General features: G+C 39.5%; 7 protein-coding genes across 25 annotated transcripts; 2 read left to right on the top strand and 5 right to left on the bottom strand.

Annotated features, from left to right (window-relative positions):
* Window positions 1-9423: 9423 nt before the first annotated feature.
* Window positions 9424-10523, top strand: LOC104592576 (uncharacterized). Its single transcript, XM_010252026.3, has one exon. It carries the CDS (start codon window positions 9553-9555, stop codon window positions 10174-10176), a length of 624 nt encoding a protein of 207 aa, XP_010250328.1. The 5' UTR covers window positions 9424-9552; the 3' UTR covers window positions 10177-10523.
* Window positions 10524-45063: 34540 nt separating this feature from the next.
* On the bottom strand, window positions 45064-65856 carry LOC104592575 (uncharacterized). Of its 8 annotated transcripts, none has more exons than XR_016079429.1 (5): window positions 65703-65856; window positions 65552-65586; window positions 62080-62208; window positions 51448-54726; window positions 45317-51380 (listed from the first exon to the last, which is right to left on the bottom strand). XR_016079429.1 is itself a non-coding variant. In XM_088892975.1 (3 exons), exon 3 carries the CDS (start codon window positions 60253-60255, stop codon window positions 58984-58986), a length of 1272 nt encoding a protein of 423 aa, XP_088749101.1. In that variant the 5' UTR covers window positions 60256-62208; window positions 65552-65586; window positions 65703-65856; the 3' UTR covers window positions 54734-58983. The 8 variants fall into 8 exon arrangements, 2 of the variants coding, with proteins under 2 accessions (XP_088749101.1, XP_088749102.1); XR_016079430.1 differs by having other exon boundaries at window positions 45317-51816; window positions 51895-54726; XR_002022413.2 differs by lacking the exons at window positions 45317-51380; window positions 51448-54726 and adding an exon at window positions 45064-45310.
* Window positions 65857-69395: 3539 nt separating this feature from the next.
* DBR1 (debranching enzyme 1) lies at window positions 69396-86179 on the bottom strand. 5 transcript variants are annotated; one of them, XM_010252023.3, is made up of 12 exons: window positions 85891-86178; window positions 84837-85094; window positions 84537-84653; window positions 80546-80706; window positions 77498-77619; window positions 76215-76408; window positions 74256-74438; window positions 74055-74173; window positions 73810-73949; window positions 72162-72276; window positions 71279-71386; window positions 69396-69747 (listed from the first exon to the last, which is right to left on the bottom strand). In XM_010252023.3, the coding sequence occupies exons 2-11, from the start codon at window positions 84840-84842 to the stop codon at window positions 71320-71322; spliced, it is 1224 nt and encodes a 407-aa protein (XP_010250325.1). In that variant the 5' UTR covers window positions 84843-85094; window positions 85891-86178; the 3' UTR covers window positions 69396-69747; window positions 71279-71319. The 5 variants fall into 5 exon arrangements, with proteins under 5 accessions (XP_010250325.1, XP_010250324.1, XP_010250323.1 ...); XM_010252022.3 differs by lacking the exon at window positions 72162-72276 and having other exon boundaries at window positions 80546-80703; window positions 85891-86179; XM_010252021.3 differs by lacking the exon at window positions 72162-72276.
* A 1637-nt stretch (window positions 86180-87816) lies between these two features.
* Window positions 87817-109311, bottom strand: ALG10 (DIE2/ALG10 family). 7 transcript variants are annotated; one of them, XM_010252020.3, is made up of 10 exons: window positions 108155-108295; window positions 102527-102662; window positions 101310-101420; window positions 101130-101218; window positions 94374-94704; window positions 92413-92680; window positions 89310-89450; window positions 89018-89222; window positions 88553-88695; window positions 87817-88473 (listed from the first exon to the last, which is right to left on the bottom strand). In XM_010252020.3, exons 3-10 carry the CDS (start codon window positions 101397-101399, stop codon window positions 88214-88216), a joined length of 1527 nt encoding a protein of 508 aa, XP_010250322.1. In that variant the 5' UTR covers window positions 101400-101420; window positions 102527-102662; window positions 108155-108295; the 3' UTR covers window positions 87817-88213. The 7 variants fall into 7 exon arrangements, with proteins under 7 accessions (XP_010250322.1, XP_010250321.1, XP_010250317.2 ...); XM_010252019.3 differs by having other exon boundaries at window positions 101310-101408; XM_010252015.3 differs by lacking the exon at window positions 102527-102662 and having other exon boundaries at window positions 101310-101408; window positions 108155-109311.
* A 5048-nt stretch (window positions 109312-114359) lies between these two features.
* Window positions 114360-115302, bottom strand: LOC104592572 (uncharacterized). Its single transcript, XM_010252014.3, has one exon. The coding sequence runs from the start codon at window positions 115114-115116 to the stop codon at window positions 114541-114543; it is 576 nt and encodes a 191-aa protein (XP_010250316.1). The 5' UTR covers window positions 115117-115302; the 3' UTR covers window positions 114360-114540.
* An 11112-nt stretch (window positions 115303-126414) lies between these two features.
* Window positions 126415-126924, bottom strand: LOC104592654 (uncharacterized). Its single transcript, XM_010252086.1, has one exon. It carries the CDS (start codon window positions 126922-126924, stop codon window positions 126415-126417), a length of 510 nt encoding a protein of 169 aa, XP_010250388.1.
* Window positions 126925-130125: 3201 nt separating this feature from the next.
* LOC104592571 (pentatricopeptide (PPR) repeat-containing protein) lies at window positions 130126-135102 on the top strand. Of its 2 annotated transcripts, XM_010252013.3 has the most exons (4): window positions 130126-132909; window positions 133215-133524; window positions 134409-134513; window positions 134610-135102. In XM_010252013.3, the coding sequence occupies exon 1, from the start codon at window positions 130460-130462 to the stop codon at window positions 132689-132691; it is 2232 nt and encodes a 743-aa protein (XP_010250315.1). In that variant the 5' UTR covers window positions 130126-130459; the 3' UTR covers window positions 132692-132909; window positions 133215-133524; window positions 134409-134513; window positions 134610-135102. The 2 variants fall into 2 exon arrangements, with proteins under 2 accessions (XP_010250315.1, XP_010250314.1); XM_010252012.3 differs by having other exon boundaries at window positions 130126-133524.
* Window positions 135103-144179: the final 9077 nt, after the last annotated feature.

The following is a 144179-nucleotide window of genomic DNA, read 5'->3' as shown; positions in this document are numbered from 1 at the left end:
ATGTACAGTGCAAATACATATAAAATATAAGGTTTGCACTATACACATTTGCATTTGTACTCCTTCCCAACTGAGCCGTAGCTACAACCAAATCCCTCTCAAACCCACTTGTGCTACCGAAAGGAAAAACAAAAGAGAAGGAAAAGATGAAGAATGAGAGCTTTTAGACCAGAAACCTTTTTAAAATTGGTAGTAAGAGATTCCAAACATAGAAAAATTGAAATTGAAATTGACTTAGAGCCAAAGTTAACATACTACACATCATGATGAATTGATGATGACTTGGTTCACTTCTTTTCCACTTCAGCTCCAAGTTGGATGGGAGCTAGATGCCAATCTGCTGACCCAGCAGCCCAACAGTAGATTCATCTCTTACAATTTTTCTATGCACTACAGTCCATGATCCTGTTGTTAATGTCTTCCTGGACCCACTCAAGTTTTTTTTTTTTTACTCTTATTCACTTGCTTAGTGCTAATCACGTGTGTGATCTATACCTAGAGAAGAAATATATTAACTTTGGCTAAGTTTATCCAGTTTAATCACCCATGTACATGACATGATCCCCTAATCTCCAACACTTCTGTCCTTCACACATCCTACCACTTACCTTAATTCCTGGAGAATAGAGGAGGGTTTTAGATTATTTAGGGCTGCACATGGGTTGAATTTAATCCGATTTTAATTCAAACCCTGCTCTGTCAGAGTCAGATACCCACTTAGCCATAATCACATCCAAACAGAGATTTTAAAAATGTTCTGTTTATCAATCGGATAAAATTCAGAAATCACTTGATCTGATCTGATTATATATACGTACAGACCATTTTTTTAGTATAAGGTTCTTTAGAATCAAGTGACAGTTAGGGTTTAGAAAAACCTATGTTTTTTATCTATGATATAGTTTTCTTGTTTTGTGTTTAGTTTTATAAAATTATGCTAATTTATTTCGGGCTTCCAGCGAGTTGAATTCAAATCTATGTTTTACATATCCATCTAATTTGAAACTCTGGCATTCTTATTGTACCAAATTTGGACCTACCCCAATTTAAATTTGATCCTCCGTTTGCAACCCCAATAAAAGTTGTTTGACAAATCTTTGGGCTTTTCAAAGTTTGGAAAACTAAAATTTTGGTCTTTCTGTATTTGATGATTATTTCTGTCCAAAAAATGCATTCAAAGCTATTTACTGCCTGAAAAGACCTAAAAACTTCATTTGGAGCCTTCTAAAAATCGATTATTTTGATATTTTTGAGTCTTTTAGGCATGTATCTTTCAATCTTCTCAACTTTCTGTTTTCAAACTTGTCGAAACCAAAAGTCTGCAAGGAAAGATGCACCAAACAGCCTCTAAATGGCCATTTTTCTGTGAGAATTGTATCTAAGGACCTTGGTTTAATTAGCACATTACAGATCTTGAATTGTCTTTTTTTGCTTGCAATAATCGACTTTAACGCTGCCTACCAGTCCAAGCTATCCGATCAATTAATGTAATGCCATCCATCAGGGAGTAAGGGACCATTAGTCAACCCAAGCTGATGGTGGAAGAGCTTGGGACTTATGGAGTTAGTCACATGGGTGGCGACATACTGGATCGAATCGGATCGTCTCCTCCAACCTTACAGTGGTGGGCCCACTTCATGGGACCCATTTCACGCTCCCCTGCAATTGGATTAGATGACAATTACATTATTAGAACACCCAAGTTGATAACAAGCTCCAAATGCATTGTACCCAGATCCACAGCCCTATTCACATTATAAAATAATGCCAACAACGTTAGAATGGATAAGAGGGTACAGCAAAATACAGCCCAGTAAATGAGAACAAATGGGTGAGTGACACGTGGCAATCCACTTGGCAACAGTAGGCAAACAAAAGCAAGATCTTACTTGGGCGGCATAAAAGGACAGACCAAAATACTAGAAGAATCGTTAGGCCACGTTGAGAGTCTGAGAAATTCCATGGTAGATTGATTATTGAATTTATTTTTTTTTTCTTTTTAATTTTATGAAGAAAGGGAGGTGGTATTGATGTGGCTGAGTTTGTCAAAAGTCAATTGGGGCTTGGGGATGGATCATGGACGTGTAATTCACTTCTCCGCGGGTTGGTTCCGAATTTGGAGAGAAAGTGATGATGAAAGTAAGAGAGAGAGAATTCCAAAATTATTGGTTTGGTAGTTTGATTGTTCAAAACGGCGTCAATGACGGCAAAATACGTGAAATTTAAGTCAGTCAGCCTTAACTGTACGAGGCATCTCTGTGTGAACTTGTGAAGTTACTCAAGTAGCCTTTTCTTATACAAAGGCAGACCCAAGTCCCATTCATGGTTAAAGACTTGAAAATCTCTGATTGGTTTGAAGGAAAAGGCAGGGAATGCTTAATTTACCTTTTCCTTCAAACCATACACAGCAAAAGTGAGAGACCTGAGTTCTCTTATTAATTAGGGTTTTTAGCAAATAAGGGCAACGTTTTGCCCTGAATATCAATAAAAATAATATTTTTATAAAATAATTAAAATAGAATAACTTTTTGAAAAAAATATCAAGAAAGGGCAGTGATATTATTCATCGTCTTTCTCTACCTCTGTATTCATACGAATACATTGGATTTGAAGCCTCGGTTGCAATGAACACTGCTCACTAATTCGTCATTCACATTCTCTAGCCCATATCAGTGTATTCACAATACAGTGGATTCATGCGAATACACTGGATTCGATACAGTCCAGTGCGCAATACATTGGACTGTATTGTGCGCAATACAATCAATGTATTGAATCGATTCAATCATTCGAAGCCTGGTGAATCCATTCACATTCTCTAGCCAACCGAAGGCAGGCTAGGCAGTGAATGACGAATCAGTGTGCAATACAATCCAGTGTATTCGCATGAATTCAGTGTTCATTGCCCATATCATTGCGCAAAATGGAGGAAGACGAGGAACAGTGGTGGTTGCCTGTGTAACAGAGACGAAACGCAAAAAAGAGTCGGTCTCTTGAGAGAGCAACCACGAATAGGGAGGAGAGGAAGACGATGAACAGTGCCACTGCCCTTTCTTGATATTTTTTCAAAAAAATTATCCTATTTTGATTATTTTATAAAAATATTATTTTTTATTAATATTCAAGGCAAAAAGTTGCCCTTATCTACTAAAAACCCTATTAATTATCACCTCCAAAGTGGAGGGCTTCATTAGCCAAAAGACAAAGGAGAGGAAGAAAACTAAGGGCTTGTTTGATTCATGAGAATAAGGGGTCTGGAATGGGTATCAAAATAGGCCATTCCGATTATCATTCTAGGCTTGTGTCTGATTGCAGAGGAAAAATCTTCAATGTAATAATCAATCGATTGGTTTAAAATTTAAATGGACCTTGGGGGCCTTTGGGGGATTTTTTATGTGAGAATCGATGTAAATCGATATATCATTTGCATCGTTTTACGATGGAAATATTGGTCGATTAGATGGCTTACATCGATTTTTGATGTAAACTTTACATTGAAAACAAACACTTGAAAAAGTGGACTGGTGTGGAGTTTTACACCGGTCCGCTTTTGCACCATAAACAAATGCATGTAAACGCAAGCCGATGGTGAAGTTTTACATCAATTCACATTTATGCTGCAATCAAATACAACCTACCTATTTGGTTGGACAGAATTGGAATCTCACTCCCATTCCTAATGGATTAGTATTCTCCTATTTGAGGGAATGGCCATTCCCTCCCCCACCCTTAGAAAAGAAATTTCGTTCTAAGTGATTCCAATTTCTATTTTAATTCCTGTTGGAACCAAACCGATTAAGGTGATAGGTCCATTCTGACTTCGATTTTGGCATATTTTCAATTCCAATTCCAACTGTAAACCAAATGTACCCTATAGAGAGCTTCAGATGATGAAGCAAAGTAATACTTTGAATTTTGAAATTTTGGATAATTTTGGGAAGTCTAAATTTATGTTTTGTTTGATAAAGAATAAGAGAGAAACAAAAGGTGAGGAAAAGTTCTTAAGAAATTTTTTAGGTGTTCTTGAAAGCTTTCCCTCAACTTTATGTTTCTCTCTCTCTTTTCTAATAAACTTTACGTTTCTCTTTTATTTTATATAAAAACAAATATAGCCTTAAGGTATGTTGGTCATCTTCTAAGTTCCCTCGTGCTTTAAACTAGGTTTGGTCAAGAAAAGATTATTAGCATAATAACACAATAGTTAGGATTAATAATAATAATAATAATAATAATAATAATAATAATAAAATAGGTAATGAATTGGAGTAATATGTTAAGAAAAATCATGTTATCATGTCTTCATCACTTAGATTTTTGAAGCTCTTCTTATGAAAGAAAAACATGTTATTTGGAGTGGGTGGGGTGAGATTGCTATTCTAGGCTTGGTACTTCTCAACTACATCCCAAACAGACCAAGGTTACATCCTATACAACTTCTATCAATTGAATAACGCCATCATTGGTGAGAGGGATGGTGATTTGCAGTGTTCAAGAAGTGGGACCTTCGACACCATCAAGGGCTTAGATGGTAAGATCCCAAAGCATTGGATGGAACACTTGAATCAATTCTTTGTTACACTGTCTTTGACCATGTCCGCTGCATTCTTGGATCTTGTTTAACACTCTTTCTCTACAAACCGCAGCTTTTACTTCAATAAATTCTTCCTCCAAGTAATCGTGGGTAAAGGAAAATGGTTCATTCCTTCTTGCCACTTAACAGACAGCCATGACAATAGATTAGCAATGAGACTTTGAGAGGATCCCAGAAAGGGGGGGGGGGGGGGGGGGGAGGGGGGAGTCACCTATGGTTGAATGTGGTCAAATAAAGTTGTCACGTGGCAGGTTAGAACCGTTAATATTTAAAGTTGTCACGTGGCAGGTTAGAACCGTTAATATTTAATAGTATGTTTGGTCAATATGACCAATCTCCATGTGCCATGTCGCAAGATTTGGGCCAGCAACCCCATCTCCAGTATTTTGTTTTCACATTTAGGTTATGTTTGCATTGATCTCTTATTTTCATTCAAACCAAACACAACTGATTCTATTCCTTAAACAGAGGTGTTTGAATATGTGAGTGCTATACATGGAAGGTATGGAACTGACGTGGATACCAAACAACATAGGCTAGCTAACACATCAAGAAAAGACCCAAAGAAGCCATGATTATTTGGCCCATTACTTTGTTACTTTAATGGGCAGAGCATCTTTAAGCATAAATATCTAGTTGATTCCATAATCTAAATGATGAAACTCAATGGGCCCCCTCTCCAATATACAATTACTTTTTGTAGATCCATTCCGATTACTCCTGGCAACTTGGCAAGGCATCGTGTATAAAATTAGGGGCCCACGGCCCATTTTCAAGTTCACCCACATAACAATTTAAACATTGTTTTATTGAGAAAAGAATTCCATTTTGGTTATTTTATTCTTTTCAAAAGCACTTTCTCTTTGCAATAATTTTGGATTGTGGAGAGAGAAAAATAAATAGTGAGAAAAAGAAAGTGGTTAAGGCTCAATTTGAAAAAAGAGTACAAAAATAAATATGTATAATACAAATAGATACAAAATAATACAAAACACAAGGTTTTGCATTTTACATATTTATACTTGTATTTGTATTTTTCCTAAGGCTCAGTTTGGAAGAAGTATAAATGTAAATATATACAGTGTAGAGTACAAAATATTCGTATTTTGTATTATTTTGTATGTATTTATACTGTATATATTTGTATTTACAAATACGAATTTGTAAAGAACAAAACCTTATATTTTGTATTATTTTGTATATATTTGCATTGTACATATTTGTATTTATATTCTTTTCAGACTAAACATAAGGTTCAATTCAGAAAGAGTATAAATACAACTATATACAATACAAATAGATATAAAATAATACAAAATACAAGATTTTGCACTCTACATATTTATTGTATTTGTACTCCTTCAAACTAAGCCTAAGGCTGTGTTTGGTTGCAATTCAATTTTATTTGTACTAGTATATATATGGGAGTGCAAATGAAAAAAATGTAAATTTTGGTTTAATTTTCTTTTATATTTTACTTTATTCTGCTTTAGGTGTTATTTTACTTGATTTGTACTGCAACCAAACAAATTAAGGCTCAGTTTGGAAGGAGTACCAATACAAATATGTACTGTGCAAATGCATACAAAATACAAGGTTTTGTACTCTACAAATTTGTATTTGTACTCCTTCCAAACATAGGATAAGGTAAAATTTGAAACAAAAACAAATCAGAATTTACACTTGACGAATCATTTTTTGGTGATGTATCATTTTTTTGTGCTAAGTACCTCTTCATTTGGTCTGCTTCCAAGTGGCCGATGATTCAAAGGCCGAAGTGAACTTTTGCTGGATGAGGACTTGGATGCCGAGCTGACCAGGCCGATCTGGGGGCAATTTAGGTGCCGAGTTAACTAGGTCGAGCTGGGCAGGTTAGGTGACGAACTGATTGGGCCGAGCTAGGTAGGTTAGGTGATGACCTGGGTGGGCCGAGCTAGGCAGGTTAGGTGACGAGCTAACCAGAGTGCCAAGCTACCTATTAGTTGTCGAGCTGACCAGAGGGCCGAGCTGCCTGGTGGCGAGTTGGATTGATTGTTGAGCTTCGTAGTTCTTTAGACACCAAGGAATCAATGTCAAGGGACCTGGGGTGGCTAACTCGACGAGGTCGCTCCGATGCTTAAGTCAATACTCTCATAGTAGACTGTGAGCTAAAATCACAATGTATGAGAGCTAGAATATGCTTACTTGCCCCCCCTATGCCATTGGGGTCCGTGCCTTTATATAGGCATTGTTTGGCATGGGCTTCACGCACCGCATCCGAGATTTCCGAGAAGTCGTCTAAGTGGTCCGAGATTCCCTAAGGCAACCGCCATGCACGTTGACTACCCTCCGGATCGTTAGGCACGTGGGCCAACTTCCAAGGATCCTGGGAGTGTTAGGATATGCATGCCGAATTTGTCGGCGAGCACGTCTCGCAGGTCGCCAGGTCGGCACCTGTGCCAGGCAGCTAGTTCGGCGCATGGGCCACGCCACCAGTTCGCGCCTGGGCCAGGCTGCTAGTTCGTGCCTAGGCTAGGCCTCCAAGTCAGCACCTCGGCCAGGCCGCCAGGTCGCACCTAGGCCAGGCCACCAATTCGTGCCTGGGCCAGGCCACTAGTTCGTGCCTGGGCCCGGTCGCCAGGTGGGACACCATCAACTTAGCTAAGGCAAGTTGTTGCCAAAGTGGTTCCGGGTGTCACCTAGTTGTTTCGAGGTGCCATGTGTCACAATATCATTAGAGGGCCAAATCCACCTTCATCATTTGCCCCCCACTCCCAAGCTGAAAGTAACTCGGTGAAGGGAGTAGATTGCTCCTTTTGGCCTGAAATGATTAATTCGATGAGCTCGTAAGCGTCGATTCAATTCCTTAGGCTCTGGGAGCGACTCGCAGTCCACTCACCTTACCCTTGATTTTGCCCATGCTGAAGAGGCGATTGTGTCTTATGTGGTGCTGAAGTCTTTGCCAGTTTGGCACTTTAACCCTTAGGCTCTAAGAGCAACTCATAGTCCACTCTCCTTGATCTTTGATTTTGCCCATGCTGAAGAGGCGACTGGATCTTATGTGGTGCCGTGGTCTTTTATCAGCTCGGCACCTTAGAGCTACGACTGCGCTGCATCAAGCTCGTTAGTGACGTCCGTTACCCACTCCTATAAGAAGCTACTAGGAGCTCGACCTACGGGGGCAGCACTACTGACTTTAGGTCACCAGCTCGTACGAGAGCCTTGGAAGGCTCAACCGGTAGGGGCGTCCATGCAATCTGTTGGCCGCCTACTCCCATGGAAGCCACGAAGAGCTCATCTTTGTAGAGGGTACCTCGCGAAGAGGACTGATGAGGCTTTATTCGAGTTGAAATAAAGTTGGTAGAGTTGCTTAGTCTGTTGGCCATCAACTACCTGCATAGTCTTTGAGTTCATAAAAAATGGAAACTAGAAAGTGAGAGCTTTTAGTTTCTAAAAGGTGAGAACTTAGCTTTCTAGAAAAAGAGGACTTAGCCTTTCGGAGGATGAGAACTTAGCTTTTTGTAGCATTTCCCACAGACGGCGCCAATTGATGAATCAATTTTTGGTGATGTATCAACTTTTTGTGCCAAGTACCTTGTCATTTGGTCTGCTTCCAAATGGCCGATGACTCAGAGACCGAAGTGAACTTTTGTTGGATGAGGACCTAGATGCCGAGCTAACCAGGCCGAGCTGGGGGCAGATTAGGTGTTGAGTTAATTGGGCCGAACTAGGCAGGTTAGGTGACGAACTGACTAGGCTGAGCTAGGCAGGTTAGCTGACGAGCTGACTGGGCCGAGCTAGGCAAGTTAGGTGACGAGCTAACTAGAGTGCCAAGCTGCCTATTAGTTGCCGAGCTACCTATTAGTTGCCGAGTTGACCAGAGGGTCGAGCTGGATTGATTGTTGAGCTTCGTAGTTCTTTAGAGATCAAGGAATCAATGTTAGAGGACCCGGGGTGGTTAACCCGGCGAGGTCGCTCTGATGCTTAAGTCAGTACTCTCATAGTAGACTACGAGCTAAAAATCACAAAGTATGAGAGCTAGAATATGCTTACTTGCCCCCCTATGCCATTGGGGTTGGTGCCTTTATATATGCATTGTTTAGCGTGGGCTTCACGCACCGCATCTGAGGTTTCCGAGAAGTTGTTGAAGTGGTCCGAGATTCCCTGAGGCAACTGCCATGCACGTTGACCACCCTTCGAATCGTTCAGTACGTGGACCAACTTCCAAGGATTGTGGGAGTGTTAGGATATGCATGTCGAATATGTCGGTGAGCACATCTCGCAGGTCACCTGGTCGGCGCCAGGGCTAGGCCGCCAGGTCGTGCCAAGGCCAGGCTGCCAAGTCCGCGCCCATGCCAGGCCGCGCAAGTTGCACCTGGGCCATGCTACTAGTTAGGCGCTTGGGCCAGACCGCCAGATCGCATATGAACTAGGCCACAAGTTGTTGTCTAAGTGATTCCGGGTATCACCGGTACATGTCTATCATTCCAGGGCCATATCGGCCCTCATCAACACCCAAAACATTTACACTGTCGCAGTTTCAAAAGCTCTTTAGAGTGAAGGCTCGTAAATTTATTGTAAACCAGAGGTATTTATTGGTGTCTGTACGTGGCAGCCTGGCAGGCTTTTGCGCGCCCCACTAAAAGCTCTTTAGACTGAAGGCGTTCGTCTTGTTGTGCGGTCTAGCTGATAAGGCCGTTGGATCTGAATCCCAAACCTTAACCAACGTTTGGTTTAACAAATTCAACGAACATTTTGGTTAGGTTAAGTAAGAAAATACAAAGAAACCCTAAAATCTGAAACAATTACTTCTTCCCAGTCTTTCCTCTTCCTTATAAATAGAAGGCTTGAGGTGCGCAATGTTTGCCAAAATAGAGAGCCTACGGGCCCTTGTGAAGAAAACAGCTCTCTTCTTCTCTCTTTTCCACTCTCATTTCTCTGATCTACATACTCTCTCTCTCTCTCTCTCTCTCTAAACAACAATGGCGTCTTCTTCTAGAACCAGATCCAGTGGACCAGTAGTTCACTTATCGAACGGTTTTCACCGTTCCATCTCTCCTGGGAGATTCTCTTCCCCGACTGCATCGTCGTCTGCTTCTGCTTTTGCTTCGTCTAGTTCGAGTTTTACCTCCCGATCTACCGGTTTTTTTACTAGATCGGCCTCCCCGACTCGGGTGAACCTGTACGGTTCACACCCTTGCGCTCCCTCCGTTCGTTTCTCTCTAGATCGGTCGATCTCTCCCAACCGGTCGATTGCTGTAGCTCCTCGCAATCAGGTCGTAAGAAAACTGAGTAATCCGTTGTCCGCTCCGTCGTCTCAGAAGAGAACGTGCCTGTGCTCTCCAACCTCGCATCCCGGGTCTTTCCGTTGCAGTCTCCACAAAAACATGAACAACCAAGCGGTGTCCTATCCGTCGAATCGGTTGAATGCGCGGAGGTCGGCGATGACGAATTCGCTTGTTCGGATCGGGACCGTCGAGGGAGAATGGGTTAAACGTGCCTTGGCCGCCCTAATCCGGCCTTCTTCTCATCAGCAGAGGAGAAGAGCGGCTTTCCAGCCGCGCCCTAGCAGGCTTTCGATCATGTCGAAGGCCGAGGATTTATGATAGTCGTTTTGAGCAGGTTCGTTTGTTTTATTTCCCCCTCCGATCCCCTAAAATCTTTTGTATTCCCAGTTTTCCGGCTCCGGCGAAGTCAGATTCCGGCGGGATTGTTTTTGCAATCTGGAGGGAACGACAAACTCTCAGGTGGATCAATTCATCGACTGGTGCACGGATAGATCATCACCTACTATCACCGAATTTTTGTACTTCGGAGACAAATTACCCCAAAAGCTGTGACAGGACCGTCTCCATCTCCCTTCAACCACCGTTGTATATATCAATTTGCAGCCATTTTTAGGCTATTGAAGGAGTTATCAGAGACTAAAATTCTATCATTAGAAATACTAAAACTAATCCAACTAACTTGACAAATTAACCATCACAGACTTGATCCATTAAAGTTGATTAAGCTTCCAATAACTGGTTTGGTATTATGATAATCATTTCAGTGGTTTCCGTCGTCGTCTGTTCTTGCAGCGTGACGTTCACCGTTGCTTGTGCAGTTATGGTTGACGTGATCCGTTCGTGTACGGGTTTCATCTTTTGTGATGTTTTTGGACAGTGTATGTTACGTTCGTCTTTTCCGTAATACCGTATGCGTGTATTCATAGTTGCGTTTCGTGAAGGTAAAAATTACTTGCTCTATTTTTTTATTTGTTTTATTTATTTATTTACTTGTTTGCATTAATATTTTATGCTTTATGTATTTCCTTCTTTTCTTTGTTACAGGTTTTTCCGGGTAATTCTTTATTGCAGGTTTTGTGGCGATTTCAACAAATTTAATTCGAACCCAGCTTTTTTATACAGAAGGACATTGAATGATTTATTACAGACTGAATTAAGTGCATGATAATTGCAGCAGTTATAACCCGGAGAGATGATGACAGAACCAACTGAAGGAAATATGAACTGAATTAAGTTAAAAAAATTTGAAAAAAGGAAATTTTGATGGATTTAATTTAAGTAAAATTAATTTGGAAAATTAACTACTAAGACGAGGATTGAAGACATGAGGACTTGTCAGGGATACTGCCCAAGATTCTCTCCTGGACCAATAGATTGAAATTTCTAACGGGCTTGAACGATTTTAGTTGTGGGTCCCACATTTTTATTCCAATCCAGTGGTTGACTGGATGTCAGGCGGGGCTGCTGTTCTTTTAGCGGAGAGAGTCAAGAGACTGAATTAAATAACTAAATAAATATCTTCTGATTTCTGAAAACCATTAAACGAGGGCGGGATTTCACCCCGAAAATGGTGTGAGGGGACAGTTTGACTGCAGTGCGATCCAGAGAATGCAGTCACGGCGGTAGGATCTGTATGTTTGCATCCACCATTTCTCGTGGATGATGCCTTCTCGTAGAAGGGGTTGTACTGCACTCTCTGGGCTTTTTGTCAAAGCTCCGGTAGGAGCATCCGGGATAAGTAATCGATTAAAGATCAAGTTCATCTAGACCATCTAATGGGTATCTCTGAAACTGTTGGAGACACGGATACAAGTTGAATGCAACAGAAGAGAGGAGTGAACACACAGTGATGTGAATTGGTGGGGTAGTGGGGATTTGACGATGCCGTTGCGATGCCACTCTGGGTGACAAAACCAGCGGCGGAATCGAGATCTTTTCTGGCATGGATTCTGGAGTCAGGATGAAGAGTGGACTGGAGGAGGCGAGAATTAAGGCGGTTCAGTAGCGTTTACTTTGAAAGGACAACCGCGCGATACCCAAACCAAACCAACTAAACAAGTGAGACCCAGCTGTGCCCCATTTATTTATTTCCTTTTGTGTTTGATGATCTGTCACTCCCGCATCCAACCCCACCACACGCCCTCTGTTTCTGAAAATGCCAGCCATCCTTCCCAAATATTCACTATAAAATTATCAGGGCTTTCTGCATTTCCAACCACTGTTTTTGAAATTTTCTTTGGCCGAGCATCCAGATGGATCAAAAGTATCAAAACCCGTTCCAAGAGGGCTTATATTTTGAGCCGGATCTCCTAACTTGAATTTGGATACATGCTCCGCTAATCCGACCCATCAGAGGCTCTAACATGGACTTTAAGGGTGTTCGGTAATGTGATATATTATTATGATGGAATCCTTTTGGTCGTAGACAACAAAATAGCATAGATTAGAAGAGTCATATCCGAATTTATTTTTTATAGCATTTTCTGGTGGATGGGTCAGAACATGATATGGATAGTTTGTGGAAAATATCCGGTGTAATGCATTTGTGTTACATCAGCTCAAACATCTTTATTTTATTTAATTATTTAATATATTTTAATTTATATTGAATTTTGTAAATTGTTTATTGCTGAATATAATATTATAATGATAAATATATTTATTATATATTTAATAGTAATTATGTATTTGTGTTTTATTTTATCCATTATTATTTTAAATTAATTTTAGCTTAAATTATGTTATTCTTTTCATTCATGATCGATTGTATAAATTATCCCACAAGTAATATGTGAGATGTATCAAATCAATAGACATGGTATGGACTAGTCCACTATGAGGGTGTTCGGTAGTATGAAAAATATCGTGGACAAGACCGTTTTGATCCTTTCTACGATAGAATATGGTGTTCTGTTGGGTGTGAACGGTCCCCGTTTACAAAACAATATGGACAAGGAGGACCACACCTCAATTTATTATACATAGTATTTTCTCGTAGATGGACAACATTATGGTGTAGACAGTTTGTGGGAAGATTCGGTGTAACCTGTGTTTTATTAGAACAACTACTCTCATTTTATTTTATCTTTTAATATATTATAGTTTTTATAGAAATTATTTTTTAAACTATTTATTGTTGAAGATAATATTATAATACAAAAATATTTATTTTATATTTATTAGTAATTACATATTGGTGTTTTATTTTATTTGTTATTATTTCAAAGTATTTTTAGTTTAAATTATGGTTTTTTTTCATTCATGACCATAAAAGTGACCAAATCATGATCACATAAAAAATCTGATCCTATTTTTGTCACATTTGGATAACCATCCATCATATTTTTGGATTGGATCGGATATTGATGAAGGGTGATTTGGCCCAACCTAGTAAAGAGGGGACACGTGGACACGACCTGACCAAGAGATGACAACTCAGCTTAATGTAACCAGTCCGCAACAGATCGAGCTCGGGTACCCTACCACCTTGAGCTAAAATGACTTCGGGACAAACTCATAACTAGACGAGATCAACTCGATACCAGATCGCAACAAGAACACCTCGATGCCAAGACACTTCGGCATTCAACCTAGTTCAGGGCTTAAAGACATTAGTTCGGGGATACTGACACGCCACTACGTGGTGATCCCAAAAACCCCTCCAACAGATCCCGGGTCTCACGAGATCACGCCGTGTAACAACTAGCATTATTCGGGCGGAATTGATGAACCTTATCGGTTGGCAGCATTATCTTCCAACTTACACGGAAACGGTACTGTCGTGATGATGATCCCGGAACCGATCTGTAAAACCCGCGAGGACTCCATTATATAAAGGCTCCACCCCCGGTGGTTCAAGGTACGCGTGATTTATATGTTCTCTAGCTCTCTACATTCTTAAGCTGTTTTTAGCTCGCAACCAGTATACTGACTTAAGCATCGGAGCGACCTCACCGGGCTAGCAACCCCGGGTTCTCTGATCCTCTTGCAGATCAACTATTCGCCGTCTGCCCAGAAGCCAGATCACCTCCAGCAGGGAGCAACTAGATCGTGCATCATCAGTTGGCGCCGTCTACGGGAAACGCGACAAAAAGCCTTTCTCCACCATCAATAACAGAATCATATCCATGACTTCCTCCAGCAACACCGGACAAAACAACGAGATGAACGTCTACAGGGGCAGCCTTAGTCCCCTTCTCTTTGCATCAGTCAGTTTACCATCCCGCTTACCGTGGCTGGGGTTCCAACACTGAATGTGCCACAAGCGACCATGCAGGTGAACGCACCACTCTCTCCTGTAGTTGGTGCGACGTTCGCTGAACTGTCTGTGGTTCCCCTTGGAGCTGGACAATCCTAACTTGACGACCAGGTACACTGTGTTCGGGCCATTCAGGTCCAAATGTAGCAAGTCTAGTAGTATCAACTATACCAGCATCAAGTACTTCATCAGTTCTATCAGCAACAGTACCAGTAGCAGTTCCCTTCGTTGTAGCAGAATCAGTAGTCGGTTCCACCTCGACAACCGACAGTGCAACAGAATCAGACTCGTCATCAGAGCACTGACCCTCCTCGCTGGGGAGAGACTTCCCAGGTTTCGCATCCTCTTGGGAGCCAGGTCTCGTTCCGCGGCAGGAGGGACAGACAAGTCACCCCTCCCGCTTCGCAGAACTTGAACAGATCGGGAGACACTCAGCCCACCAGAGCCATTTCACCCCGGCCCTCGCATCATGAAGGTTCGCTTGTAGGGAATCGGTTCGGGGTTCTGGCCGCGGACTCAAAACAAGGCCCATCCGTCCATGGTAGCCAGGCTCAGCACCTAGAGCCACTCCACGCCAGAACGGTACCTAATCATACAGAAGTCAGCAGCACTAATGCGGAGCCGGTCAGGAAGCAGCAACAAAGCGTCGCAAGGCATGATGAACTACAGTTCACAGCCAGCTCGTCGTTCCTAGCCAACCAAAACAAGTGAAAGGTAAAGAGGAGGCGAGCTTAGCGGCCACAAAGACTGCTCCACTCCTGTCAGGGTCGTTTCCTTTGTCCTTCGAGCTCCTGGCAGTCTCTATGCCAAAAGACTTTAAAGTGCCTTCGTTGGACAAGTACGACGGATCGTTCGATCCAAATGGCCACGAGGACTCATTCCAGTCCCAGATGCATCTAGTTTGGGGTTGACGAGTCCTGCATGTGCATAGCTTTCTCCACGACATTCAAAGGGGTAGCCCGCATATGGTACAAGAACCTCGCACCAGGGACGATCAAAAGTTGGGCGCAGTTCGTACAGATGTTCACCTCGCACTTCATCACCAGCAAGAAGTGCCCGAGGTCTCAAGAAAGTCTCCTCAGCATAGTCCAAAGAGAAGAGGAGTCGATTCGAAACTACATAAAACGCTTCAACGACACTTGTTTACAGATTCCCGACCTGGATCCTGCTATAAGACTCACGGTAGCAAGGAGAGGAATTACACACACGGAATTCAAGTGGCATGTGGTAGCCAACAAGCCCAAGGACATCACTGAATTCCTCAACCTCGCCAACCAGTTCATCGGGACAGAAGAGGAGATGAACTAGAAGAGCGAAAAATCCAGCGGAGAAGAGAAAAAGAGGTGACAACTCGAATAACGATGGCAGTAAACGAAGAAAAAGAAGTCCCCCACCAGCGGAGGAAACAAGTCTGGGAGCCAATCTCCTAAGTCAAGTCAGCGTTCCCGAACTCCGTTGGTCGAAAGAATGAGTTACACGTCCCTCAATGTGAAGCGGGGAGAGGTTCTTATGGCGACCAAAGACGCCTCCTATGTGAAGTGGCCACCTCGGTTGAGGGAAGATCCCGCCACTAGAAACAAAAATGTATACTGTCATTTTCATAAAGACTACGGTCATAGTACCGAAAATTGTAGAAATCTCTTTGACGAGATCGAAGAGCTCATCCGTCATGGATATTTGAAAAATTTTGTACAAAAAGAAAATAAAAACCAGACATATCGGCAAGGGGAGCAAAGGAGAAATGCTCTCGAGTCCAGCAGTAGGCAGAGTGAGCAACCGCAGAGATAGTTACCAGAAGAAAGACCGATCCATGGAGTAATCAACATGATTACTGGCGAGTCAATTATCACGGGCAGCACCTCAGTGACGAGTAAAGCTTTAGTGTGCGAACTAGAGCATGAAGAGCAGAATCCACTGAAGCGACCTAGGCTCAAAGATCCCATTTTTTTCACAGAAGACGATGTGTGTGGGATCTAGTACCCCCATGACGATGCCCTGGTAATAAAGATGAGATTGAATGATTTCGAAGTAAAGCGCGTCCTAGTGCATTCGAGCAGATCGACCGACATTCTGTTCAAGGATGCCTATGACAAGCTCTAGCTCCAAAAAAGCGATCTCAAGCTGACAGATACACCCTTGGTAGGCTTCAGCGGCGAAGTGGTCAGACCTTTTGGTCGGCACGCGGCCCAACATTGCGAGGTTCGAGCACACATTCTTGGTGGTCGTGACTCTCTCCCCGTACAACGCCATTGTAGGTCGGCCTATTACCCACACATTACGTGCGGTAGTATCCACCTACTACTTGGCTATGAAGTTCCCGACGAACTATGGAGTAGGGGTTGTGCGAGGCGACCAGCTCGAGTCTCGCAAATGCTATGTTGCCGCTCTCAAGGGGAAAGCCAAGCTAGCGGCTGATATCGAGCTCGAGCAACCTGTGGAGTATCCTAAGGAGCGAGCTACGCCAACAGAAGAGACGGTCCACATCCCGGTCTCAACAGAAGATCCAGCCAGAACTCTCCAGATCGGCTCGTCGATCGAGGAACCACTCCGTTCTCAGCTGGTAAGCTTTTTAATTAAAAATTTATATGTATTTGCATGGTCTGCGGCAGAAATGCCCGGTATAAATTCTAAAATCCTATCTCATAAGTTAAATACTGATCCTTTAGTCAGGCCCGTTAGACAGAAAAAACGCAACCTCGCCCCGGAGCACTGGAGGATAGTCGACAGGAGGTTAGAAAACTCTTAGTAGCTGATTTCATCAGGGAGGTCCATTACCCGAGCTGGGTAGCTAACCCAGTTCTAGTAAAAAAGGCCAACGGTAAATGGCGCATGGGCATCGATTATACCGACCTGAATCGAGTTTGCCCAAAGGATTGTTTTCGACTCCCTAAGATCAACTGTCTAGTGGACGCGACCTCAGGGCACGAGTTGCTAAGCTTTCTGGATGCATATTTGGGATACAACCAAATCAGGATGGACTCTGCCGACGAGGAGAAAATAGTCTTCATAACCGAGCATGGACTATACTGTTACAAAGTTTTTCCCTTTGGGCTAAAAAATGCCGGGGCGACCTTCCAAAGACTTGTAAATAGAATTTTTGAGCCATTAATCGGCAACAAGGTTGAATGTTATGTAGATGATATGGTCATAAAGACCGAGTTTTCAAAATTTTAATTGAATGATTTACAAAGTGTTTTTTAATTTTTGCATAAGTACAACATGAAATTGAATCCCAACAAGTGCGTTTTCGGTGTCACCTCGGGTAAATTCCTGGGCTACATAGTCAACCGACGATGCGTCGAAGCCAACCCCGAGAAAATAAAGGCCATCCTAGACATTGTCCGCGGTCATTGTCGATGGACCAAAGTTGTCTGGCTGCTGACCTTGAAGCGAGGTGGACGCCAAACCACCTAAGGCCTCTCGCGCCTCCTGGGGTGATTCCACCTCAAGAGGACCATGGACCTCTCCTTGACCTGAAGTAACTTCTTCGGCGAAGCGATCTACGACCTGAGCCGAGGTACCCACCTCGGCCCCCGCGGAATCACCGCGTTCATCTAAAAGACTATCAAAACTAGACATTACAAAGAAAGACAAATAAGAAAAGGAGAGCTTGGGAAGACTCACCAAAGAAAGACCAAACTGAAAGAAGACACCGGACTGGAGAAACCGGGCTAAGAAGCTTGAATGCGACCTCAGAACGAAGTTTTGTGAATTTGTGGCGAAGCAAATGAGTCTCGGGCCCCCTATTTATAGCCGATATGTCCAAAAATCAACGGTCAAGATTGAAGCAATCCAACGACTCCTAGGAAAATCGGTTGTGCAACCCCCGAGGTTGAAATCGGTTTAGAGCGTTTTTTGACATCCGCGGAGTTTATAGATCGTGTGACATCCGCACATAAACCAGACACGACCTGGGTTACTCCTACTTGAGCTGGATAGCCGAACAGGTCCGACCTGCAATTCGTCTGACAAGCCACCCGGACCTCGGGCCAAATCCACTTGTCTTATCATGAATTGCCCACACCAGGTCGGAACCCCTAGCTCGGGGAGTGGGGGGCATTTGATGAAGGGTGATTTGTCCCGACCTAGTAAAGAGGGGACACGTGGACACGTGGACATAACCTGACCAAGAGATGACAGCTCAACTTAACGTAACCAGTCCGCAGCAGATCGAGCTTGGGTACCCTACCACCCCGAGCTAAAATGACTTCGGGACAAGCTCACCTCGAGACGAGATCGACTTAGTACCAGATCGCAACAAGAACACCTCGATGCCAAGACACTTTGACATTCAACCCTGTTCGGGGCTTAAAGACATCAATTCGGGGATATTGACACGCCACTACGTGGTGATTCCGAAAAACCCTCCAACGGATCCTGGGTCTCACGAGATCACGTCGTGCAATAGCTAGCGTTATCTCCTTGCCCGATTAGGGCAGAATTGATGAACCTTATCGGTTGGCAGCATTATCTTCCAACTTACACGGAAACGGATCCTATCGTGATGATGATCTCAGAACCGATCCGTAAAACCCGCGAGGACTCCATTATATAAAGGCTCCACCCCCGGTGGTTTAAGGTACGCATGATTTATATGCTCTCTAGCTCTCTGCATTCTTAAGTTGTTTTTAGCTCACAACCAGTATATTGACTTAAGCATGGGAGCGACCTCGTCGGGCTAGCAACCCCGGGTTCTTTGATCCTCTTGCAGACCAATTGTTCGCCGTCCGCATGGAAGCCAGATCACCTTCAGTAGGGAGCAGCTAGATCGCGCATCATCAAATATGATTTGGGTCACCCCTATCCGATCTAACATGATCAATTGTGTAAATTATCCTACAAGTTATACATGAGATGTATGGAATCAATAGGTGTAGTCCAAACCAATCCACATTACACCAACAACCCTTGTGGGTTTAGGCAGTTTCTGTCTACATAATTTGGTCTACAATTCAAAACAATTGTAAACAGTAGTGTGGTGTGGATTGGTCCCTGCCACAAAGTGTGGTGTGGACCAGTCCATACCCACCAATTTTGCATCCACGTTACAAAACACCCCCTACATCTATAGAATGCCCCTATGGGTATAGATATTTTTGTCCAAAGTTTAGAACAACTATAGACAATGGTGTGTGGATTGGTCCTTACCTTAGGGTGTGGTGTGGAGTATTCCACACCCACCAATTTCTCAACTATGTTATAGAACACCCCTTTCATTACAGGTTTAGAGTGCGATGTACTCTAGGCCAAGAAGTGTTTACTTGAAAAATAAGTGTAAAAATAAGTATTTATTAAATAAGAGATTAAATATGGATAGTATAGGTATTTTCACAATGACATGAAGATAGGCAAAAAAATTTTGGACTTCTTGAATAAGTACTCATTCTTAAAATAATATCTTATTTTGGACTTATTTTTGAAATGCTAACAAGTGCTTATTGGTATGGTCTCGGCTCAAAATAAGTGCTTATTCTAATAACCACATATTTTTTAAGTATTCCCAAACTTGGCCTTAGTGAACTCTGTAAACTAGACCTTCTTTTAGCTCTTCCCTATTTCTTTTAAATAAAGAAAAAGAAAAAAATTGAGTGTATATATTTTTTGCAAAAAGTTTTCTAAAATCTCAAGATTTCACGGTTATTCCATCTCAGAGTTTTGCATATAATATAGTAAATCATCAACATTGTCCATGCCTTATTCCAACCATATGGGGTTGGCTACATGAATCCTAATTTGTTAATCCATTTTACTTAAAACCATGTCAACTATTAAATAATTTAAATAGTAAGTGCTTAAAAAATTTATTACTTCTCTACCCATATTCTTTTTTGTTTACATAACTTTTCTAATCCTTTTCACTTATAACAAAGCACTTCTTTTAACCAAAGCTATTGGTGGCCTTCTATGCATGTGAACAAGCCATCTTAGCCTATTTTCTCTTATTTTATTTTTTATTGGAGCTATTCCTAGGTTTTTATGAATGACTTGAACGAATTGATTTTTGGTGCTAAGTACCTCGTCATTTGGTCTGACCTGGGGGCAGATTAGGTGCCGAGTTAATTGGGCCGAGCTAGGCAGGTGAGGTGACGAGCTAATTGGGCCAAGCTAGGCAGGTTAGGTGATGAGCTTACCAGAGTGCCGAGCTGCCTATTAGGTGTCGAGCTGACCAGAGGGCCGAGTTGCCTATTAGGTGACGAGCTAACCTGAGTGTTGAGCTACCTATTGGGTACCGAGATGACTAGAGTGCCAAGCTGGCTGGTGGCGAGTTGGATTGATTGTTGACCTTCGTAGTTCTTTAGAGACATGCAAGGAATCAATGTCAAAGGACGCGGGGTGGCTAACCTAGCGAGGTCGCTCCGATGCTTAAATCAGTACTCTCATAGTAGACTGCGAGCTAAAAATCATAAAGTATGAGAACTAGAATATGCTTACTTGCCCCCCATGCAAGTAGTTCTATAGAGACATGCAAGGAATCAATGTCAAAGGACCCGGGGTGGCTAACCCAGCGAGGTCGCTCCGATGCTTAAGTCAGTACTCTCATAGTAGACTGCGAGCTAAAAATCATAAAGTATGAGAACTAGAATATGCTTATTTGCCCCCCATGCCATTGGGGTTGGTGCTTTTATATAGGTATTGTTTGGCGTGAGCTTCATGCACCTTATCCGAGATTCCCTGAGGTAACCGCCATGCACGTTGACCACCGTTCGGATCGTTCGGCATGTCGGCCAACTTCCAAGGATCGTGGGAGTGTTTGGATATGCATGTCGAATTTGTCGTCGAGCACGTCTCGCAGGTCGCTAGGTCGACGCTTGTGCCAGGTCGGCGCCTAGGCCAGGCCGCCAGTTCGCGCCTAGGCCAGGCCACCAGGTCGTGCTAGGGCCAGGTCGCCAGGTCGCGCCAGGGCCAAGCCGCCAGGTTGCACCAGTGCCAGGCTGCCAGGTCGCACTTGTATCAGGTTGCCAGTTTGCGCTAGGGCCAAGTCGCACTAGGGCCAGGCCGCCAGGTCGCGCCTGTGCTAGGCCACCAGGTCGCGCCAATGCCAGGCTGCCAGGTTGCGCCTGTGCCCGGCTGCCAGTTTGCGCCAGGGCCAGACCGCCATGTGGGACACCATCAACTTGGCTAAGGAAAGTTGTTGCCAAAGTGGTTCCGGGTATCACCTAGTTGTTCCGAGGTGCCATGTGTCACAATATCATTGGAGGGCCAAATCCGCCCTCATCATTTGCCCCCCACTCCCGAGCTGAAAGTAAGTCGACGAAGGGAGTAGATTGCTCCTTTTGGCCTGAAATGACTAATTCAATGAGCTCGTAAGCGTCGATTCAATTCCTTAGGCTCTGGGAGCGACTCGTAGTCCACTTTCTTTACCCTTGATTTTGCCCATGCCGAAGAAGCGACTGGGTCTTTATGTGCCCATGCCGAGGAGGCGATTGGGACTTGTATGCCCATGCTGAGGAGGCGACTGGGACTTATGTGGTGCCAAGGTCTTTTATCTGTTTGGCACTTTATCCCTTAGGCTCTGGGAGCGACTTGTAGTCCTCTCTCCTTGATCTTTGATTTTGCCCATGCCGAAGAGGCAGCTGGGTCTTATGTTGTGTCGAAGTCTTTGACAGTTTGGCACTTTAGCCCTTAGGCTCTGGGAGCGACTTGTAATCCACTCCCCTTGATATTTGATTTTGCCCATGTTGAAAATGCGACTAGGTCTTATGTGGAGCCGAAGTCTTTTATCAGCTCGCTAGTTCGCACCTAGACCAGGCCGCCAGATCGGCGCCCGTGCTAGGCCGCCAGGTCGCGCCTGTGCTAGGGTGCCAGGTCATGCCTGTGCTAGGCTGCCAGGTCACGCCTAGGCCAGGCCGCCAGGTCACGCCTAGGCCAAGCTGCCAGGTCGCGCCTGGGCCAGGCCGCCAGGTCACGCCTGGGGCAGGCCGCCAGCTTGTGCCTGGGGCAGGCCGCCCTGTCGCGCCTTAGAGCTACAACTACGCTGCATCTGCCTCGTTAGTGACGTCGGTTACCCACTCCTACAAGAAGCCACTAGGAGCTTGACCTACGGGGGCAACACTACTGACTTTAGGTCACCAGCTTGCACGAGAGCCTTGGAAGGGTCGACCGGCAAGGGCGTCCATGCAGTCTGTTGGCTGCCTACTCCCGCAGAAGCCACGAAGAGCTCATCTTTGTAGAGGGTACCTCACGAAGAGGACTGATGAGGCTTTATCCGAGTTGAAATAAAGTTGGTAGAGCTGCTTAGTCTGTTGGACATCAACTTCCTGAATAGTCTTTGAGTTCATAAAAAATGCAAACTAGAAAGTGAGAGCTTTTAGTTTTTAAAAGGTGAGAACTTAGCTTTCTAGAAGAGGAGGACTTATTCTTTCGGAGGATGAGAACTTAGCTTTTTGTAGCGTTTCCCATAGACGGCGTCAATTGACGAATCGATTTTTTGGTCATGTATAAATTTTTTGTGCTAAGTACCTTGTCATTTGGTTTGAGCTGGGGGCAGATTAGGTGCCGAGTTAACTGGGTCGAGCTAGGCAGGTTAGGTGACGAGATGACTGGGCCGAGCTAGGCAGCTTAAGTGACGAGCTTACCAGAGGGCCGAGCTTCCTATTAGGTGACGAGCTGACTAGAGTGCCGAGCTGCCTATTGGGTGCCGAGCTTAATAGAGTGTCGAGTTGGCTGGTGGCGAGATGGATTGATTGTTGAGCTTCATAGTTCTTCAGAGACCTACAAGGAATCAATGTCAAAGGACTCGGGGTGGCTAACCTGACGAGGTTGCTCCAATGCTTAAGTCAGTACTCTCATAGTAGACTGCGAGCTAAAAACCATAAAGTTTGGGAGCTAGAATATGTTTACTTGCCCCCCCATGCCATTGGGGTTGGTGCCTTTACATATGCATTGTTTGGTGTGGGCTTCACGCACCATATCCAAGATTTTTGAGAAGCTGTTTAAGTGGTCCGAGATTCCCTGAGGTAACCGCCGTGCACGTTGACCACCCTCCGGATCGTTCGGCATGTGGGCAAACTTCCAAGGATCGTGGGAGTGTTTGGATATGCATGCCGAATTTGTCGCCGAACACGTCTCACAGGTCGCCCGGTCGGCGCTTGGGCTAGGCCGCCAAGTCGATGCCTGGGCCAAGCCGCCAGGTCGCGTCTATGCCAGGCTGCCAGTTCGCGCCAGGGCCAAGTCGCACCAGGGCCAGGCCGCCAGGTCACGCCTGGGCCGGGCAGCCAGGTGGGACACCATCAAATTGGCTAAGGCAAGTTGTTGCCAAAGTGGTTCCGGGTGTCACCTAGTTGTTCCGAGGTGCCATGTGTCAAAATATTATTGGAGGGCCAAATCCGCCCTCGTTAGACTTCATTCCTAATTCTATTCTTTTTAATTTTTCTACTAGTCCATTAGTATTTGTATTTCTGCCACACTCGTTTTTGAACACGTTATTTCTTAATTGCCCAACACTTTGCTTCATACAACATAGTTCACCTGACAAATGTTTTATGGAATTTTTCTTTTAATATAAGATTGTGTTTGATTTGAAGGAAAAAATAGGGAAAGGAGGAAAATTTATACATGGTTTGCAAAAGTTTCCTTACATTTCCCTTCCTTTCCCTACCTTTTCCTTCAAACCAAACATAGCCTAAGTGTTATTCTCCTATCACACAAAATTTCAAATGCATTCCTCCATTTTGTCCAATTTGCTCTAATTCTTTGGATGAATTGTTAAACCAAAGTACTGAAAATGATCACATTGAATTATCTCTTAATTTTCAATCCCAAGTGTATCTTGATTTATATTCCTATTATTATTAGATTTATATGTCACATATTCTATTTTAATCCAATGTTTGTCGTACATTTAATTTTGCATTAATTTAAACCTTCATTAGTTTTATCAATTAAAACAATGTCATCGGTATTACAATATGTACCATGAAACTTTTTTTTAAATATGTATAGTTTATTCATTTACGATCAATGCAAATAAATAAGAATCAAATACTTAAATCTTAGATGAAAAAACGATGTAATTGTAAAATTTGAAGTCTCTCAATAGTGTTTTAATACATGAAATGGTAATATAAATTTAAAAATATTTTCATATAAAAAATAAATATTAATAAAATAACTAAAATTTAATAAAAGAAATATACACCAGAAAAAATTAAAAAGTTGGGAGAAATAAAATAGGGCATAGGTTGATGGAGGACAGGGGCCCGCATATTCTTTCATTTCCATTAAAGCTTTACAACATCATCTCCATCTCCAAAACTGTAAAAAGAATCTTTGGGAAGGAAAACCACTTGTCGCTTTTCCCTTGCACTGAGCTGTCCTGACACTTTAACGTTACCTGTTGTTACTCTGTCAGCAATTAGCAACACTGTTTCCCATGTAGAGCAATAGCATATGCAAGCAATTAGAATTCAGCCATACAGGATCATACGGGTGTGCCTTGTATTACAGTTTTCCATTAATTGATTGAGACCGAATCTGCTCCTCACACAATGCATAGTGGATGTACATGTGAGACACTCATTTATGAGGAACAGATCCCGTGTCTAATTGATTATGGTTGTGCGATGCTGCATTTGAATGAATTCGGCTTCGGTCAGGCAAAGCCCATTCTAAGCAGAATTTGGCTTTCATTCAAACAATCTTTATCGTGCTACCTCCTAAAATGCAAGATTACAAAAAGCTGTTAGAACGGCGTGGGCACATTTGCCTTCGGATGTAAAAGTTAAAAGTATAACATGGAGTTGTACACTAATCGATTTAAAGTTATGGGCTGTTGTATTCGAGAATAAGAAAGAATGTGGTGGTTTGTATAAAGAGGGGTATAGGAAAAAGTGGAATCCACCGATGTGGAATCTTTCTTTTTAGGATTTGGGTTTATCACATCAAACATTAACCAACCAATTGTGCATAACACAATGGAGTCAGTCCCTATTTCAATTTCAAAACTAATGGATTCTTTTCCACTTTCTATAAGTTAATGCAGTATTTGTTGTTGAGTTTGGTCCTTAAAAATATATCGATGATGTTTACATTGAACCGTTATTTGAGTTTCAAAAAGTGTGACGAGATAAGCCTAGAATTTTACATTGATAAAACTCTAATTTAAATGAAATTTTACAATGATTTATGTTGTAAAACTTTACTCCATTCAAACATCTACAAAAACAAATTGGAGTAGAATTTTATGTCGATATTGATTTATACTCCTTTTAAATGCTGATAAAATTGAACCAGCAAAAATATTTTTATCAATTTTAATTTACATCATTTCTAAATACAACCTAAAATCCTATATGATGGAGGATGATTTGGCCCAATCTCGTAGCACGGGTATACGTGGGCGTGACCTTGCTCAAGCGATGACTCAGCGTGACAGCACGACAGGCGCAACCGCAACTCGATGGGAAGGTCCCACCGAGTTTAGCCCGGCAACTTGGCGGGATGGACTACTTGCCAGGAGCCGCCCGGCCCGCACCTCCTCCCCGGGGCTAAGGCACCCCAAGCTGCCTCCGAGCTCAGGGCCCCCTGTCCTTTCCTAATGCCCGAGCTCCTCCCAATAGAGCTCAGGGCTCCCACAGGCAGCTTGCCGCTTACGGGATAGCCTAGCACAAGGTAACTCGCGAAATGGTAATTCGGTATACCGCAGGAAGATCTCCTGCCCGACCACCGTACCCGACAAATTTGGGACAACAGCCATGTCCCTCGTCAGACAACATTGTGCCTGCCACCTTTAGAGGGTGTCTTACACCTGATAGACACATACCCTACAATGACAGCCCCGTGCGTGACACCTCAGCCCTGCCTGTAACGGTTGTGGCAGGCTGACAGTGGCGGTTATACCTGCCCTGTCAGAGGCCAGTGGGCCTGATGCAACGGAATTTTGTTATAAGGAGCCTATTCTCAAAGAACAGAGGTATCATCTTCTATCACTCGCGCTATCTGCACTCTTAGCCTTCATCCTCTCCTTGCTTCTTCTATAAAATATTAATTTAAGCGTCGGAGTATTCCCGCTAGGTAAGCCCCCAGGGATTCTTCTTCTTCTTCTCCATCTCAGGTACCTTTCAGGAGCCACGTGCCAGTTAGGAGTGACCGGATTGTACACCATCACTATAATTTTGTAAAAATGAAGTTCGAATCTAATATCAAAACAGCGCAATTGCAGCTGTATACAGGGGTGCGATTCATATTTGTCCGGATTAACATTTTATATTGTTTCAGGCTCAGTTTTTGAGTTGGGCTCATTATTTTTTATTAAAATCCAACCCTAATCAGCATGAATTGCATCTCTACATGTTGGGATGATTTTCTTATTGGGAGGAGATTCAGATTCCTACCTTAGAGACCAGATATACTCCCAACAAGATATATTCCAACTTGCTTCCAATATGATCTGACACCACACAGTTTGTATATGTGATGGATTCCAATCTCATGATGAGATTTGCGTGTTAGATCATGCTGGAAGTGCCTTGGAACAGATTTTGTTGCAGCTTTGAGCCTTGAGCTGAGATGAACCCTAATATGGATGATGGATGCATGATTGATGATCATTCATATGTCATAGCTTCTGCTCAATGGTTTAAAATAGGGTTAGGTATTCTGCAACCCAATGCAGAGTTCTGAGTGACAGCCCCCCCTCCCCCTCCCCCCTATAGTCTATTAGTAGCTCTCTCCTCTTACAAATTTCATCTTGTCCGTAAATTTGACATCAATTAATAGTTAGGATTCATCTCTTGTAATGGTCAATTATACTGCAATGGATGTAATGATACTCTAAACATTGTACTTCTTTTTTAATTTAATTTTCTTTCGAAGTTTTATTGGGCGCTGGTTTGTTAACCTACCTCTGGTTATATTAAAATTAAAAAAATTTTCACGTATTGTAAAAATTTCCATGATATTTGTTTATGCTTCTGGTAGCTTATAAAGTTATGGGGAGAATATGTTTATGCTTCTTAAAACATATAATATTTCCATGATATTTGTGATTTATATAAATCAAAATTTTTGGAATAATATTAAAGCTGTAATGTGGGTGAGGCCGCCAGAAGTTCAGCACCATATAAGCCGAGCCAGACAGTCTGAAGACTCTGAACCCCAAAACCGGGGGCTGAGGGTTTTGAGGTCCACAGGCCAGCACAGCATGACATGGGAAAATGGTCCGGCCTGTCCTATTCAGTTCATATATAATTTATTTATTTTCAATTTTATTATATTAATTTATATCAAGTTTATTATATCTTTTTAATTTAATTTTATTATTTTATATATAAATAATTGTATATATCAAATAACATTTTAAGATTTTTTGATTTATTATTTATGTTAATTTATTTTAATTTTTCATTTTTTTTAAAAAATTGTGCCTAACCCAACATGACCATGTCACAGTTCTAAAAAAAATATATAATAGATTAAAAATAATACATAAATTTTTTTCTTTTATTTTCTGATGATTATGGCATCAAATGAACCACCAGTTCTAGAATCTTCCCCTTGGGAATTGAACCGTAGCCAGTATACCGACAACCAGAGCCCACCCAGTTATGTATTACCATTGACGTATATATATTTGAATGCGTTATTCGAAGTGTCAAAATCCTTGAGAAACTTCCCACCTTAATTTTGTTACATTGGGATTTGGCCTTTGGCCTTTGGGTGTCACACACCGTCACACGCCAAGTCCCAACCCCCAAAATTTGTGGTGGAGGCGAGGATCCGATCGTTCTAGGAAGTAGGAACGAAACTCTCCCCTATAAAATAGGGCTCAAGGAAAGCTCACTTCGATGATTGAAACAAGAAAGCAGTCCTTATTATCTCTCCTTTTCACGAATATTTTTGATATATTCCTTGATCCGGTCATCAATTATGAATAAATATAAAGATTCCGGACTTGACCAAGCTGGACCATCAATTTGCTTTAATCAAACCATAAACTATAACCTGATTTTGATCAAATCTTCCTTATTTAGACCTTTAAATCTCTTTTCAAAACGTATAATATCTTGAATTTTGAAGAGTAAGAAAAGGGTTTATTTTATATTTTCAAACAAGCCGCATAAGCAAATGCCTATGAGAGGTCTTGTTTAGGACAAGTGTTAAGGCTTCTCTGAAGGGTCCAACTGGTAGACTCGTTCAATATGACTCACAAAGCTGTTGCATTCAAACCTCTCCATTCATAAACAACACAGCAAATGCTTATGATGCTGAAGACTTATTACTCTTTCACATGGGTGCTCAACTGAAAGTGAAAGGTGGAAGAAATAAGTGCAGATTCCGTCAAATTTATTTTTGAGTAAAGGAAGGAAAAAAAAAGTGGGATATTATGTAAGGTTTCATCAATCTGGGTCCCATGTGGGGCCCAAAAGCCCAAAGAATCCAAAGCAAGCCACATGAAGGGAGGTGGACAAGGTTGGATTCTTCCAAACCTTATCTCTAAGGTTTTGGCTTTTGGGTGGAGCTGATTTCTATTACAGCCCAACACCCCCACCAGAACGATTCTCTGGTTTTGATTGCATGATAATCGCTCAGTCGGTTTGAATATCCACGTTACGTGTCCATCTCTCACCACCCCCTACTGAGTGAGTGAAGGAAATAAGAAAGTTGATTTTGATCTCACAAGTTGAGGCCGAAAATAAGTCAGGATTCCATTTGATTCATCACCAAAGAGGTGGGTCACTTGGGCTAGCTCAGAACTAATCTTTTTGGTGGTGTTCTAGAAAATATTTTCTGCTCTAAGAAGGTTGGGCCACATGAACTGATCAAAAGGTAGCAGAAACGGGGCTAGTTCATTGGCAAGATAGTGAGGACTGAGGAGAATAGTATTGAAGGACTGCTGCCTCTTCAATTGAATAAGAACAAGATAGAGAGAAGACATGCAGAGAGAAAGGTTGGTAAGATGGTCCCTACAATGTGGGACGCTGGGTCACAAAGAGTGCAGCTGCAGGACTACAAGAGGGTTGTTCATCCACATGGAACCTTGTCCTATCCCTTGTAATAACCTTATCCTAGCAGGACGTTCAAAAGAAGTTTTGGCACTTCATGCTCTACCTATGATTCAAGGAAGGCTATTGGCATATTGTAGGCAAGTGCCTATACTTAGCCACGCTGGAAAGGAATTTTTGTACACTAGGGCGGATAGGGGACTGTTGGCTAGCTATGACATGGCGCCACATTTTCCATTTGAGAAGACTAGGACTGAATTTGTTTTTCTCCATTTTAACAAATGGAAGATGAGGTGGTAGCCAAAGGTGGGTTCATGTAAGTTGGATCAGGAACATCTCCGTACTTGTAAGGGCTGTGAGGACTAATTTTGTGAGGAGGAAATCCAATTGTGGTTCATGTTGCGCTGTTTTGGTTCATGTGTCAATTTTTTAAACTGAGAGTACGGATAGGCTTAATGCAGATTTCTGATTTCCACTGCAGATCTATAAATATTCAAAATGTCAAAAACCCCCACTCTATATACTAATGCCCGTAATTGGCATCAATTCCAAATTGACATCCACCCCAACTGTACTTTAAAACTACAAATTCTGACCCTGGGCTGATCGATCTTTCTCTCTTTTTTAAATACTATTATATGTAGGAAGTTATTTTTGTTCAAAATGTACAACATTGGATATGTGATTAATGGAGGAAAACACTATATGACTGTGACCAATCTAGAAGATTGCTTGTCAGATAGATGGACCAGCTCTTTCACATCAACATCGTCTATGTGAATTTGCTCCTAGTGCCCCTAAATATTTAATTAGTTACATACATACATGCTAACAATAGTCTTATTTGATAATACTTTTAGAAGAGTATATTACAATATTGAGTTTAGACTTTGTCAATGCTTTTAGGTGCAACGGTTATTTTCTCCCTAATTACATCAGTCCAATCCATTTGTCTCTAATTCTGATTGTGAAAAATGTATTCATTTTTTGTTAATGAAAATTGTTACTATTAATTAGGTAGACTATTTAGATCCATTGTCACATAAAGCTATCTGGTCTTAGCTTCATTATTATTTTGGCATTCTAATAGAAGTTTAACTATTGATGATATGTCGCAACCAAAATTAGGTTAGATTCTTGATTATCTCTGAAAGAAAATCTCAAGGTTTTTCCTTACCCTTTCACTCTCGTTTTCTTTTGAGTTTTGATAAGCTATGTTTGGTGAAAATCGGGAGAGCCCAAATTGACTATTTATAGGGTATATGAGTGGCAACCCCCCACAGGGGCCGCTACAAAACAATACAACATCAACTAATCATGAAATTCTCTTTTTTTTTTTTTTACAAAGTTGTATGATAATAGCGGGATTCTAAACGGCACTACTACTAGGACAGTTCATCCAGTGTATCAACTAGGCTACCCTCAGTTTGTTACAATTCCTTGGATTTGATCCTGTATATGCCTTCCATTTGGAGGGGTGTGATCATCTCTACAACGGGGTGATCAACTATATGATTATAATCACCCAATTAGGTTTGTTTTTTATGTGGAAAAGATAGAAGTTAATTAACTATTTAGATAATTATAATAGGTTAGGTATTGTGTCTGTAAATGACTTCTAGATATCAAATTAATAAAAGCACTAATCATATTATTAATATCCTTATCAATTCAGAAACTTAACTTAAAGATATTTATTTCCCTAAATTATATTTCTCTTTTGTTTTTTCTTTCTAAATTCACTGTTTTTGAGTAATGTATAATTTAGTTGCTTACAAAGAATAGTTTAGAAGAAAAAGATTATTGTGTCATAACCAAATAAGAGAATTGGTAGGGTAAATGGAATTAAAGTAAGAAATTCAGAACTGATTGTGAAGATATGAGTGTGAGGAGAGTTCTGTAGAATTTATTTTTCTAAATTCACTTTTTAGGGAGGGCTTCAGCGTTGTTTCAACTGCGTTACTGAGCCACTTTGGAGAAGCTACCAACAATATATAGCTTCATTGGGAAAAAAAAAAAACTGATCCAAACAGGCACTTGATCTAAGCTCTGGTACCTTGTCCGTGGATATTGTTATGTTGTTAACATGTTGATTGAAAACTGTGCATGTAATTACAGCATTGGGATATGATAAATTCATCATCTAATCTGCATCCTGATGGCCAATGCTCAATTGGGCCCTGGTGATATTTATCATCGTCACTGTTATTAAGTTTAGGCTATATTTGATTTGAAGGAAAAGATAGAAAAACCTATAGAAGGTTTGTAAAGGATTCTTCACCTTTCCCTATTTTTTCCTTCAAACCAAATCACTCGCTAATCCACTGAAATTACATCTGCGCCCCACAGAGGGTGCCCCACAAGTGCCCCACATACATATCTCAGCATGTGCCGGAACTTCTTTCAAAGTTGTCAGTGGGAGATGTTCCTAATCATGGTTTTTAAAATCGAACCGGTCAGGGGTCCGGTCATCGGTTCGAAAGATCTGACCGTTTGATCTGAACAGTTGGCCCGTTCTGACAAAAAAAATTAAAAAATTAAAAAATTTGAAAAACGATCAAAATCATTTGAACGGTTCGAACGATTAAATAACCGGTTCAGCGGTTTGCTGACCAAAATCAACGATTTTGGAGAAAAAAACAGGTTAAAAAAAAAACAGAACCAGTCAAATGACCGATTTCCAGTTCTGGTCCATTCCGATTTTAAAAACCATGTTCCTAATTAATAAATACAGGGTTAGAATATGCCGTGAGATATTTGTGGGAAGCCCTATGTGCGGTGCAGATGTGAATTCCAATCCACTCAAGTAAAGTTGGTCTGACATCCCTTGTATAATACAAGAGGTGTGTGTGGAAAAAGGCAGATTCTCCATCTTGTGCAAGTGGTCCATACATATTAATAATCTTACTAACTGACTAATTAAAGTGTTGTTTAATATTATTGCCATTTCTATCAATGTACGGAGTTGATTAATATTATTGCCATTTCTATCAAGTCGTCGTACCGCCACCCATGTCCTGTCAAAGCTCAGAGACAAAGAGACGAGCTCGAACGAGGTAGGAGTTGCCCCGATTCTCTCAGTTCCCTCCCCCCTCGCCTCGGAACTCTTGGCGGATCCCTTGCCCAGAGATTTCAAACTCCCACCCCTGGACAAGTATGACGGGTCCTTCGACCCCAATGACCACATTAACGCTTTCCAATCCCAAATGCACCTCGCCAGGGCCAGCGAATCATGCATGTGCATGGCCTACACCACCACCCTCAGGGGGGTAGCCCGCACTTGGTACAGGAACCTGGCCCCCGGGTCGATAAAGTGTTGGGCTCAGTTCGTGCAGGTCTTCACCGCACACTTTGTCACCAGCAAACAGTGCCCCAGAGCAGAAGAAAGCATCTTCAGAGTAGTCCAAAGGGAAGGAGAATCCATATGGGGCTACATCAAGCAATTCAACAAAGCATGCTTGTAGATACCGTGGTTAGACCCCGCGGTGCAGCTCGCGACAGCAAAAAGAGGGGTAACGCACAAAGAATTCAAATGGCACATGGTAGCTAACCAGCCCGCAACCGTGGCCGAATTCCTCAAGCTCGCGGACAAGTTCATGAGGACAGAGGAAGAAATCAACCAACGAACCGAGGGTGGGAGCGAGAAAAGAAAGAGGGAAGGCGAGCCCTCTAACCCAGTCGACCGGAAAAACCCGGCCCGAGAGCCGAAGCCGAACCAATCGTTCCAAGCTCCCCTAGCAGTTCGGACGGATTACACGCCACTGAACACAAGGCGGACTGAGATCTTAATGACGATCAAGGACGCCCCATACGTGAAGTGGCCACCTCGCCTAAAGGAAATTCCGAACGAAAGAAATAAGAATTTGTATTGTAGCTTCCACAGGGACCATGGTCACAGTACCGAGCAGTGTAATAATCTCCGGGACGAGATAGAGGGGCTCATCCGTCGCGGATACTTAAGAAACTTTGTACAACACAACAATAATAACAATAAGGCAGATCAGCCAGGGGAGCATGAAAAGGATGCCCCCGAATCTAGCAGCAGGCCTACTGAACCGTTGCAGCGACAGCCTCCGGTGGAGAGGCCAGTTTGGGGAACCATCCATGTAATTGTGGGAGGTTCGATGGTAGCAGGGTGCACCTCGGCAGCAGCCCGGACTTCAGTTTGCGAAGCGGCCCTCAAGGAGCGGAACCCTCCAAAGAGACCAAAGACCGAGGAACCAATCTTCTTCACGGAGGACGACGCGCGAGGAGTCCGCTACCCCCATGATGACGCGCTTGTCATTAAGCTAAGGATCAGCGACTTCGAGGTCAGACGCGTACTCGTAGACTCGGGCAGCTCGGCGGACATCCTCTTTAAATCCGCATTTGACCAGCTATAGCTCGGCGGGCAGCTCGGCGGACTCCCCTTGTGGGTTTCAGTGGAGAGGAAGCCAGGCCCCTCGGAAAAATAACAGTACCCGTGGAAGTCGGCACATGGCCTTGTGCGGTCAAGCCCAACCATGATTTCCTGGTGGTCGCGACTGCCTCCCCATACAATGCCATAATAGGGCGGCCGATCACGCACATCCTACGGGCGGTGGTCTCCACCTACTATTTGGCCATGAAGTTCCCTACGGACTTCGGTGTGGGGGTAGCGCGGGGTGACCAGCTCGAGTCCCGCAAGTGTTATGTTGCCGCCCTGAAGGGAAAAAGCAAGGCAGCCGACGACCTCGAGATGGAGCAGCCTGCGGAGCAAGGCGAGGAACAAGCTTCCCCCACAGAGGAAAAAGTCACAATCCCGACTTCGCCTGCGGACCCAACTTGCACACTCCAGATCGGTGCTTCCGTCAAGGAACCCCTACAGACCGAACTGGGAGTAGAGACAAGGTACCCGCAGATAGAAAAGCTAGCATATGCACTAGTGATAGCAGCTCGGAAACTCCGCCTGTACTTCTAGGCTCACACCGTTATCGTCCTGACCGACAAACCTCTAAGACAAGTTTTACTCAAACCCGAGGTTTCCGGTCGACTGACGAAATGGGCCATCGAACTCAGTGAGTACGACCTCTAGTACAAGCCAAGAACTGCTATTAAGGCCCAAGCCTTGGCAGATTTTATCGCAGAATGCACGTTTAGCCTCAAAGCCCCTAAGCTGGTCGAGCCCGAGATCCCTAGTTCGGGCGAGCTCGGAGCTCCCAAACCAATCGAGTCCGAACCCCGTGAAATAGCAGCCAGTGTAGCACTTCTCCTAGTTAGACCAAGCGCGAACTGGGATGAGGAGCCCTGGATCCTTCACGTAGATGGCTCCTCGAACCAGCAGGGCAGCGGGGCTGGAATAGTGCTACGCGGCCCGAGAGGAACAAAGTTGGAATACGCACTACGCTTTGAGTTCGCGGCATCCAACAACGAGGCACTGATAGCCGGGCTGAACCTAGCACAAGGTTGGAGCAAAGCACGTAGTTATCTGCAGTGATTCCCAGCTCGTGGTCAACCAGGTTACAGGCGAATACGAAGCGCGCGAGCTCACAATGATTGCATACTTGGCAAAAGTGAATGAGGCTCTGCTCAACTTCCAGTCACACTTCATCAAGCAAATCCCGAGGTCAGAGAACACTGAGACCGACGCCCTATCCCGATTAGCCAGCACGAGCCACAACGCCATGAGAACCGTGTACGTAGAGGACTTACCTCAGCCCAGCATTCTCGGTGGGGCAGAAGAGGTCGCTCCCGTCTTTGAAGCAGAGCTGAGCTGGATCGACCCACTCGCGAGCTTCCTGCTAGACGGAACCCTCCCTGTGGACCGCAACGCAGCCAAGAGGGTGCAGCGCCAGGCAGCCAAATACGTCATAATAGACGAACGGTTGTACCGACGATCCTACACGCTCTCCTACCTGCAATGCTTGCACCCTGCCGAAGCCGAGCTCGTACTCCGCGACACTCACGAAGGCTTGTGCGGCGGGCACCTGGGGGGCAGAGCCCTCGCCCAAAAAGCACTTCGACAAGGATACTACTGGCCAACGATGAAGACAGAGGCCATCGAGCTTGTCAGAAAATGCGACAAATGTCAGAAGCATGCCAATATCCACCATCAGCCTGCTGCCGACCTCAAATACCTCACCAGTCCATGGCCCTTCGCCCAATGGGGCATCGACCTTCTGGGGCCATTCCCACCAGCGACAGGCGGGAGAAAATTCTTAGTGGTGGCAGTAGATTACTTCACGAAGTGGATAGAAGCTGAACCTTTGGCAATAGTTACAGCCGAAACATACAGAACTTCTTTTGGAAGAACATAGTATGTCGCTTTGGGCTACCTCAGGTACTGATCTCCGACAACGGCAAACAATTCGAGGATATCAAGTTCCAAGAATGGTGCCAAAGTATGGGAATTAGTCAGAACTTCACATCGGTCGCACACCCGTAGGCAAATGGCCAAACAGAAGTAATGAACAGGACCATCCTCCGCAAACTGAAAGCACGACTAGACCGAGCTAAAGGGTTGTGGGCGGACGAGCTACCAAGTGTTCTATGGGCTCACCGAACCACGGAAAAAACCACCACGGGAGAAACCCCCTTTAACCTCACCTACGGCACCGAGGCGGTACCTACGCTGCGACTAGAAGCATACGATGAGCGGACAAATGAAGACGAGTTACGCACCAACCTCGACCTACTGGACGAGGTGAGAGACCTCACGCACATCCGAACTGCGGCCTACCAGCAAAAGGTAGCTCGGTATTATAACATGCGAGTGAAGAAGAGAAACTTCCGCGTCGGTGACCTAGTTCTCCGTAAGGTCATGGTACCCGAACCCGGCGTAGAGAAACTTGGACCAAATTGGGAAGGCCCCTACAGAGTAAAAAAAGCACTCGGGGGGGCATACGAGCTCGAGACCCTAGAAGGAAAACAAGTACCCCAAGCATGGAACATTGTCAACCTAAGGCGATACTACCTATAGACCACCAGGCAAAGTGGGTAAAATCACCACCAAAGCCTACGGGCTAGGATGCCGAGCTAACGAAGGAATCTCAGCACAAGAAAGCAAAGAAAACAATCCGCGCAGGTGCGGTTAACTCAGGTAGAAAACAGATCGGACGAATATTCAGTTCGGCAAATATGCTCAGTTCGGGAGAGAATAACCAGCACTTAAACAAATCTTTCCATTCCAAAAAGTAGGGTAGTACAAAAAAAGAAATATTTTTACAAGCCCGAAGCTACTTCTTCGTCATCAGAAGGCACTTCGACAAAACCCGAAGGCCCCGCCTCGCCCTCAGAGTCTGGCTCGATGTCAGTAGCATTAGCCATCTCTTGAGTTATGCGCGAAGTGGATATGGCGCTTGTATCGAGCTCGGGGTACGTATTCCGGATCATCCACCGGCTTAGCTTAAAACCCCTCCTATACGAATCCACCATCAAATCATCGAAGCCCGGCGAAGCAATGTACTCATCAATAGCCTTTTTCTTGGCATCTTCGATACCTTGAGAAAAGATCTGCGTCCTCTCCCTGATATCCTCCTGAAGATACTCGACCTGATGCTGTAGATCCAGCCTCAAATCCGCCATATGCTTCACCACCACTCCCATGGCCTCGGCATCTCTCTAAGACCTTGCTTGCCTGATCCATGAAAAACGAGCAGTCTCTTCGGTAGCGCGAGCAGCAGCCTCAGCAGCACGAGCAGCCTCCTCGGCAGCACGAAGAGCCTCTTCGACAGCTCGCGCCTGCCTCGAGCTCCTCTCCACCCGAGCCGCCAAAGCGTGAATAGAAGAATTCACCTACCAAAAGAGACTGAATGATCAAAATAACCAACAAAACAAAAGCCAAAGAGCTCTAAGAAAGGGAAACACTTACCACCATGGCATGGGTAACGGCACGGCAGGCCACTTGATGCAGAGGGAGATCAGTCCACGTCGCGACCTCCTCGGGGAAGATAGCCTCTTTGCTCTTTTGAAGAGCATAGGTTGGCGTCAACACACTCCTGAAATCCCCCGAGGCCCCCGAGCCCGAGGGCCCAGCTCGCATATGAGCAGACCTAGAATAAGCGGGAGCCCCACAGTATGTTGGAGCCCCTGTGTATGTAGTCTCAGCGTAAGGGCCCCCCCCTGGCTCCTGCATCGGAGGGGTCATCTCGGGCCCCCTGGGCGGATCTTCTGGTTGGTAGCCCGACACCTCGAGCTCCGCATCCTGAGGCACCTCGGCGCGAGCTCGCTTGGCAACCCGCTTTCTCCTCTTCATGCCTGGAAACAAGTGCCCACCTCGGGTCTCTCGGGCGTCATGGTCGAAGGGCCGAACTTGTCTAACACCCGACCCCGGCGAGAGGTGGACACAAAACTACCCAAAGCACCACGGCCTACAGGCTTGAACTCTTCCTCGAGCTCTACCTCCGGCTCGCTAAAGCTATCGGAGGATGCAACCTGGTTCGTAGAACCTGCATCAGACCTGCTGAAATGACTACCTGAGCCATCCGAGCTAGACATTGGGAGTAACGAGACCCAGGAAAGTACTCACCCGGACAAAAGCTGTAGACCCCAGGAGCTCGGACAAACAGAAGACCTTGACCGTGAGCTGAAAGAAAACCCGGACGCCAACTGGATGCAAGCTAAGACTCAGACGCAAGCTCGAGATAAATACAGAAGCGACAACAACTGGGGTCCCCCCCGCTATTTATGCTCACTGTGACCGAAAGGCAATGGCTTAGATCAAAGCCAATCCAACGGCCTACGACCGCACTGACCGCACGTCCCCCGAGCCCGAGACGTGATTAGCACACGTCTTTCTGAAACTGGCAGCGACGGCACGCATCTTTTTCAAAACTAATGAAACGCCAGCGCACGTCTCCTCAGAAAAAACGGCAGCGGCACGTCTATTTCAAATTTGAAAAAACGCCCGCTTTCGCGCCCCTAAGAGGCGCGCCTTTTTCTTTTGAAATTTCGAAACAACGCGCGCGCCGCCACATCTATCAGCACTTAGACAGGCCAACACGCTTCCCGCATAAATGGACACTCGAGGAAACCCAAGAAACCCTGACAACGCACCTCGCGCTAGCAGAACCAAGATTCAAAATACAGGACAAATCTACCTGGCACCTTACAAACTCCCCGCGCCAGGGCAAGACCCTTAGCACGAGGAGTGGGGGGCAATTGATGAAGGAAGATTTGGCCCAACCTCGCAAATCACGGCACGTGGCAAAAGAGGCAAGTAGCTCGGCACTTAAAACAGCGTACCGAGGGTACAAACGCCAAAGGGAAGGGACCAGCAGGTCCGAGCTCCCTACTTAATGGTCAAACTCTCTGCAAGGCACCCGAACTCCCTACTTAGTGCCCGAGCTCCCTACTTAGCGATTGGACTCCCCGGGAGGAGCCCGACCTCTCCCTTTTGACCCCGAGTCACACATAGCAGAGACCCGAACTGGCCCGTCTTATGACAGTACGGGGCCTCCCCTTATTCGAACTCGAGACTACCTCACGCACTGCTCCAGGCACTTCGCTTCCGGAGCATTGAACTGGACGAACCACGCCATACCTGACACCGAAGGAGTCCGTGTCCAGGGGCGGCGCACCTGACTGACTTGGGATCTGACGCTTGACGGCCGCATTTCCAACGGCCACCTGCCACCGTCACCTGTCACCGCTGCCTCCAATTACAGAGACGGCTCCGACAAAAGGAGCAGTGACGGTTCTACCCCAGTAGAGGCGATGACGCCTGAACTGGCAGAAGCACGGAAATACTCATTCCCGACCTGACAAGGGTCTAGGAGTGAGTGTGCGAGGTGGCTATAAAAGGCTCTCCACCCTCAAAGAGGAGGTATGCAAACTTTGCGCTATCTGGTTTATCTTGCCTTTGAAGAATTTTAACTTAAGCTTCGGAGCCTTTACACCGGGTTCCCCCCAGAACTTCCTCATCTCCCCCGTTTTAGGTTCTCTGCTACTCGGTTTAGAGGCAAGATCACGAACAGCTAAGACCGACCGGATTGCACATCATCATATTCCTTAGAGAATATCCTTTTCTTTTTCCTTTTATACTTCTCTAGTTGGTGTAGATAGGATGCATTGGACATATAATATTTTGATCTTTTATAGTTTGGTTTATCACTGGCATTCAATATCAAAGTTTGGTTCAATTTGGATATGATCCGATGGATAAGATTTTATTGAACCCAAAAATAAATGAATCAAATTGAGATCTAGGTATAGTAATTCGACCCAATTTGTTTGGAGCCCTTTTCTCTCCATATACAATTGGATTGAGTATGAACTCACTCCAATCAAATCCAATAATTTATATATATTTATGCTTAAATATACATAAACCTAATTGTCTCTACAAGTAGATTTGGTTTAAAATATTTTATATTTAATAACAAATTAAGTGTTTTCCAATATGCATGATTTTGTTTTCTAAAAGCATAAACAAAAAGAGTGGAGTTCTATAGGTTCCCGTTTGGGAGTATTTATTTTTAAAGAAAATAAGCCCATCTTGAAAAAGTCAAATTTTCGCTTATTTTTTAAGCACTTTTTCAATAAGTGATTATTGCATTTCTGGACTGTCTTGACCCATCACATAATTTTCAAAATGCCTATACTAACCTGTTTGAAAGAAGTGATTTTTTCACCAAACACATGTAAGCACATATTAGGATAAGCACCACTCATCCTATAAGAACTTATTTATCCAATTAACACTTCAAACGGGTGCTGAATCATTCTCAAAAAAAAAAAAAAAAAAGACCCTCAATGAATAGGTGAATAAGCCAATAATGTACTAAAAGCTCCTGCATTTCATTCCATGCATGTAATTAGCAATACGAAATTTACATGGGACCTTATGGTCATATCATGATAAAGTAAGAAATAATTGAGTGGATGTTATGGGACAAACATTAGCTAATTTGTCTGCTTTTCTTTCCCTCAGCTCATTACAATTTAGCATTGAATATCATTTAGTTGGTGCACCGTCATACAGCATGATTATCAACAGAGCCCGGCCCCTTGACATTGTTGGACTTCACTTTAATTCCAACGACAAGCTCTGAGATGACCTGCTACCTTGGATCCCCCGATTGCTATAGTTCAGCCCAAGAATGAACTGGGTCAGATCCCTGGTCTTAAGTAGTCATGAAGAACTTGACCACACACGACCCAAGTCAAGGTTTTCCTCAAGAGCCCCATCAATAAGGTCCAACTTTTTCCCACCTCAACTTGACTAGTGATGAAGATAATTTAGCCTCACCCATTAGCATGCGGACACGTAGAACGACTTGATGATTGGGATGATAGCTTAGTATTTCTGAATACTTCAGCAGGCCAAGTCAGTTTGGACATCTCGGCTAAGACCAAGTTTAGAGCAGCTTGTGGTGTCCTGACCTGTCAAGATGCCATATAACCCTCTTCTAGAAGCTGGTCAGTTGTCTTCGATCTTTCTGGGATCACATCGCACGTTAGCGAGCCTTATTTTTATCCCGCTTGGATCGGGCGGACTCGATAAGTCTTATTAGCTCACACAAAGTCCTTCTCCGGGTGTGAAACGGACTCCTGATTATACGGGTCAGAGATCTCAGATATGTTTCGTGAGACCTACGATAGCTCGCCTATATAAGGGCATCACCACCAGTCTCATAAAGTACGTGTGATTTAACTCTCACTTGCTATTACTCTCAAAGTAAATCAAGCTCACTTAAGCATCGAAGTGCCCACACTAAGTAAAACACCCCAAGACCTCTGATACTATGTTTCTTGTAGTTTGACCAACCACACGTTAGTCTGACGTTCAAACTACCTCCCAGCTAGGAGCAACAAGATTGTGCATCATCAATTAGTAACCAGTATAGTTCAAGATTGACCCTGTTTGCCATATATAACCTGATCTATCATCACACTCTTAGCAAGAAATGCTAAAATATCAACCAGGATTAAAGTTGTGGTAATGCCCTATGATCTAAATAAATTTTCTTTTTGTGTAGAATATTTTACAAGATTTAGGTTGTCAAACTTTATGGGGAGCACAAAAGGAGACAAAAAGATTTCCTTAGAAGTTAAAGTATCAAAGTTTGGTTAACAAACAATGATGATGTTCTCTTTTCTTTTACTAATTAATACCATAGGAAAGGCAGAAATGGATCCTGCATCACTTGTTTTGGTGATAAGAAATGATATAGCATCATGACTAGAGCTACATCTGTGCTAACTAACAGTAATATGATTTTCTTTTTTTTTTTTCTTCTTCTCAAGAAACTTTCATCATTATCTTGAGTAAGACTTTGAAGCCTGACCCTCTAGCTTATAATTGATGGTTATTTCCTTGGAGAAGTATTCAAGGAAGAAATGTAGTATGGTGATGTACCCAGCAAAGTTGGGACTGACCCTGTGTTTGTCATTCAAATCCTAGCCCATGGGTTGCAACTTTAAGCCCACTTAGTTGGGGCCAATAGGATAGGTGTTCTTTGGCCATTGACTCAGCCCAGCCCGATTAGCTACAGTCTGGATTCTGGAAGATAAATTCAGTGGGGTACCTGGTACACGCTAATTCATGTGGCTTGTTAACAGTGGAGACATTAGGGGTGTGCCTTTGTCAAAAATGGGGTGTGCCCAAATCACACCCTAAGCCTGGAGCTAATCCTAAACCAATTTAATCGAAGCCCAACTTTTCACGAAGAGGGATTTGATTAATTTTGGCGTTTGCCAATTGAAATTTGAACCTCCAAATGCTTTCAATTACACAGGATAAGATTGGACTACAAGGTATTGGGTCGAGGCAGGGCTAGAGATCCTAGCTATTCAGAGAGGGTCTAATATTTGATTAATATTAGACTGACAAAACTTAGCCAAATTGCTTGGTTAAGTGAAAAAATGAAGTCATTACCAGGTTGAAACTTGAAAGGGAGATGGAAATACGATGACAACATTGTATATGATGTGACCCAGATCGCTAAAGATCTCAAATTAGATGATTTCGTTGCGTGTGGCTTCCAACTTCCAGATGACCTCAGCCTGTTTTATGATAGATAGAGAATTGAAGCCTTAGTCTGACCAGATTCATTCAACCCAGCTCAGGTTTGAACTTGGGTTCTTAGGCTTAGGTTTCTGTAATGGATTGGACCACCATGAGCGTTTAGGAGACAGATAATGATGCCAGGGAGACTTTGGTAATGGGCTTTGCTGGTCCGAGATGGAAAATAACCACATAACTTGGCAAGCAGTTATTGGATTTTGGTGGGGAAATATGGGGCCAATATCACTATCTTAGCCTTATCTTGTCTCTACCCATTTTACTTTTCTCCTTTGTTTTCTCAAAAGGAAGGGAAGAAGAATTTTGGACCTGTTTTTCAAATTGATTCTGACAGGGTTTAATAATCGATCTTTACACGTGGCAACTTGGATCATGACATAAAGAGAAAAGTCCTCGGTAGTTGATCATAGATAGATAGGTACATTTGCCATTAGACATTTATCCTTGGAAGTAGATCTCGACCGCCAGCCGGGTTTAACTCTATCCTATCTCTCATCTCTACGCCAACCGGGTTTAGCTACAATACTTCCATATAGCAAATCTGTAGCATAGTGGGCCATGAGGCCCAAGGCTTGCACTAAAAGCCTGAAAAATATCATGGGCCATTAATGGGTCCCAGCTCAAAACGGTTTGGTTGGGTTGCAATTTCCTAGCGAGTTACGTTATTGATGTTGCCCATGAAAAAGACAGAAATAAAATGGGCCCACATCAACCGACACTCAAAGATGTTCAAATTCTGCAGGTGGTCCAACTTTAGATTCAATCAATCATCGACTCCGCTTATTCTTTAATTGAAACCTAAAACTGTAACCGAGAAGGCTACTTTATTTAGAAATGATTCAATGTGATGGATCTCATGAGATGTCAAAAACGTCCCATAAAATTTTGGTTTCACTGTTCTACTTGTACACAACAAAGATCCAATCGTGCTTCACACCTAAGTGTCACTCTTCTGGAACCCATTTGGACCCCTAATCAAACATTTGAGAATTGATGCGGTTGTAACGCGTGCTACAGTCAAAAGTAGACACGTGGCCCAATTGAGGATAAAAAACGGGGCCATTAGACATCCAATCCAGAAGTGACACGTGTTCAACTAGACAACTGAAGAAGTGACACGTGCATCATGTTAATGGTAAATGCATAACTTGAAATGGCGCGAGAGCTATTCACCCATCAGTGATGGGGCACGTGGATCATATCAGAGGCACCGCCATCTGACGGGTCCAGTTTTACTTATGGGTCACTGGATGGCTGTGCAAAAGCCCAGTATCAAAAGTAAAACTATGTACGTGCTCATATGCATTTTTATGCTCTCGAGCTCTCTTGCACTCCCACAACTCACAGTTCACCTGGTTGGTTCATCTCGTCGGCTTATGCCAATTACCCTTTGTTACTGATTTGAGCGTCGGATAACTTCTTGGGACTTACAGCTCAGCGGCAACAAAAATATTTCCTTTTGATTCTTTTGTTCTCCGATACGGTAATCAGCAGTTTCGTTGCTGAGTTGGATGATCATGACAATTTTGTGCTTCTCTTAGTTGCTTATCCAATCTTTGAACTCTGAAAAGACATCATAATTCATAATCCTTCTAACCTATCTGAGGTTTCCGGCATAAATGGTTAATAGAAATGAGGGTAAAAGACTTAATGCATACCCTGAGTTTTCATAAAGGACTTAAACATACCTTTTCATTGTTATCATATACTGTTTGAATGAAAAGACAATTTTGCCCTTCGTTGACAAGTGAAGCAAGATAGTCTTCTACCTTAAGTAGCCATTTTCTTTGATGGCAGGGTTCCGATGGCTATTGATTCTGGCAAATCTGAGGATTCCCTACAGTGAAACGATGAGAAGGGGAGGAATTTGGTGGGAACTAGTCATTTTTATTTTTTATATCTTCTCTGTTGGCCCCTATTTCTTTGAGAGTTTAGGGTTTCAACCATCACTTATTAGCATTAGTGTAAAAAGGGGAGAAATCTGGTAGGTAAGGATGCACAGCCATGGAGATTTGATGGATGGGCCTTCGTTTGGGATGGAGCCCATTTAAAGTTTGAAGAACATGGGACTGAATGAGCTTGTTGACTTGGCTTTGATTAATCAAAAAAGAGCTAAAAATTTATTTTTTTCATTAAATATATCAACTCACTTTACATTAAGCCTTTCACTTTTATTACTTAGATTTTCGTTTCACTAGGTTGTGCTACTTATAACCATTTCATAGGCAATTCATCCTTTCCATTTTACAGGTCCAGTTTTTGTTATTTTGATTTTGTGATCTTAATTAATCCAAGAGAATCATTTGGGTTTGGGTTGTGGAGGAATTCTAGATAACTGCATTTGGGTTTCATTTATTCTTTGAAATTTTCAATCTACAATTTCAAATTCATCGTAATCAGTCAAATAAATATCTGCTGTTAGACTTAAAGAAATAAATTGAATTAGATTATATGCAACGAAACAACATACATAAAATTGGATTGCTTTCTTCCTGTTATACTCTGTTACACCCTTGTTTAATTACTTCACCAGTGAAGCTCTGGTGAAGCACCGGAGTACTGCAGTGGTGATCGGATCGGCTGTCCCTGTCCATAGAGCGTGCCCCACAGCCTATCCCCTCTGTGCACTGGGAACATCTTTCATGCTTATCATGGGAGACATTCCTAATGCACCGAGGGGATAGGCAGTGGTCGGCGGGGCACCCGTTGGGCAGGCGATATGGGCAGCTGATCCTGTCTCTCGGCAGTGATCTCCGAAACTGCAGGGGGTGTTCAGCCAACTATGCAAGTTAGGAAGATGGGCTGGGGGTGGGCACTCAGACATTTCGTCCAATAAGGTGGGGTCCATCTAAACCCAAAGTTTGGTTTGCACAAGTTAAGAGCTATATCAACCCACCAAATATTATGACTAATTTTTTTTAAGCATAGAACTACTTCTATTATTTTTATTACCATTTTTTGTTAATAAAAAAATTCTTATTATTAGATAAATTCATATTTGATATATTTTATTCTCTAATATGTCATATATGAAAAATATATTTTTTTTATATTTATTAATAATTACATAGTAGTGTTTTATAATCAATTGTGTAGATCATTTCACAAGTTGTATATAAGATGTATGAAATCAACACATAGGGTGTGGTTAGGTCTCTTATAATAATCACATACGATCTCATCACCTTCAGTTATCTGAGCTCCTGTTGAACTGTTAGTAGACTTGGGCTTAGATGACACTACCATGGCTGGATGTTCGATGGGAAGAGACTACATCATAATAAGTCAATAATAACATATTCAAATGAAAATAATGCATGAATCAGTAACCAATAAGTCAGTAGAAGAACATATGCATGTTCATGCAAAATAGAAAATTAACAAATAACAATGCCAATATAATCGAATAAGCAAATTAAAATGAATAGTATAGAACTAAAATGAATAGAAAATTGACAAACAACAAAGGATCATAGCCCCCTTTTCAGACCAAGAAAAGTAAGAGAAATGCTAAAATCAAACAACAGAATGAAGAGGAAAAAGAAGACCCTATTTCAGATTACCTATGAGAAAACAAAAGGTTAAAAAATGCAAGAAAGTGAAGAAGAAAAGAAGTGGATGGAGCCCCTGTTTAAGTCCAATAAAACCATTGAAAAAACTCAAGGAAATGACAGGCATTTTCAAAATGGGGTCAATTATTTCAAAATATCAAAGTGTGTTTATTGGTGGGAGACAAATTTTGGATGGAGTTTTCGGGGATAACGAGCTTCTGAACTCTTAGATGAGAAGAGAAAAAGGTCATATGCTTCTTGAAGTGGATTTGGAGAAAGCCTATGATCATATCAGCTGATCCTTTCTGGATTATATGCTCAAAAGGATGAACTTTGGGATCAAATGGAGGAACTGAACCAGAGTTTGTATCTCAAATATGGGCTTCTCAATTATTTTTAATGGTTGCTCAAATAGAAAATTTTTTAGTTCAAGAGGGGTCAGGCAAGGGAACCCTCTCTCCCCCCTTCTTTTTATCTGAATCATGGAAGCTCTCAGCAAGATTGTCAATAGAGCGGAGGAGCTGAGCTTGATCGAGGGATTTAGGGTGCATGATAGGAGGATCATCCCTCCTTTACAGATTGCGAGTAACACTCTCTTTTTCTGCAAGGCTGATCTGAACAAAGTTCTGAATTTGGGTTTCATTTTAAAATGGTTTGAGGCTATCTCAGGTTTGAAAATCAACTTTTTTAAGAGTGAATTGTTTGTTTCTGGTGAGGGGGTGAATACAGATTTATTGGCTGATTTGTTCAGTTGTAAAGTTGGCAAATTACCTGCAAGATACTTGGAGATTCCATTAGGAGAGAAGTGCATTTGAAAATCAGTTTGGAATCCAGTGATTGAAAGGGTGGAAGACTAAGTACCTAGATAAAGGAAGTCACTTCGAATAAGAGTGTTCTGAGTTCCATGCCTGCAGATTCTCTTTATTTCTCAATCCAGCTAGTATAGTCAGGAGATTGGAAATTTTGATGAGGGATTTCTTATGGAGTGGCTGGAAGGACAAGGGGAAAGTTCACTTAATGAGCTGGAAAAAGGTTTGTCAACCTAAAGAAAGTGGTGGTTTGGGAATAGGGAACTTGAAGCTCTTCAATATGGCTCTTTTAGGAAAGTGGCTTTGGAGATATAATGAGGAGATGAACAGCCTGTGGAGGGAAATTATTCATGACAAATATGATCAAAGGGGAGATAGCTGGAATCCAGGTGATATTACTCTTACTTATAGGTGTGCCCGGTGGACAGGTATTCAAAGTACCAAATCAGCTTTTTAAATGGAATTAGATATAATATTGGGTATGCTACGAGGGTAGGGTTTTGGGATGACCTCTGTCCTCTGGTACGAAGAAAATAGGTTGAAGGAGATCTATCCTGGGATATTTGACTTAGCTGTTAACAAGGAAGCTTTGGTGGCAACTTCTTGACACTTCAAAATGGTACAGCAGTGTGGTCTCCTACTTTCAGGAGGAACTTAAACAATTGGGAGGTGGAGCAATTGGCTGACCTGTTGCATAAACCTTACAGTTTTATCCCAAGTAGATCAGGGGAAGTTGACAAAAGAGAATGGAGATGGTGCAAAATGGCAGTTCTTCAGTTAAGTCTGTTTATAGTAAGCTGGTGGAGAGGGGGGAAAGTAGTTTCCCTTGGGAAGTGTTTGGCATACAGCTGCTCCAAAGAAATGTCTAACTAGAGATAATTTACTGAAAAGGGATATTTTAATTGATAACACTAAATGCATCTTCTGAAATGAGGAAGTGGAATCTGTTGATCACTTATTTCTACATTGTTCTTTTGCTAGAAGGTTGTGGTCTAATATTTTGGGCATTTTTTGGATTACACTTTTGTTTTTCCAAAATCTGTGGTGGAGATATTAACTAAGGGTCTTAGTAAAAAAGGAAAAGTAGTTTGGAAAATGAATCCTTTGGCAATTGATGGAGGGTGATTTGGCCCGACCTCATAACGAGGGGACACGTGGACGTGACTCGACATAAGTGACAACTCAGCATAACGAGCTCGCTATAACCCAGCCTGACAGCTCGCCATGAATAGCAGCTCGCTACAAGATAATACTCCGTTGCCCCGAGCTAAGACTCCCCCAAGTAGGGAGCACCCCGAGCTAAGACTCCCCCAAGTAGGGAGCACCCCGAGCTAAGACTCCCCCAAGTAGGGAGCACCCCGAGTTAAGACGGCCCAAGTAGGGAGCACCCCGAGCTAAGATTCTCCCAAGTAGGGAGAGTCCCGAACTGAAGACACTTCGGGTTAAGCTCGTCAGCTCCCTAGCTAGAATAAGCTCGCTCCTGTCCAAACCTAAGTAGGCCACCTCGACGACCTGCCTCAGATAGAAGCACCTCGGCACATCACCAGCAGCCCGGTATAAGGTAGCTCGCTGCAGAGTAGCTCGGCGTATCGCAAGGGGTTTCCTGCCTGACAACTGTACCTGCCAACCCTGAAGACTGTGCCCACGTCTCTCGCCTGCAGCGATCACCTTCGCCCACCAGCTCAGCTCTGACAAATAACAGCCAGCCACTCCAAGTCGTTATCTGACAGCACTTGACATGTCAGGATACTAGTATATAAGGACCCCAACCCCCAGAGGCGAAAGTATTGTGTGATCATCACCCTTAGCTCTTTAGTTTCTCTACAACTCTCTCTCTCTCTCTCCCGGCTTTCAGTCTGGTTACTAACTTAACCATCGGAGTGTTCCCGCCGGGTGAGCCCCCCAGGTTTCTTCATCTTCTTCCTCATAGGTCTCCCGTCCGTCGCTAGCTAGGAGCGCAGCCACGTCCAGTTAGGAGTGACCAGATCGCACACCATCAGCAATCTTTTGGACTGTGTGGATGGAATCGCACACCTAACCTGCCCAGCTCGTCAAATCAGCAGGGTAGCGGGGCTGGAATCGTTCCGTACGGGCCAAGCGGTGTGAAATTGGAGTATGCGCTACACTTCGAATTCGCTGCGTCCAACAATGAAGCAGAGTACAAGGCGTTGATAGTCGGGCTGGCCCTAGCGAATGAAGTAAAAGCTAAGCACATCGTTATCTGCAGCGACTCCTAGCACGTGGTCAACCAGGTCACCGACGAATATGAAGCTCGCGAGCCAACCATGGTCGCCTACTTAGCCAAAGTCAGAGAGGCTCTACTCAACTTCCAGCCCTACTTCATCAAGCAGATCCCAAGATCCGAGAATGCTGAGGCCAATGCCCTGTCCCGATTAGCCAGCACAAGCGATAACACCATGAGAACCGTGTACATAGAGAACCTGCCTCGGCCTAGCATTCTCGAGGGGGCAGAGGAGGTCGCTCCTGTCAGACAAGCAAAGTCGAGCTGGGTTGATCCACTCGCGAGCTACCTACTACACGGGACCCTCCCTGCAAATCGTAATGCTGCCAGAAGGGTAGAGCGCCAGGCAACCAAATATGTCATGATAGACGGACGGTTGTACCGAAAATCCTACACGCTCCCTTATCTGCGCTGCTTACGACCTTATGAAGCCGAGCTCGTGCTCCGCGACACTCATGAGGGTTTGTGCGGCGGACACATGGGGGGCAGGGCTCTCGCCCAGAAGGCGCTACGACAGGGATATTACTGGCCAACGATGAAGGCAAATGCGATTGAGTTTGTCAGAAGGTGTGACAAGTGTCAAAAGCACGCCAACATCCACCACCAGCCCGCTGCCGACCTCAAGTACCTCACCAGCCCGTGGCCCTTTGCACTGTGGGGGATCGATATACTCGGACCGTTTCCACCAGCAACAGAACATAGGAGGTTCTTAGTGGTAGCAATTGATTATTTCACTAAGTGGGTGGAGGCCGAACCTCTCGCAACGATCACGGCGTGAAGTGTGCAGAATTTCTTCTGGAAGAATATAGTTTGCCGTTTCGGACTACCCCGAGTGCTCATCTCTAATAACGGCAAACAATTCGAAGACATTAAGTTCCCGAACTGGTGCAAAGACATGGGAATACAACAAAATTTCACCTCGGTGGCGCACCCTTAAGCAAACGGTCAAGCGGAGGTCACAAACAAAGCCATTCTTTGCGGACTAAAGGCACGTCTAGCCCGAGCTAAGGGACTATGGGTAGATGAGCTGCCCAGCGTACTATGGGCTTATCGAACCACGATGAAGACCGCAATGGGCGAGACCCCTTTCAACCTCACTTACAGCGTGGAGGCAGTGATCCCAGCCGAGATTGAGGTCCCTACGCTACGCCTGGAAGCATACAACGACGAAGCAAACAAGGATGAACTACGCACCAACCTCGACCTACTTGATGAGGTACGGGACCTTGCATACATTAGGACCGCGGCCTACCAGCAGAGAGTAGCTCGATACTATAACGCCAGGGTCAAGAAGCGGAACCTCCGCGTCGGAGACCTGGTTCTTCATAAAGTCATGGTACCTGAGCCCGATGTTGGTAAGCTCGGGCCAAATTGGGAAGGACCCTACCGAGTAAAGCAGGTACTTGGGGAAGGACTTATGAGCTCGAAACCCTAGAAGGGAAGCAGGTACCTCGGGCATGGAATATTGTCAACCTAAGGCAATATTACCTGTAATTACTGAGCTGAGTGGACCACAAGTCACTCCTCGAGCCTAAGGGCCAAAGTGCCGAGCTAAACCTCGACACTACAAGACCCAGTCGCCTCCTTGGCATGGGCGAACTCCAGAAGTGAGTGGACCACAAGTCGCTCCTCGAGCCTAAGGGCCAAAGCGTCGAGCTAATAAAAGAACCTCGGCACTATATAAGACCCAGTCGCCTCTTTGGCATGGGTGAGCTCCAAAGAGTGGACTATAAGTCACTCCCTCAGCCCAAGGGCTAAAATACCGAGCTGACAAAGGACCTCGGCACCATCAAAGACCTAGTCGCCTCTTTGGCATAGGCGAAGTGCCAAGGCACACCCAGCTCGGGTATGAATACCTGTAATGGTTGTTACAACATGTAGCCTGTGTGCAGACAGGTCGGGCATATACCTTACTATGTCGCTCACCTCGGCATACACCATAAAATTGCCCCAAAGTACTGGGTGACGGTTCGGAGAAACAACAAACTGAGGAACCCCCCACTTCGGTCATCTAGCTCGATAGTTCAACAGTTCGGGAAAAATCACCATGGTCAGAAGATCAATTGCACAACACTTAACAAAAAGTGTATTTCATTATAAAGAGTTCGTCACAAAAGGGGGAAAGAAGAAAAGAAGTTGAGCTCGCAGGCTCACAGTACAAAGGACTACTTGGGGCACTCGTCGCTCTTGCTCGAAGCCTTGGCGGAGGAGCCAGCCTTGTCATCAGCATTGGTCTCTGCAATGTCGTCACTGTCGCTCTCCGCTTCCAAGTCCGGGTCTTCAGCAGCTTCAAGGGCTACCTCCTTTGTGATTCGTGAGGTAGTGATGACACTCACATCGAGTTGCAGAAACTCGCGCTTGATCAGCCACCTACTGAGCTTGAAGCCTTTGCGGTAGCCCTCCGCCCCAGCCTCAACCAGCTCTCCCTCGAACTCTTCCGAGCTCTTATAATCTTGGACAGCCTTGACCTTGGCCTCCTCCATGGACTGGAGAAAGATTTCAGTCCACTCCTTGACATCCGCCTCGAGGTTCTCCACCTTACGCTCCAGATTCGCCTTCTCTAACATCAGTGACTCGATAAGCTCTTTTTGAGCTCGCACACTGTTCTCCAGATGATGGATCTTGCCACGAGCTAAATTCAGTTCAGTATGAGCCTCACGAGACGAACTCTCAGCAGCTAGAGCCCACTTTAAGTGCTACTCAGACTGGTAGGTCAAGGCGTGCACGGCGGAGTTCACCTGTCGAGAATATAAGTTAGTACCGCCAAGGCTACAGATACAAAAATCAAAGTAAAACAAGACTTACCACCATGCAGTGGGTAGCTGCCCGAGCTCCGAGCTGAGCAGGCGTTAGCTCAGCCCAACTTGCGACCTCTTCAGAGTACACAACCTCTGCCCTTTTGAAGGTTGTATTGCGGAGTCAGGATACTCTGAACTGTCTCTCCTCTCCCTGAGGAAGCAACAGTCGTCGCAGGGGCGGGCCCCGAGGACGTCTCGGGCGCACAAGGTGGGACCTTCTCCGTCTCCAAGTCAATCACCGGAGGCGCACGAGAAGGCTGTTCGGGCTCAGGGATGACAGGCTCTGGAGACTCAGTACGAGCTCTTTTAGTAGCTCGCTTCTTCTTCTTTCCCTTCATCCGCCCAAGAAGCTTGTCCGCGCTGAGATGCATGGGAGCTACAACAAAACCTGGCGTTAGCAACATCAACAAGAATACCAACTGTCAAAAATAACTGTAAACCAAAGACAACCTACCAGGACTCAAGCTGGCTTGCACAAGCTTATCTTCGGCAAGGTAGTCCTTGCAGTGGAAGCCGAGCTCTGCCCACGAATGGAGCGTCTCCCTTGTCTTCAGGTCCAGCCTAACACCAGAATCCTGAATGGCAGCCCTCCAATGGGTAGGGAAAGGCCACCCTGCGGGATTACGAACTACGAAATAACTTCGCTTCCAGGTTGGGATCCTATTGGGTAGTTCGTGTAAAAGTTTAAAGCCTGGGCGAGGTGACGGGTAATAGGTTCGCCTATGCTCGGGAAGGACGCAGGAAGAATTTTTCTTGATCGATAAAATAGAAGAAAAAATTTCGAGGTCCAGAGGCAGACAATACTCGTAAAAAACAGAGATCATCCCTACTACATTCTGAATCGAGTTTGGGTGTAATTGGTCTATAGTGATGTTGAAGAACTTCGGGATCTCGATGATTAAGGGATGCAGAGGTAAGCGAAGACCAGCCACGAACTGCTCTTCGAAGATTACGATCTCATTATGATCGTGCTCCCAAGGGAAGTTAGTTATGGGGAGACTGTAGGTGTACTCTTCCGGGAGGTGGTATCGACCTATCAAAGCCCTAAGTTTATCCACAGTCAGCGTCGAGGGACCGAACCTGTCCGGCACCTAACTTCGATGAGAAGTGGGCGCCAGGTTATCCGTGGCCTCTCGTGCCCCCCAGGATGACTCCACTTCGGGAGGACCGACCTGAGCCGAGGTACCTTCCTCGGGCTCATCCAAGAGACTATCAAAACTAAGTTGCGACATAACTACGAATTGAACCAAACTGAAAAAGAAAAGCTAGGGGAGACTCACCAAGAAGAGAGACAGAACTGAAAGACTGACGAACTAGAAAACCCAAGCTGAGGACTTTAACCGCAACCTCAAGGCGAATGCTAGTGAACTTATGGCGGAGAAAATGACTCGGGTCCCCCCATATTTATAGCCGCAAGGTCAGGGGATCAACGGTCGAGATCAAGAAGATCTGACGGTTCCTGAGAAAACTGGTTGTACGACCCTCTAGGTCGAAATCAGTTTAGCGCATTTTTTGGCATCCGCGGAGTCTATAGATCGCGTGACGTCCGCGCGTAAACCGCACGCGACCTGGGTTATACTTGGTTGAGCCAAGCAGCCGAACTGGTCCAACCGACGAACTGTCTGATTGGACGGCCTGAACCTCGAGCCAAATCCACCCGTCACGCTGTGAACTCCCCGCACCAGGTCAGGACCCCTGGCCCAGGGAGTGGGGGGCAATTGATGGAGGGTGATTTGGCCCGACCTCATAACGAGGGGACACGTGGACGTGACTCGACATAAGTGACAACTCATCATAACGAGCTCGCCCCAACTCAGCATAACAAGCTCGCTCCAACTCAACATAACGAGCTCGCTATAACCTAGCCTGACAGCTCGCCATGAATAGCAGCTCGCTACAAGATAGTACTCCGTTGCCCCAAGCTAAGACTCCCCCAAGTAGGGAGCACCCCGAGCTAAGACTCCCCCAAGTAGGGAGCACCCCGAGCTAAGACTCCCCAAGTAGGGAGCACCCCGAGCTAAGATTCTCCCAAGTAGGGAGTGTCCCGAACTGAAGACACTTCGGGTTAAGCTTGTTAGCTCCCTAGCTAGAATAAGCTCGCTCCTGTCCAAACCTAAGTAGGCCACCTCAACAACCTGCCTCAGATAGAAGCACCTCGGCACATCACCAGCAGCCCGGTATAAGGTAGCTCGCTGCAGAGCAGCTCGGCGTATCGCAGGGGGTTTCCTGCTTGACAACCGTACCTTCCATCCCTGAAGATTGTGCCCATGTCTCTCGCCTAGCGGCGTCGTGCCTGCCAACCCTGGAGGCTGTTTTCTGGCAGGACCGTACTCTGCAGCGATCACCTTCGCCCACCAGCTCAGCTTTGACAAATAACGGCCAGCCACTCCAAGCCGTTATCTGACAGCAGATCGCCGCAGTAGAGATTCGGAAGCGGTTGCACCTGACATGTCAGGATACTAGTATATAAGGACCCCGACCCCCAGAGGCGAAGGTATTGCATGATCATCACTCTTAGCTCTTTAATTTCTCTGCAACTCTCTCTCTTTCTCTCCCAGCTTTCAGTCTGGTTACTAACTTAACCATCGGAGTGTTCCCGCCGGGTGAGCCCCCCGAGTTCCTTCATCTTCTTCCTCACAGGTCTCTTGTCCGTCACCAGCTAGGAGCGCAGCCACGTCCAGCTAGGAGTGACCAGATCGCACACCATCAGCAATCTTTTGGACTGTGTGGATGGAAAGAAATGTCAGAGTTTTTGAAGATTTAGAAAAAACAGAAGAGACAATTATGGGGTAGAATTCACTCTTGGGTTGCAATGAACAGAACCTTTACAGATATACCATTACAGCTCTTTTCTGAATTACACTTTGTTATTTTGTAATGATTGGGTTACTTTGTGTACAGGTGGAGTAAGTGTTTGCACAGTTTCTTGCTATGTAGGTGAGGGGTTGTATATTTTCTTTTTTCAATAGAATACCATATCTTTTCTCAAAAAAAAAAAAAAATTACTGCTGTAATTGATCTTTTTGTGGTGTTAATCCTCTCTTCTACATCCATTTGCTCTGTAATGAAATTGCTACCTTAAAAAAATGAAAAAAAAAACAAGTCAATCCTAGTCACTTCCAGTTCAATCAAAAGCTGTTATTGCATTTTCCTTATGGAATTCCTAATATATTTAAACCCGCAGTTGAGGGAAAGACAGAAGTTGAGTCAATCCTGGTGAGCTGCAGATCAGTCCACAGACTACAGCTTCTCCCGAACATGGAAAGTACACAACAGCTGATAAAAGCTGCAAACCGAAGCTTGGTAAGTCAAGAAAATGTTTTGAAAATTTATCAACACTTATAAAATTAAGCTCACATTGGGGCTCAAAACTCAAATCATGTAAATCCCATGGAATTCCAATTTGACAAGTGACTATTTATATCATTGCCCCATGCAAATAAATCTTAGGATTCTTTCAAGAATCTTAAAAAGCATGAACAAAATAATGCAATCATCATAAAAGAAACAACTAAATGAGAATCCCAGATGTTCACTACAGCTAAATCCAAAACAGGGATTGGACTGTTACAATAGAAACATCCAATCAAGGTCATAAAAGGAAAAGAAAAAGTCCAAAATAGGGATCATGATTTTTGAGTGTCAAAAGCATTCACACTGAAGGCAGGAAGAGATCCCAGGTGTTCACTACAACAAAATGAGAGAGGTACACATCTAAAAAGTTAGTATATGTTTTGTAATGGATAGAATGTAGTACATGTATTTGTTCCCTCATGTGGGTGCCTAGAAGAACAGTGGAATGTGTGGCAAATCCAGCTAGTGTATTTCCAAAATAAGGTGAAACAAGGAATAGAGAAAGTACAGTGATGAAAATGTGGAAAGTTTATCTAACTTAAAAATCTTAAATTTTTTGGGCACAGAGAAATAAATAGAAAAAAAAATCTACAAGAAAATAAACCATAGATATCATTTTTTTTTCTTTTGATTAGCAACCATAGATATCATTCATCATCATTATCCATGCCTTATCCCAATTATATGGGGTCAGCTACATAAATCCTGGTTCGACAATCTGTTCTATTTAAAGTCATACCCACTATTAAATTATTAGTGCTTCTTGACAGTATAGCCGGCCAGAAATAAGAGGAAGAGAAGAGAAGAGAAGAGGAGAAGAAGAAAAGAGAAGAGAGGAGGGAAGAAAGAAGGGTTTTGCAAGGTAACAGTGCTGGCGGTGCCAGCCTTTATTTTAATATATATAGGGCAGCAGAAATAACAAGGGAAAAGACCCTTGTGCCCCTGAGTACAATAACAGACATAACAGAAAGAAAAAACGAAATAAAAAAACACTTTAATTATCCAAATTATTTTAACATTATTTTAACACTCCCCCTCAAGTTGGAGCATAGATGTCAATCATGCCCAACTTGTCACACAAATCTTTGTGCCGCACATGATGGAGACCTTGGGTATGCAAGTTGTTCTTCTGAGCTGACATATGGTGTACACACTTTAATTATCCAAATTATTCTGGCATATGGTGTACACACTTTAATTATCCAAATTATTTTAACACTCCCCCTCAAGTTGGAGCATAGATGTCAATCATGCCCAACTTGTCACACAAATCTTTGTGCCGCACATGATGGAGACCTTTGGTATGCAAGTTGTTCTTCTGAGCTGACATATGGTGTACACACTTCTCCACTTTCAAGTTTCTCTCTAATAAAATGCTTGTCCACTTCAATGTGTTTCGTCCTGTCATGCAGAATTGGATTAGCAGCAATATTGATGGCACCTTTATTGTCACAGTAGAGTGACATAGGATTGTTTACTGCGAAACCCAGTTCACCTAACAGATTTCTTATCCACATGATTTCCGCAACCCCATGAGCCATCGCTCTATACTCTGCTTCAGCACTGGATCTAGCCACCACACTTTGTTTTTTGCTTCTCCATGTGACAAGGTTTCCTCCTACAAAGGCACAATACCCACTAGTAGACTTTCGGTCATTGACTGCTCCTACCCAATCTGCATCAGTATATACTTCCACTTTTAAGTGACTATGTTTCTGGAACAACAAACCAGCTCCAAGAAACTTCTTGAGATATCTAAAGATCCTCTCTGCAGCCTCAAAGTGAGTTGTCCTAGGGTTGTGCATGAATTGACTAAGGACACCCACTACATAGGCAATATCAGACCTGGTCATAAACAAATACAAAAGTCTCCCCACGAGTCTCTGGAACATCTTTACATCTTTCAAAAGCTCTCCCTAACTGTCTCCCAGATGGTGATTAGGTTCAATAAGTGAATCAAATGGTTTTACCCCCAACTTACCTGTATCTTCTAGTAGATCTAGTACATACTTCCATTGGGAAATAAAGATGCCCTTGTGAGAACGGGCAACTTCAATTCCAAGAAAGTAACGTAAGGGGCCTAGATCCTTCACCTCAAATTTAGTGGCTAAGAATTTTTTCAGTCTCTGGATTTCAGCCTCCCAATCTCCTGTGATCACTATGTCATCCACATACACAATAAGAGCTGCAATTTTACCTTCACCTCTTTTCACAAACAGAGTATGACCTGACTGGCATTGTTTGAACCCCATCTGTTGAACTGCTAAATGGAACTTACTAAACCAATCCCGAGGTGATTGTTTCAACCCATATAGGGATTTTTTTAACCTGCACACCTTTTGTTCACTGCCTTTGGCACAGAACCCTGGGGGTTGGGTCATGTACACTTCCTCTTCCAAGTCACCATTCAAGAAAGCATTTTTGATGTTCAATTGGTGAAGATCCCAGTCAAGATTTGCTGCCAAAAAAAGAAGAATCCTGATAGAGTTCATCTTGGCTACTGGAAGCAAAAGTTTCTGCATAGTCCACTCCATATACCTGTGTGAAGCCTCTTGCTACCAGTCTAGCCTTGTACCTTTCAACAGTTCCATCAGCCTTGTGTTTCACTGTGAACACCCCTTGCACCCCATTGGTTCCTTCCCTTCAGGAAGGTCTACCAACTCCCAAGTGCCATTTTTGTGTAAGGCATCAATTTCTTCCTGCATTGCATCTATCCATTCAGGTTTTGACAAAGCTTCTGCCACAGTCTTAGGAATGGGGACACTATCCACAGAAGAGAGAAAGGTACGGTACGAAGGCGAAACATGCTCATAGGACACAAAATTAGAGATAGGATGATTAGTGGTACAAGACCTAACACCGTTTCTCTTAGCAATAGGAATATTAAGATCATTGGTGACAGGTGAATCAACATTTAAAGGAGCAAATATATCAATGGGAGCAAGTGTACCTGGCTGATGAGACGGATCTGCCTCGGGTGAATCCGATGATGTTGATTGCATAGTGTCAGGCTCCACGGCTCTTGAACTCTGCTGGTTCTTATGGCGACGATGAAAAACCCGGAATGGAGGAGCATCGGGTAAAGGAGGTAGTTGAATTTGAGTCGTCGCCTGTTTCTCCTCAACCCTACTCTCCCCTTGAGGAGAAACCGAGAAAAAAGGTTGATTCTCAAAGAATGAGAAATCAATGGAAACATAGTACTTGCGAGCAATGGGATCGTAGCAACGATACCCCTTTTGAGATAAAGGGTAACCAAGAAAAACACAAGGAATAGCCCAAGGATCAAGCTTACCACGAGTAGGGGACAGGTTATAGACAAAACAGCGACACCCAAAAACACGCATCAGAATGGTGGACAGCGGGGCTGTAGAGAACAAGAGCTGATGTGGGGCCTTATACTCTAGTAGCCGAGAGGGCATGTGATTGATGATATATGTCGCACACAAGATTGCATCCATCCAGAACTGTTTTGGCACATTCATATGAATCAACAAGCCACGAGCAACTTCGAGAAGGTGACGGTTCTTCCGTTCAGCCACACCATTTTGTTGGGGTGTCCTAGCACAAGAGCTTCGCTGAAGTGACCCACTCGAAGCAAAAAACTTTGTGAGATCACTATGGAAATATTCCTTTGCATTGTCCGACTAGAAGATATGGATTTCCGTTTGGAATTGAGTGAACACCATGCGTTGAAAATCTTTCACAATTTGTGGCACTTCATCTCGAGATCGCATAGGATAAACCCAAGTGTATCTAGAATAATCATCAATCAAAGTAACAAAGTACTTATAGCCAGCCGCAGTAGGTAGAGTAACAGGGCCCCAAACATCAAAATAAACAATATGAAATGGAAATTCAGATCTTTTATTTCGTAAAGGTAAAGAACTTCTACAATGCTTACTCAACTGACAAGTTTAACACTGTAACTGATTCACTGACAAGGACTCAAACAACTTTGGGAACATAACTTTTAACGACTCAAAAGAAAGATGACCTAAACGACTATGCCATAAATAGGCTTGACTCTCACTTGACGAACTCGTGGACTCTGTCATCACTAGACCAGCATTATTCTCCAACACGTAGAGACCATCCACCATTTTTCCTCTACCAATCATTTTCCCCGAGGTCAAATCCTAAAACACACATGAAGACGGAAAAAAAGTGACTGAGCAGTTCAAGGAATGAGTCAGACTACTAATAGACAGCAAATTAATAGGTAATTTCGGAACGTGTAGTACATTAGGAAGAGTAAGGCCAAGTGGGAGAGGTATGGTGCCTCGGAATCAATAATCCAAGGAGAATCAGTAGTATGAGATGACACATGGAAGGCTGTGGCATTACCTAATGTAAACGCAAACGAGGTAGAAGGAGTAGGCCCAGAATCCATCTGGCAGAGAGTCCTACCATACAATTCCAAATGTTCACGAAAGGAGTTGATAATATCTTCCTTAGGGTCAGAACTGGGATGTCTCTCCTGAGTTACTGAAGGACTAGTCTCTGTCGATGCCATATTAGCTGAGTTATACCTTTTCTTATTCTGTTGGCCTGGTTTCTTGCACTGACCAGGAGCTGACTTCTTACCCAAATCCTGTGCCCATTTAGGTTTTCCATGGAGATCCCAACATGTATCTTTCGTGTGTCGTGTCTTCTGGCAGTGAGTGCACCAAAGCTTGCTCTTATCATCTGGTTTTTTCTGAGTGTCACCCTTTTTAAAACCACCTCCGACATTTGTATCTGAATTTCCCCAGAAAGCTAGGGCAATTGACTCCCCTTCTACACCATTCATCACACTTCTTCTGCTTTCTTCTGACTGCACCAAGGCATACACCTCCTGAACTGATGGCAAGTCTTTACTACCCAAGATCTGCACCCTGATGGACTCGTATGACGGATTCAGCCCTAGGAGGAAGGCAAACACTCGTTGCTGAGATACAAGTGACTTATAGGCCTTTGCATCTTCATCACACTTCCAATTCACATTCTGATAGTGATCAAGTTCTTTCCATATTGATGTCAAATCAGAATAGTACATCGAGAGACTCCTCTCCCCCTGCTTGCAAGTAGAGGATTCAACTTGTAGTTGATATATCTTGGCATAGTGTCTCTGCTCTGAATAGGTGGACTTCGCTTGTTCCCATATCTCACAAGCAGTTTCAGCCCACATAAAAGTCTTCCTTACTTGTGGCAGCATTGAAACCAAGAGCCAAGACATCACCATACTGTTCTCTTGGTTCCACCTATCATGCTCAGCACTTCCATACTTCGGTTCCTTCACTCTCCCATTGATGTATCCTATTTTCCCCCTAGCAGTGATGTAGAGTTTTATTCCCCTAGACCACTCAAGGTAATTCAGACCATCAAAGGGAATAACAGCAATGGGAAAGGTCATATCCATTCCCCCACTCACTCCATTGTGGCTCCCTGAAATCTCTGAAGTAGCAGAATTCTCAATCGACATGGTCAAACAGTAAATCAGTCCCAAACACCGGACTTAGGACCCCTCCTTACTCCACAAAACAATGCTCCACTCAGTTCACACCCACACACTTGGGTTTAACAACCAGGTTGAGCACAAACAGTACCAAATTCCGGACAAAACAGAGGTACTATTTGGCAGATTTTAGACCTGTATAGTTTTAACAGTCCCAACCTACCAGAATTCCAGAATGTCTAACAGCCACTAATCAGCAGGAGAGATCATTCTTACTTATAGTCAAATCAAACCATTGAGAAGACAGGTCATCCTTGACCTACAGTTGTCTTAACACATGAACAGGATCACACGATCCAAAAAAACAGGGGGTACACAGATTCGACAGCATTCAGCCGCCCAGACTCATAGGGTTTCCACTCGGCACATGACCAAGGAGGGTAAAGAAGAGAAAAACAGGGAGAACTGTACCAGTTGTAGCTGTTTTTTCAATCCCGAATCAGATTTCTGTTTTGCTCAGGTTCTGCTAGTCTGTTCGATCTGTTCTCTCAGTAAGGTTGTTCGATCTGCTCTCTTTAATCAGTATTCCCGCTCTGATACCATCTTGACAGTATAGCCGGCCAGAAATAAGAGGAAGAGAAGATAAGAGAAGAGGAGAAGAAGAAAAGAGAAGAGAGGAGGGAAGAAAGAAGGGTTTTGCAATGTAACAGTGCTGGCGGCGCCAGCCTTTATTTTAATATATATAGGGCGGCAGAAATAACAAGGGAAAAGACCCTTGTGCCCCTGAGTACAATAACAGACATAACAGAAAGAAAAAACGAAATAAAAAAACACTTTAATTAGCCAAACAGGCCCTAACATCAGCAACTAAATTATTATAACATTATTTTAACAGTGCTTAAATCATTTCTTATTGCTTTTACCCATGGCCTTTTTAGTCTACCCCGAGCTCTTCTATCCCCTTCAATGTGTAACAAATCACTTCTTCTAACTTGCACAGTTGGCGGTCTTCTATGCACCTGCCCAAAGCATCTTATTCTACTCTCTCATTTTATCACCTATTGGAGCTACTTCTAGGTTCCTGAGGATAACTTCGTTCCTAATCCTATTCTTTCTAGTTTTTCCACTCATCCATCTTAGCATTTGCATTTCTGCACATTCATTTTCTGGACATATTGTTTCTTCACTGCCCAACACTCCACTCCATACAACATAGCCGGCCTTGCAACTGCTTTATAAAATTTTCCTTTTAATTTAATTGGTATTCACCTATCACATAAAAGTCCAGATGCACCCCTCCATTTTGCCCATCCTAAGTGTATCTTGATTTACATTCCTATTATTACTAAACTTACATGTCATATACTCTTTTTTAGTCCTACTTATTTGAAACCTCTTGTTTCTAAGGCATTTGTCCATAAGCTTAATTTTTCATTTAATCCTTCATTAGTTTCATCAATCAAAAGAATGTCATCTGAAACAACATGCACCATGGAACATAACTAAATATGTTTAGTTAATTCACCATAGAAATCACTGTTAAAGAAAAATAAGTTGGATTGGATAAAGAAAAATCATATGGTAAGAGAACCCAAATAAAAGATTGACAATACCAAGAACTAGCATAATAAGATGATTCATAGCCATATAATTTGGGTATTATTTTTAGAACTTCTTTTTAACTTGAGAAGAAACCTTTCTCGTCCGTCCAATTAAATGCAATAGAACAAAATTTTTAGAACCTTCTGTGCATATTGATTTTTGGTATGGTTGATTTACTAGGGAAGACCAATCTGATGATAGGTTCAATGCTCAAAACATGGGAGAATTGAAGTTATGGGAACCTCAGACCTACATATGGGCCCTGCTTCCCAGACCCAAGATTCAGCCACTGCATAGAGCCTTCCATTGATGAGGAGAGCTAGGGAGATAAAGTTAGGTCATAGTTGATGATGCCATTGAGTTCCACTCAGCCAATTCCTAAAACAAAATCCATTTCCCTTTTATTGTGCACGTTAAGAGGGTAAAGAAAAGGAAAAGAAAGAAAATATGCAAACTTAATCAGTGCAAGAGCAACCTTTGTCATTCAGAAAAAAAAAATGCAAATAGAAAATGGCAAAGGCCTGACTGAAGATAAGCTATGTTGTTTTAATAGAAATTAAGATATAAGCAGAAAGTTGGGGGATGTTCTTAACATAAATTGTAAAATTCTTAGGAACTTTCCATCAAGTTTCTGTTTCTCTCTTATCTTTTGTCAACCATAGACAGCCTAAATGAACCAAATATGATAATGTAATGTCTCTCAGAAAATCTAAATAGATTGAAACCCAGCAAGAAATTCATTTATATTTATCAACCTTCTCTCTTTAAACAACAACTTGCAAGCAATTATTTGAAAGCATAAAACAGAACAAAAAATTTCAGTGTACTAAGACTAAAGAGTGGGCCATTACTTGGTATAACGGTAAAATCTCAGGCTAGCAAGCATAAGAACGTGAGTTCAAGTCTGACGGTGGCCACTTTGTGTGAAAAAGTGTCAAAGGTTAGAACTTCACCCGATCTACCCCTCCCAAGACCCCGGATAGTTGGGAGCAACATTGGCTAATGGCCTTTTTTTTTACTAAAGATAGCTACCGTCAAAGGTTGGCTTCATATTACTAAGGCTTGACATTAGTAACAAACTAACCATGTTATATAAATGGAATATCAAATCTTTCTTTCCAGTTTTTTGGAGAAACGTATGGATCAAAAGCAGAATCATAAATAAAAGAATGCAATAACTCAAATTATAAATCATGTGGTAGGAAAGCAATCAACAGACCTCCACCAATGCACCCAATCCAAGCATTTTATTTACATGTCATAGTCATGTAGTGTATGTCAAGATCAGGCAATACAGCGTCAATCAAAAGAACTGTATCTGCCCCTTTTGTCCAAGCATAATAAATTTGCCAGGCATCAATGATGAATTCTTTGCAGAGAAGAGGACAATGCATCAGGTTCTAAAGTGAGAAACTTGTATTTAAAAGATAACATTTGTTGATAAGAAAGCATAGATGACATATTTATCAAGGTAGACCTTTACTACAGCATTCCATACTGCCTCTAAATTTTCAAACCTTCCCTTTTATTAGTGAAAAAAATAAAGACAAAAGAGAGATTCACTTGGTAGAAAAACCTTTCTTCAACTGATGCTAATAGTAAAAATTTACATTTTTCGCCCCATAAATTTATGACATCAGACAATAAGTAAGGAGGCGTTTGGCAAGTCTTTTTAGGAAGATCTTCCAAAAGCTCAAGACCTCAAAATACTGATGAGCTTTCATAAGTAGATCTTCAAAGACGAAAGACCATTTGGTTGCAATTTTTTCAAAGATCTTCTCAAAATCTACAAAGACCGAAAGACCATTTGGCAAGTATACTTGTGGGTCTCACTTACACACATGTGAACTGTCATGTATGAGACCCAATAACACATTCAAACATGCAAATAGTACTTGTGGGTCCCATTACACATTTTCCTATGAAAAATATTAAAGTTGGCCCCATTCATGCATTTCCCTATCTAAGATATCAATGTAGTCCCCATCTACACATTGGCATATGCGCTTATCACCTATGAGCCCCACTCATGCATTCAACTATACAAAAAATCAATGCAGGCCCCCACATAGTTCCACACATTAGGGGACAAGAACCCACATTGACACACATTAGGTACTGTTATAACTCACATTGACACACATTCATCTATGCATTCATCTATACAAAAAATCAATGCAGGCCCCCACATAGTTCCACACATTCGATGTCCACACATTAGGTACTGTTATAACCCAAATTAATTCCATGTATTACATAATATGCAATTAATTCATCACATAACAAGAAATTATTTCAATACATGCAATTAGTTTAACATGAGTAATTTTTTCCGACAAATAGTTCAATACAAACAAAGTAATTCCCTTGTCTTGAACTCAAGACCTGATGCATGGGAGTTGGTGCCAATGACTACCTGGCTAACGGTGTAAATATGTATCTAGAGTTCCCCAAAATAATGATGATGGTAGTAGGAAAAGAGGTTTCTAAATCAGGCCTGGTAGTGAAGCTTGCTAATTGATCAAAAGAAGTAGTTCAATACAAGCAATCCAATACATGCCGTCAAATAAAAACACAACAAATTTGAAAAAAAAAAAAAAACACTATGTTGCCCACCTTCTCCTAATGTTCCTTGGCGATGGCAAGGAAGTATTTCGAGTAACATCAGTAAGCCCACACTCCTATAACCTTTAACAGCCAACACATGCCTGAAAACATCACTACTAGGCCAAAAAAGGCAAGTTGCAAACCTGCCAAACTATGTTACTCCATCTTCTCAGATCTGTCAATTGGTTTTCCACTCCAAACAACATTGAAACACAATAAAATAAAGAGTACATCAATGTTGACAACAGTTCTAGTGGAACATTGCAGTAATGCAAAATCCATATCAAATTCTAAACCTTCACACATACAGATCTTAAGTGCTACAATTCAACTACTCTCAACTAGAAACCAGGGATTGAACCCAACTAACATCATGGTTGGGTTCATACAGACATCAAACAGGAAATTTCCACTGTTTAGATACAACCTACAAGGAGTATAGTTCAAAGCTTCAAACTATTTTTCCATTACCAAGTTGGTGCAATTTGTACCAAGCAAATTTGGAAAATTAGATAGGGCTGCTAATGGGTCATGAAGATCCAACAGAATTGAATCCAATTGACCCAATTACATAGGGTCTCGATCTGCACTACAGGACTGAAGCCAACAGTAAATTTACAGGTTTAGTGCTAATTTATAGGTTAAAAAATCGAGCTGTCAATTATAAGCACCTCCCTCTATGCTAGGTTGCTAATTTATTGGTTTTGTTCTTGGGTGGATCCAAAAGGCTCAGAAAACATGAGACAAGTAATAAATATAAAGTGCATCAAAAGAAGGAAAATATACACTAATTGAATAATCTTGGGAATACAACATTTTTTGTTCTTCTGCTCTATTTGTTAAAATGTAGCATGATAGTGCAGAAACTAATTATTCAAACGATAAGTTATTCTGGCAAGGTGTTGAAAGGGACAATTTTCTTATTTTTGGTCCAAATAAATACTTGGTAGTATGAAACTCAATTCCATATAATCACATCCAAAACCATTATTCCTAAACCAAAGCAGTCAAACTCCAAATAAACAAAAAACAATAGACCCTAACCCCAACGAGTGAAAACATCAATCTGTAAGTAAACCTCCAACAATCATGAGTCTTAGAATGTAGGTTGTACCTGAGAAACCAAAGAAGAGCAAGGATTGTATATCCCTGCAAAAGAAATTAAAAGCAAAAGATCGATTATTCATCTGCAGATAGAAGAAGAAAGAAACAGAAGAAGAAAAAAAAAAAAAAAAAACGTGAAGATAGAAGGGCTGAACATATACCTGGTGCGGATGGTTTCTGCCTCGCTTAGGTTCAGCATTCACTCAGCGTGACAATGCAAACGGATCGGTTCCGATTCGAACGAGACGAATCCAATCCGATCAGATCTCATAAACGTCAATTCGGACTCGAATCCGTTAAGGATGTCGAATCTTATCCGATCGGATTTAAGTTATGAAAATATTAATACAAAAACATAACAATTTATATAAATTTCAACTATTATATATATATATATATATATAATACACGTCTTTTTTATAAGAAAAAAAATCAATGTTTTAAAAACCGATCCAGAGGTCGAACCGTTTTTGCCTTTGGATCTCGAGTCTCCAGTTCAATTGACCGGGTCAAACGGTCCAGATCGTGCCACGTCAGTGCATATATATATAATGTATAAATATGTTTTAGATATGTATATGTATTATTTTATAATTAATTTATGTTTTTTAATTCAGTTTTTATTTTTTTATTTATAAAAAATATTAAAATTTGCAATTTGAAGCCAAAAAATGTTTTTTTGCAAAAATAGCGGGGCAAGGCACCTACGACTCCTTGGGATGTATAGGTCTAAAAAAGTTACCCAAAATTAAAAAAAAAAAAAAAAACCACCCCAATCGAACATCGGAGTGCAAAGTTATGGCCTTCAGAAATTTGCATGCATTGAGTGTGCAACCCACGACCCGATCACCGAGTCGAATGTGTCAACGGTCAAACAGTTCTTGACTAAGTCAACGGTTTTTTACCACCTAACGGGTCTTGACCAAGCCGGACCCAAAATCCTGGTCGGGTGACAGTTTAAACGGTTCAACCAGACGAGTCAACATCAGGTTGGAAATATTAAATTAAAATTATAAAAAAAATTACAAAAATACAATATATACAACATCGGATAAGGGGTGATCCAAACTTGATCTGATTTTTAATCAGATCCGAAAATCCAACATGTATTTGAATTCATGGGACTACACAACAGGATCCCCTTTCCCTTAATCCCCCCCCCAACCCCTGGTGGCAGCGGGATTTGATCCCAAGTCTCTACTCCGATGAGTCAGAGAACCTACCAACTGAGCCACCATAGTTGGTCGAATGCCAAACGACCTTGGGATTCAAGAAAAGTGTGATTTGAAAAAACATCATTTTTTATGTTTTTTGAGAGGATTTGACTATGATATGGAAAAGATATGATATTTGAAAATGTTCTAATCGATCAATTAGAATCATAAAAGTAGTAGCCAATCAAGTGTAATTTATCAAAATTCGCAAGTGAGTTTTGATTGGTCAAAACTCTTCCCATATCATGCCTTTTCTGCATCATAGATTTTACCTTTTTGAGAAAAGCATGGTTTAAGAAAAGATGTGGCTGATGTGGCATTGAAAAACACCTATGCGGCAGGAATTGGTTCAAAAAAAACACCATATAAATTCAATACCGCTTTCTTAGATGTTAGAAAACAACATTAGAGAAATGGCATCAGTTCCAAACATCACCATAGTAATCACCAGTTTCATTGGTAAGTTAGATGTTTGTGATCATTTTGACCAATCTTTAGACTCTTAAAACACATCTACAACCATCATAATTCATAATCCACCTAACAACGTATTTGATTAGGGCACATAGTTTCTGGAATGAATGGGTTTGATTATTATATCAGAAAAACTTTTAACAAGTTGAACACATGAGTTTTTACTTTTATATATTGTTTAATTACCATTAGTCCACTTTTATATTTATATTTATTAATGACTTTTTATCGTATATATTACTTTATTATACACGTATTTATAAAAATGTAGAGTAAGAAACATGAACCCCGGTTATTTGCTTTAAAAATTAAGAAACTTGCCACCCATCCACCATATTTTAGTATGATAATATTTGTAAAATATATAATATACAGTATTTGTATGACCCATATTTGTTTGACTCATGTGAGTAAAATGAATCAAGAATTAAAAAAAAAATTCTATTCCAGTTAGATGATTCTTGTTATTTTAGCTAGTTTTATTTGAAAATAAATGGAGGTATTTTTGGTAAATTAGAGTTTAAGAGAAAATGGCCAAAATGAAAATAAGGAAAGTTTAATTGAACATTTTACTAATTTAATACATTCCGTCATCTGACTAAGGAGTATCTGTCACAAAGTGAAAGTTCAAGGGTTCTTTGTGGCAAATGAAGTTTGGGGGTATTTGTCACTGACCCTATAGTATAAAGCAAGGTTCAAAATTTCGTTACGTATCGGCCAATACATATCGTTCTAACAAGTTTTCGACACGGTACATGGTACCAAATTGAATGTGTCGTATCTATTCATCGTATCGAGGCCGTATTGTGCCCATATCGTTGAGTATTGGTGCATTTTGGCACAGTGTCAAATCTTGTAAAAATTTGCCAAAAACATCTATAAATTTGCAAGATTCAACAAGTTTTTCAAGGTTGTGAAAAAAGGAATGAAACTAAATATGTTTTTTCAAATTTCTTTTACATTTTCAGAAAATGTTATAAAAGATAAAGGGGAAAGAAAGTGGTCCGCTTCGACAAGACTCCCCTTTTAACAACTATTATGCATTTTTTTCTTAATATAAAAGTTTTTTATTAAAGATAGAGAAAAAAAATGAAATCCCCCTTCCTCCTTCCTCCTTCCTCCTTCCTCCTCTTAAGGAAGCTTACGCCTCTTGCATTCTGAACTATGCTTCACGCCTCTAGGTAGTGGAATGCCTCTATGTTTTAAAACATTGATATTAATTTAATTTTTAGAATAAAATATGCAAAATAATTATTTCATCTATTATATCCATAAATCCATTCAATTTTTTGTTACATATTTATTTTTCTTAATTTTAATTTAATTTTTAGAATAAAACATGCAAAATAATTATTTAGCTTTTAGAAAATTAGAATAAAACATGCAAAATAATTACTTGATCTATTATGTCCATAATTAGATAGTATGTTTCTATTCCCAGCTTCCCGTTTATTGATTATAATATGTTTTTCATAAAACCCACTAAAATGTGTTGTTTTTATGCATAAATAGCTCATTTATGTCTTATATTTAGTGATATTGATGTTTATTTATGATTTATTAAAGTATTTATAGCATTTCCATGTGTTTCCATGCGTATCTTATTTTTTCGTCCGTATCCATGCATATCCAAGGCGTATCCCGATACGTCTCTTAAATTTTCCTTTCCAATACGCATAGCGTTTCCAATACTTTAAACCTTGCTATAAAGGGAGTCTTTATCATTTACCCAAAAGAAAAAAACAAAAGGACCATTCAATATTTCTTCCCAAGAATCGCAACAAAGAACCAGGGCTGAAATAACTATTTTCCTTGTGCAACTTGGCATTTTATCCACCCAAGAGAGCCGCAATGACATTCAAATGAAAATTGCATACAAGATATATTCACAGAATCTCAGATATAGATGGCATCCTCAACTTGTTGCCTTTAGTTCAGAATGTAAAATGTTGTGATACGTTCGTTCCAGTGCAATTCAAATTATAACATTTTACCGTATGCATATTTGTGGTCCAATAGGAAAAGGAACCGCATTAACCGTTTTTTTAATAGCAAACGAGGTTCCTATGCAGTGTGCATAGGCCTCAACTTAAATTAAGACTGCCCAGTACAATCAAAATTGATGCTTCCCATGAAATCTATCTAAATACCAAACATCTTCATGTAACCAAGGGTCATGGAGACCTGGAGGTCCTGGATTACTGTTTTAATCTAAAATATACAGTATTTCTATAAAAAAAATACAGGTAATTTTTTTTATAAGTAAATACTGGTAATTCAACTCCTAATATATGATAAAAGCTCTCAATATAATGTGATTTGTTAGGAGTTAACCCTAAACTTGACTAAACTCAGCCATCAAACATATAAAAGAGAATTGCAGTGGCAGTGAGCATTATTGACCATCATTGATCATTCCCAGCATCCACAACACCAACTTCTGCAAGTTCTTCCATTTCATCCACATCCTCGATCTCGGCATCTTCATTTTCATCATTGAGAGCCACTTCATTTGCATCTATAGTAAGTTTAGAAGAGTAAGTAGAAAGGCCATTATAAATCAAGTTAGAGCTAGGGAAGAAGATATTCTATTACAAAGTGCATGTGAACTGAACTGTGAACACAAAACAAGTCAAGACAATCTCTTGATTGTTTTTTACACCGAGTCATTCAATTCCTATAGGCATGATATATCCACTGTCCTAAGTGATCAACTTTTCTACCTTTGGCTTAACATTTTGGTCTCTTATTCTATTTCTAACTGCTATATATGCATCCATAAACCATTGATTCTGAATCTACATATTGGAACTACTGAGGCTATAAACCCAAAACAGAATTTGGAATTCAATGCTCAAAGTGGGTATGCACAGTTCGTGCAACATAATCAAACTCTTTCAGCTTCTTAATTTTTTGAGCTGAGAAGAAAAATGAATGAAACGAATGAAAAGTATTTGTTATCATGTGCTTGGTATTTATTCTTAGAGGAACCTAATGGTGCTAACTCCATTTGGCAATATTTCTACCACTGGTATTTGCTTATTGGCTAGATTATTTTTTCTAAGTTAAGGTGTACTCTTATTATTGTATGTACCTTCTGATACCTGGACATCTCTACACTCTTAATGCACCCATTTCAGATAGTGCTATCAATGGGTTGGTTCTGATCCAGGTCAGGGTTGTGTTATATATTATTCACATTCTTGTCAGTTTTATTGTCTTCTCTGCCTCAAGATTTACTTTGTATCAAAGCCACTATTTGAAGAACTGATCTCAATAAATATTGTGTGATAAAGATTTTTTTTTTGTGAAGTTGCAGTTAGCAATTCGATCTGGTTTTCTTCTGATTTACACATTAGAAACAGAAATTTAGAACAGGGTTCAAAGATGGATTAGTTCCAACAGATTTCAAGTCTGTTTCCAAAAGTTGGATTTTCTGATCTAAATTGATAAAGTTTATTTATAATAAGATATCTATGATTTTTCAGGATTTTTAGTTGAAGTTTGAGGACTGTATGGATCAGTCCAAGAGGTACTCTAATACCATGTTAACCTGAAATTTTGAGATCCATAAGCCAGAAAATTAGTGAAAGAAAAGGAAGAAACAAGATCTAATGCAATTCACTCAGTAGCCTACATCCACAAAAGATTGAGAACACTTACACTATGAGAAAACTTAAGAATAAGCAAGAGTCTCCATTAAGTTACCAACATTACAGTAATACCCTTATGTCCTCCAGAACAAACTAGGTAAAACACACTTGAGTTTAGGTGAGGCACACCCAAGAAAATGAGCCTTGCCTGTGAGGCTAAGCAAAGCTTAAGGCATGCCTTGTAGAACATTAGCCAAGCTTTAGTGTTGCATGATTTTCCTAAATGAATTATGTATCCATGTCAGACACATAAAATAGCTATTAGATATCAGTATTTCCACAAGACCTGAAAAGAGTTCAAGACATTGTATTCTACAACAACCAAGAAAAACATTCTAGAAGAGAACCAAGTAAATTAGCTATGTTGAATACGGGTATAGAAAAATAGAATGGTACCTGCAGATATCAGATGCATTAACACATTTGATTCTGATGTGCTATCGAGAACATATGGGAGTTCCAGAAACTTCAATAAGGATTCTGTTTGGGGGTTGCGCTGATGTCCTGTACAAAATAAATCATGTACACTATCAACATGTGCATGTTATAGAGTTTATTGGTTGACCCATTAAATATGAAAACATTAAGCTAGCATGGCTCTAGTAAAACATGACTAGCTATTAGTTTCTGAAAGTTGTGGAAAAAATAAAGGATGAGCACAAAGAATCAACCATTCTTGTAGTTGATAATGGTTACCTTTGAGAGTAATTTCTGGTAATGAAAATGTAGATATTGTAGGTACATAGTGGTCACTAAGACCATCAGAGTACAGAGGGTGTTGAACCAACACTACGTGGACGCCTGCGATGAATCCATAACCCATCGCACGATCGCGACAAGTTCATTGCAGATCTGCGATTGCGATGAACTCACCCAAGACAAGTTGCGATAAACTTTGGCTAAGCGCGAATCTGCGATAAAGCTAAGACATGCGCAGGTTTGCGATGAACCCCGAACACACCGGAGTTGCGATGAACTCGACACCATTACAAGAACTACGGAATCACAGTAGATCGGGAGTAAATGCTGGCTACACGTGCGTCTTTTAATTACACATGCGGGTACACATGCCAAACGATGACGTCACTCACACCACGTCAGTACAATAGGGTCACGTATAGAGAGAATCCGAAAGGGATAGGATTCTCTAATAATGATCCCTTAATAAGACCTCATTTCCTAACAGGAGAGATCCTCTTTCCTAACAGGAAATAACTCCTTCCCTGATAAAAGGGGGAGAGCAATTCTTTCCCAGGGGGATAACACAATCACAACTCACCTAGGGTTTCTCACATAGGGATTCTCCCTTCTCCTCTCTTCCTCACGTCCTCTCTTTTTCCTGTCGCCATCTCCAGACCTTTGGAGACTGACCAACCTCCGCCTTACCATGGTGCCTACAAATATCATTCAGTTAATTGGAGTATTATAAAGCATTTCCCATACCCAAACTTAATCAGGTAATTGAGAATCATATACCATTCAAGTTCACCAACCAAAGGATGCAAAGTATTTGTTTTCATAATGCAGAAAATATGTTTTGTCCAAGTCCCAAAGGATGAAAATTAATGCTTAGAATTAGGTGTTTGTAAGGGTCTTATAAGAAAAAAAAAAAAAAAAAAGAATCAAGGTTCTTATTTGATATATGGTTTAGAGTAATTTTCCTCTTGTTTCAAATTCTCTTCATAGTTCAATGTAAGCTAATATGTTGATACAATTCATGAAAACTTATACCAACTTTCTATAGTCAAGATCCTATACAGGAATTTTTATTGTTTATCTATTTAGTTTTCTTTGGTAGAGTGGGGAGAAGTCTGCTTATGGCTGGCAATACCTGTTTTGATCAACTAGGACATGACTTGATTATATTGCAATTTATGTAATTTTTGAATATTATTTGATGTTTAAATGAGTTGATAACTGCACATGTGAACCTACATATTAATTAATGAAAACCTCAAAGTTGATATATTGCTAAAGAAATTAGCATTTTTGTGGTGGAGTGGGGATGATTGACTTAAACTTTAAAATTTGTATAGATTTATGCTATGGGGGATCCCCTATGATAGATTACAAAAAAATCCTCATAATCCATAAAATCTATAGCAATAAAGTCAATTATTTCTTCAACAATAGGTCAACTTTGAGGTTCCCATTACATACTCTGTAGGTTCATATGAGCAACTACCAATTCATGAAAATGTCAAATGAAAACATAAAAAATAGCATAAATTACAAAATAATCAATTTCAGTCCTACTTGATCAAAATAGATGTTGACAGCTACAAACGGACATCTCCCACCCCACCACAGAAGACCACAAAAAGTTGGTATATGTTTCCATGAACTACATCAAGCTATTAGCTTACATTGAACTATGAAGAGAACTTGAAACAGTGTCAATTACAAACGATGAATGTTTTTCTTAGAAGATCCATAAGACCCCTACAATGGATATGGCAATAAACAATAACAGAATGGCAAAACAGGACTCATGTATCATATCCCATATAGTAGGGATTAGGCATTGATGATGATGATGATGAGCCATAAGACCCATACAAACACCAAATTCTGTTATAAAATTTCAGTGTTGGTTTAAACCCTTATGAACTTTGGCAATACCTAATTCTACATTGTGACTTTACATCCTTTGGTTGACGCACTTGAATGGCATATACATTCTCAAGTACTAGATTAAGTTTGGGAAATGCTTAAAAAAGAAAAAGAAAGACTCCCAAAGGCAACCACAATCAACTACAAGAATGCCTGGTTCTTCTTATCCCTTTTTTCCATGTAAGGATTTCAGAAACTAATGCCGACCCATGGTTTACCTTTACCAGAGTCATGCTAGACTAATGTTTTCATATTTAACACCTCCTCATGCAATAATAAATAAATAAATAAATAAATAATATCTCAAAGATTACCAGGAATAGAACCATTAGACCCCGGACAAGAGGGATCATAGATTGGAAGTGTCCTTGTAAAATCAAAAGGTTTGGCGCCTCGTGTTTTTATCTTATCTCTGACCCACTGGCGATAATCTTGCAAGTTAACCTGTAGATTCCTTCATTAAAGAAAATAGTTTTTAGGTTCCTAGACCTTTTAACCTGCATAGAAAATTAGGAAAATAAAAAATTCAAAATTCTGTATATCCTAGAGCAAAACACACCCCAAATGCACAAGCCTCCTGGTTAGAGGGAAGATACAATTAAAATTCTTTGTTATTGCCAGCCATTCTTCATCATACTGAATCTCATAAGGCCCAGGCTTTGATTCAATTTCAACAACCTAAAGGTCATGTCAAAGCAACCATAAGGCATTAGCTTCCAGTGATTATCATAAAAGTCCATAGAGGAAATGAGGAGACTACCTGCAAAAATTTGCGTCCAGGAAGGCACTTATCCAGTGCAAGAAATTTTGTAACTGGACCATCCTCCCCATGTTGAACCAAAGCTGCAAATTTGCAGTGGAGATGAGCTGAAAACCAATAAGGTGGTTTCAATTTGTCTAGCAAGTCTGCAGCAGCCTTACTTCCAAGTGTTCTTTCCTCAATCTGAGAGGTAGAGAACAGTATTTTAGTTGTATCAAGGATATGAGAAAAAACAGTAATAAAGAGTATTATCAACATTGATCTGTCTCTAAATTTGAAGCAGTAAAAGTATAAATATCTAAAACGAGATAGTCTATAAACTAGCTACATAGAGAATGCTGCGCATCTCTCCTTGATTCAAATTCATGCTTCAAGGAGACACTAAGAAAATCATTTGCCACCTAAATAACAGGGAAAAATAATTTAAGCTGGATGCATTCCATGTAAATAACAATTATTAACCTTTTCCGAGGATCAATATCAACTTCACTGTTAACTCCAAGACATTTTTATTGGAAACGGTTACTAGTATTTAATAGTTAAAAAGGTGAATACAATATGCCGAACAGAGCATGACAAAAGAGGTGCTGACCCCAACAAAGAAACTGCTCTTACAACACTGCTTAAAATCACTTTGCGAGGTCAATTTGGGATTGGGCTTTCTCCTTATTTGGACGCAGTTGGAATCCCCCATCAGACTTGCTGGGCCTTTTCTCCCCTACCTTTTTCAGGTGGCGGATAAAAAGGGGAAGGATAATGTGGAGAGGACTAAGGGCTGCAGTATGTTGGACATTGTGGGAGGAGAGAAATTCCAGGATATTCTCAGAAACCCAAAGAGGAGCAGCAGATCTGAGGGCTATCATACATATTAGGGTGGTACAGTGGCTGAAATATTTGGAACTATTCACAGATTACACTGTGGATGACATGTTGAGGAAGTAGGGTGAAATTGCAAATTGCACACAGACCAAGTCAGTAATGAAAGTGGTTTGGACTCCCCCACCTAATGGATTCTTGAAATTAAACTTTGATGGATGCAGTAGAGGATCCGGGGCAATCGGGGATTGGAGGTGTTTTTAGGGACGAAAATGGGGTCATCTCTGCCATGTTCTCAAGGCCCAATTGGAGTGGGTGACTCCCTTAGAGCTGAGATCCTTGCAGTTATGGAAGGAGTCCGGAAAGCTAATGAGTTGAACATCAAGAAACTCATAATTGAAGGGGATTCAGAGGTGGTGATAGGATGGCTGACTAAAAGATCAAAATGGTTTATGGAAGTATAACAATGAGAGGAGGAAATTCATGTGGCTGGTGCGGGAGATGGAAGTTAAGACATGTTGGGTTAAAAGATCGGCTAATTCCCTAGCTGACGGTTAAGCTAAACAAGGGGCAGAAAGGGATTTACTGTTTTGGGCTAAGCTGTAACTTTAGTGTATTCTTTTCTCTTTTTCTTCTTTTTCCTTTCTTTTATGAGACTCTCAGTGACTCTTGGAAGATAAGTGTGCTTGTCTTCCTCCTGTAAATTTTCTACTGATGATTTAATGAAAGTGTTATTGATCAAAAAAAAAAAAAAACACTGCTTAAAATAATTGAACTCTAATTATCCTTTGTTTGTCTGAAGTTTCAAACAAAACATTTGCTAAACTTCCAGCCCATCTGAAGCTGGCCTCAATCCGCTTTCATCTTGATTTGCAAGAAGTCTGGTTGGTTTGCTAGGCCAAGACAAATTCACCATGCATCGTTCTTAAACTTATTAGGAAGTGTGAGAACATGTGGTAATGTATAAGAGAAGGTTTGTTGCTTGTACCCCAGTGAAAATAAAGCAAGAGCATATAATTCTTAATCCTCAATTCCCAAGCAATTAAATAGATGAAACATATATACAAATACTATTGGAACTCTACTGAGCACATTTAAGTATGTCACAACCAATTAATGTGATGTTGACATGTATATGGTTACCTCTTTCTCAAAAAAAGGTTTGAATCGAACAAGTTCCTTCCAGTTTCCATAGTCCGTTATACCAACAGGCCAATCATGTGAAAGAAAAATATCAATCGGTTCCTCAACTTGCATGAGCTTGTAGACATCATACTCACGCACATGATATATAGATCGAATATCATTCTCATTATAAGGAGGCCTCTCATAGTGTCCTGCTCATAAAAAACCTAATACAACAATTAAACTACAGATGGATATGCTAGAACCAACTTAATAATTAAATAAAATAATTATTTAATGCTTACAAATGTACAAAGTCACCTCATACAACCTGACAGTTTATTCCTTACAAGCTTTTTCATATAACAAGTGTAAATTAATTTATAATAAAACAGAAAGTATCATAAGCCCAAGCCCAGACATTGATACAATCAGTGTATTAAAAGGACAAGATTCAAGGCAAGGCATCCCCTTCTGAAGCAAGGTGCAAACTTTTAAAAAAAAAATTAAAAATTAAAAATAATATTAATTCAGAAAAAAAATCAAAATTGAATTTTAAAGAAGCTGAACATTTTAAAAAGACTATTGACTCAATTCACGATTACTAAACATAACATAAAAAACATATTCAAAGTGAATGTAGAAATGAATCAAACATAGTGTATAAAAAATTTTTCAAGCATTCAAGAATCAAGCATATGAAACTTTTAATCGGCTTATTTCTCTCCTAATTGCATTATTTCAGGTCGCTAATTTTATTTTACACATCTTTCTTCCTAATTCTATGAGATCAGCCCTCCCCCTTGAATCAAGCCCCTTGAGGCAAACCCAAACAAGTCCATGTGAGGGTCCTAAATTTTTAGCCCATATATAAAGAGACTGGTTTTGCAATTTTAGGATTATGAATCAAATGCTATTTGATGAAAAATTCCTTGTCGGTCTGACAAGAAAACACTAGCAAAAAGGGGGTTCTGTTGGAGTGCCAGCAACCAAACAAGTTAGGGCCCTCTTGCACGGACTCGTTTGAGCTTGCCTCAAGGGGCTTGGTCAGGGATCCAAGGGCTCCCAGCCTCATTGCTTGAAAATGCGCACAACTGAGATGAGGTGCAAGGCTCACCAGATGCATGCATTTTCAAAGGTGCTCCACATAGGCTTAGGCGAAGCACATACCTTGAAATGCACCCTGCCTATGCAACTAAATGCACCTTTTAAATCACTGGATACAACATAAGAGATATAAATGCTTCCAAAAAAGGCTAAAAGGCTAGAAACAACAATAAACCAGTTATATATTAAATTACCTAAATTATAATGGCGTGCATTATAAATTCCAGAGAGACCACCAATACGGATGTTGCCAAATTTGATCACACCAGCGAATCCCAAGAAAAATATGTTAGGTGCTGCCCATCCGCCATAATACCTAGAAAAGCATCCAACAGGTAGAAGAGATGTCATTGAACATTACCAAAAGAAAAACTAACAAAGCCATAATACAACTGTAATTGAAAAAAAAAATAAATTTACAGTTCTGATCATGCTTGCCCATAAGACAGTTCAATGAAGAGATATCAATAACATGGCAGAAATGCAGCATAAAAGGGGTAGAAGCTCAGGAGGGTTTCATCTTACAAAACAAAAAGATAATTCGAAACATGCAAAAGGTACAATAAAATAAATGATAAAGTAAATTAAATAAGGTCCACAATCTTGGAAGAAGGCTTAATCTTATCAAAAGAAAAAGATAATTGCTACTTGCAAAGTATAATGAAAAAAAAAAAAGTTAGATTTCATTCTATGAGAAAAGAAAAAGAAAAAAGGCCTTTCAAGTCAATCAGAATTTTAAAACTTAAATTAAAGAATCAGAGGGCCAGTTGAAGCATTAGAAGCCAATACCTTACATATTTTTATCAATAACAGTAAATTAGTTTATTGAAATATGTATTAGGAAGGTGTACCGTCAAGTGCCAAGCACCCAAGCATCTTAAACTTTTCCGAGGATATCAAGAAGCAGAATTGGCATTTATGAAACATAATAAAAGTTGTTTAGGATAGTGGACAAGCGGGTAATGATAATGTAAAGAAAATCAAAGAAGAGAGCTCCTAACATGGAGGATCAATGGGTTGGGAGTGCTGGGCAATGTTTCTACAAACTGCTTCCATACATTCTTTCAATTCTCTTTGCATTAATAAAATTGGTTTCAGTTACTGATCAAAAACTAATAATAATAGTTGTTTAGGATGGGAGCACAATGTAGAACTGTAGAAATGGTGTAGAGACAATGTCAATCAGGCCTACTTTTAGTGGAACAGAGAAGAAAAAGGATAGGATAGAATGACCTAGGAATCAACACCTATGCTTCTGCAAGAGTTGGCTTGGCACCTAAAGAGTCTATTAGGACTCAGCACCTAATAGCTTGAACAAATCATCCAGGTATCCAAACCAAACAATAAATTTTAAATGTTTCATATAAATGAACAGGATTCAGCACCTAAGGACTATGACTTTCACTTAAGACAAATCCTAGCTGACTTAGGGCTAGGAAGAAGATAAATCCAAAATTTTCTTTAAGGCTATTAACTGAATTGCTGAAATAACTCCTAATCCAATATGACAACAAACTCGTAAGCTAATAGGAAAACCAATCGCTTCTGGCTGCTACAGGCTTCAAACCTTGCAGAACTCATCCAATTATCAGACCATAGGCCAATCCTGTTGAGAAAATTTGCGGCTGCTACAGGCTTCAAACCTTTCAGGTTCGAGAATGAATGGCTTCTGCAACCAAACTTTGTAGAATGGGTAGAAAACAAGTGGAAGGAAGTGCAAGTGGATGGGTCAGCGGATATAAAAGTCTTCAAAAAATTGCAAGTGATCAAGCAAGAACTAATGGAGAAGAAAAAGGAAACATTTGGAGGGGAGGATGACAGGAAAAAAGAAACCTTGGAAAAGCTGGCCAGATTAGAAAGAGTAAGAGAGGAAGGAGATTTTAGGAGAGAGAATCAACACGAGATGGCTGTATTGGAATCTGATCTAGAGAACTTAATGTTGAGGGAGTAAGTTAGGTGGAGACAAAAATCTAGGGCTATTTGGTTCTTTTTTTCATAACACTAGTGCCACAATGAACTGACCTTTTACCCATGGCTATTATCACTACTATGAGTAAATATACAAATTGAAAGAAACTCATGTCTTCTTAGTGTCATACTAACAGATAACAAGGTTTAAAATGTCGATGTTGATGGAAATGTCGCTTACCAAAATATAGGACATATGTCAGAAATGTCAGAAATGTCGAGGGGAAATATTGTAAAAATTAGAGACATTGTGGAAATATGCAATGATCTTTTGTAAAATGATAAAAAGAAGCATTAATGCATATTTCTAGACTACTATCTTATTCCCAACCATTATATAAAGCTAAGAAACTAAGATCAATAACAAATTAGTAAATGACGGTTTACTGATTTATTATGCATTTTGATGTTTTTACAAGGTTATCCAATATTTTATTTTCTTATTTTTAATTTTGATTTATTATAAATTCTAATATATTTATTTCACACTAGTAAATAGAAATACATTTATTCTGATTTTTTAAATATTAAAGTTATAATACATTATGTTTTATTATAAATTTAATAAACTACTCCTTTTTGTAGTATCAAGATTATGATAAATTCTGATTTCTTATAAAACTTAATGAATTTATTATGATTTTTAATACTAAATTTATAATAAATTATGATTTAGTATAAAATTTAATAAATTTATTCTGATTTTTTATATTAAATTTAGAATATGATTTATTACAAAATTTAATAAACATTTTCTGATTTTAATAAATATTTTATTACTTGAAAAATATTTTATGTTTTATATTATAAAGTAATAAATTTATTCTTTTGTTTTTATTTTTTGTTAATTCTTTTTTATAAAAATTTTATTTGAAATATTAAATAGAAATTATTAATGGAATAATTTATATTAATATACTGTATTATATTAATATAATATACTAATATATTATATTTTAATGTACATTAGGCGACATCCCGTCGACATAATAGGAAAAACTTGGTTATTTGGACTGATTTGGTCGACATTTCCGAAATATAGAAATGTCGACCAAAATAATGTAATTTTTATATTACCATCCATTTCCATGTCGATGAGCCTCGACATCGACATATGTCAGGCGACATTAGCGAAATGTCGCGACATTTGAAACCATGACAACTAATAACATAGTCGAAGAAAAGAAAAGGTTATACACATGAAAACAACTGATGTAAGTCTTCAATGTCAAGAAAACATTTCATTTGAGATGAGAAAAAATCAAGTAACTCACAGCTCCCACAGATAATTGGATGCTTCATGATTTCCGCCAATGAATATAGTTGGAAATGGAGCTACTTCTTCTCCTGAGTAGTACTTCCAAAATGAGTTCATGCTCCGATATTTGGCCTTCACATTAAGGCTTTCCAAGTCTGTTTCATTTCTAACAGCCTGCTTAAACACACCAATATAATAACAACCAAAAAAAAACTCAGCAAAATGATTTCCAAAAAAATTTAAGGGTACACTGAACCAGATCTCAAACAGAACCAACTGACAGATCCACTTTACATGCCACTGTCCTAAAACTTTAGGATTTGCTAATAAGGCATTTCTCAGAATTGCATAGAATCCTGTGGCACTTAAGTTCCCATGGTGGTTAAGGCTCCATCTAGAGGAATTATCTTGTGGGGTGTGCCCATAAGTTGCAAAATCCAACAGAAAATCAGAACCATAATATAAGTGACAATGACAATGCATGTACAAAGCAATGTTTTAAAACGTAGAGGCGTGACGTAAGGCATTCAACTACCTAGAGGCATGAGATATAGTTCAGAATGGGAGGAGGAAGAAGAAGAGGAAGGAGGACCTCATATATATATATATATATATATATATATTTTTTTTTTTTTTATGAAAGATTCTTATATTAAGAAGAATGAAGATGCATAACACTAGTTCAAAGGGAGGGTCTTGTTGAATCAGAGACAAGCGAGCAAGCTGGAGTGGAACAAGGAAGAACCAGAACCGACCCAATTATTAATTGGAACAAAATCACAGAATCAGAACTGATATAATCGATTTGGTCAATTCAGTTTGGTCAGGTAGAACCAACCCATTGACAGCCCTAGCAGTACTCATGAAGCTCCCTATTAGTTTCCCTTCTACCACCAACATAAACTCCACACCTTTTGTGTTGCATGTAAAGTCAATGCCTCAAGAGTTTCCAGATGCAAAAGATAAAAGCAATCCTCATCCTTCAACCAAAACTTTTACATATAACAAGCTGGACCACATATTGACTTATATATTTATTCACCCTGCATTACAACTCATCTTCTGATTATTTTCTTTTCTTTTTATTTTTAAAATACTAAAGTGATTTCCATTCATTATCAGAGATGTCAATACCCTGAATTTCTAGGGGATTCTAACCAATTCAAATCAAAACCTTTTTTTTATCAGAAACGATAACTTTCATTAGAGATAAATTAAAACTGAAATGCAGAAGTCAACCCTTATTAGAATAGGTTGATCTAATAAACATCAAACATTACAGCATTGCCCAGTAAAGTCTCTCCCTTACAGTCCCTTGTTTTGCTAGGGCATCAACAAAACCATTTGTTGATCTCCTTACCCACTTGAAACAAACACCCACCTCCCTTGTTATGCTAAGTATTTCCCTTATAAGCTGTCTATACTGCCAAATTCCCAGCTGCCCTGATTGCATCCACCCAATTACCAATTTGGAGTCCCCCTCTATCTCAATCTACTGTAGCCCCAACTGTTTGGCCAATTTTACACCTTGATGTAGTGCCAAGAGTTCCGCTCTTAAGGAATCTCCAACTCCTACTGGACCTGAATACAAAGCCATTATCTTGCCTTCATTATCTCTAAAAACACTTCCTATACCAGATGGGCCCAGATTTCCTATAAAGCTTCCATCAAAGTTCAGTTTTATCCTTTGTTGCGCCGGTGGGGACCAAACTTCCTGTATCATAGCTTTGGAAGTAGTAGTAGTTGCCACAATACCCCAACTTCTATAAATGTCTTCAGCTGAGAAATCCTTAAAAAGATCACAGGATTTCAACCAATGCATAACCTTAGTAGTTACTCCTTCCACAACCTCTTCATTGGATCTACAACTACCTTTGAAGGATCCTATTGTTTCTTTCCTCCCACACTGACCACAATACAACAGCTCTAGTGGCTCTCCACATAATCCTTCCACGAACCTTTGGTTGCCTTGCCTGCAAAAAGCTGGATCAAAGAGGTTCACCACACTTGGGGGGGAGTCCATCTGCAGCCAAAGAGAGGAGAGAACCAAGACCAAATAAAGAACACAAAGGGACATGAGATTAGTAAGTGCGAAATTGTCTCACCAGAACCCAAGCAGAGACTACAAACATGGGGGGAGAGGCACATATTTGGCCTCTTTTTCTGCAATAAATCCAAGGTATTGATTTTCTGGAGTGAAACTTCCCAGCAAAAGGCCTAAATCTTTGGGGGTACAGAGCTAACCCGCACCTCCTTTAAAGGAAAGTTCCCTGCAAGGTTAGAGGTCTGAATCAAAATGTTGTAGAAAGAAGAGCAATTGAAAAAACCAAATGGGGAAGGTTTCCAAATTCTACTATCCCAATAAGGCTGATCAAGAAAGACTTCCCCTAACTGAGTGATCAAATCATCAACCATTACCATCCCCATTTCAGAATCCCTTAGACCTCCTCTCAAGCCCAAATCCCAGGAGTTATCAACAAACACTGAAGAGATCACTTTTCTTTTGTTTTCAGACAAAGAGTAAACACAAGGAAATCTATCTCTAAGGGAGTTTTCACCAACCCAAACATCTTCCCAAAACAAGACTTTATTTTCAACGGAGATATCATATTTGAAATAAGGGAGCATAAGAGGCAAAATACCTTGAATAGTTTTCCAAGGAGAACACCGAGAAGCCCCAGGGTCGAGTCCTGCATCCCAACCGTTATTTGCCAATCCATGAATACTAACAAGCACTCTAGACCAAAGTCTACCATGTTCCATTGGTAGTCTCCAAATCCATTTCCCCAGCAGAGTCGTGTTTCTTAATCTTACATTTCCTAACCCAAGGCCTCCATCATCCCTACTCCTAGAAAGCACCTCCCACTTCACTAAGTGGTCCTTCTTAGTGTCCCCTGGTTCCCACAAGAAATCCCTCATTATCTTCTCTAATTGGTTTGCTACTTTCACTAGTACTCTAATGGTAGACAGGAAATAAACTAGCAGGTTGGCCAAGGTTGACTTGATTAAGGTTATCTTACCCCCTAAAGAGATGCAATTCCTTTTCCAATTTGCTAATCTCTTGGAAAATCTTTCAATCACAGGGTATCAAAAACTCTCAACCATTGGGTTCCCTCCCAGTGGGAGCCCCAAATATTGTAAAGGCCAATCCCCCACTTCGCACCCCAAAATCCTAGTTAGGGAATCCACCTCCTCTCCCCCTAAATTGAGCCCTGCCACACAACTTTTTCCCCAGTTCACTTTAAGATTGGACTTCCTTTCAAATTGAAGCACTAGTCTCTTTAAGTTCTGTAATTCCCCTTCCCATCACAAAACAAGATGATGTCATCTGCAAATTGTAAGTGTGTGACCACCACCTCCTCCCTACCAATCCTCCAACCTCTTATCAAATTGTTAGCATCAACCCTCAAAATCATGGCACTCAGAACATCAGCTACTAAGGTAAAGAGGAATGGGGACAATGGATCCCCTTGCCTAATACCCCTTTTGGAAGGAAAGAAACCCCTAGCTACACCATTCACCAGTATTGAGAAATGACATGAAGAAATGCATCTCTTTACCCATCTGCACCATCTCTCCCCAAACCCTCTACGCTTGAGAACCTTTAGTAAAAAATCCCAGTCCACCATGTCATATGCCTTTTCAAGATCCAATTTGCAAACCAGCCCCTGTTCCTTTCTCCTCCTCTTCACCTCAACAATCTTATGATAGATAACAATAAAAGGCCATTACCCAATGTTGTTCCTAGCTATCTAGGTTTTTATGATAGACAAGACAAATGCCCCAGAGTACTCTCCATTAGAAATTAAACCAAAATTTAGTTCTAACTTCATTAAGATAAATCAAATTCTGAAAACTAACTTGCAATAAACTTAATAAGATCACTTACCTTCCTACATAATCATTAAAAACATGTATGTAGTACAAATAATTAAATTGTAATTTCTAATGACAAAATCAACAACACCAAATATGAATTATATATTTACAGGATATAAGTAATCAACCTGAAAGTCACCACAGCAGATGAGAAGATCAATCTTTGTATTCTCCACTTTCTCCAAATGCAGCAGAGTTGAGTATACATTGTCAAGATCTCCATGCATACATCCTTCGACTGCAATCTTCACAGGACAAGAGTAAAATAAATGAGCATAAATAAAAAGAAAAACAACCAGAAACAATTCAGACTGATAATACAGATTTGGCAGAGTTAATACTTTTCAATCTACAATTGAAGTTTGGTAAAAAAAGGAAAACTAGTAAATGAATGATAGGGAGTGAAGACACAAGTTTTGGCAGCATACTTTCATATTGATGAAGCAGGGTAGTCAACCTTGAGAAACGTTAATGAAGTCTGAGATGCAAGAAAGGTGACTGAGAATCATTCCTTCTAAACCCTAGCATATGAGTGCCAAAACCAACCACTAAAGGGTTGCACTTGAAAGGAAAATATTCATAGTTCCACCAACTTCAGGCTCTTCTCCCTCTTTGGCTTCAGGTTTTTGTCCAATAGGGGCATGTTTCACTTAACTACCTAAACTTGATGTTGTGCCAGATTTCACCTGAATTATCACAAGTTAAGCAAATAAATACCTCCTTTAGCATTCCGTCAGGAAAATGGATGGAAAATACCCCTGTGCACGTCACAGGATAAATAAAATGCAGTAGCATGTTCAAAATCTTATAAGCAACTAACTCCTGAAACCTATCAAATTAACAAGAACATTCATTGCTTCAAGAATTAACTGTGTACAAATTGAATTATGTAAGAAAAATACCAATGCATCCCAACGATAAAGATATCAACATCAAGTGCGATGGAAAATTGAATGAATTATTAATCCTATACCTAACATCTGTTATTGATTCTTCCCAAAAAGAATTAAAAAAAATCAGAGACAAAATATTAGTCATTTTTTAGGCCAAATTACGAGTCACTTATGAACAAGAAAGAAAATGTAATCCGCTAAGATGATTACAAAAATTCAAATTAGCCCCGCTTCAAAATTCCTGCAATCCCTTCCTAGCCTCGAGAGCTGCAGGGAAGATAGTATTCCCTATATTGGAAGCTTTAAACACTGTATCTGGGTATTTATAAAACGGTCAATATGAGTTGTAGATATCTAGAGGGCCTCAGGGCTGTCGAACAGAGATGGTAAGTCGTCATTCACAGTTTTCTCAAAGTATTTGCGCATTCATCTGTATTCATGCTCCAACAAACAGATGGGAGAAACTAAAGAACGAAGAACTGATCAAATATTGAGCTACAGCTACCTGAACCAAGACAGGCTTATTAAAGATTTATTAACTCTCTTGATATTAGTAATCAATGGATGCTTTGAGGTAAAAAGGTCACACCTTCTCATAAATGGCTTCTTGAACAACTGTTGATGAAGCCAGTTGCTTATCTCGTTTTGCGCAGCGTCTGAGGGAGCGAAAGAGGAAAACAGAGATGATGGCCGTGAGAGAAATACTGACTTGGCGGGGAAAAAGGTCGTCAGTGGTGGAGAAGATAGAGTTGCAGCTGCAAGCGCTACTCTCCGCCACTAGAACAGTTGAACCTTCTCTTCTCTGCAAATGGCGGAGATGGAGGGGGAGAGAGTCGGAGAGCAGACGGTGTTCTGTTCGAATCCTAACCCAACCAAATGGGTTTCTTCTTAGTTACTTGACCCATATTCGAAATTTCGAAACCTGATCATTGGTTCGATTTCGATGGGTCACAGGTGGATGGGTTGGGTCAAAAATTATCCTAGATTTTTCAAGATACTTTTTTTTTTACGAAAAAGCATGGACAGGTTCAATGGAGATTTATGAATTTCATTGCAGAAGTATAGACATTCAAAATGTCAAAAACCTCATTTTATACACCAATATCTGCCCCTGAATTAATATCAATTCCAAGCTGGCACCCACTCTAACTGTTCTTTGGGCTTAAAAATTCTGACCCTGGGCTGAACCATCATTCTCCCTTTTTTTACACAATTTTTCAAGGTACTTGCCCCATTCACTGCAATGAGGCAAGTATATTTTTGTTTTAAAATTGGATTTTGGGATAGGGGCAAGTTTTGGAATTTCCTAACATGTTGAGAATATGATAGGGTATGTGTTTTACATATTTCAATAAAGTAATTAAAATTTTTAATGTTTTGTTTATATTCTTTTATTTATTAATTACTTATATATAATAAGAAATAATCAAAAAATTAGATGTCAGTTCTAAACCCACCTCACCCTCTAGACGAAAAAAGTAGAGGTGGGGAGGATTTTGCATTTTCATGTATAAAGAGAGTTTAGATTTTAAAAATTCAACTTATTATTATATTTGTGGGAGGGTCTAAAATTTATAAAACCCTCCCCAATGCTGCCTCTATCCCTACTGCCAATAATCTTCTTCGGTAGGTGGAAGCTTTAAAGGGTCATAATTGAATCCCCCATACATATAAGAAATGCGTTTTTAGTAATTTTATGTGAAGTGTAAACTCATGGTTCAAACTTCAAACTATCAATACACTTCTATTGAAAATTTAGGATCAAGTGCTTTTAACTATCGATCCTCAGATTATTTTAATTAGTCAATGCTTATTACCACCATTATTATTATAATTTGTCACAAATTCCTTATTACAAGGAATTTTGTCACAAATTTCTTATATTTTTGTGTATCAGCTGTCAGCAACCTCTCAAAAACCAATACATATTGATAGACTTTGAACCATGAGTGAACTAGGGGAACAAACTTCATAAATGTTGGAAAATGAAGGAACAGCTATGATTAAAAATGTCGATATTTTGGATATGCAAAAATCATGCATCTAGAATTTTCAACAATTGATACAAATAAATATATTAAGAAGATTATTAATGTTTAAACCTAATAAAAGATCCTAACTCTAAATATTTAACGTTCTGATGAAAACTGATACGTTTTTGACACTTTGAACCATGGGAAGAACTGAGGGTGCGTTTTGTTCTAAGGAATAGGATCCTGGAACCGGAATCGGAATGACATGGTTTGGTTGAGTGGGAACCATGACAGTTCTGAATTCCGATCCCGATTCCTGATTAAACCAAACACCAGGAATAGGTGATTCCGATTCCGGTCCTGTCCGCAATCCAAACGGATCCTGAAATATGCATGTATATGCGTATATCTGTCATCTTCATCAGAACTGTCCTGGTTCCCTCTCATTTTTTGGATTACATTGTCGTTTGAAATTGCTTTTAACCAATGGTTCGTTCGTTGGCATCACAGTATACCCATTACTGGCCCGTAGTAGAGAAAGGTTTTGAAAAAGATTGAAATTCTCATTGAATGCATATTTGAAGAATCCTGTTACTGAGTTATCTTGAAACTTGAATAGCTTTGATAAAATTTCATATGCATGTCCATTCATCACATCTTATGGCAACACACATCAAAAATATCAAGAAACATGCCAACGCCAGCCACTTCTGTTCTCCATGATCCAGAGTCTCACTCTCCTCCAGTTCCCCTCTGAGGCTCTGATCAGTCTGCGCGGGGGGGAGAGTGGTTGGTTTGGGTTCATTCTATAATCTCATGCAACCTGATGTATGACATTGCACAATGTTGACCAGACCACGAAATTTACAATAGGAAACAAAACTTCCTGCAAGGTTAGGGTCAAGGGATGATGAAACCTTTTGGCGTCTCACAGATTATCTACCAGATAAACCTCTGTGTCCCAGGCTCATGTTTCCAGTGAAAGGGCCGAAACAGAAACATCATCATTGTGAAGATGTTAACTGCTATGTAAAGCATCCCCATGATAAGATAGCTTTTGGTATCACTGATCCGAGAATTGAGAATCAAGAAGTAGAATGGTACAGTATAATATCTGAATTCAATCAGTGGAGCAGGGACTAGAACTGCAGCAGTGGCCAGAAAGAACACCAATACCCAGATCTTCTTCTGAATCTTCCCTGCCAAGTGAACAAAACCACTTTCCTCAGTGGATATGGAACTGAATTAATGTTCAATGCTTAGAAGTCTGCTACTCACCCAAGGTACTGAAGATGGAAAGCCACGAGTAGACATATACTGGAACTAAAAGATATTTCACTGACCAATGAGCTTTGATGACCTTTCGCCAGAGATAAAATGTATAGTGTCGGTTGTCAGCAAGAAGATACGGGTGAGCAATGCTGCCAAGGCAAATTAGTGAGTCATAATATTAACAATGGAAACAATTGTACTAATATAAAATTGACTACTATTGATTTGTCCCGATGCCAATTTCCCATGTCCAGGGCCCTTGCTTCTCTTTTTTTCCCAGTGGTTGGGGGAAGGGGTAGATTGGAAACCAAGCAAAATAAACATTCCACGTGCAAACTTGCTCACAGGAGAGAAGAAAGCCTTCATGTTTGGTAATGTTGACACATGCATTTTTCTAAAATCCTGATACAAAAAGTCCTTAAAATTTTGCTGAAGATGTTTTAGCCATATAAAATTGGAAATGCATCACACCTGAAAAAATGCACTGAAACAATCCCAGCAGCAAGAAGAATAATTCCTGGAAAGAAACTGAGAGGTTTTCTCTTCCAAAGTGATTGGTGCAAAAAAGCAGCTTGTTGTAAATTGAAATGCAAAGGAGCCATGGCTAGAGCAGAAAATAAACCAAAATACATTATCTGTGCAAAATGTGGAGACACTGCATGAGCTTCCTTTGCACCTGTAAAATCACGAGTTTCAGCAAACATGAGAAGTCCCATATTCAAGATAAATGGCTGAACAAAGAGAGATGGAAAATGGTTGGTACCAAGAACTACACTTCCATTCCACAGGATAAACATTGCAAAGGCCAGCAACACCACAAGAAATGGACCAAAGTAAACCATAAGCTCCCACTTCAAATGCCACATCCCTAAAATAATCACCCGAAGCTCATTAAGCAGACCTGCTACAGAAGTAATGGTACAGAAAAAAGTCAGTTGATCTATCAAAAAAAAAAAAAGAAAGAATGTGTCAGCTACAAGTTTTCCAAAAAGACAAACACAAATATCTGATCGTCAGCATTGATTGTAATCATCTGGTGAATTATTTTCTTTTAGGCCAGAATGCTACCAAAAAAAAAACTAAACTCAAATAAAAAAAAGAAGAAAATACAGTATTGATTGCGATCTGGTAAATTATGTTTCTTTGTGGCCAGAATAATACAGAAAAACTAAGGTCAACCAAGTGAGTGGTTATACTTATCTTATTGGACCAAATTGCAACCCAGGAGACTCATTGAAGAAACACATCAAGTGTTGGATCCAGCACCTAGTTTATTTGCTTCATGCAAAAGTATACCATTGATAGATACCATTTGATACAATTTGAGAGGAAAAGAAGAGAAGATCAGATCAGATAAAAAATTCTGTTAATGAAGAAACGGGAGAAGAGGGGGGAGGAAGAGGAAGGAAAGGAGGGGGGCATGGTTGATGAAGAGCAACAAACGGCAGAGTGTGAAGGGGTGGAAGCTGTATTAGAAAATGAAGCTGATCACGTGGAATCCAGGAAGAGCAGGAATAGGAGGTGTTTTTAGAAACCACAAAGGAGTGGTGGTGGCATTATTTTCAGGACCAATTGGCTTTGGAGATTCAGTACAAGCTGAAATGATGGCTCTCTTACAAGGATTAAGATTTGCTATACAAGTTGGAGTAAGGGAATTAGAAATGGAGGGAGATTATCAGTTAGTCATATCTTGGTCCAAGAATATCAGATCAGCTCCATGGAAATATAGACATGCTTTTAGGGAGATCGACACCTTGTCAAAGAGATTCAATTCCACTTTTGGGTGGATAAGGTCTGCAAATGGAATGGCAGATGTATTGGCAAAGTAAAGAGCCAATAGAGATGGCTTGTTTTGGGCTAAATTGTAATCTGATGTACTTAGGGATGCTAGGAACTTACCAGCCTTTTTGGGAATTCTTTGTAACTGCATTTTGATAAGCTCCTGGGGATGACATACCTGTCATCATTTGTACTGTTACAACTTTCTTTAAATCTAATAAATTAATCTCTTCTGCTGATCAAAAAAACTGTCAGAGGACTGAGAGGAAGAAGAAGAGATGTTGCAAAAACTGTTTGAGAAATCAAAGTCCTGATGCGGCACTGCTTCAAGAAACTAAACTGGAAGTAGTTGATATGATCTTTTGGAAGGAAAGTAACAGAAGAATTTTGATGCCAAATTCTACAACATGGGTGGGATAGTAGGCAGGTCAGTTGCTGATTGAGTTATGGTTCATCCAGTTTTCAGACATCCTGATAAGAGGAACTGGGGGAAATTTCAGGGGAAGGGTTGGGAATTCAGATATGTAATATGGAAATCTTTTCTGAGACTGGATCCTTTTATTAATGGTTGTAATTGGGTTGGGTGATGTCTTATCACCACCATCTTGTAATTTTTCTTTTTTTTAATGAAATTTTCTTTTTTACCTATCAAAAAAAAAATGCAGAACTTAGTACCTCAGGTTTATACCTAGGGTAAATTTTTGGGAAAGATTCCTGTAAATTTGATTGATTTCAGCTCAGCATTAAAAAGTAGGAAAGATTTTTGCAAGAAGCTAGTTGCAGCAATAACCTTTTGGGATGTCATGGGTTAAATTATGTTCCCTGTATCGTTATATAGCTATGTTGATTTATCTTATATATGTTATGTGCTATATAAAAAGAAAAAAATGCAAAACCAAATGCTTACCAAGTGTTCATATCAGTGATTCAGTATTGGATAATAGCATATTGTAGGTTATTCCCCTACAGTTATATATGATTTAAGCACTAATGGATTTTCTGGCTCATTGACAGAAAGTGTAAAAAGAGAATATGTGTAGACATGGATTCTTGCTGATATCTTTCTTTCAATAAAATTCCAACTTTTCAAAAAAGAAGAGACACAGACAGCATGTTTACAATCCACACTCACCAAATGTATGGTTGAAATGGAATGTTAATAAGCAAACCTAGAAGAAAAATATTTCTTCAGCCAGAGGGAGGCCCAACAAAATGAAAGTGTAAAATATTTGTCCAACTTATTCTATGGCACTACAGTAGGTTAAACCAGACCTGTTTTGGAAATTCTGAAAAAAAAAAGAGGCCGCAGTCAATGGAACCGCCAATAATCCAATTCATTTAAGTTGGATTCAGATATCCATTTAACCATAATCAAATTAAATTGGATTTGAAAAACTGATCTGTTTATTAATTGGATTGAATTTGGATATCACTTGATCCAATCCATTCTGATTGTATATACATATATAAAGGACTATTTGTAAAAGTTTAATTTAATTCTTTAGGGTTAAGTGGGATTTAGGATATAGATAAAATCTATTTTTGTCTGCAACAATATATTTTCTTATTTTATATTTAACTTTGTATAAAGCATACTAGTTTTATTAGATTTATTGAGCGTTAATTCAAATCTGATTTCAAGATATATAAATAAATTGAATTCACATCCATGCTTTATTTATGTTATTGAATCAAATTCAGATCTCCTACAGTCTTATCAAATTGGATTCAGATATACCCCCATATGAATTTGATCAAATCTGTTTGCAGCCCTGCCAAGTGAAAAACAATGTTAAAGAATCTATCAATCTCAAATACTGCATTAATTATGCAAGCAAATTAGTACACAAGAAGGTGAGGAGGTGGGGAAGGTGATGTATCTTCATATAGTATTGGTCAACTACTAGTTATGGCAACCATTATGGTTATCAAAGCACAGAACTTCAAAATGTCAGGAAAATGCATACCCTGAAATTTTACCAAATAATAAGATGCCACGGAGAAACTCATAAGCACACTCAAAGAAACAAAAAGAAGCAACTGTTAAGAAAACCAAGAAAAAATCAGAAGAAGATACAAAACAGAACCTGGAACATGAGTTGATGAACTTGCGGCAGAACTAGAGTGGTTAACAATATTTACCACACCCAACATTTTCCGCTTTCTCAAGTTTGTGCCCATTGGGACACTCCTCTCTTCAGATAACTGAGCATTTTTCCTGATTGATACATCAGAAGCATCCAGTTGCACATTAACATTTTGATGTGAACCTAAAAATGTAATAGCCCCATCACAAGCAACAAAAAGCACCCATACAGCATTTGTTTGCCGAATAAGTATTGCCAAGGCCCCAAGCTGTAAAAATAGAGGCATAATTAAGTGACATCTAGAGAAGAAGAATGTTCTCTTCAATAATTACAAATTTCATAATAAAATTATTTTCCTTTTTTCAATTGGTAAACTCAATGGTTAGTCATCAGTAGATAAATCAATGAAGACAGGATTCAATACCAGGTCTTGGGTTTGACTCCCCAAGACTTTACTAAGCTAGCTGAGTCCTTACACTTTTTCTTTTCCTAGGAAAATGAAATAGACAATAAGGGTAGCCTTCTCCCGGCCCTAGCAAAGGCAGGATTCAAACCCAGATCTCGTCTACAACCAGTAAGAGATATTACGAACTGAGCCAGCTGGCACCTTCTAAAAAAACATTATGGCGCTTCAATCTTGTACTATTCAAAAGAGTCAAAGCATGCCAGGTAAATTCCTATCCAAAATCAAGTATCAAATGTATCTTTCATGTTGTTTCATGTTTTGGTCCTCGTTGGGTGAGCTTCTCCATCCATTGCTTTTTTATTCTTCAACAGGCAAACACATAGATCAGATTGGATGAACTGGACTTTGCGGTACCAACCAGACCAGGCCAGGTCAGCCCAGACTGACCTGGGGAGACACCAAATCGTAGTGCAATATTTAAGGGATTCCACTAACAAAGTAATTCCCTTGTCTTGAACTCAAGACCTGCACATGGGAGTTGATGCCAATGACTACCTGGCTAAAGGTGTAAATATGTATCTAGAGTTCCTCCAAATAATGATGATGATAGTAGGAAAAGAGGTTTCTGAATCAGGCCAAGTAGTGAAACTTGCTACTTGATCCATCTACTTATGCCATGCAGAGGGGATTCTGTGGCCAACCCAAACTGTGCATCTTATAGGGAACCCTCTGGAGTGGTTATTTATTCACTTTCTCATTTCATGAACCACATATGCTACCTTGTATTGAAATTTTCACTCAATACTAATAGCTGTCCAGATTTACAATTTGTGTGTGTGTTTTCTACGAGTGTCCAGATTTATAATTTGTTAATTAAAAAAACCTATAAAGCCAGAACTTGTTGAACAATGGAAAGGTTTTCTGTCTGAAACTACTCTGTAGATAAAGGGTTTAAAGAGGACCACTAGGACTCCTTTTGAACCCCAAAACCCAAGTAGTAGACCCACATGGTGATGATGACAATACTGTGTAAACAGGGAACAGAACTACTTAGAAAAGGAAACTAGGGCTTTAAGAAACAAATTTACATAACCAGGGCATTTAGTGAGAAACTATAACATAAAATCTTTAGGAAATGTGATTTAAGAAAGTAGCTGAATCGATGCCAAAAGAGCAAAGAGAATTTTGGATTGCCTCAATATTAGCAAGAATGGCAAATGCAGAGAAAAATATGGTAAATACACACATGTAACAAGTTATTCAAAGGTTTTTCCAGCTCAATTAGCTCAGAGGAATCATATAAGGAGAGCCTAAGGCAGAAGCCAAGGACATTGAACTGATAAAAACTTGGCCTGCTAATGGTAAAAAAGGATGAAATATGACCAAATTAACAACAAGTTTTAAGCGGAAGATATCAACTTCCCAATAAGTTTTAGATTTAATAAACATGTTAGAGTGAAAACCCAGTTTCAAAAAGGAACCAATTAAGCGGAAGATTAAAAGGGAAACATCATGGTAAAGGATGATAAATAAAGAGTTAAACTGGTTTCTTTACCAGTGAACTAAAGTGGTAATGCTTCTTCAGACAAGCCAAGTACATAGAAAGCACCACAGTAAGTGATGCTACATCTGTATAATACAGAAAACTGAAGAACCAATGAAGGGGATATAATGCTAAAACTACTGTATACAATGTTGCCTTTCTTTCATCGAGATCTGGTCTTAAATGGACAAGCATCTCAAACAAAAGCATGGCACAGATGATTGTCAAAGCACCATTGCTTGATCGAAGAATTGCAGTAGAACAAAGATCAGAAAATGATGAAGAACTCCGTAACCACAACATGCTTGGAAACAAAGCAACATGTGCAAGTGAAAGATAGTACCTGCAATGGTTTTAAATTGCATATATCAACTTCCCATATTTTTTATCTTATTTGAAAAAAAAAAACTAAGTATTTCTACTTATACTAGCTTTCTCCCAAAAGGGCACCAAGTGAATGTTAGTCCTTTTAGTTGAACAGATTGAGAAATAAGACATTACATGATACTGAGGAACTTAAAGTCAAAAGGCAATGGTAAACATATTACAGTATTTGGATACGTGAAACATTGACTTCATGCAAGTAGAAGGTTCTAAAAGAGCAAGATAAATACCAAACAAAGTGTAGTAGTAGTAGTAAGAAAAGATCTAAGGGCTTCCAGTTTGACAGAAAACATTGTTCTTGATAAAGCATAGTGGTGGGACAGGATATGTGTAGCCAACCCCAAATAGTTGGGATGAAGGCTGGATTAAGTTGACGATATCCAAAGAATACCCAATTGTAGTTTGCATTTTCATAAAAGTAACTTCTCATGTTTAGACAAAACCTGGAAAACAGAAATATCCCTAATAATTTCTACCAATTTTTTTAAAACCAGAAATTGAGGTTGTTCAGGCTAGTGGCAGTGATTTGTTCATGCCAGTCAAACAAACAGCATGAGGCTAACTTGGGTGAGAACCATGACATCAACTTTCATAAAAAAGATAAAATATTAGTTAGGCCCAAAGTCTAGTACTCTAGTTAGAAGTTAATTGGTTCACCAGATTGCTCAGTTCAGTTCAACCATTTCTTATCCTTTTTTTTTTTGAAGAAAATAACAAAAAATTAAGTATCAAGGTAAGAAACAGGGTACATGAGAAGATGTACAGCTGTAAAGCAAGGACTCTCCAAGGAGATTACAATGGTAGAAGACAAGCACTATATAAAGAATCCCTATGAACCCCAGATTTTGCTAGACCATCTGCCATGAATTTAACTCCCTAGGAATCCACTTAGTTGTTACGTTCATCAGGGCCATGATGTCTCTGGCCTCATCCAAAAAATATACCAGTCTCCGAGGGCCACCATTCTTCTCTCCTAATCATTTTATGGTGTTTGTGGAGTCTCCTTCAATGGTTGGGAAAGATAAACCCAGGTTCTTTGCAATTCGAGGACCTGCTAAAGCAGCAACAATCTCAGCCTTTATACAATCCGTAGTCCCTATCAGGCCACTAAAAGCCCAACAAAATTTCCATCTTCCCCGATCACACCTCCTATCCCAGCCTCCCCCGGATTGCCTACCGCACTTCAATATAAGTTTAATCTCGTCCCCACCTCCCTAATAGGGAGTCCCGGACAGAGACTAGAGTCAAAGAAGAGTATAAAATCTCAACTAAATTCCTTTGTAGATCAGAATGGGAAATGCCTTTGAAAGAATCAGAGTTTTCCACCCAATTGTTGCACAAAAGGTTATGCAAGATATAAGATCTTCAGTGGTTCTTGTCTTATTTTCAAAAATGTGCTTGTTTCTTTCTTCACACATTCCCCACATCACTGTGGTGGGTCAGCATACACCAAAATATTTTCCCTCTCTGACCCAAACCTCTGTCATTCCATTGCCAAAGGAGCTCCAAAACATGTTCAGGGGGCAGCCCACAGCCCAGCTTTATCCATATCCAACTAGGAGATCAGATAAATCTGCTTATGACTGCCTCAAGCTCATCTTGTACCTTTACAAGAACAGCCTAGATTTAGACCAAAACTTTCTGGCCCAGCATAATCCTCTACTGAAAAACCACATTGCCTCAAAAAATGTCAGCTCAAAACTCCCAAGCACCTGTAAATCAGTACAATAGAAACATGATTGCATAAACCCTGAACATCTGAAATCATATTCTATAAACTTGTATCAATGAAGGTTCTTGAATTTCAGGCTTCTAGTCAATTGATTACACATCTTTATGGTGATGTAATGCTATGAATATGCTGATGTAGAATTGTAGCATCAAGTAACAAAAGAACTAATGAAATCATGGCGATCCCACATTCACAAGATTCAGTGGACGGCAAGTTGGTTTTTGAGCCAGGTCAGTGAATGATGGCATGATGACTCAAATAGCAGCCTTGGCTTGCCTGATAGCCCCCTAAAGTTGCTTAGACTCACGATATAAAATAAAAGATTAAGTAGAAAATGTTCTAAGTAGTGTAAAATAATCTCATGTGTTTCTATGCCACCTAACTCCATACAATTGAAAGATAAGACCGAAGTATGCATCAGATGCTTGATTTGTCCATCAGTTTGGGTCAAAAGAAAATCCAGTAACCAAAATTCATTTCCCACAATAAAACAGACAGTATTAATGGGTAGTTGTAAATTAGCTTCACCATCCAGAGTTCAAGTTTTATTACCCGATCTTGCTCCATCTGAATTGGATTATTATTAACATAAAAGGTTCAAAGAAGGCCAAGATGGAAAGTTTTCACAAGCAGCACAGGTAACAGGAAGAGCCCAGGGAAGGGCAGGTGGCCAATCTGGATGACACAAAAATGCATGGGGAGATTATCAACATCATCATCCACTAAAGCAACAGTTATGGCCTTTTGGTTTGGCTCCTAGAAGGTTTTCCTTTTTTTCTTGTTGACTGAAGGGATTTCACTAATGTTATTAGATGGGGGCAAGGATTTTGAAGGAACCCTTAGCGATAGACAAAACTGCTTAATGAGATTAGATTCTAAGAATTTCAATGCAATACCAGATAAGTTGACAAAATCCGGGGTTGCCACTTATGAGACCTATGAATTGTTGGTCATCCCTTCCCCTTCTAACATGTTATGTAGACTTGGGTGCATGTTGTCTCTTGATCCCCACTTGTATATCATCTTTATCCTACAATAGCATAGTTGTTTATGTTTGCCTCCTAAACAAAAATAAAATAAAATAACTTCCCTATTCCACCTTTTTTTATGAGTAAAGTTATTCCACCTAAATGACAGTGGTAATGATAAGAACGGTAAAGCAATGAAAGAATGAACATAGGAGGTTATGTGCAATTTACCCTATACACTGCATAAATATATATATATTTTTTTGATCAATAACACTTTCATTAATTCATCAGTAGAAAATTTACAAGTGGAAGACAAACACACTTATCTTCCAAGAGTCACAAAGAACTTCAGGAAAGGAAAGAAAAAAATACAAAGATACAAGGACACTAACATTACAACTTAGCCCAAAACAAGGAATCCCTTTCAGCCCCTTGTTTTGCTAAACCGTCAGCTAGGGAATTAGCTGATCTCTTAATCCAACATGTCTTAACTTCCATCTCCCGCACCAGCCATTTGAATTTCCTCTTCTCATTGTTATACTTCCAAAGATCATTTTGTTCTTTGGTCAGCCACCCTATCACCACCTCTGAATCCCCTTCAATTATAAGTTTCTTGATGTTCAATTCCTTAGCTTTCCGGGCTCCTTCCATAACTGCACATATCTCAGCTCTAAGGGAGTCACCCACTCCAATTGGGCCTGAGAACAAAACAGAGATGACCCCATTTTCATCTCTAAAAACACCCCCAATCCCTGATTGTCCCGGGTTTCCCCTACTGCATCCATCAAAGTTTAATTTCAAGAATCCACTAGGTGGGGGGGTCCAAGCCACACTCATTACTGACTTGGTCTACATGCAACTTGCAATTTCACCCCACTTCCTCAACATGTCATCCACAGTGTAATCAGTGAATATTTCCAGAGATTTTAGCCACTGTACCGCCCTAAACTGTATGATAGTCCTCAAATCTGCTGTCCCTCTCTGAATTTCTGAGAATATCCTGGAGTTCCTTTCTTCCCATAGTGTCCAACATACTGCAGCCCTTAGTCCTCTCCACATTGTCCTTCCCCTTTTTAACTACCACCTGAAGGAGGGGGCAAAAAGGCCCGCATGTTTGATGCCAGCTGCATCCAAACAAGGAGAAAGCCCAAACCCACAACGACCTCGCGAAGTGGCACGACACCATTAGGTGAAAACCGGTCTCCCCGTCTGCTTTGCACAGAACACACCACTGAGGTGACAAGCAAGTATTGAGTCTCTTCTTTTGGAGTAGATCACCAGTGTTGATTCTTTCCAGATAGGCTTCCCAACAAAAACTACCAACCCTAGGAGGTATAGCTCTGCACCAAACCTCACCAACAGGAAAAAGGGACAGGGTAGGACTGGTGGACTGACTTAAGACTTTGAAGAAAGAAGCACAAGAGAAAATGCCATTGGGGTTAGGTGTCCAAATTCTAGAATCCGCCCTAGTGGGGTCTAAGACAACGTTAAGGCTCGAAATACAATCGAAGTCTGAATCCCTCAAATCCCTTCTTAGACCCAAGTTCCACCCAATCCCAGAAGTAGAAGAGGATGGGGTGGTGAAAGACGAGATCGGCTCATTTTTCAAATCAGAAAGAGTGTACAAAGACGGAAACTGATCCTTTAGAGGGGCACTCCCCACCCAGGCTTGTTCCCAAAATTTTATGGAATTACCGGAATTCAAGTCATACCTGATATTAGGAATGAAAAAAGGTAGCAAGTCATGAATGGCTTTCCAAGGAGAATTGCTTGTGATCCTAGCTCTGATTCCAGCGTCCCATCCGTTGTGCTCCAGCCCATGAATACTTGCCACTATTCTAGCCCATAGCTTCTCCTTCTCCAAAGGAAACCTCCACAACCACTTCCCCAGCAGAGTCATATTCCTTCTCCTAATAATCCCAAGCCCCAAACCACCACATGACTTACTCCTGCACACTATTTCCCAGCTAACTCTGTGATCCCTCTTCTCTTCTCCCGGCTCCCACAGGAAATCTCTCATTAACTTCTCTAATCTGTTAGCAATCTTCACTGGGATTTTAAACACCGACATGAAGAAAATGGGTAAGTTAGCAAGCGTGGCCTTAATTAATGTAATTCTCCCACCAAGAGAGAGGTAATTCTTTTTCCAAGATACCAATCTTTTTTCAAACCTTTCCATCACCGGGTTCCAAAAGCTCTCTCTCTTGAGATTATCACCTAATGGTAATCCTAAATAGTTCAAAGGCCACCCCGTGACTTCACACCCCAGCACTTCAGCACTCTCCCTGATCTCTCCCTCCTCCAAATTCACCCCCATTACACAGCTTTTCCCAAGGTTAACCTTCAAGTTGGATAGTTGCTCAAACTGTTGTATCACCGACTTTAAATTCCTGATAAACCTCACATTACCACCTTCACAAAACAGAATCGTGTCATCAGCAAACTGTAAATGTGTGAGGGGGGTTTCCATCCTCCCAACCCTCCAGCCTCTAATGAGCCCCCTAGAATCTGCTCTGTGAATCAATTTCCCCAAAACCTCCGCAATTAAAATGAACAAGAAAGGAGAAAGGGGGTCTCCTTGTCTTATACCCCTACTGGCTGGAAAGAAATCTACCACTGTCCCATTCACTAGCACTGAATAATGACAATTCCGGACACAGCCCATGATCCACTTACACCATCTAGCCCCAAACCCGAATTTGGTTAAAACTTTCCTCAAGAACTCCCAGTCCACCAAGTCATAAGCCTTTTCCAAGTCCAGCTTACAGACCACTCCCTTCTTCTTATCCCTCTTAAAGTTCTCCACACTCTCATTAGCAGTTAAAATCTGGTCTGTAATTTGTCTTCCACTCACAAAAGCTCCTTGATAGTGTTCAATGATATCCAGAATTACCTTCTTCAGCCTCAAAGACAACACTTTTGCAATGATCTTGTACAAGCTATTCACCAAACTTATTGGCCTAAAATCCTTCGGGTGGGATGCATCTTTCTTTTTGGGAATTAAGGCTATAAATGTAGAGTTCACACCCGGATTGACAATTTCTCTCCTGAAAAACTCCTCAAACACCCGCAAGAGATCATCTTTCAAAATATCCCAACAATCCTGATAAAAAGCCATTGTAAACCCATCCGGCCCTGAAGCTTTTGTTCTATTCATAGAAAACATAGCCTCCTTGATCTCTTCTACATTAAAGCTTCTTTCCATCCTTCTGTTCTCCACCCCTACATCTGCATAAATATTCATTATCACTATTAGTTACATGTGTACTTGTATATCTGTGTAATTTGCTTTTTCAGGTTCACTCCTTATAATTTACATAAAGAATGTTCAGAATGCAATTTATTATGCTTCTTAATATTCTTCTCTCAATAAGATTAAAACATTCATTGTACCTCAATTTGGTCAGACATAAAATGATCTTTACTTAAAAGTAGTCCCTTTTCTCATTCCTACTTTCTTATAGCTACTTAAGTTGTACTGTTCACAAAATTGTAATCATAATCAGAATTGCTCTACCCACATCACTAATGAGTCAAATCAACTTATCTGGATGAAATGGCTGTCAAAATACTTGCATTTCAATATTTAAGTTCTATTTCCTTAATTGGTCATATCATCTATAGATAAAAATGTTAAGTTGGTCAATGGATAAACATATAAAATGAGACTCTAGAACTCACAGGCCAGGGGGTGTGGTGATCATGGGATCCCAGCTCCTGAAATTACCCCTGCAGTACTGTTGCGCCTGAGGAATGTGGAATATCTCATCCTGCAAATCCAGCTACATCTGTTAACAAAGGAAACCACTAAAGGGGTATATCTGAAGGAAAAAAGTAAAAAGAATGAAAGTAACTGCTTACCATGTAAGGCTCTGGAACGATGTGATTGACCATCAACGTTATTGGAATAACCCACAAACTCACTATAACTGCAACGGCTACCCTCCCCATTACTCTCTCCTGAAAAGTTCACTGGAATCACAATGTTTGAAACAATTTCTAAATGGCATAAATAGGAATAATTAAGGCCCCATTTGGCATCAATTCTGAGGATTCTCGTTCTCAGAATCCATTCAGAAAATAATGGATTCTGAGAATTTTCATCTTGAGAATCAATGGTCTTGTTTGGCACAGTCATTTGATTTCTGTTTCTCAGAAACAGAATCACGTTTGGAGAGAATGTTTTATCATGTGCCTGAGCAAGGGTGTTTTGGAAATTCACATAAACATGAAAGAATGTTTTAATAATAATGCAACCTTATGAAATTCATCAAAACACCCGCAGCAAACAAATTTCAAAGAAAGGGGGCAGGTAAAGTGTTTTTTCCCACTTGTGCACTCAAGCAAGCAGCTAGAGAATAGAATATTAATCAACCAAGTTAAAGAAAGTATTACTCTAGAAGTTATTCCAATCAAATTACATGTACGAACCAAACACCTACAGCATTTCGAGAATTTAATATTAAGCTAAATTCGTAGAAAATAAAAAAAAGGAGGAATATAGAATCTATAGACAAGTTTTTTTAGCAGTGATGATCAGAAAGCTTTTGTTAATCATCTCAGGAAGAAAAATCCCTACTAAAACCAGGAAAAAATACAAGTGGAAATTAAACTCAGCTGAAGCTGACCAAAATACAGAACAAAAATGACCAAGTATAGGTGATAGCATGACCTAGTACAGTGAGAAGCCCATTCTACTGCTAGAATTAACTAGATGATTTTATAAACCTATCATGAAACTCGGGCAATCATAAACTCATCAATCATATTGATAAAAAAATAAATTAATCACTTATAAGCTAATAAAATATGTTGAACTATGAAAAATTAATCACAAATTTGTCTCTCTTCTTCAGCCTTATTTGTTACAACCCAGGAACAGAACAAAGATCAGCAATAGAGCCATTGTCCAGAAAGTATATACAAGGAAAAGACACGCGGGCCAAGATCCAGATATAAAACCGACCAACAGAAGAGTAACCAACTATGCAAGTGGGAATAATCTTGATTTTTGATTTTTGAGTTGTTACAGCTAAGGTAAAATGTATAAATTGGAAAAGATAGTAACAAAGAATTACCTTGAATGTTCGTTTGAAATCTCTCTCTCTCTCTAACACACTTAGGAGATCACAGCGTTGGGCAGAAACCCAATAGTTGGTATCAGAGCTCTGGATCCCACCACCATGCTAAGCACACGACCGTGTGGAGGTTAATCTGCACAAGGTCACTGGTGAACTTCAGGAGATCAAAGAGACACTTGCTACGGTGGTGGCTCAAACAGGAAGACTCATGACCGCTAGCAATCAACATGGAAGCCTAGGTTAATCTGCAACCCTAAAATATAAACATGCAACATGCAAAGTATACAAATTCTATTATGATCATCACAGAAGAAGAAGAAGAAGAAAGTAAACATACCGATCAATGGTCGCTGGAGCAAAGAGTCAGTCCAACAGAAACATACCTATCTTCTCTGCAAATTGGCGGAGAGGCGGAGGTGGAGAAAGTTGCAGCGTTCGAACCCTTGCAACCCGATGGGTATTCTCAACCCATATTCGACTCGCTTATTAAATGGCTGGGTTTGAATAGGTTGTAACTTGTAAGTAGATGGTTGGGTTGATCAAATGGGTTGGATCGGAAATTTCCCGCCCTTATTATTGATAAATGGGTTGCCATAGTTCAAATGGACATTTTGTATCAATAATATGACTAGCGGAGGGGGCTCTGCGTTGCAGGGGTTCACTAAACTATCATGCTTGAGTTCGATTCAAATTAGAGATTTGAATTTGAGCTTGAGCTCGGTTCGAGTCAAAAGCTCAAAAGTTCAAGCTTGATTACCTTTGATTGCAGATCTCTTAAGCAATTGAGGTGTCGAGCCAAGGTCTCTCTCATTTGTCGAGATGTCAAACCGAGATCTTCCTCAGTTGTTGAAGTGTCGAGCTGAGGTTTCCCTAGCAGGTGTCGAGCTAAGGTTTCCCTTAGTTGACAAGGTGTCGAACTGAGGTCTCCCTCAGTTGTCGAGGTGTTGAGCCGAGATCTCCCTCAGTGATCGAGGTGACACCCTATGTACACACTCGATTAGGCTTGTGAGACATTTGATTGCAGGTCTCCCTAGCAATCGAGGTGCCAAGCCAAGATCTCCCTCAGCTGCTGAAGTGTCGAGTTGAGATTTCCCTAGCAGGCGAGGTGTCGAGCTAAGGTTTCCCTTAATTGACGAGGTGCCGAACTAAGGTCTCCCTCAGTTGTCAAGGTGCTGAGCCGAGGTCTCCCTCAGTAGTCGAGGTGTTGTCTAGCTTGGTCGAGGTGTCGTCTAGCTCAAGCTCGACTCAAATTAGAGACTTGAGCTCGAGCTCAACTACCTTTGATTGTAGGTCCCCTAGTAGCCGAGATGTCGAGCTGAGGTCTCCCTCAGTTGGAGAGAGAGATGGCAAGAGAAAGAATGGCATTCTTGTAATTTATAAGGGGAGAGAGAGAGAGTTCATAAGAGAGTGGCATTCTTGTAATTTGTAAGGAATAAGAGAGAGTTGGTAGGAGAGAGTGGCATTCTTGTAATTTAAGAGAGAGAGAGAGTTGGTAGTAGAGACCGAGAAAGTGACATTCTTGTAATTTGAAAAAAAAAACCGAGAGAGAGAGAGAGTGGCATTCTTGTAATTTGAAAGGAAAAAAAAAACAAATTTACTATTAGATTCCATTTCTTGTCTTCTTAGGCCTTCTTTGTATACATTCCAACTTAATGTATTTATATTGATATTGATTTTTGTAAGCGTCATCCACTGTCATTTGTACTTATTCTTCCATATGGTTGTAGCAAGCCGGAGGCAAATTCATGTCGGAGTAGAGAGGATTAAGTGCAAAGGGGATTTGGGTGTACATAACATTTTGTACACAATCTCATTTTATGAGCATCATCCACCGCCGTCCATGCTTATCCAACCGTGGGGTTATAATGTTTGGGTCAATACGTCAAGTAAACCCCACTTACCATATCAATATTCTTTCGAAAGTATTGGAAGCGAACTCATGACAGAGTAAAGGATCAAGTGGAAAGGGGTTTTGGATGTACATAACATTTTGAATTAGTAATCTCATTTTGTGAGTGTCATTTGCCACCGTTTTGTGCTTATCCGACTGTGGAGTTGTGACGATTGAGTCAAGTAAATCACATTTACCATCCCGATATCCTCTTAGAAACATTAGAGGTGAATCCATATCAAATGAGAGGATTAAGTGGAAATGAGAACTAGATGTATGTAACATTTTGCACCGGTAATCTGATTTTGTGAGTGTCGTCCGCCGTCGTCCGTAGTTATTCATACATAGTGGTTGTGACAAATGGGTCAAGTAAACCTCACTTACCATCCCGATATCTTATCAGAAGCATTGGAGGTAAACCAATGTTAGAAGAAAGGATTAAGTGAAAAGGGGAACTAGATGTACGTAACATTTTACACTAGTAATCTAATTTTGTAAATACAATCTACTGCCATCCGTGGTTATCTCTTCGCAGGGTTGTGGTGAACAGGTAATTAACCTCAATAAGATCCATGTCAAAGGTGAGGATTAAGTGAAAAAGGGAAATGGAATTATGTAACATTTTCCATCAGTAATTTGTAAACGATGTCCGCCGCCATCCATGCTTACCCCTCCGCGGGGTTGTGATGAACGGGTCAAATAAACTTTGCTTACCATCCTAATATCCTCTCAAAAGCATTAGAGATGAATCTATGCTAGAGGAGAGGATTTTTTAAGCTGGATGTATGTAAAGTTCTATACATGAATCTGATAATGCAAATTCCATTCGTTGCCGTCCTTGATTCTATTGTACGGGATTGTGGCAACCGGGTCAACTAAACCATAACTACCATCTATAGAGGTGAATCCAACCCGTCTATGATTGAGTCAACTCGACACTTCAGCAGCTGAGGGAGATCTTGGCTTGGCACCTCGATTGCTAGGGAGACCTGCAATCAAATGTCTCACAAGCCTAATCGAGTGTGTACATAGGGTGTCACCTCGATCACTGAGGGAGATCTCGGCTCAACACCTCGACAACTGAGGGAGACCTCAGTTCGACACCTTGTCAACTAAGGGAAACCTTAGCTCGACACCTGCTAGGGAAACCTCAGCTCGACACTTCAACAACTGAGGAAGATCTCGGTTTGACATCTCGACAAATGAGAGAGACCTTGGCTCGACACCTCAATTGCTTAAGAGATCTGCAATCAAAGGTAATCAAGCTTGAACTTTTGAACTTTTGACTCGAACCGAGCTCAAGCTCAAATTCAAATCTCTAATTTGAATCGAACTCAAGCATGATAGTTTAGTGAACCCCTGCAACGCAGAGCCCCCTCCGCTAGTCATATTATTGATACAAAATGTCCATTTGAACTATGGCAACCCATTTATCAATAATAAGGGCGGGAAATTTCCGATCCAACCCATTTGATCAACCCAACCATCTACTTACAAGTTACAACCTATTCAAACCCAGCCATTTAATAAGCGAGTCGAATATGGGTTGAGAATACCCATCGGGTTGCAAGGGTTCGAACGCTGCAACTTTCTCCACCTCCGCCTCTCCGCCAATTTGCAGAGAAGATAGGTATGTTTCTGTTGGACTGACTCTTTGCTCCAGCGACCATTGATCGGTATGTTTACTTTCTTCTTCTTCTTCTTCTGTGATGATCATAATAGAATTTGTATACTTTGCATGTTGCATGTTTATATTTTAGGGTTGCAGATTAACCTAGGCTTCCATGTTGATTGCTAGCGGTCATGAGTCTTCCTGTTTGAGCCACCACCGTAGCAAGTGTCTCTTTGATCTCCTGAAGTTCACCAGTGACCTTGTGCAGATTAACCTCCACACGGTCGTGTGCTTAGCATGGTGGTGGGATCCAGAGCTCTGATACCAACTATTGGGTTTCTGCCCAACGCTGTGATCTCCTAAGTGTGTTAGAGAGAGAGAGAGATTTCAAACGAACATTCAAGGTAATTCTTTGTTACTATCTTTTCCAATTTATACATTTTACCTTAGCTGTAACAACTCAAAAATCAAAAATCAAGATTATTCCCACTTGCATAGTTGGTTACTCTTCTGTTGGTCGGTTTTATATCTGGATCTTGGCCCGCGTGTCTTTTCCTTGTATATACTTTCTGGACAATGGCTCTATTGCTGATCTTTGTTCTGTTCCTGGGTTGTAACAAATAAGGCTGAAGAAGAGAGACAAATTTGTGATTAATTTTTCATAGTTCAACATATTTTATTAGCTTATAAGTGATTAATTTATTTTTTTATCAATATGATTGATGAGTTTATGATTGCCCGAGTTTCATGATAGGTTTATAAAATCATCTAGTTAATTCTAGCAGTAGAATGGGCTTCTCACTGTACTAGGTCATGCTATCACCTATACTTGGTCATTTTTGTTCTGTATTTTGGTCAGCTTCAGCTGAGTTTAATTTCCACTTGTATTTTGGTCAGCTTATTACATGCTCAAATTTATGCATTGAGGTGCACCTTCTAAAAACATGACCATTCACTATCGGTTCTTAAATATATAGGAAAATATAAATATAATGACACGGGAAATAACTATAAACCTAATTGTCTCCATCCCTTCCAACAATAGGTTTTGAGATGACACCATGAACTCCATTTATCTATGATACTCAAACAACACTCTTTTTAGCTCAAGAACACATTTGCTAATATTTCCACCAATGTTCATCGCAAGAGTAACTTCATTTGTAGAGCCAATGGGAATTGCCTAACAAAAAAGTTACAACCACCGTTGATGTATTCTTCCATTTGACTTGCATTTGATTGCTTAGGATTTGGCAGATTCCAGTTTCACATTCAAAGAAAATAAGGTCAATACAAATATTGAATCTTAAACTAAGCGATGAACTACATTGGGTGGCAATATTAGTTACATCAAGATTGTCGGGATCTTATTAGGATTCTACATGGTTTTTAAAACCGAACCGGTCAGGGAACCGTTTTTCAGTTCGGCGGTTCAACCGTCCGGGTTGAGCGGTTCGACCCGTGACATCATAAACAAATAAAAAACAATAAAATACTTATATATAATAAAAAATAACAGAAATTTAAATAAAATACAAAAAATACATAGGGAAATATAGAAAAAAGAACAACATATGAAAAAAATAAAAATATCTAAATATAAATAATAAAATACAGAAAATACAAAAAAAATACAGAAAATATTCCAAAAAATACAGAAAAAATTCCAAAAAATACAGAAAAAATTCCAAAAAATATAGAAAAATTTCCAAAAATTATAGAAAAAATATGTAAGCAAGAATATGTAATGATCACCTATTTTTTTGAGAAGAAAAAAGCATATCATCTCAGAAAAAATTATCTGAACATATTTTGAGAAGTAAACATAAATTTCATATCAAAACATATTTTGTGAAGAAAAAAAAGAAAGAAAATTGATTGATTCAGTTGAATCAAGAGCTCCCTCATCAATTAGTAAAAATAAGGATTAAAGGAGTTAAGTGTCCCCTTTAGAGTCATTTTCTTTCAATCTAAAGTTGTCTCTAGAAATCCTACCAAAGAAAAAAAATCTCTAGAAAAATTAATTCATGCTTACTAAACAAGCATATATATTACCATTCTATCAGGTCCAAAGAATTCAAAAAATCAATTAAATCACAAAAAAATCAGAAAAAAATTATACCTTCAGGGATTCGCCGCCGGTGGGCTCGGGCAGTCCACCGCTGCAAGTCATTGCTGTTGCAAGTCGCTCGCCGCCCCGCCGCTGCAAGTCACCACTACTGCAAGTCGCTCGCCGTCTGCCGCTGCAAGTCGCCTCTGCTGCAAATCGTTCGCCGTCCGCCGCTACAAGTCCGCCGGTTGTCGTTGGTGTATGTCGCCGTTGAATGCCGGAGTTGATGGTCGTCGTAGGTGGTAGGGTGTGAGGGTTGAGACTTGAGAGGATTAAGGAGTAAGGAGGGAACTCGGGAACCCTAAAGGCTAAACCGAATAAGGGACGGGGGACTGGGATTCGAAAATCGTGGGATATAATTGGCATTTTACTTTTTGTTTTTTTGTTATTTAAAACATTAAAAATAAAAATATTAACCCGCAAACCGTTGTTCGGGTCGAAAGGTTTAGCGGTCTGACCACCCGGGTCAGCGGTTTTTTTGACTTTTCAACGTTTTTTTTTTCAATTTTCTAGTTTCTAGTAAAACCAGACCTGGATGGCTAACCGGTTACCAATTTTTTCGGTCCAGTCCGGTTTTGAAAACCATGGGATTCTACGGTGTGATGGGGCTCTCACCCTCTCTGGCGCCCCCTTCGAGGGGACTTGGGCCCGGTCCATTGTTGAGGATGCTTCTACAGACTACAATTCGGATGACGAAGGTTGCCCGATTCTCAAGCTAGGTTGATCCCAGTTCGCTCGCCGTTATTAGGGGAATCCTTGTTAATTTCTTTTCCTCCACTTATTGATATGCTTAAATTCAACGGGTGGCCCTGCCTGACCTGGGGTTGCAAGACAGGCTCCATCAACAACGGATCCCTCGTCGGGTTATACACTCGACACCTCAATAACAACACAACGTACACAACGTCCAACATTCCACCACCTAAGATTGAACCACCAACCGTCGTGGCACTTTGTTGCCGGGGGCCATCATTTGGGCCAACCGCACCAAAACTGAACGAGAGACCAACATTTACACTAACTCTCCAACACCAAATACATGAATAATACATTTCCCCCGACACTTGCAATACTTCACCTAGTATTTCAATTGGTTGTGGGGGGAGCAACTTCTTATTGACTATAACTCATAATTGTAGCACAAACATGTTAATTGACTATAATTTATGTACTATTAAAAATATTTCAACTCACAATCCACTTTGGACCGGTATCATGTAGATGGCATACCTGCACCAAAGACTTATAATGCAAGAGTCACCTTTTGCCGTATAACTTAAACCACATATCATTTGCACACCATGAATATATCACAAAATACCTACATATTAATCAACCAACCACGCATTAGATAATATAAATAGGAATATACAAGATAAATTCACACTAATAAGCAGAATCATTGACCATAACAACCAAACTACACTAACGAATACATAACAAACACTGCCATGCTAGGTACAAATAAATTCCAACACCATTAAACAAGATATATGAACACATTTTCTCATACTATCATCTGTGACACGTTGGAGTAAAATAATATAAGTTCATATAAATAACCCTATATCATCATTTGTTATAGCTCGGAATAAAAAGAATATAAATTCAAATATAAAGATGTTTTTTATCGTTGGATAAACTCATATTGTATATAAGGCACATATATAGAAGTTTCGAACAATTTAGTGGTAGTGATTACTATTAACTTGAAGGTATAACTTGGCTTAAATTCATATTATCTTACTCCATTTTTTGAAATTGGACATTTTCTCTAATCAACATGTCTGCAATTGCTCTATTCTATCTTCGAATCATTGTCAGGTTATTATGTGAGCTTAAGGACGTGGCATAGAACACATGCTAGTGGTACATATCATACCTAATGCCTCAAAACTTAAGGTAATGAATGAGATAAGTGCAGGTAACAATTCTTCTCCCTCTTACTTTTGAATTTGAAAGTTGTCCTTCTAGGTGACATTTTAATGTTTCGAACACCTAATGTTGGTTCTTCTAGCTTATACATTATGTTTTCTAGGCTAGGTAGCAATTTTATATTACTCCATATCATAATTTTGAAAATCAAACTAGATAGCAGTAGTTTAAGCCTGTTTAGTGTTGACATTAATATGGTAACAATGGAAACAATTCTGATCTGGATTCCATTGTTACTTGCTGATTAAACTTCATGCCAGTGCTAAAGAGAACAAATGTGGTCTTCAATCCTTGAAGAATATTAAATTTTCCCTTCATTGGATGACAATCTAAATGTGAAGCCAAGGATTATTTTTCTTTGATATTTCTTTCTCTGTCCATTGTGTTTCCTACCATTCTTTATGCAAACAATTGTTAGGAAAATGCCAAAAGCATAAACAAGTGCGTAAGACTCTAACTTGCCAATGCATCTCCTAATTTCCACTTGCTTCATCCTGATGTTTTAGAATTTAGAATATTAGATATGGTTATTGATAATTTCAGAACTCATGTGCCTAGAGTCACATGGTAAATGAAAATTTTAGAAATCATTGATAATTTCAGAATTCATTCTAGCCTGGTTCCTACCATTTGAGCCACCTAAGTTAGTCACTGAAATTATTATAGACATTTTTGCCTATTCGGCATTAACTTCCATGAACAAAAATTCAATAGAAAAAGCAAAGATAAACAATATACATTGAGCTAACACCACTTGGTTGAACAACTAATTCATTTCATTGATTACTAGATGTACAATTCACGCCAAAAATCCAATGTAGAATATATATTCGAATCCAACTGATATGTTAAATGAATTCACAAAAACACCCTATGCAGCACACATTTGAAATACCTCTTTTTCGAGTTACAGAAGCAGCTCACACTTTTATGTCGTTGTTCGACTGCGGTCCCATGAAGAAGACACATCAAAGGAAGTAAGAGATATATCTCCGCTTCGGTCGGTTTGCACCGGAGGAGAAGATCGAAGGAGCTATAGATTTTTTGGGTTGTTCAATGGGAGTCAATGGGGAGAAGAGGGAGATATCTTTGCTTCCGTTAGTGTGCGTTGGTGAAGAGGATCGAAGGTGTTGTAGATTTTCTGATGAAGACGTTCAGGCTCTTCAAAGGGGGTTCGGATGTAATAGGCATATTAGGTAAGCACAATGAGTAAGCACCTAATAGCTGTGTGATGTTAATGTGCTTTTCATCTAAACATTTTTGTTCCATTAGAATTAATAAGTAAAAAATGAAAAAAGGGAAATCGCAGAGGAGAAGAGACATACCTGAATCAAAATTTTGGCATGAGCAATGATTCTGCAAGAGACTTTTAATCCGATCCGGTCTAGGATTATTAGCACTCGACTGGTGATGATTTTCTTGGATTTCAGTAGGGATAACCACTAGTTCGAACAACAGAATTCACAGAGCAGGAGCTCGATTGATGATTAGAATGATAGAGCAACGGTAGTGGGGTGATAAGAAGAAAAACTAGGGAAGTAAACGGGACCAGAAAAGGTTGGGTTTCTGTTAAAATCAAATGGGGAATTTGAGAAGGATTGCATTACCGTAAGTCATCTGTTCTTGTCGATTGGGTCGCCTTAGAGGGAAAAGACAATAAACAGTAGAAATAAATAATTCCTGAAAACGTTTAAAGGAAAAGCACGTTAACTGAGGCAGGTATCACAAAGCTATTAGGTGCTTACTCATTGTACTTACCTAACGTGTGCCCTACTACATCCGGACCCTTCAAAGGAGGTAAAAACGAAAATGGGAGTGAACGGGAAGAGGGAAGGGAAATTATCAGTCACGTGTGAAATGGACATTTTGAGAATTTTTGAATATGGATGAAGTGGCATTTCTCGATGGGCATTTTAGATATTTTGAAAAATATGGATGACATGGCATTTCTATAAGTGGTCCAGTGGAGTGAGTTGAGTTTTAATATCCCAATTCATGGAATGGGGATAATTCAATTCTTGTACACCGCTTTCGACAATAAATATTTATTTAGGCTTGCCGCATAAATTTGCCAACTATACGTTTTTAGTATCCGTTGCCATGCATCATTAATAATTTCCCCTTGACCCTTTTTTATTGCGGGATTAACCTGCTTTAAGTGCCCCAAATTTCCTACACGTTTGTTGCAATCATGGTTCTGCTTCCTTTGGTTCTTCAGGTTGTCTGGTTCCAGCCAAGAGAAGATGATTCATACAAAGTTGAGCCATTTCTGACTTCATCTTCATTCACAATAAATGTTGGAAATTTCCTGCCGAGTGATGTGTTTCTGTCATGGACACACCTCTGGGCTTCTGGCTGAAGGAAAGAAGGCTGTGACGAAGAAGAGATCCAAAGAGAGGAGAGGATTTCAAATTCTGAGAAGCTCTATCAACTCAGATTACTGGCACCTACCTTCTATTCTTGGTGTACTACTTTATGGGGGGTGGGTCTGGACTCTGGTGTAACTGTTCTAAATAACCTGACACAAATTGGTATTTGGTCGTCTTGGTTGTGGTGCCATTTCTGAACACTTTCTTAGATTAGTACTGTTTTATCATTCTGGGCTTGCATTTCAGATTATTTTCATATTTATCATTTTAATTCATTTTTCTATCACAAGAAAATAGCATAAATCAAATTTGCACTTGGTACCATTGCTGTTTCTACCTAAAACGTTTTGAGCTACTTAAAATGCACACATAAATCAATGTGTAAGAGGCTATCTGCAGAATGTTTCTCCTGTGCTTTGAGGATCTCATTTTCCAACTAACAAGTTTTGTTAAAATGATCACAGTTGATTGGATGGTTAATGTGTAAAATAGTTCTGTATAAGCTAATAACAAACATTCTATAATTTTGATAATTCCATGTTGGTTAAACCATATCTTATTTGATCTGTTTCACTGAGGTGTCACTAGTCCCAGGTCTGCACTTGTCTTTCCTTGTAATCCCTCATGTTTGTTTGCAGTGAAAATCTGAACTACAGAACTAGATATAAATTTTGCACTCAGTTCCGTTTTGCATTTGTTTGTCTTGTAATTTGTAAATTGTAACTATGATTTGTACTCCTATTTGATACAAAATTTGTACTTTTGCCTCATTTGCACTCAATTTGCATCATCTTCATCCTAGATCATCTGTGCCTCTTTGTGTTCATTTTACAGAGCTCAACATAACTGAATTGTGGTGCTCTGTTGTATATCGATTTGTCATCCTGGTTACTTGGGGAAGAAAACAGTGTTGGAGTTAGTCATGTTCCCAATTTGTAGCATTATGCTTAACATATTGAATCTTGAGATCACTCATCGATCAAGATATGATGTATAACTGAACAAATAGTGGTAGAATGATTGAGCCTTACATGTAAGGCTGAAAGAAGATTTATTTGTCTGTACCTATAAATTCGTAGTTGAGGACTTGAGGTGATTTAAGATACTAGTTTCCCTTGATGGATTTTTTTTTAAGCCAGCTGGAAATACATTTGCAAGTTTCAGTATGAACCCATCATCTCAGCTGTTTCTTTCATGTCCACTCTCCCTTTACCCTCTATGCACTAGTCACTGCCCCATGCCTGCGGATTTTGCATGCTGTCTCTGTTTGTTTGCAGTGCAATTTCATTTGTAAACGGAAAGAATGCAAATTCTGTCCACTCTTGCTCCTGCTTTCACTTTGCTTCAGTTTATTTTTTATTCATTTGCAGGCAAAAAAACAAAAGTTGAAACAAAAATAAATCAGAATTTGCATTCCCATAGTTCTGCACCAATGCAAATGAAATTGCATTGCAGACAAGCCAGACATTTAAGTACAGAAACCTTGGGATTTGTTCAACCACCTGCATGGGTTTCGGTAGAAGTCTGGCGCATTTGGTTTGCAATTACCCTTCAAATTTTGAACTACTTAAAAGTTTACCAGGATGGGAATACCCCAGTCTGAATCGCTATCTTGTGCCTTTCTTCACAATGAAACTCTGTCTCTGTGCTAATCGTTCTACAGCTCTGAACTCTCACAGGGCAAGCTTTTCTTCTGGGTCCTACTTTAACTCTCAAAAGGCACCCTGATCGGTCTTGAGGCTTGGCATTCCTGAGTCTAGAACCTCTCTAAAATAGTTTGCTCTGGAGAAAAGGCCAATTCTTTCAACTAAACGAGACTCCCTTTACCACTTATTTTCTTAGAAGTGGAGAAAAGGCCAATTCTTACAAGCTTTTGGTGCTTGTTTTGCTACCAGATGATGAGAAATAAAAAAGAAAAAAGAAATGTAGTAGTGATCTATGGTGCTAAAGTGATTTTTTTACAAGACCCACCAGTGAAAAAAAAAGTAAGGAAGCCTTCTGAGGCACACAAAACCAAATTCTCTGGTGGTAGAACAAAAAAGAACCATCTCTCAGCATTTGCAAAAAGAGGAAGAAAAAGGAAAAAAAAGAGCTTCATGTGGGCTTCATATCCTGAAACATTGTGTCCCATCTGATCTCCTCGACTGCTGTGGACCAGTATCCATCATCATCATCATCATCATCCACCTTTTCTTCACTGTGTAGATCCTGAACAACAGGAGCTTCCCCAGCATCAATGGGAGGCTCTTCAACCATTGCACATCCACCTGTTAACATCAACCTTCCTTGCTTGAGCTTCATCAACCTCTTATTCCTCTTCAGCATGGATCCTCTCCACTTCTGACCATAAGAAGGTCTGGGCACCACAACAAGAGCAGATTCATCACGATGAACCAATGAGTGGATGTAATTAGCAAAACACCTCTTGGTTTTCTTGATTGCTGCCAGAAGTCTTGTCACAGGGTGCAGCCTTCCTCCCTTCTCCTTCCTGGCAAGCTTGAGTATCTCTAGCCTATGCTTGGCAATGGAGATGCCCATACTCTGCAGAAATTCATGGTTGAAGTAAATTATATCCTCCTCTTCGAGCTCATTGTGGGCAAAAGCGAGGCTGTATTCATAAACAAGTGAAGACTCGAGGCCAGTTCTGGATAACCAGGAGAACCAGTCCATGGCTTGTGTGATGTGGGTGTCTGGGTTAGATGGTCTAAGCGTGGAGCTATTTAAAGCTAGAAAGGAAGGTGAAGACTTATGGAAGGTAGTGCTTGATTTACTTTGTTGGGCCACTTTGATTTTATTTTCTATTTTTCTTGCTTTCGTCTCTTTTTGAAATTGGAGGGTGGTTGAGATTAGAAGAGTGACAGAGTTGAATAAAATAATGTGCATGGGACCCTTATTTTGTTGTTCCTTTTGAAATGAGATCATATCAGACTCTTAGGAGTATGGTCTAAGGGTTCCTTTTGGAAAGATTGGCTTCAATCACGGTCGGCCAGGAAAAAGAATAGTATGGGAGTCACAACCACAACCTTGTGGAATTCCGTTTTTTGTGGGAGGGAATTGGACAAGGGAATCCAAATTTCAAGCTTACAAGGCTGAGTTGCTGACTCTTCAAGGCTTCATGTGAACTTCTATAGGTTGCTGCTTCTTGTACCCATTGAATATTTATCATCTGTCCTGGAGCTTCCTTCTGATTAAATGGGTCTAATAACCATTGGACCCGTGCTGAGTGAGTTATTTGCTGGCCATTTGCCTCTGTGAACTGGATCACATGGTTCTTAATTAATTGATTGATTGTGTGGTTGCTTGGTTTTCATGACATTTGAAGTGGATTACAGTTATGACATACCCAGATAATGTATGAGTGCTTTGGTCACACCCACCTCTGAAATAGTCCGATTCCACTTTAATTACCAGCAGTTTGGAGTCTTGAAGAACATAGTTATGGCTTTGGGCTACCACAGACCACAGTATAACTAAATTTTGGTTTAATATCTATTAACTGATAAGCAATCCCCCCTGTACAATCAATGTTAATTTGGGTTGTTATTTTTATGAAAATATGCCAACTTATGTGTTTGTCCAGGTACCATGGTTCAATGCTACTGGCTTCCTGTCCATTGGATTAGTATTATCATCTGCATAAAGACAATTATCCAATGTTGGACCCATCTATCTTGGGTCTTGGGAAGGGCAGACTGAATACAAACCTAACCTTCGTTTGTATCTTCTTTTCTTTCCTTCTTTCCATGTCTTTGTTACAAAGTGATTACTCTAAGATTGAAACCCGTCTTCTCATACTTGTCAGCCCGAGATTTTACCATTAAGCGAAACCACGGAAAAGGGACAGTAGGTATACATTTCCTAACCATAATGTACCAACCATTTGTCCATCTTATGGTTCACATTACTCCATCACATTTATGTTCCGACTTTTTCTTAAACTCTAAACTGTACTCGTGATGAAGGGGTGGCCACTGTAAATTTTATTAACAATTGTAAAACTAAAAAACCGAAAACATAGAAACCTTATCCCTCAAGAAAACCTGTACACAATGTTCTCTCCATCTCAACTGCATTAACTCTCCCCCTCATATTTTCCCCTTCTGTTTGGTTTTTAATGCTCACATTTAATGGTACATGGTACATCATTATATACAAGAAACATAACATAATTTTGCAATAGCCATAAGGTAGCTCACATATTTATGTGCATGTGTATATGTAATTATGTACTGAACAAGTATGTCAGCAAGACTCCTTATATATTAATATATAATTTCATGACATGATTTCATTTTAGGCTCAGAGCTCAGTAAAGCTGTTGTGTGTGGTCATAGTAATTGATGTTTTAGGAATGATGAACTGGTGGAATCACCCACAAGCTAGCTTAAGTAAAGAAGATTTCAGTAGAGCTTCCTAGGTGATGATTTGATAGAACTTGATAGTAGACAGGCGAAACCAACATTAGAAAACTAAGTTTGAATTAATCCATCTCAGTAATTGTCTGCTGTAACCCACCTCATATAAAAAACACACTTGTTTGTGTGTGTCTCTCTCTCTCTGTAGATGCTCTGATTTTATTTGCAATAAATTTCAGGGGACACATGGGTCTCTGTCTGGTATCACTGGAGCATGTGGGTCACATGAAAGGGTTGGGACCGAATTCTTTGGTTGCACTCGTGAACCTTTCCTTGAATGTTCTGTGGGCTAAATTCCAAGCTAATTGAATGGCCTCTGACTAATATGGGTCACAATGGGTAGCAGGTTAGAGGATGTACAAGAACCCCATTAATAGGGCTCTTTGTTTTTCTTCTGTTTTTTTTTTTATTATTTATTTTTTGATAAGTGTAATAGGGTTCTGTTTAACACATTGGATCCAATCAATAATGGAGTCTATTTGGGCCCCTGGTGGGTTTGGTCCCAGAAATATACAAGGGCCCAAAATATATAAAGTGCTGTAGGTCCTAATAATCAAGTAAATAGATTTTGTTTGCTACTAAAGCTTATTATAATAAGTAGCTGACATCAAAAAAAAGATAATAATAATAAAAAATAATAATAATAATAATAATAACTGCAGTGAAAAATCATATAGTCTATTTACGCCTATTAGTGCCCATGATCCAGCAGTAGTTGAGATGATCGGTCAGCATTCCTCCAAAATAGGAGGTGCAAGATCAAACCCACGAAACATGGCCACATGCTCTCTGTAGTATGGCCACTTGGGCCTAATGTGCACCCTACGGCACCTACCCTTTGATTCCCCTATAAAGCAAACTATATCATACCAAAAGAAATTTGGGCCCACTAGTGGGTGTCCTAGAAATATGCAAGGGCCCAAAAAATATGAAGTGCTGTAGATCCTCTAATAACTAGGAAGTAGTAAATAGATTTTATTTGCGATGAATTTCTGTTCAGCAGTAAAGAGAAATAAAAAAGCATCGTTTTATCTATTGCTTTATATATAAGGGAGAGTTTTCGCTTTTCTTCCTTCAATGAGTCTCATTTTTTTTTTCTTTTTCACCTACAGTCTTTATAACTTATTTTTATTCCTTTTGTGTCCTTACTCCACTACACTTCACCAATTAAAGGCGTGTTCACCATTTGTTTTCATTAAAAAAAGTGATTACTACCTTATTAAAGGACCTACTAGTTTTTTTTTTTTTTTTAATACTAATGTTGATTTTAAACTAAAAGGCAAAAGGGAAAGAAGACAGAAATGGGGCTCTGAGTATGTTCAAAGAAAATGAAATTAATTGATTTTTAGAACAATGAAGCAAGAAGAATTTATGTTGATGGAAACCCAGACCAAATTAGGTGAAGGAAATTAAGTGTAGAAAAATCTATGGGATAGCATTTTAGCAGTACAATGGATGATGGGAAATGGAAAGAACCTTCCTTCCTCTTTCTTGATTCTTGAGTCAATAGACAAAGTATAAAGAGAGACAAACTTTTACTTCAACTTTTTCTATTTTTCTTTATAAGTAGTTGATGTAACCGTTTCTGGTCACATACCATTTTTTGTGATGAATAAATTTTTTGGCTAAGTACTTCGTTGTTTGACCCGGTGGTGACGTGCCTTGGTGATGAGCTACTTGGTAGCGAACTGCCCGGTGGCGAGCTCCCTGGTAGAGAGCTACTTGGTGACGAACTGCCTGGTGACGAACTGCCTGGTGGCGAACTCCCTGGTGGCGAACTGCCTGGTGGTGAACTCCCTGGTGGCGAACTGCCTGGTGGTGAACTCCCTGGTGGCGAACTGCTTGGTGGCGAACTGCCTGGTGGCGAACAGCCTGGTGGACTCGTCACTTGACTTGCTCCTAGGCGGTCTGCAACTGGTGCAGCGCAACCCAACTACCCTCCGTGTGAGGTGATTTCCTCTCCTTTGTAGGCGGTGGGAGCTGAGGGACCTGCGAGAACTGAATCAGAGGACATGGGGGTATTTTCTCGGTGGGGACTCTCCGATGCCCAAGTTAGCATTCTGATTACAGAGAGCTTGGAGAGAAATGAGAGAGCTAGAGAGCAGGGGTTACCATCCTTTTTCTTCCCCCTTTCGGCTTTGGGGGTCGGAGTCCTTATATAGTGGTGTCCTCGCGGGTTAGGTGGGTGAAAAGCCTTCAAACGGTAAGACTCGTCATATCCCATCAGAACCGGGGTACGGTGATGAACTCCTCGAGGTTGTCAGGCTGGCGCTTGTGTCAGGCGGCCAGGTTGTCAAGTCGGCGCCTATGTCAGTTGGCGGGTCGGTGTCCAGGCCAGGTTGCCAGGTCGACGCCTGTGTCCGGGCCAGGTTGCCAGGTCGGCGCCTGTGTCAGTCGGCGGGTCGGTGTCTGGGCCAGGTTGTCAGGCATGAGATCTTCCTACGATACGCCAAACTACTCTTCTGTACCGAGCTACCCAACAAGTGGCGAGAAGCCCAGGGGAACTATGCCGAGCTGCCTGGCTCCTTGGTGACGAGCTCTTTGGTGAGCTACCGAGCTCCTTGGCGAGCTACCGAGCTCCTTGGCGAGCTACCGAGCTCACGGGGTATGTCGTTAATGGTTCTCGGTGGGCGTCTTATAGGTTGCCAGGTCAGCCAGGTCGGATCATGTGCCAGGCTGATCCGGCCAGGTTGCGCGCAGGCCGCGCCAGGTCGCGCGCAGTCCGCGCCAGGTCGCGCGCAGTCCGCGCCAGGTCGCGCGCAGTCCGCGCCAGGTCAGCCAGGTCGGATCATGTGCCAAGCTGATCCGGCCAGGTTGCGCGTAGGCCACACTAGGTCACGCGCCAGGTCGCGCGCAGTCCGCGCCAGGCTGTGCCAGGTCGCAGGCAGTCCGCGCCAGGCCGCGCAGGCCGCACCAGGCCGCACTAGGTCGCGTGCAGGCTACGCGGGCCGTGCCAGGCCGCGTACAGGTCACGCCAGGCCAGCCAGACCGGTGCCCGGGTGGGACACCAACTTGGTAAGTTGTTTGCCTGGGTGTTTGCCTAGTTGTCACGAGGTGCCACGTGTCACAATTTCACTGGAGGGCCAAATCTGCCTTCATCAGTAGTCATTTTCAAGAAAATGCAATTATAAAATGGGATCTTTCTTTATAAAATTGGATTCTGTTAACATATATTAGGATAATAATATTATAATAAATATTATTTATTATATATATATAATGCATATATAGAAGGATTTGCATGAAATGCATCCTAATCTCTAAATTAACTATTAGTTAATAGTTAGTAGATATTAAAAACTATTAATTATAAATTGGGGAGCCAAGTTGGTTCCTCCAAAGGTCTATTTTATATAACATTTTGAACAGGAGAATGTCTATAAATAAGGTTGTTTAGGAAAGATTTCTGAATGACTGAAGGACCTTGCATGTGGCCGATTTGCATTGTGTGGATCCAAAAGGACAAAACCTAATCATCTTCCCAGTTCCCACATTTATTTATTGAATAAATTTCAACCCAGCCAACAACTTTTCATAGCACGGCTTCTTTTTTAGGGGGTATTTTATAGCACGGTTCTTGAGAAGCATCCCTTGTCGATCACAAGCAATACAACCAAAGCGTCATGTGATAATCCATTTGGATAAGTTTTTCGTTTCTGAACTATAGGTTGTAGTAAGAGTTGCTTTTAAAACACAACAATAAACAGTTTGAAGCCTCAATGCATAAAACGTAAGGTATTGTTTGGCAAGTGTTTTAAGGAAGATCTTTCAACAGTGTAGATGACTAAAATACTGGGTCTTATTTTTAAAGATTAAGACCACGTAGTAAGCATCCTGATCTGCCATGGTCTACCAGGCTGCTAAACTAAAGATTTTAGGTGCAGAAAGGAAGAAAGCTTGATTTGAGGCTTCTCTTTTTTTTATTTTTATTTTTTTGCCAATTCAAACTTCTGCGAGCTTTCTAGGATGCGGGTCTTTTTAATTTCCTGTCTTTCGTTTCTAAACAGAAAGGGACTGTTTTTTCAGTCTAACAACAGTCTTTGAAAAACCAAATTATCTTCCAAAAGACATATCAAACAGACTCTGGATCTCCTACCGATGATATCTCTGTCCATGTCCACCCACAACACATTATCCCTATGAATTGAGAATATTCCCCCCTTCATAATACATTAATACTATATGTAGGAGGATGAGATATTCTCCATATGCGACTGTGATGTTATGTGGGTAGACGTGAACAGAATTTATGTGGGCAGGAGATCTAGACTCTGTCAAACAGACTCTAATATTAGAGCTTTGTGATTTTGGGCTTTTAAAAGACAAAATCACTCATCCAAATGAAACCTTAATTATAAATAGAGATTACTTCGGGACTCGTTCAATTGAATTTCAGTATCTAAAAAGTAGATTGGACGCCAAATCAAAGTGATGGTTGTCCCAACTTAATATAATCCCAAAGCCTTTTGGACCACAGCCGGTCCCACAAACCCTTAAATCACAAAATAAGATTAAGGTTTAAGCACCCCGTGAAGGTGTCAGCTGGTTCAGTTGATATAGTTAATAGATGTTGTTCCATTGACCTGGGACCAATCGGTCCAATCCCCACCTTCACTAGCCACTAGGGTCTAGGGGTGCAAGTTGGATTGTCCCAGTTGGAGAATTCCAACAACTACATCATGCTCGTGTTTGGGTTCAGACCCATTTTAAATTTGAGAAATGCTCGATCCATTTGGACCCAAGTTGCACCTCTAGCCATCACCCATCCCACTCCATCTCCAACTTTACTTAGATGTAAAGCTTCACCCATAAAACCTTTATTTATATTTAATCCAGTGCAAGACAGTTCATCTAGGGGTGTCAACATTATTTGAAAATTCAGTTTCAAATTTGAGATTCAACATAATCGAATTGAATTTGGATATGATATTATTCGATTCAATAAATATAATTGATTATATAATTCTTATATATAATAATATAAAACATTTAAATATTTTATATAATTATATAATATTTAAATTATATAAATAATTTATATACTTATATACTTTATATAATAAAACTAATATTTATAATATATTAATCACCTAAAGTAATTAATCGATCAAATTGAATACTCAAATATTTAATCGAATTTGAATATCAAAATTTTTAATTGGATTCAAATTCGATATTGCTTGATTCAATCCGAATTCAATCCATTTACACCCCTACTTGGCAATTGTCAAATTGTCAGTTGACATAAGATGTGGGGGTGGGGGTGGGGACCAATAGGGCTGTAAGTGTTATCTAACTAAAGTTGGTCACTGACTTGCATTAGTTATTAGTTAATAGTGACCACAAGTAATTGCAATGAAAAATAAATGGTTAATACCTTTTCTTTATGCATACATAACAATTTTGTTTATAACTAAGATTTTGAGGTTACATGTATAAGCCCTACAATTAACCTCTATCCAACATATAGAAAAACTTTTTTTTTTATCATTTTAAAGTACTTATTATGATTTTAGAAGGAAAGTCAAAAGGAGAAACTCAACTTGGGCTTTAGGTTTTCAAACATATAATAAAATCTATTACTTGTTGAAAGAATAAGAGGAATTTATGTTTGATGGCAACCCAGACCAAATTTGGTGAGGTTTCAAAATGTGGATGAGAATGGACAAATGGTGGTGGGATGTAGAAAGAACTTCCCTTCTTGATTCTTTTGAGTCAAGAGAGACAAAGATTTAAGAGAGCCAAGTTGCCTCTTCAAATCTTTTCTTTTAACATTTTATAATACCTAGTTTTTAAAGAAAATGCATTGCAAAATTGATATTTTATATAAAAAACAATTAATATGGTCTTTCTCATGCACAAGGGCGAAACGTACTGTGTCAACATATTGGTTACCTATGAATGGGTTTCTAATAACTACACCATGCATAAATCTATTAGCAACATTATGTTGATATTATGGATAAATGGCAACTTATAAATACAAATTTTGCCTACTAACTGCTCATCAGAAAGCATGCAAGAGCAATCACAAAATACCCTTGAGAGGAACATGTCACTTCTAGGCCAAAGAAGTAAGAGGATTAAGATCTTCCATCTTAAAAGATTGACTCAAAAGGTCCTTCAAATGAGTAATGCCATCAAGATTGAGAGGAACATGTCACTTCTAGGTCAAAGGACTTTGCATAAATCCCACATCCATAAATGGAATCTTTCAAACCAAACCCGGGAGCTTGTTTAAGACCATAGAGAGACCTCTTGAGGTGACACACCATTGCTTGATCATTACAATACCCCAAATGAGGCTTCATAAATATTGTTTCTTTTAGATGACCATGTAGAAAGACATTTTTAGCATCCATTTAATGAATATCCACCCATTGTCTCAATGTAGAAATAGCTAACACTAGCTATAAAGGTCTAGATGACCAAAAATAGCTAACACTAGGTAGGCTATAGCCATCTTTGTCATAGGTGCAAATGTCTTCTCATAATCAATTTATTCCATACTCTTTTTTTATATCCTTATGCCACCAAACAAGCCTTAAATCTATCAAGACTCCCATCTAAGCTTAGCTTTACATAATATACCCAACAACTTCCAATAAATGTGGCATTTGGAGGTATAAAAATATGATCCCATGTATCATTTTCAAAAAGGTCGTATAATTCAGCATCCATAGTCTCTTTCTAGTGTATAAAAATCATAGCCCGTTGATGAGTTCTAGGAATATCTATAGATGACAAAAAGGTAGAGAAGGAACTATGGTTGGATGGAAAACCATAACAGTTAGGAGGTCTAGAAATACGAGTAGAATGATGCAAAGGAGGAGGACCATGAGCCGGTGGTGAAGGGGGTAGAGGAGAAAGATCTAGAACAACCATATGATTCTTGATGTATTGACGGAGAGTGTGGAGGATGGTAGATGAGGAGCTCAAAGGACTTACAAAATCGAAAGAATGAAAAACAAATACTAAATGAGCAAGTACTTTAACAATATGAGTGAAGAAAGAAAAATTTTCAAAGAAGACAACACTTCTAGAAATCTAGATATGAATAATTGTTAGGACCATAACAAAAAAACCCTTTATAATTTGAGTTATATCCCATGAAAGCACACAAAGCTGATTGAGAATAGAGGTTTGTGCATTTGTGTGTGTGTGGGGGGGGGGGGGGGGGCATGAATAAAATGCATATATCCAAAAACAATGAAGTGAAGAGAAATTCTGGATGATAGAACAAACATTAAAATGGTGAAGTATTATGAAGAATAGAAGGAGGAAGCAAATTAATGAGATGAACAATAGTGCTAGCCACCTCCACTTAAAAGCAGTAGGTGCATGGGAATTAGGGTTGTCAATCCATATTCAATCCATAGATTTACAAAACATGCATAGTATTCTTGGATCTTATTCTCCCCTTAAGTGCAAGAAAAGATTTTCAGTCTCAATCTAATATTATTTGGATATATTAGACTATTAATAAACCTTCTCCATGTATTCAAGCATCTACCAAGCAATCTTAAGTCTCCTCACTAGAACAGCTAGCAATATTAGTCTAAATTGATCCAAGAATCCAATAAGCAATTCTTACATTATCTATCTTCCATTGCTTCAAATCCTTACTATTATATTCATCGGGTTTTGTTACTGAACCATCAATATAACCCTAGAGACCTTGTCCCTCAACATAGAATTGGGAATGCAACTTTGACAAAGCATGGCTACTTCCATCAAATTTAACTGACAAAAATTCCCTTTTGTGTAAAGCCATTTAAATAGTAAAACACCAAAGAAGCAAGTGTTGCAACAAGAAAAGGTATGAAAAACGGACTTTGTTCCACTTAAAACAGATCTAATATGATGTAGAACAACTAGAAACTATAAACCCAACAAACTAGGGATTGATTTTAATAGAGAAAAGCATCCAAAATACAATAGATTACGTAGCGGTCCAAAAAAAAACAAAAAGGAAAAGAAAGTTTAGGGTTGAAAGTAAGAAGAGATGAGGGCGATACCAAATCTATGGTTTGATAGTGATATAATCGAGCAATAATGAAATCTGAATAAAAAAGCAAATCCGGTACCTCGTCTTTTACAAGAAAACAACAAAAAATAGCCTATTGAAACAGTCCTTGTATAGCAGCCAAAGTGTTTATCAACAAGTCAAAAGAATAGCCTTCTATTGTCTTTGTCTTTCAGTAAAAATAGACGAGTGCAAAATGAAAAATTTATAACAGGTTTAAAACCGAATCTACTCTAATACCATATCAGAAATAGTTCAAAAGGACAGATAAATTGAAAAAGGAATACGTATATACAATATACGTATGATAAACAGTAAAAAACCACTCCAAAATCAAATAATCAGCCTACATATCTACATCAACAACACTGATTTCGTTTATTAAAACAAAAACAACTGCTACAACAGCAAAAACAATATAACTTTGATCATGCAAGAGCTATTTTTGTTTTCAAAACAAAAAACCAATCAAAATTGTTGAACACCCCCAAAATGAGCACTGATCTTAACTACAAGCATAAAAATAGTTTTAATCAAATTGTGCTTTGACACTCTTACTCTTCACCTTACTTTCTGAAATTGGAATGGGTACCAAATCAAAGCGGGGGCTGGCTAGCTCAATCTAATCCTAAGACATTTGGAATCAGGACCACAGCTAGTGCTAAAAGGCCTTTTAATCACAAAAGGACAAAATTAATCACCTTTTAAGTTCACATATAGGCCTTTATTTATGCTTTGTCCAGTCTCAGACAACCACTTGACGATACTAGCAATATTCCTACATCAAACAAAGGCATAAGAAAACATCAATTTGTACAAATAACCTATTTAAATCTGTCGTTTTGTAATTATATGCCATTAGCATTACTTAGGAAAGAAACCATCAATACAACTTTTAACAATATATAATTATACAATTGCATAAAAAATTAAATCAGATTAAACCAAATTTGAATCTCAGATACTAGATCTCTTTCTGATCGAACCTGGGTCCACCTCAATCCAATCTGATCAAATCATAAATATTACAAAACATATGTGATGAGGCCCACTGGCCCAACAATATGCATACTATATGTCAAATCCAAACATTAATAGGATTGAATTTGGATCTAGGTGTATCTGGTTCAAATTACAGTCCAAATTGCATTCTCATTTGATGGACAAAAAAGTAAATTAATAGGCCTGAATATTAGATATGCGACCTAAGGCCAATACATCTAAGTTAGCTCAAAAATAAATCCTTTAAACTGGATCTGGCTCGGCCCATGATTGCCTTTAGTACTTTTTTTTTATAGCAAAAGATGAGCTACACAAGCCTGGGGGTAGTTCTTCCCCTTATATCTAATTCACAAATGAAAATAAAATCACTAAAGCTAAGACCCCTACCACCCCCTTATCGAAAAGAGTTTTACAAGCTATCCAGTCAACCACTTGATTTGCTTCCCGATACGCATGCCTAAACTTGATATTTAAGTTGAAGAAATTCACTAGGTTTTGTCTTTCTTTGATGACACTTTCCAATCTCTACGGAGGTGCAAGTCTACCATTGAGGCAGTCAATAACAAGTTTAGAGTCACCTTCAATGATGATTTTCTGATCCCTATAGTTGATAGCCATATTAATAGTTGCCCAAGCTTCAACAAGATTGATAGTTGAACTTCTAATGCCAATAGCTTTAGATTCCAGGACATTGCCTTGATGGTTCCTAGCAATGCAGCCAATTGCATAATTGCCACTGTTCGAGCAAGAGGCATCAAAGTTAATCTTGATGTAGTTGTGTTTGGGCCAGAACCACTCAACGTGGGTTACCATTTTCCTGTTATTGTTAATCACACAAGAGGATATCTCTTTAATTTCATTCCAGTAGGCCAATGCTCTATTAATGATGGTCTTCGCATCATAAGTATGACCATTAAAACATTTACTATTTCTATTCTTCCAAATGAACCAAGAGACACGAGCAAATTTTTCTCTAATGAAGTAGTCTTTGTAGATACCAACAGGTTTACATAAATTATTCCACCACCTGTCCATTGAAATAGAAGATCCCATAGGAATCGGCAGTTCCCCCGAAAGACAACTCCAAACTTGCTTAACCATACTACAGTTAATAAAAAGGTGGTCGATATTTTCAACTTCCCCACAAAAGACATGCGGAATCCAGCCCAAAACCCCTAGAAATGAGGTTGTTTTTTGTAGAAAGTCTATTGTTAAGTAAAAAGAATAGAAAAATTTTAATCTTTAGCAGAAGCATGATATTCCAAAAATTTTTCTAAAAGTCAGAAGCAGAATCCACACCACCATTAAATCGACACTCCTCCTCATAGGCCGATTTAGCAGAGAAGTTCCCATTTGGGGTGAGCTTACAAACTCTTTTATCTTCAGACTCCTCATGGGGAATAAGGATATGTTTAATCAATTGCCAAATCTGTTGGTTGGCAAGTGACAAAATGCTATCCTTATTCTATTAATGGGCCTTTTCCAACCCAAGAATCCAACCAAAAATTCACACTCCTACCATTGCCAATCCTCCACATAGAGCCCCTTCTAATAAGATCTCTTGAACCCATAATACCTCTCCAAGTCCAAGACCAACTTTTCTTCTTATTTGCATCCCAGAAACTATTGTTTCTAAGATATTTATTATTGACAACCTTGACCCAAAGATTATCATGACAATTTAAAATTTTCCACCCTAGTTTAGCGAGAAGAGCTTTATTAAGCCATTTGAAGTTCTTCACACCTAGTCCACCCCACATTTTGGGAGTACAAACCCTATTCCACTTTACAAGATAGATGGGGTTTTGACAATTCTCTTTTGCCCAAAGGAAATCCCTTCTGTTTTTATCTAAATCAGCAACAACTTTACTTGGGATTTTAAATAATTGCATAACAAATTGTGGAATCATGGAAGCAGAAGCATTGATTAAAGTTAACCTCCTAGCAAGAGATAGAGAATGTTTTTCCAACCCGCAAGTTTGTTAGACATTCTCTCACTCAAATATTTAAAAGTATCCTTTGATACTCTACCCTCAATGATAGGGGCTCCAAGATAAGTCTTATTTCTACTCCCTATCGGAATTTTGAGAATTCGGGCCATCACTCTTTAGAGTCTAAAGGGGATGTTATTGGAGAACGTAATGGCCGATTTATGATAATTAGGAAGCTGGCCTGAAGCTTTAGCAAATCTATCCAATATCTCCTTAATTTTGAAGCAAGCATTAATTGAGGCCTTAGCAAAGATAATGCAATCATTTGCAAACTGAAGGACTGGAATTGTCGGACCTCCCTTAGAAACTTTACAGCCCACCCCATTTGTACCACATTCAGCCTCCCTATTAAGATTACTTGAAAGAGCTTCAGCACAAAGGACAAATATGTAGGGGGACAAGGGGTCACCTTGCTGAATCCCCCTACCGGCTTTAATGACTTTGGAGGGTGAGCCATTAATGAGAATCTGGAAGGAAACAGAGCTAATACATTCCATGACCCAATTAATCCATTTGTCATGGAAACCAAATTTAACAAGCACTTTTCTAATAAAATCCCATTCCAACCTATCATAAGCCTTCTCCATGTCAATCTTGCAAGCAAGCATCCTCGTCTTGCCTTTTTTCTTTTTCATAGTGTGCATCATCTCATGGGCAATGAGAATGTTGTCTGTGATTTGTCTATTGGGTATGAAAGCACTCTGAAAAGGGGGAAATAATGTCATCCAGGAATGGTTTGATTCTATTCACAAGAATTTGAGAAATTATCTTATAAATGACATTACAAAGGCTGATAGGCCTGAAATCATTTACCCCCTCCAGGTTTTCCTGCTTTGGGATAAAAGTAATAAACGTCCTGTTTAGATTCCCATTCAACTTCCCATAATGAAAAAAGGCTTTAACAATTTTACATACAATATCCCCAACAATAGTCCAATACCTTTTGAAGAAAAAAACATTAAGACCATCTGGACTCGGGGTCTTCATACCCTTCATCGAAAGCAGGTATTATGAATTTCTTCATTTGTGACCTCTTTACAAAGATTATATTATTAACAGTTTGAGTGGCACAACAATCAATATTTGAAATGAAAATGCCCACTTCTGAAGTGCCCTAAGAATTAAATATATTTTCAAAACTGCAACAAAACATCTCCTTGATCCCCTCAACATCTTCAATCTAGGATCCATCATCATTTCTAACTTTTCTAATTTTGTTCTTATTTCTCCTAATTGTTGCAGTGGTGTGAAAGAATTCCCAAGTTTAATCCAATAAACTCTAAAATTTTGAGCCCAATAAATTTCTTCTTTAGCCAGGGTGTTATTGAGAAGTTTCTGAAGAGCTTTCATCCCTTTCTAAGTTGTCTTAGATCATCTGAATTTTTAACAATAACTCTTCTTTTCTTTTTCTGACATTTCCAAAATGGTTTTTATTCCAATATTTGAGTTCTCTAACAAGGTTATTTCTCTTTTTACAAAGCTGCATGGCCCTAGAACCATTAATGTTAATATCCCAAGCCCTTTTGATCACATTATCAAGACTAGGACCTAGGCACCACATGGCTTCAAATCTAAAAGGTCTAGGCCCAAACGAGGCCTAAGAATTAGTATTAAGTATAAAAGGAATATGGTCAGAAGTAAAAAAAGGCAGATTCATTAGCTTACATTCATTGAATTCACATCTCCATTCTGCATTAGTTAGGACCCAATCAATCATTTCCTTAGTAGTACTATTCTTCCAAGTGTATTGGCTACCTTCCATGTCTAATTCAATAAGATTAGAATAGTTAATTAGATGATTAAAATTCCTGGTTTGAGAAGGCCTTACCTCCACACCACCAACTTTATTCTCTTTCCTCCCCCATAACACTCCATGCCCCAGGAGCATAAACAAATGTATTAGACCAGCTTTTATTGGATTCCAGATCAGTAATGTAGGTGTGGATAAGCCTGCCATTTGTTAAAATAATATCAATAGAACAAGAAGAGAAATTCCATAATAGTTAGAGGCCACCAGCAAAACCAATGGGATCAACAAGATGACATTTATAAATTTAAATGCAGACACAATTATCAAATTTAAATGTAGACACAATCTTTTTTTCTCTATTTGGATTAACCCTTGTTTCCATCAAACAACAAATACTGGGCTTAAATTGCCTAAGTAACTCAGAAAATTGGCGTCTAAGCTGGATTCTACCAGCCCCTCTAACATTCTAAATTAAGATCTTCATTTAGAACCCTTTGTCACCTTTGGACCCTACCCCTTTAGTACTTTCAAAAGTAAGAAAATATTTTATAAAATTCTATCCAGACAAGGCTAAATCTTCGCTGTTTGTTCCTGTTTTTTGATGGTTCGGGTCAACCCACTACATAAAAAATGGATCGCATGATTTTGACGATAGCATCTCGAGGGAACTCGGGCAGTTCGGGTTTAAATCTAAGACGTTTGAGTTGGATTTGGAAGTTAGAATTGGAACTGCCGTGAGGGCAATGCGTCTGGAATTTCGAAGTTTCAGACTTTCAGTTGGTCCAACGTTCGATCCTTGGTCGCGCCAGTTTTCGCCTAAGATGTTATAATGTCTTCCTTTTCAAATTATTACTCTTCTCTGCTAAAGTTTTGCTGGGAAACCAACAACCAGCGCCTAGCGCAGAAACTTCATTGCCTTATAATCAAAACGCAGAGACACCCTGATACGTTTCTATCGAATAATCTCATCGCTGCGTACTCTAGGTTCGGTCTTTTAATTTACGCCCGCCGCACGTTCGATCAAATACCTCACCCAAACCTCTTCTCATGGAACGGCATCCTGTCTGCTTATTCGAAATCTGGTCATCTCTCTGAAATGGAGGAGATATTTAAGAGAATACCAAGTCGAGATGGGGTTTCTTGGAATTGTGTTATTTCGGGCTACGCGAATTGTGGATTGGGTGAAGAGTCGGTGAATATGTATAAACTGATGTTGAAAGATGGGCCTGCTAATTTGAATCGAATTACATTCTCCACGATGCTTATCTTGTCGTCGACTCAGTCTGCTATTTACCTGGGTAGGCAGATTCATGGACAGATAATGAAATTTGGGTTTGAATCATATGTCTTCGTGGGTAGTCCTTTGGTGGACATGTATACAAAAGCTGGGTTGATTTATGACGCAAAGCGGGTTTTTGAAGAGATGTCTGAGAGGAACGTAGTAATGTATAATACAATGATTACAGGGCTTTTAAGGTGTGGGATGCTTGAAGAATCAAAGAGTTTGTTTCTAGAAATGCCTGAAAGAGATTCAATTTCATGGACAACAATGATTACTGGGCTTACACAAAATGGATTAGCAATAGAAGCACTGGAGGTGTTTAGAAGAATGAGATCGGAAGGATTGGCTATTGATCAGTTTACTTTTGGAAGTGTTTTAACTGCTTGCGGGGGTCTTGTGGCCTTGGAACAAGGAAAGCAGAGCCATGCATACATAATTAGGACTGATTATAAGGATAACATTTTTGTAGGTAGTGCCCTTGTTGACATGTACTCCAAGAGTGGAAGCATAAAATATGCAGAGGCAGTTTTCAAGCGAATGGCTCACAAGAATATTGTGTCATGGACTGCAATGTTAGTAGGTTATGGTCAGAATGGGTTTAGTGAAGAAGCTGTAAGAATTTTCTCTGACATGCAGAGAAATGGGATCAAGCCTGATGATTATACCCTAGGCAGTGTGATCAGTTCATGTGCTAATCTAGCAAGTTTAGAAGAGGGTGCACAGTTTCATGGCCAGGCCCTAGTTTTGGGATTAATTTCATCTATTACTGTTGCTAATGCGCTTGTTACCCTTTATGGTAAATGTGGAAGCATTGATGATTCTCACCGTCTGTTCAATGAGATGCATATCAAGGATGAAGTCTCTTGGACTGCACTAGTTTCAAGTTATGCTCAATTTGGAAAAGCAAACCAGACAATTGAATTGTTTGAAAGAATGTTGGCTGATGGACTGCAACCTGATGGAGTTACTTTCATTGGGGTTCTTTCAGCTTGCAGTAGAGCAGGACTGGTGGAGAAAGGATATAAATATTTTGATTCCATGGTGCAAGAATATGGAATTGATCCAATCCCTGATCATTACACTTGCATGATTGATCTCTTGAGCCGAGCTGGAAGATTGGAAGAAGCAAAAGATTTTATAAATAAGATGCCTTTTCATCCTGATGCAATTGGTTGGGCTACCTTACTTAGTTCTTGTAGACTTCATGGTAACATGGAAATTGGGAAATGGGCAGCTGATTCCCTATTTGAATTAGAACCACAGAACCCAGCAGGTTATATTTTGCTTTCTAGCATTTATGCTTCTAAAGGGAAATGGGATGATGTTGCTAAGTTAAGAAGAGGGATGAGGGATAAGGGGGTGAGGAAGGAACCTGGTTTTAGTTGGATCAAGTACAAGAACAAGGTATACATTTTTTCAGCTGATGACAGATCAAATCCATATTCGGAGCAGATATATACTGAGCTGGAGAAGTTAAATTCTAAGATGATAGAAGAAGGATATGTACCAGATATGAGCTCTGTCCTCCATGATGTAGATGAGGCAGAGAAAAGAAAGTTGCTTAGCCATCATAGTGAGAAGCTTGCAATAGCTTTTGGATTGATTTTCATACCACCTGGTCTGCCCATACGAGTTGTTAAGAACCTCAGAGTCTGTGGGGATTGCCACAATGCAACTAAATTCATTTCTAAGATTGTTCAGCGAGAGATACTAGTAAGAGATGCTGTCAGATTCCACCTGTTCAGAGATGGAACATGTTCATGTGGGGATTTTTGGTGATGCTGTATACTTGTATTTTCATCGACATACGTCTACCCACTTCACTTGAGGGGCTGCATTGATTCTTTTTATACGACTGAAGGGCTAATTTTTTTTTTCTGAAATGGTTTGAAATGGATGAATTGCTCATGTTCAAAAGGGACATGGAATTTTGACACCTAGGAATTAGCTGCATCCAAGTTCCTTTCGAACGTTCAGCTCCAAGCTGAGACAAACAGGTTAAATGGTCTAAACAATTGCTAGATGGAAATGGATTTTATACTGATAATTTGAAAATGTTCTTGCATATATTGAAGACTAGCTGAACTGAACTTCTCATTGGTTGTCACAGTAACACATTGGTTTAATCTTAAAATGAATTGCTGGTTCCTTCAGGATTTGCTGGACTTTGTATGATGAATAGAAAGATTTTTGATATGTCACAGGCTCAATGTAGCAAGTAAAGTGCATTAGTGATAATATTATAAATAGCTTGGCATCTTTTTATGTAAAACATTAAAATGACAAAGTCTTTTCTCTCTAGGAGGAAATGCATCACACTGCTGGAAGATACACAACACTACTGACAGGATTATTCACTGAGGAATGACTTCTCTAAGATTGATTAATTATATTTACAACTGTTTTATGAGAGAAGAAAATTGGAGGATATTCAAATGACAAGCAGACATATTGGTGAACAGATTTCCCAAAAGATTATTTTGGGTACACAGTAAGGGCTTCATGCTGAAAGTTGTTCTGTGAATAGGGGTTGGAGAAAGAATTAAAAGATTTCTCTCGTTTTGATCTGTTCCATAATGACTTGGCTTGCAATACCTAATACTTGGTGAAGGGTAAGTTGTTCTCTTTGGCTTTTAGGATTAATTGGACTGTATTTTCAAGCATATGTTCATATTTAATTACTGAAACCGATTGGACTTTTTATTGAAATTACCTTTTGATTCAAGGTCATCATGTTACTGTTGTTTTTTTTTATCTTGTATTTTCATAATATGTATTCTGAAAATAGAACTTGACTTGCTTTTTATCGTTCGGTACTTAAATATTCCATTCTTTTTACATGATTGTGAACTTCTTGAAGAGTAACTCTTATGATGTAACAGTCTTCCAGGCTTTATCTAACTTTACTGGTACTTATCTTACACAAATTTTAGAGTTTGCCTACAGTGAAGATGAGGGAATATTCAATGTTAGTTCAATTCCTTTCAGCAAGGTGAAAAGCCTCTGGCATAGAATTGCATAGGAAGTGAGAGAGCCACTGAAAATATTCAATGTTAGTTCAATTCGTTTTAGAGATGGTATGACTGATCTACCACTCAAGTTTGTTTCAGTAAGGCTATCCTTAGAAATCTGGAGTTCTCATGGCTCAAGTGTTCCATGTCTATTAAATAGAAAATTAAAATATATTTAGGTATGGCTGATCTACACCTTTGTTCTTGGGGTTGTTTAATTTCTTCCATGAGATTAGTTTCATTTTTTCCATGTGATGATTTTGTATATGTAATGTTATTTCAAACTAGAAATTGTTTATATTCTGTGACTATGCTGTTTTTAGAATTTGACTTTTGTTTTTGAGATTTTTAGATATAAACCCTTAATATTATGTAAGTAAGGCACCCTAGTTCCCTCAGCTGAGTAATTAAACTGTTTAGCTAAGGCTATTGAATTATATTTCTACATGCTTGTTCTTGTAACTGATATGCCATTTGAACCATAGATTTGCAGATTCACTGTGAAAGCAAATATTAGTCCTATTGTCCAACAAAGCCCAAGAGTTCAATATTTGAAGTGAAGATTTCCAGCTTTACATCTGGATTTAAAGGTGTTGATTCGACATTTCGTGATAACTGTGCTCATTTTAATCCTATTTATTGGTGTAATGCCTTCATCTGATGCTTGATCCTGTTCTCAAATGCAGGTGATTGTAGCAACAACTTGCAAATTGCACTAATGTATCGAGGAAGTCTGTGTAACCGTGCATTGACAATTTCCTTGGTTATGGCACCCATAGCCATGTTTGGAGTAGAGAAAATAGAAGTAGAGGCCCTTCTGAATTTCTTGGCCAATTTTTTCAGGCCTTTCTGCATCCACTCTTAACAAAGCATCTTGGTGATCTCCAAATTGTTTATGAACATGGAAGGTGGGGCTTGTTCCTAATCTTTTGGCCAAGTATGATTATGACTGTCACGAGTAGCAGCAGCGTCAGGATTTGAGGCTAAATTCTTAATTTTTTTTTTCTGGTTTCTCTTTTCCTTTTTATTTATAAGAAGCAATATAAATGATTAAGCAAGAGATTGGTGAGATGGCTCCCCAAAATTGTATAATGAAGTATTTATCACTGGTATACAATTCATTATAAAGGTTATAGTAAATTGCATTATAATTCTTTTAATTTTAATTGTAATTTCTTATTTCTCTATTTACCCTGGCTAGTTTATTCTGTATTATGATAACTTCAGGAGAATCATTTGGTTAAGAAACAAAAGGGAAAAAAAAGGCAGAGAAGGATGGGTCAGGGAAGCCAGTAGGAAGAGTGAAAACAGAGGACCCTTCTCCTTGAACAGCATCAAAATCAGGGGTGTCAATGGGTTAAGTTTGGTATGGTTTGGTTTAACCTGTACCTGAACCGAGGCCAGTTAAACATGAAACCAACCCATTCCGCAATAGTACCATTGTACTCAGCAAAGCCCATTTTTGCAAATGTTTCAATCCCACCATGTCAACTCCTTGACTTTGATACGAGCCAACTTTTACACGGTCCAACCCAGAACCCAATTAAGGCTAGGCTGATCCTAACGTGATAGGATTGGGTCAAGGGGGTTTACCACTTAAACCCGATCTATTGACATCCCTAATCAAAGTTCTTTAACTTGTGAAGACATCTGAGAGAGAAGTGTGAGTATTGAGGGGAACTAGAATGTATTGCTAGCAAGGTTCATAGTATCTATGCATGTATCTATGACCATGAAAATTGATACGTACCATATGATATGCACTGATACATGTGATATCTTTGAACCCCGATTATTAATAGCGATGGCAAGAAAATATCTCAATCACTTAAACCATAACTAGCGGGGACCCGTGCGAGATGCACGGGATTTGTCAAAGGAAAGCAAAATAAACAACAAAATATGATAAGTATTAGCCATATAATATTCTCAATTGGGCCCAATTGGTTCAAGTAGCAATGGCAATGGGTCAGATTCAAGGCGGGGATCATACACCCCATCTTTTACCCCAAATTTGTAAGTAACTATCCCAATTTTAAAAGTATTTAATATATTAATATATTACATTCAGGGTTGGATCGGGGTGGGGACTTTAGTCCTCATAATCCTCGGTACCTAGCAGGGTTAGGACGACTGCACGCAATGAATACTGTTAATGAATTGAATAAATACCGTTAGTTGAAATAAATACTGTAATTAATGAAAAATACTATAATTAAATAACAGTAATTTAATACCATAATTAATAATAAAAATTTGATATTAAATAAATACAGTTATATTTTACTGCTATTTATATTAGATAAATACTATTACATTTTACCCTAATTTCAGCGGAAGCCTTTTGTGTTGATCAGAAGTATTTCTATTGAAACAAACTACTAATTTTATGGAAAGGTAGATAATGCAATATCCATCCATGTTTTGCATTCTTCTGTTCTTTGTTGCCTTGTCAAGTTCAGATCTTTGTTTTAAAAGATTTATCCTTGCAACAAAAAGAAAAATTCAATTTATACAATACAGCATTGATCAATGTTTCCATGAAATTGTATATAAACAGGGTTTTCGCAAATCCAATATGTTGCTTGGGACCCAACTGAAATGACATAACATCCCAGATGGGAAGTTATTCGCAAGGGGTAACCCCTCCCAAAAAAATAAAATAAAATAAAAAAGGAAATAGAATCCGACAGAATGATCCCAATCGTGTTTCAACTGACAAATGTAGCCACACAGCGGAATTCAGATTTGATATTAATAAGTTAAAATATGGAAAAAAAAAATTATATTTTCCCAGTTCAATGGAAAAGATTTGGGATGGTCATATTGGATATTACTTATTAGGCAAAATATTGGCATTGTTTTCTACCAAAGTATTGGGCCTATTGGTATTATATAATATAGGATTAAAAAATGGAATAAAAACGATTTGGATGTACATCATTAATAAAATGAATTAAAAATAACTTCGATGAGAATTGAACTTAAGAGCTTGCATGTGATGAAATTGTGATATTTTAATGGATCTCTCCGAAGGGACATGAAATTATAGTATTTAAACCATGCAAATTCATGTCAATATTATTGGACACAGATCTTAACCTGATCGGATTGAGATGGACCCATATCCAATCTTTCTTTTTTGAGTTATTATCTAAAACTGCCCTTTACTTTTCTTCGGTTTTCATTTAATTTTGTTTTGGGTTTTATTTTATTTTGTTTCATGTCTTAATTTACTTTATTTATATTGCAATTAAACAGAATAAACTAAAATTTAAAACATAAATATATCAGAATTTACACTCAAATCATTTGCACTGTTATAGTTTTGCATCACTGCAAATTTATTTGCATTGCAACCAAACACAACAAAGAGAAATATAGAAATTATAACAAAAGGAAAATAGTAAATATGGCAATGGAGTGGGTTGGGGAGGGTTTTGTAAATTCTAGGTCCTCCCTGTTCCTCTAGACCATCCAACCTGTGCCCTTTCCAAAACCTGTTCTCCTTAACAATTGTTATTAAGCTGAAATAGTGCCAGTTCTAGATAAATGAAATTTAAAGTAACTATGATATTATGACATTTTGCATTGTCAAGTTTGCTAATCTCCTGAAATAGAATTGAAGTTGCAATCCTGTTGTGTTGCTGAACCCATTCTTTTAGGTGGGATGGCTCTATATTGTTTTAATTGATTAATTATAACATCCCAATTAAATGGCATCAGCTAATAATTCAAAGTAAATTGTTATCTCAAGTTGCAAAGCTTTATCTCAATAGGTGGTTTTGTAGAATTTTGTTTAGTATGCATTGGATCCATTATTGAGGTCAGATTTTATAGTTTTCAGTTTATTATTTACTTATGGTAGATGGAAATGGTTATCATTTGATATAACACAGAAATAGAACAACCAAATTCAGGGATCTATTAATTATAAAAAGGTCTTTTTTCTACATTTTCTGTATTTTTTTGCATTTATGCTATTTTCTGCAATTTTCTGCAATTTTTGGTATTTTTGTATTTTTTTATATTTTCTGCAGTTTTCTATAATTTTTTGCATTTTTGCTATTTTTCTGCATGATTTTTACAATTTTCAGCATTTTCTACTATTTTCTGCAATTTTGGTGTTTTCTGCATTTTCTGGTATATCCTACAATTTTCTCTAATTTTTCGCTATTTTTCTTCAATTTCTGATTTTTTTTTGCAATTTCTGCTATTTTGTGGTATTTTCTACATTTTCTGCATACTTTTTGCAATTTTTCTACATTTTTTGCTATTTTCTGCAATTTGTAGTGTTTTTTGCATTTTTTGTATATTCTACATTTTTCTGCTATTTTTCTTCAATTTCTGTTTTTTGTTTTGCAATTTCTGCTATTGTTTGCAATTTTCTGCTAGTTTGTGGTATTTTCTATATTTTTGCAATTTTTTGCATAATTTTTGTAATTTTTTGTGATTTTTTTTTTGTATTTTCTGCTATTTGTTTTTTGCAAATTTTAGTGTTTTCTGCATTTTCTGGTATATTCTACAATTTTCTGTAATTTTCTACCATTTTTCTTCAATTTTTGATTTTTTTGCAATTTCTGTTATTGTCTTCAATTTTCTGCTATTTTGTGGTATTTTCTACATAATTTTTGCAATTTTTTGTGATTTTTCTACTCTTCTGCAAATTTCTGATATTTTTTACAATTCACTCCACCCACTCGAATTCTATAGAAATATATGGCAACCCAAGTAGATAAAATGCAAGAGGAAATATCAAATGAATTTGCAACATGTTGTGAGGCTGAGGAAAGGACTTTCATAAAGTTGATGGTTGAGCAAGTAAAAACACACAATAGGCCAATATCAACTTTTAATACGGAAGGTTGGAAAAATATTGTGGAGAAATTCAACCAGAGGCACCATAAGTCATATAGTCGAGATCAGTTTAAGAATAAATTTCACCATCTTAAAAAAAGTTCAATGATTATTAAAAAATTTGCAACCATATAGGGGTCACCATAGATCCAATAACAAAGAAACCAAGCGCCAGTGAGTGTGTATGGGACTACCTTATTTCGGTAAGAATGTTATGAACACACACACACTAATTTTTTTATAGATTTCAAATTATTAGGATGCTAACACCAAATATGCTTCATGCAGAAGTATAAGTGTGCTAAACAGATAAGGAAAAAGGGTTGTCCATACTATGAGGAGTTGGAAATCATTTATTCAGGGACTAGTGCAACCGGTTACAGCTCCATGGGTAATGTGGAGACCCCTTTAGATGAAGAAAATTATCAAATTCCACTGACTCAATATCCGATTGGTGACAACACCCCCAATCACATACAAACACCTTATTTGTCCACTCCAGACACTCAACATATTGACATTGACATAGAGATTCAACCACCTACAGATAGGTTAACGAGAAGGGGCTCCTTACCATCATCTCTTAAAAAATGGAAGAGGGCCAAACAAGGCGGTGATTTTATGCATGCTATGGAGATATGGTCTGAGATGTCCAAATGTAAGATGAATATGATTGAGTTTCAAATGGAGGGACGAATTAGAAAGGATAAAGAAATGGAAGAATGGAGTAAGGAGAACCCAGTCTCTAAATGTATGAAAGTTGTGAATGAATTCTTGATGATGGGAGTAATCAATGTTGGGCATGTCTTGAAAGTAGCTCAAACCTTCAAGGATGAATATTGGAGGCAAGCATTCTTGACATTTACTATAGAGTGCCAAATTTAGTGGCTAAAGAATCTGTAGAATTTGGACTATTTGAAATCTTGAACATATTAGGATGGATTACAGGGCTATATAGTTTGGACTTTTTTTTACTATCATTTTTTTATATGATTAGCTAAAGTATTATGATGAGCATGATTTTCAATTTGGTGATAAACTTTTAAAAATATTGATTACTAGCTAGGGATTATAGTGAATTTTGGTGAATAATTTATCATGTTATATTTGTATATACTGAATATTGGTGCTTGAATGTTATGTCTTGTCAACTAGATGTTAGAGGATAACTCAAGTGTAGTAGACACACTTCTATTTGATGAATGAGATGAATATGATGATGAATTTATTGAATTCATCATTTTGAATAAAATGATGAAATATTACAACACACATTTCATTAAGCAGCCTTATTGCACATAAAAAATGAGTGGGTATGGTTTTTTCCGTGAATGTTTAGATGACCTAGAACACCCTGACAAAGTATATGATAATTTTAGGATGGAGAGGCATGTTTTTAAGAATTTTGCAAATATGTTAAGAATGAGGTCTTTTGGAAAACTCCTAGAATATCACAGTTGAAGAATCTTTGACAATTTTTTTCTTAACTGTTGGCCATAATGAACAATATCATATTATGGTTAGTAAGTTTCAACATTCTAAGGGCACCATTAGTGTTCACTTTAGGAGAACTTGCAAAGCAATATATAGACTTAGGAGAGAATTGATCTGTCCACCCTCATTTGAAGAGGTGCATCCTTATACTAGGCATTCCAAAAAATATTATCCATGGTTTCAAGTAATTCAATGACATCCCATAACAAATATACAAATTTGTTGTGTTTTTCATGTTTTGACCATATGTCTGTCCAATTCAGATTGCATCGGTGCAATTGATGGTACCCATGTAAATGCATGGGTTCCTCAAGATGAACAAATTTGATATAGAGGAAGAAAGTCATGTTGCACCACGGATGTGTTGGCAATGTGTTCATTTGATATACAATTCACATTTGCACATGACTCTAGAGTGTTTGCAGAAGCTATGTCTTGTCCCCACTTAGAATTCCCTCACCCTCCTTCATGTAATATAATGCAATCTATTTATTGGTTTAAAAACAATTTAAAGCTTGACTAAAGTATATGTTTGTCTACGGTTTTATGTAGGAAAGTACTATGTTTTAGATTCTGGATTTCCTAGTAGTGATGGTTACATAACACCTTTTTCTGGAGAGCGTTATCATTTGAATGATTTTATGGGACATCGAAAGTTTAGATAAAAAAAAGGAATTATTCAATTATAGAAAGATGTTTTGGTATATTGAAAGGGAAGTATCCTATCATTCAAAATATGTCATCGTTTGACTTATGAATGCAATATTACATCAACATGGCTTGCTTCATCACATACAATTTTATTGAGAGAGAATCTATTCACGATAAAGATATCGATACATGGTCAAGGGAGGACATGAAAGTTGGGGATGAAGGTGAAGATCATGTTGCTGATTCATATGATGATAGTGAACAAATAGACTTTGGAACAACAAATTTTAGAGATAAAATAATTGATAGGATGTGGGAGCAATATCAGTCATACTAGTTTGATACTTGACTTTTATTATTTTTTAGCTAGTTGTTATTTCATCCCTTAAGCTTTTAAACTCTTTAGATGTATTCGGAACCATGTTAAACACTTAAATTTTATTTATGTTAAAATTATGAACTTAGAAGAAACCAATATTTTTTTGTGATTACATATATTATGCTATTTGAACTTGCATGAAAAAGTAATAACATTTAATTGGATAAATTTATATTTTATAATTTATTGATTTACATAAATAAATAGTAGTAATGTCAAATTGTCAATAAGTTCATAAAACAATATTAGTAATATTATTAATAATATTTTTATTAATTAATAAGTTATAAATATTATTGTTTATTAATATTTTAATCATTGTTAATTATTAGGAATTAGTAACAATATTATTAATTATTATCAAATATTATAAACATTATTATTAATATTTTTAATTATTGTTAACATTATTTATTAATCATTAATTATTATTATTATTTTTATTAATATTAATAATGATTTTTTAATTATTATTACTACTTTTAGTTAATAATAATATCATTATTTGTTATTAAATATTATTAATTGTTATTAATACTATTTTTATTAATTATTATTTTTTTGTAATTCATTAATGTTTTTTCTATTATATATATTATTAAAAAATAAAATATTGTGTTTTAATGATTAACGATATAGATAATCTCACATGTTGTAGTTGAAATGCATGGAATCAAACACAAGATGTGGACAAAAATGCACCACACCTTGCAGAATGCCTATTAAGGTGTGGTATGGATCAATACACACATATTTTTGTCCATGGTACATAACAACTATCCTATTGGGGTGTGGTGCACCCAATTTCTCATCTATGTTACAAAATACTCCCTAAATTTTAGTCTAGAATCCACGAGTCATTAATGAAAGAATTGTGTAGTGGTGTTGGTGATATCCCAGGAACATATGCAAAGTTTGAACACGGGGCCCAAGTTTCTTCAACAGCCTAAAGTGGAGGCAATGTTCTACCACAACTAAAAATTGATAATAATCCAAATAAGAGAGATTAAGAGAGAGTGTTATGCTGAGAAAGAAATATGTTCTCAGTAGCTCAAGTATATTCCTCACTATTTTGGGTTCTATTTATAGACAATTTTTGTGACAGTTGGGTTTGTTCCAATAGATAGGAACTATTCACAAATCTCTCTAAATAGTTGGGATTAGCCTCCACTAGGATGAAACACTTGTCCCTGAAACATTTTCTCAACCAATTACTACTCTAGTGGACCAAATTTAAAAGAGATAAGTCAAAACAAATTTTATTTTATAAGAAAATAATAAATAATAATAATAATTAGAAAAAAATGTGTTGATTGTGTGTGCATATTGGTCCACATAGAGCAAATACTCCATTGATTGTGTGGTTATTTCTATTGGCATACGAATAGTCCTATGCATCGAGTATGATATCAAGGGCCATAGACCACTTGGTCCAACATCTCCCATTTGGCCGTATTGGCCCGAGATGTACTAGTTTCCCAATAATCTTGTTAACCTCATGTGTCATTTTAAAATTGTCCATCAATTAAATTGGGCTTGGTTAATGGTTGTACAACTATTTCACATGCTGACACGTATTCAATTTATATTTTTGATGTACATCAAGAACATAATGATGTTGGAGTAGCACATGCTTTTCAGTCAGCCCAATCTCTTTATTTTTGATGATCTGGGTTGCAGTCTAACAAATATTTTACTTTTGTTCATGATTAGTCTTGTAGGTGCACTTCCACCTTGAAATTTTTAATAAATTTGTGGATCCAAATTGCTTTAATTGTAATTTTATTACATGCAGTAAACTCCATTTTCATTGTATTTTGTGTGCTTTAATTAGTAGTAGGTTGTCTTTTGCAAAAAATTTACATCACAACATTCTATCAATTTTAAATCATTGCATTGGTAAGTTAATTTATATTATTTTTTTTGCTCCTTGTATAATTCTTAGTATCCCTTCAATCGCTTTCCAATGCAATTTCCAAAGTTACCTTGATATTAACTAACAATTACTTTTGCATATGCTCACCTTATATCAACATATTATATATATGATGCATTTTTGTTTTTGCTTCAATATATAATGCATTTGAGCATGTTTATTTATTTATTTTTTTAATTTCTTTTTTATATTTGGGAGTTACATAATTTTGTTCCATTCTTAAATAGAATTCATACTAAATTACATATTTCTATATATTCAAAATAATTTTATTCAAGTAGGATTTTGTTAAAGAGAGGATTTTTCCATTTTTCTGTAATACCTAATAAAATAAATTGACATTACATATAATATATTTCCTTTCAAATGTAGAAGATAACAACACTTTAGTTTTTATTACGTAAAAACCTCCACTATTCTTAATATATATTTAAAAAATCATATGAGAACTCCCACTATTCTTAGTATCTATTTACAAAATCATGTGAGAATTCCCACTATTCTTAGTATAAATCTTCATATCCATATTGTAAAAAAGTGCAAGATCACTTCATAAAGGCTCAATTTAATCTATCCAATGCTTATCTTAACTTATGCATAACATATTTTTTTGTCCTTTAGAATTTATATTTTTAATCACTTTTATACTATGTGCAACCCTTGGACTCTTTTGGGTACACATGACTCTTTTATTATTTAGCTCCCTTTTTTTTTTATAAATAGGATCTAACATATAAACATTTTTAACCCTATATTTTATATGTGATAGGTTTTACTTTCGATCATTCCATATAAAGTTGTGGGTATTTAACATATGAAAACCTCTATTTCATTTTTTGCTTTATTTTTGTCCTTTTTTTTCAGCTCTCTACAATTGAATTTAGTATCGCCCAACTTTCCACAATGGTAACATTGAACCCTTTTCTTGAAGTTTTTATT

This window comes from Nelumbo nucifera, chromosome 8 (genome assembly GCF_055504915.1).
Source record: "Nelumbo nucifera cultivar China Antique chromosome 8, China Antique-T2T, whole genome shotgun sequence".
NCBI classification, from domain to species: Eukaryota; Viridiplantae; Streptophyta; class Magnoliopsida; order Proteales; family Nelumbonaceae; genus Nelumbo; species Nelumbo nucifera.
Note: the sequence above shows the minus strand (reverse complement) of the source record. Positions and strands in the feature narration are given on the sequence as shown.

Coding starts and splice junctions, on each gene's coding strand:
- LOC104592576 (XM_010252026.3), top strand. CDS start 9,553: ATGGCGTCTTCTTCTAGAACCAGATCCAGTGGACCAGTAGTTCACTTA.
- LOC104592575 (XM_088892975.1), bottom strand. CDS start 60,255: ATGTCGATTGAGAATTCTGCTACTTCAGAGATTTCAGGGAGCCACAAT.
- DBR1 (XM_010252021.3), bottom strand. Junction 74,174..74,255: donor CTGGACGCAAATTTTTGCAG/GTAGTCTCCTCA, acceptor CATGACCTTTAG/GTTGTTGAAATTGAATCAAA. Junction 69,748..71,278: donor AATGCATCTGATATCTGCAG/GTACCATTCTAT, acceptor AACTTACTATAG/ATGCAAATGAAGTGGCTCTC.
- ALG10 (XM_088893159.1), bottom strand. CDS start 100,653: ATGGAAAGAAGCTTTAATGTAGAAGAGATCAAGGAGGCTATGTTTTCT.
- LOC104592572 (XM_010252014.3), bottom strand. CDS start 115,116: ATGGACTGGTTCTCCTGGTTATCCAGAACTGGCCTCGAGTCTTCACTT.
- LOC104592654 (XM_010252086.1), bottom strand. CDS start 126,924: ATGGACAGGTGGTGGAATAATTTATGTAAACCTGTTGGTATCTACAAA.
- LOC104592571 (XM_010252013.3), top strand. CDS start 130,460: ATGTCTTCCTTTTCAAATTATTACTCTTCTCTGCTAAAGTTTTGCTGG.